The 133,117-nt window shown below is 55.4% G+C and overlaps 11 protein-coding genes, 2 long non-coding RNA genes and 1 pseudogene across 30 annotated transcripts in view; 6 read left to right on the forward strand and 8 right to left on the reverse strand.

The window, feature by feature from the left end:
* The first annotated feature begins 6,683 nt into the window (after positions 1-6,683).
* On the forward strand, positions 6,684-14,451 carry MRPL4 (mitochondrial ribosomal protein L4). Of its 2 annotated transcripts, none has more exons than XM_060007695.1 (9): positions 6,684-7,001; positions 7,087-7,153; positions 7,240-7,390; positions 9,708-9,759; positions 10,949-11,066; positions 11,860-11,966; positions 12,058-12,167; positions 12,262-12,338; positions 13,614-14,451. In XM_060007695.1, exons 1-9 carry the CDS (start codon positions 6,945-6,947, stop codon positions 13,757-13,759), a joined length of 885 nt encoding a protein of 294 aa, XP_059863678.1. In that variant the 5' UTR covers positions 6,684-6,944; the 3' UTR covers positions 13,760-14,451. The 2 variants fall into 2 exon arrangements, with proteins under 2 accessions (XP_059863678.1, XP_059863679.1); XM_060007696.1 differs by having other exon boundaries at positions 7,096-7,153.
* Positions 14,452-18,608: 4,157 nt separating this feature from the next.
* On the reverse strand, positions 18,609-21,966 carry LOC132421787 (uncharacterized). Its single transcript, XR_009518771.1, has 3 exons — positions 21,772-21,966; positions 20,349-20,479; positions 18,609-19,003 (listed from the first exon to the last, which is right to left on the reverse strand). It is a non-coding gene; the product is annotated as an uncharacterized lncRNA (long non-coding RNA).
* Positions 21,967-22,122: 156 nt separating this feature from the next.
* ICAM1 (intercellular adhesion molecule 1) lies at positions 22,123-30,862 on the forward strand. Its single transcript, XM_060007698.1, has 7 exons — positions 22,123-22,228; positions 23,874-24,134; positions 27,711-28,019; positions 28,391-28,678; positions 28,759-29,013; positions 29,216-29,464; positions 29,548-30,862. The coding sequence occupies exons 1-7, from the start codon at positions 22,162-22,164 to the stop codon at positions 29,727-29,729; spliced, it is 1,611 nt and encodes a 536-aa protein (XP_059863681.1). The 5' UTR covers positions 22,123-22,161; the 3' UTR covers positions 29,730-30,862.
* Positions 30,863-31,007: 145 nt separating this feature from the next.
* ICAM4 (intercellular adhesion molecule 4 (Landsteiner-Wiener blood group)) lies at positions 31,008-32,434 on the forward strand. Its single transcript, XM_060006608.1, has 3 exons — positions 31,008-31,653; positions 31,772-32,077; positions 32,201-32,434. The coding sequence occupies exons 1-3, from the start codon at positions 31,260-31,262 to the stop codon at positions 32,317-32,319; spliced, it is 819 nt and encodes a 272-aa protein (XP_059862591.1). The 5' UTR covers positions 31,008-31,259; the 3' UTR covers positions 32,320-32,434.
* A 1,381-nt stretch (positions 32,435-33,815) lies between these two features.
* On the forward strand, positions 33,816-40,593 carry ICAM5 (intercellular adhesion molecule 5). Of its 3 annotated transcripts, none has more exons than XM_060006604.1 (11): positions 33,816-34,060; positions 34,995-35,264; positions 35,447-35,767; positions 35,990-36,277; positions 36,672-36,926; positions 37,048-37,296; positions 37,786-38,028; positions 38,107-38,385; positions 38,487-38,726; positions 39,135-39,401; positions 40,157-40,593. In XM_060006604.1, the coding sequence occupies exons 1-11, from the start codon at positions 33,979-33,981 to the stop codon at positions 40,429-40,431; spliced, it is 2,769 nt and encodes a 922-aa protein (XP_059862587.1). In that variant the 5' UTR covers positions 33,816-33,978; the 3' UTR covers positions 40,432-40,593. The 3 variants fall into 3 exon arrangements, with proteins under 3 accessions (XP_059862587.1, XP_059862588.1, XP_059862589.1); XM_060006605.1 differs by having other exon boundaries at positions 36,786-36,926; XM_060006606.1 differs by lacking the exon at positions 35,990-36,277 and having other exon boundaries at positions 33,818-34,060; positions 36,786-36,926.
* Positions 40,594-43,703: 3,110 nt separating this feature from the next.
* ZGLP1 (zinc finger GATA like protein 1) lies at positions 43,704-46,088 on the reverse strand. The gene is made up of 5 exons (XM_060006463.1): positions 45,952-46,088; positions 45,329-45,703; positions 44,447-44,532; positions 43,999-44,092; positions 43,704-43,833 (listed from the first exon to the last, which is right to left on the reverse strand). The coding sequence occupies exons 1-5, from the start codon at positions 46,086-46,088 to the stop codon at positions 43,704-43,706; spliced, it is 822 nt and encodes a 273-aa protein (XP_059862446.1).
* A 488-nt stretch (positions 46,089-46,576) lies between these two features.
* Positions 46,577-51,151, reverse strand: FDX2 (ferredoxin 2). Of its 8 annotated transcripts, none has more exons than XM_060007704.1 (6): positions 50,788-51,147; positions 50,646-50,700; positions 50,395-50,437; positions 49,944-50,066; positions 47,203-47,290; positions 46,577-47,004 (listed from the first exon to the last, which is right to left on the reverse strand). In XM_060007704.1, the coding sequence occupies exons 1-6, from the start codon at positions 51,024-51,026 to the stop codon at positions 46,848-46,850; spliced, it is 705 nt and encodes a 234-aa protein (XP_059863687.1). In that variant the 5' UTR covers positions 51,027-51,147; the 3' UTR covers positions 46,577-46,847. The 8 variants fall into 8 exon arrangements, 7 of the variants coding, with proteins under 7 accessions (XP_059863687.1, XP_059863689.1, XP_059863688.1 ...); XM_060007706.1 differs by having other exon boundaries at positions 49,944-50,034; positions 50,788-51,015; XM_060007705.1 differs by having other exon boundaries at positions 50,331-50,437; positions 50,788-51,013.
* A 1,085-nt stretch (positions 51,152-52,236) lies between these two features.
* RAVER1 (ribonucleoprotein, PTB binding 1) lies at positions 52,237-65,101 on the reverse strand. 4 transcript variants are annotated; one of them, XM_060007702.2, is made up of 14 exons: positions 64,718-65,101; positions 63,089-63,155; positions 61,033-61,502; positions 57,127-57,318; positions 56,878-57,007; positions 56,446-56,540; positions 55,530-55,617; positions 54,972-55,183; positions 54,783-54,876; positions 54,583-54,617; positions 53,729-53,803; positions 53,124-53,264; positions 52,653-52,736; positions 52,419-52,565 (listed from the first exon to the last, which is right to left on the reverse strand). In XM_060007702.2, the coding sequence occupies exons 1-14, from the start codon at positions 64,985-64,987 to the stop codon at positions 52,419-52,421; spliced, it is 2,100 nt and encodes a 699-aa protein (XP_059863685.1). In that variant the 5' UTR covers positions 64,988-65,101. The 4 variants fall into 4 exon arrangements, with proteins under 4 accessions (XP_059863684.1, XP_059863685.1, XP_059863683.1 ...); XM_060007700.2 differs by having other exon boundaries at positions 54,583-54,707; XM_060007701.1 differs by lacking the exon at positions 52,419-52,565 and adding an exon at positions 52,237-52,312 and having other exon boundaries at positions 54,583-54,876.
* Positions 65,102-65,170: 69 nt separating this feature from the next.
* Positions 65,171-70,707, reverse strand: ICAM3 (intercellular adhesion molecule 3). Its single transcript, XM_060007703.1, has 8 exons — positions 70,703-70,707; positions 70,331-70,422; positions 69,429-69,695; positions 67,075-67,383; positions 66,469-66,750; positions 65,943-66,197; positions 65,574-65,822; positions 65,171-65,485 (listed from the first exon to the last, which is right to left on the reverse strand). Exons 2-8 carry the CDS (start codon positions 70,410-70,412, stop codon positions 65,292-65,294), a joined length of 1,638 nt encoding a protein of 545 aa, XP_059863686.1. The 5' UTR covers positions 70,413-70,422; positions 70,703-70,707; the 3' UTR covers positions 65,171-65,291.
* Positions 70,708-73,260: 2,553 nt separating this feature from the next.
* On the reverse strand, positions 73,261-95,349 carry TYK2 (tyrosine kinase 2). 4 transcript variants are annotated; one of them, XM_060007713.1, is made up of 25 exons: positions 95,285-95,349; positions 93,868-93,973; positions 93,338-93,553; positions 90,258-90,381; positions 89,993-90,140; positions 89,511-89,674; positions 86,230-86,596; positions 85,433-85,642; positions 85,155-85,312; positions 82,509-82,617; positions 82,225-82,414; positions 82,034-82,137; positions 81,756-81,938; positions 81,580-81,667; positions 80,516-80,643; positions 79,495-79,630; positions 79,258-79,412; positions 78,387-78,537; positions 77,819-77,916; positions 77,395-77,587; positions 76,901-77,019; positions 76,356-76,528; positions 76,018-76,135; positions 74,929-75,039; positions 73,261-74,845 (listed from the first exon to the last, which is right to left on the reverse strand). In XM_060007713.1, exons 3-25 carry the CDS (start codon positions 93,531-93,533, stop codon positions 74,711-74,713), a joined length of 3,558 nt encoding a protein of 1,185 aa, XP_059863696.1. In that variant the 5' UTR covers positions 93,534-93,553; positions 93,868-93,973; positions 95,285-95,349; the 3' UTR covers positions 73,261-74,710. The 4 variants fall into 4 exon arrangements, with proteins under 4 accessions (XP_059863696.1, XP_059863694.1, XP_059863695.1 ...); XM_060007711.1 differs by having other exon boundaries at positions 93,909-93,973; positions 95,241-95,344; XM_060007712.1 differs by having other exon boundaries at positions 93,909-93,973; positions 95,285-95,343.
* A 10,290-nt stretch (positions 95,350-105,639) lies between these two features.
* On the forward strand, positions 105,640-105,739 carry LOC132423730 (U6 spliceosomal RNA; annotated as a pseudogene).
* A 1,333-nt stretch (positions 105,740-107,072) lies between these two features.
* On the reverse strand, positions 107,073-118,636 carry CDC37 (cell division cycle 37, HSP90 cochaperone). The gene is made up of 8 exons (XM_060007720.1): positions 118,414-118,636; positions 112,521-112,802; positions 112,075-112,183; positions 111,857-111,972; positions 111,644-111,766; positions 110,828-111,010; positions 110,656-110,727; positions 107,073-109,562 (listed from the first exon to the last, which is right to left on the reverse strand). Exons 1-8 carry the CDS (start codon positions 118,513-118,515, stop codon positions 109,410-109,412), a joined length of 1,140 nt encoding a protein of 379 aa, XP_059863703.1. The 5' UTR covers positions 118,516-118,636; the 3' UTR covers positions 107,073-109,409.
* A 7,162-nt stretch (positions 118,637-125,798) lies between these two features.
* LOC132422756 (3',5'-cyclic-AMP phosphodiesterase 4A-like) overlaps positions 125,799-133,117 on the forward strand; it is a 39,519-nt gene continuing 32,200 nt past the window's right edge. The window contains exons 1-2 of one of the 2 annotated variants that reach the window (XM_060007719.1): positions 125,799-125,900; positions 126,696-126,895. In XM_060007719.1, coding sequence (XP_059863702.1) covers positions 125,853-125,900; positions 126,696-126,895 — 248 coding nt within the window. In that variant the 5' untranslated portion in view covers positions 125,799-125,852. Of the gene's footprint in view, positions 125,901-126,695; positions 126,896-129,501; positions 130,033-133,117 lie in introns of those variants that run through there. The other variant, XM_060007718.1, reaches the window with a different exon arrangement.
* On the reverse strand, positions 127,869-129,130 carry LOC132422759 (uncharacterized). The gene is made up of 3 exons (XR_009518881.1): positions 129,030-129,130; positions 128,507-128,588; positions 127,869-128,009 (listed from the first exon to the last, which is right to left on the reverse strand). It is a non-coding gene; the product is annotated as an uncharacterized lncRNA (long non-coding RNA).

Consider the following 133,117-nt stretch of genomic DNA (forward strand, 5'->3'; position numbering starts at 1 on the left):
AAAGAAAATGAAAAAGAAAAGAAAAGCAAACAAACAAACAAAAAAACCCCAAAAACAAAATTGAGCAGAAAGTACAGAGATGTCGCATATATCCCTTGCCCCACACACACATAGCCTCCCCACCGTCAACAGCCCCTACCAGAGTGGCACATTTGTTACTTTCTTTTTTTTTTAATATATTTATTTATTTATTTATTTATTGGCTGCATTGGGTCTTCGTTGCTGCACGCGGGCTTTCTCTAGTTGCAGTGAGCGGGGTCCACTCTTCTTTGCAGTGCGCGGGCTTCTCATTGTCGTGGCTTCTCTTGTTGCGGAGCACGGGCTCTAGGTGCGCAGGCTTCAGTGGTTGTGGCGCACGGGCTTAGTTGCTCCGCGGCATGTGGGATCTTCCCGGACCAGGGCTCGAACCGGTGTCCCCTTCATTGGCAGGCGTATTCTTAACCACTGCGCCACCAGGGAAGCCCACATTTGTTACTACTGATGAACCTACACGGACACATTGTTATCACCCCAAGTCCATGGTTTACATGAGGGTTCACTCTTGGTGTTGTACAGTCTGTGGGTTTGGACAAATGTATAATGACACATATCTACCATTATATCAATAGTATCATACAGAATAGTTTCGCTGGCCCAGAAAGCCTCTGTGCTCTGCCTATCCATTACCCCCCCGACCCGTCCTTAATCATTGGCAGTCATTGATCTTTTTCTGTCCCCATAGTTTTGCCTTTTCCTCACCCCATTTTAAAGATGAGGAAAGTGAGGCACACATCCGTGGTAGGATTTGAACTAGAGCTCTCTGTCCTCTTTTTCATCCCAAGTCCCAGACCCAGTCCTGCCGTAGTGACACCCGTCCCCATTCCTCCCCCATTGATTTGGAATAGAAGGGCGGTGGTTATTACTGAGGACCACGTCGGTCACTGGTGACATGTAGAATGTTCTTCTCTGTAGTCCAGAGGTGAAGGAAACCCTCTGACCTCTGATCCCACCCCAGCCCAAACTTGGTAAACTCCCCCCAGTTGATGAGGTCTGGGACTGTCCTCCATCCGCTCTGGGCCTCCACTCTCCCCCCACCCCCAGCTCTCAGGTTTTGGCAGAAGGAACTGCACAAGGAGAAGTGCCTGAGACAGGTCCCAACTTTCTCAGCATCACCCCAGGGCTGGGGGAGGGGCCCAGCTGCAGAGAAGCTTTCCAGATGCTGATCTTGGCAGGCAGCGGAGCTGCAGCGGCCTTGTTTCGTCCATCCATGGGCTTGAGGTCCACTTTCAGCTTCAGGAATGGGTTGGGGAGGCTGCCGGTGGAGGCCAGTCCCTGTCACTTCTGTACCAGATGCAGTTTTAGCCCATTGAGCCTGGGAAGTGTGGGCTGTCTCTTCCAGATGAGGGAGACGTACATAGTTAGGGGAGAGGGGAACCCCAAAGGCCCACTTCAGCCCCCCACCAGCATAATAATAACAGCTGACCCATATATCATGTGCCAGTTACTGTCCTAAGCTGTTTGCAAATATCAGCGCATCAAAAGCTCACAACAGCTCCTTTAACTGAGGGATGAATAGACACACTGCAGTTTATCTTCACGTGGAAGACCACTCAGGCATATAATATTTGAAACCTCGAGTTCTGAAAGGAACAAGCGATATAGAACAACATGGATGAATCTCACATGCATCACGATGAGGGAAAGAAGGCAGACGCAGAAGACTATATCCTATAGGATTCCATTTCTATGCCATTCTAGAAAAGGCAAACTATAGGGACAGTGAGCAACCAGTGACTCGTAGGGCCTGAGGGTGGAGGGAGGGGTTGACTACAAAAAGGCGTGGGGGAATTTTTTGGTAATGGAACAACTCTATATCTTGATTGTGGTGGCGTTTATATGACTGTATATGTGTGCGGAAACTTGTGGAACTGTACACTGAAAAGGGGAGACTTTATTTGTTTTTAATTGTATCTTAAACAGAAACCCCTCACAACTGCCTTACATCAGTAAAAGTCCACTTAGGAAAACAGACATATCTCAAACAGAGGGGCTTTAATACAGGGGTTGGTGACCTAGATGGGAAACCAAAGCATGGTGGGGGTGAGATAACTTGCATATTAACAAATAGGGAGGCCGTGTCCAGTGGGAGATGCTGTCAGAAGCAGATGAGGGGAACTACCCTGGCTTCTCCCATCTTCTCGCCCTCCAATCTACCCTCAGTGCCTGCCTTTGGCTAAATCTGGGCACAGATGGCAGGGGACAAGGGGGCTATCCTGTGCAGGGGTCAGCCCTTAGCCATGGGGCAGGGACAGAGCAGGGAATGGGTGACCTGAGTGTACACAGGTGCAAGGCTGACACAAAACATGAGGAAGGGGTGATTATACCCCCATTTTACAGAGGGGGAAACTGAGGCCCAGAGAGCCCATGTGCCCTACCCAGGGGTTCAAGCCCTGAGGGGGTCTGAGTCTCTGCCAAAACCCAGGGGGCTGTCTCTGCGCCTTTTTTTCTGCTCCACGCACCCGCTTTGACGCTGAACTGAAGGGAATGGAAACATCTACGCAAATCAGGCCCGTCCCTAGGGGTTGGCGGAGAACGCCTCAATGGGGATCCCTCCTCCTCCTCACACGTTTGGCAGTCACCCACAAACTGAGCTGCAAACAAACACACAGCACATGTTTTGGCAGTGGATGGCGATGTACTTTAAACAGCTCCCCCAAAGAGGTCAGACCGCCCCCCTATCAATCCTGCACTCATACCCTGCATCTTCTATCTGAAGGTTGCCCCCCAACATTCCAGCCTTGACTCTGGCCTTTGTGAAAACCCTGGCACAGTGATGGGGGGCTAGGAATGGCCAGGTGTTGGGGGGCCCTCCAGCTTCCAATATATGCTCCCTAAATTGCTATCATGCCCGTGGCCAGCAAAGACCCTCTCCGGGCTGCAAGGCTGATGCTGGCCCATTGGGGACAGAGGTCACCTACAACTGAGCCTTTGATCCACAGGAATGGGCTGGACACCTCGACCTTTGACTCCACCCAGGCTTGGGCCAAAACGGTCAAACTTTGAGCCTCGCAGTGTGAAGGTCTCCAGGTCATTACCTCCCTTTCATTAAGGCTCACAATCAATAATGCCAGCGGGGGAACAGTGTGCAAACTGCTTTCTCTACATTCCATTTGTTCAATTACTATGTATTGAGAACCTTCTGGGTGCCTGGCACCCTTCTCCTTCTTAGCATGGGGGCCCAGCAGTGAAAGAAACAAAGACCTCTATCCTCCAGGAGCTGATGTTCTAGTGGAGGAGACAGACAAGAAGCAGGATAAATAAGAACATGATGTCATCTGTTAGAATGTGGTGTGAGTTCTGGAAACAATGATACTGGGAAGGCAGATTAGATATGTGGGGTAGGAAGGGACTGATTTTTAGACCCAGTGTCACCTGAGAAGGTGACATTTGAGTAAAGACCTGAAGGAGATGAGGGAGTGAACCATGCAGATATTTCGGGGAGAGTGGTCCACGTACAAGGGACAGCCAGTGCAAAGGCCCTGAGGCTGGTGTGAGATTGACAGGTTCTGGTGAGAAGACCAGTATGGCGGAAACCACAGGGAAATAGAGGGGGACAGTGAGAGGAAGTGAGGACAGGTCCTGCAGTGCACTGTGGGCTGCAATGAGGACTTCGGCTTTTTTTCTAAGGACTTTGGCTTTTGCTGTAGGAGGCATGGAGGGTTCTGAGCAGAGAAGGGACGGATCTGACTCAAGTACTTACAGGCTCCCTTTGTGGGGGTGGGGGAAAACACTGTGGGAACTGAGGATGGAAGGAAAGAGAACTCATCCTCCACACAGCTCAGTAGGGGAGAGTTTGTGCGTGTCCCACCTACCAATTAGGGCCAAACTCTGAAAGTGCTAACCACTGGCCCAGGGACACCCAACCAATTAGCAGCAGCCCCTGGATCTGAACCTGTCTATGTGACTCCAGTGCCATTGGGTAAATAATCATTCATTGGGTACCTTATGTACCTGTGACCTCAGGGGGTTACAGATCTTGAGACCCAAGAGACAGAGAGGGGGGCTCTGTTTCTGGTAATACCCCTGCATTAGGATGATGAACAAAGGAATTCACTCAAGAAACATGTATTGAGCGCCCACTGTGTTACAGGCACTATGCTGGCTGCAGGGAACAAGACAGAGCAAAATTTCTGCCAAGAGGGGGAGACAAAATTTCTCCTCTAGTAGGGGAGACAGACAAAAAGCATTAAAAAAAAAACCCAGGAGGGACTTCCCTGGTGGTCCAGTGGTTAAGAATCTGCCTTCCAACGCCTGCCTTAGATCCCTGGTCGGGGAACTAAGAGCCCAAATGCCGCGGGGCAACTAAGCCCGCATGCCGCAACTACTGAGACCCCACGCTCTAGAGCCCACGTGCCACAACTAGAGAGAAGCCCGAGTGCCACAACTAGAGAAGCCCACACGCCACAACCAAGACCTGATGCATCCAAATAAATAAATAAACAAATATTTTTAAAAAGATAAAGATCCTTAAAAAAAAAACCAGGAAATTATATAGGATGTTAGAAGATAAGTACTGATGGGAAAAAAATAGGGCGGGATAAGGCAGTCAGAAGGGCCAAGGGTGGGGATTGCAATTTGAAATAGGGTGGTCAGGACAGGCTTCTCGGAGGAGGTGACATTTGAGCAAAGAATTGGAGGTGAGGGATCGAGCCATGTGTAGCTCTGGGAAAAGTATGATCCAGGCAGAAGGAACAACAGTACTAAAGGCCCTGAGGTGGGTTCAACATAAATGACTGAGTCAATGAACTAAGCTTGTGGCCATCAGGAAAGTCCAGCCACCCCTTCCCCCAGTCCCCACTTCTGGCTTTTGCGACTGCTGTTTCCTCAGCCTGGATCACATTTTTTCCGTTGGACAAACTCTTGATGGACCCTCAAGCCTTAGCTCTCCGGTTGCAGCTTCAGAAAAGTTGCCTCTGAGACCCCCGCCACCACAGATTAGCAGTTCTTCCCCTGTGCTCCCACAGACCCTGCAGACCTCCCCTCCCCCATTCTGATCTTTCAACCTTCTGCACTGGGCTGTGAGTATCTCAAGGGTGTCAGCTAGATTTACCCCAGCAGTACACAGTAGGTGCCCAATAAATCATTAAGCAGCTAAGTGCTGTTCCGTCCTTCACCACATAAAATCTAAATTCTCTTGCACAGGACAGACATGTAAATCTGTCTGTAAAATAATAAACTGGTTCTGGGAGAAGACACACAGCTGGTTGTGGTGGTGGCTTCTGGGAAGGGAAAGAGGTGGGTGGGGGCAGGGCAGGGAACAGAGGGTGGAGACAGACTTTTCACTCTAGCTTTCTTTTTGTAGTTTTTGGACTTTTCTTTACGAGGTGTGTGAATTACTTATGCAAACATAAAATGAATAAACAAAATTGTACAAAATTAAAAGACCTTTTAAAATTGCAAAGGGTGTGGAGTTTGAAACACATATCCACAGTTCTTGCAAGGATAGAAGGCACAATGAAACACATCATAAGTTTTCATTAATACTTCACAAAAATATCCATATGTTATATATCAGATGCAAAAACACAAAACAAAAGCCTTCAAGTTTTCCACGGTCCACCCCCATCCCTACCTTGGCTTTTTTTTTTTCCTTTTTGACCTTTTATTATTTATTTTTATTTGGCTGCATTGGGTCTTAGTTGTGGCACGCAGGCTCTTCGTTGCAGCATGCAGTCTTCTTTCCAGTTGCAGCGCCCGGGCTTACTTGCACCGCAGCATGTGGGATCTTAGTTCCCCCCACCAGGGATCGAACTCCCGTCCCCTGCATTGGAAGGTGGATTCCTAACCACTGGACCACCAGGGAAGTCCCCTACCTTGGCTCTTGTCTTGCTTTGATGATAAAACTCACCTTCAAAATAATAGTAATAATAATAATAATAAAGCTACGCATGCTTTGCCTCCATCATTTCATCGAATCTCACACCTCCCCATTTTCCAGATGAGGACACTGAGGTTGGCTCCCAGACCACCGTTCTCGGCGGCTAAACTCGGTCCATTTCTCACTGGTAATCAAGTGCTCAGGTCTGGCCCGCCAGGGCAGGCTGCTATGGGCTCGTGGCGCCGCCTGGAGGCCTGACGGGGAACGTGGCAAAGAACCTACAAAATGAGCGTTTGGATTTCCGTTGGTGAGAGTGGACGGGGGAGGCAACGCAGGATCTGTGGACTCCCCAGTTTGCTCTCGGAGAGTCCTGGCAGTCTGAGATGCGACAGGACCTTGGCCTAGGAGATGGGGGGAGACACATCTCCTAACCTGACGCATTTGAGGGGGACGTGCCCTGGGGGGATCTAAGAGGAGAAGCACGATCCGCCAGGCCCTACCCTGAGGGCTTTCTGTGAGAGATAACGCCCTGCATTTAAACAAGCAAACAAAACCACGTTTCTGGAGAAACCAACCGCTACGGTCTTGGAGGCCCAAAGCGGGCGGGCCCTGGGGACGTGGCCGACAAAAAAAAAAAAAAAAAAAAAAAAGCCTAACAGTTATTGGCCATATTCCCTTAGGTGCCCGCCCTAGCACCGCCCAGCCACTTTTCCAGACTGAACGAGCTCATTGGCTGAACGAGGAGCGTGCCCTTTGAGCAGGGAGGTTTCATTGGCTGGATTACCGCACCGGCTCTTTGGGGGCGGGACCGAAGAGGGGGCGGGGTTTCTTGCTGTCGGGTCGCGCTCCCAGGTGTTGCAGAGGGTTCTTTAGGCCAGCAGTGAAAATTAGCGTCTGGGGTTAGTCTTGGGGCGGAGGTAGGGACAGGCGTTAGCGGACCCCGCCGTCTTTGCTCTTGCTCGCCCAGCTTTCTAACGCCGAATACAAGCCCGGCCGGCGTCGTCGCGGGCGTGACGTCATCGCGAGGCGTCGAGAGAGTCCAGCAGAGGAAGCCTTGACCTCCCTCAGCGTGGGGAGCTGCCCTACAATGCTGCAGCTAGTCCGGGCAGGGGCGCGGGCCTGGCTTCGGCCCAAGGGCTGCCGGGTGAGGCCGGGGACTGAGGGCGGGGTCGGAGGACAAAGGTTGGAGGGTCCGGGGATCGTCTCTCAGTCTTGCTTACCGTTTACAGGGCCTAAAGGCGCTGGCAGAAGAGGCAGTGCAGCCGGCGGAGAAACCAGAACCGGTGGCGAGCGCGGGTGAGGTTGCTGGGGTTGCCCTAGGAGGGGAGGCAACCGGAAACTCTGACCCTTGCTCCTGACCCTTGACCTCCCAATCGCTCCAGGTCATCGGGTGCCCGTGCTGCGCAGGTGCGAGCTCCCGGTACTCGCGCACCGGCGTCCCGTGCAGGCCTGGGTCGAGTCCCTGCGGGGCTACGAGCAGGAGCGCTTGGGTCTGACCGAGCTGCACCCAGACGTTTTCTCCGCGACGCCCAGGTAAGTGGGAGCCGAAATGGTAAACTGGGTGGCAGAGGGACGAGGAGCGGGGATTTAGGAATCAGGATGACCTGGACTCGAGCCTCAGTTTCTCCACCTGTTAGAAGAGAGTGATGAAAAACAAAAAGAGAGAATGATGGTTTTTCTTGCTGCAGAGTTGTGTGAAGGTGAGGGCTGAGAGGTAACATCCTCTGAGGGTTAGGGACGCAGAGCTCTGGAACCCGAGTGACTGGATTCAAATCCTGCCTTCCCCCTTGTGCTTCAGTGTCTCTATTCTGTCAAACCTCAAACGATTAAATGAGATCATTCTAGCCCATAATATGGTCTGTAGAAATGTTGGTTATTGTTGCTGTTATTGGTTTTTGCAAAAATGAGCACTAACAGTGGTTAAGTCCTTACTGTGTGCCTGTGACAGTCTATTTGTATTTTATTTTATTTTATTTTTGGCCACGTGGCTTGCAGGATCTTAGTTCCCCAACCAGGGATTGAACCTCAGCCCTCAGCAGTGAAAGCACAGAGTCCTAACCACTGGACTGCCAGGGAATTCCCTTTTTTTTGGGGGGGGGGGGGAGCGTATTTACGTTTTAAAAATATATATTTATTTAACTGCGTCAGGTCTTAGTTGCCGCACGCAGGATCTTGGTTGCTGCGTGGGGGATTTTCGTTGCAGCATGCAGGATCCTTAGTTGCGGCATGCGGAACCTTTTTAGTTGTGGCATGTGAGATCTAGTTCCCTGACCAGGGATCAAACCTGGGCCCCCTGCATTGGGATCGGAGAGTCTTAGCCACTGGACCACCAGGGAAGTCACCCTACTTGCAGTTTAGTTAACTAGATCCTCATAGCAACCCCAGGAATGGATTCTATTATTCTTATTTCGTAGGTAAGGAAACTGAGCACAGACAAGTTAAGAAATTTGCCCAAGGTCACACAGCTTATAAACTTTAGAGCCAGATCTCAACCCTATATGGGCCAACTCCCAGGACCAAGTTTTCGCTTGCCAAGGTGTGTGATGTCTCTTACGTGTACGTGTCTGGCACATAAGTGCTATTAATCTATTACTGTTACTTATTTATATGGTTTGCTCTCTGTCTTTACAGAGTCCCAGTCTGCTAGAGGGTGATAAAAACGACGTATTTTGTTTATTCTGTAGATACTTATGAAGCACTTACTATGTGCCGGATTCCATCCTAGGGGTCAGGGATACAGCAGTGAATGAGCACCGAGGTTGCTGATGTTGCTCCCAGTCTAAGCCGGGATCAGCAAACTTTTTCTGTAAAGAGCCAGAGAGTAAATGTTTTGGGCTTTGCAGGCTGTAACGTCTCCATGGCAACTCCTCATCTTTGTTGATGTAGTACAAAAGCATCCACAGGCAGTGTGTAAGTGAATGAGCCTGGCTGTGTTCCAGTAAAACATATTTACAAGAACAGGCAGCAGGCCAAATTTGGCCTTACTAGCCATAGTTTGCCAACCCCTGGCAAACCAGCCTGGCAGCACTGTCCAATGCGAGCCATGCATGTAACTGAAATTCTTCCAGTAGCCAAGTTTTCTTTCAAATAGTGAGAAACAAATGAGATTGATTTCAATAATATATTTCGTTTAGCCTGATAAATCTAAAATCGTGTTGTTTCACCATGTGGCACTGGCCACCTTTCAGGGGTGGCCAGACACATGTGGCCAGTGTGTACTGTATGGAGCAGCACAGGGGTAGAGAGGCAAACCAGTCTGTAAAGAAGTGGCAGTAAGGAAGTCGTAATGGTAGGAAAGGAGTAAGGTAAAGTCCTCTTTAGCAAGGGGACTCCTCCTGGAGATACCATTTGGGCTAAGACTGGTAGGCAGAAAAGGAACCAGCCAGGGGAAGAGCATTTCAGGCAGAGGGAACGGCAAGTGCAGAGGCTTGGAGGCTGGACTCCATAGAACGGACACAGAGTGGAGCTGGAGGTGGTACAAGATGGGCTCAGAGAGGGACCGGGGCAGGTCACACAGGGCCCTGGAAGTGGATGGGGACGAGCCGGAGTTTTTTTTTTGTTGTTTGTTTGTTTGTTTGTTTTGCGGTACGCGGGCGGGCCTCTCACTGTTGTGGCCTCTCCCGTTGCGGAGCACAGGCTCCAGATGTGCAGGCTCAGCGGCCATGGCTCACGGGCCCAGCCGCTCCACGGCATGTGGGATCCTCCCGGACCGGGGCACGAACCCGTGTCCCCTGCATCAGCAGGCGGACTCCCAACCACTGTGCCACCAGGGAAGCCCCGGAGTTTTCATCTAGTCAGGCGGAGAGGGTTTTAAGTGGAAGTGGGCCTGTCGTGTCTCCTTCCTCCACAGGCTGGATATCCTGCACCAGGTTGCCATCTGGCAGAAGAACTTCAAGAGAATTGTGAGTGCCCTGAGTGGGGCGGGGGTGGGGGGGGCAGAGGACGCCCCTGCTGTGTCTTCTCTGGACTGTGGGGCTCAGGCCCCATCTTCTCTCTCCTGACCCATTCACCGATGGGCCATTTGCCAGGCATTTTGTGAACTGCCACTGTACCCTGGGCATTGTGCTGGGGGACAAGACAGGCAAGGTCCCTGTCCTTTTGAAGCTCCCAGTCTTAGCTGGTGAGGAGAACATGAATCAAGTAGTCATGCCTGTAAGTGTATAATTAGGGAAGTTGTCTCAGAGAAAGGGGCGTTTAACCTCAGGTGTGTGACAGGCGCTAACCAGGTGAAGCGGGCAGTGGGGCTGGGGTGGAGGGCGTCGGAGCAACACAGGCAAAGCCTCTGTGGCAGGGATCAGAAGGGGCCCAGTGTGGCCATGGAGGTCAACAGGGGCAACGTGAGGTGTTTGGATCTTACGCCAAGAGCGCTGATGATGCTGTTGTCAATCAGAGTCCCCGCCTTCCATCCGCCCACCTCAAGTCTGGCGAGTCCTCCCTCTCACTGTTGTGGCCTCTCCTGTTGCGGAGCACAGGCTCCGGACGTGCAGGCTCAGTGGCCATGGCTCACGGGCCCAGCCGCTCCGCGGCACGTGGGATCCTCCCGGACCGGGGCACGAACCCGTGTCCCCCGCATCGGCAGGCGGACTCTCAACCACTGTGCCACCAGGGAAGCCCTCCTTTTATTTTTTTATTTAATTTTACTTATTTATTTATGGCCACGTGGCTTGCAGGATCTTAGTTCGCTGACCAGGGATCGAGGGATCGAACCCCTGTGCCGTGCAGTGGAAGCTCAGAGTCCTAACCACTGGACAGCCAGGGAATTCCCCCAGCTTCCTTTTAGTTACAGCTACATGGAAATCATTCAAAAAATACTAAGTACATACTGTGTGTCAGGCAGCAGAGCCCCTGCCTCTCTGAGGCTGACGTTCTGGAGTGCAGGAGGGAACTCTTGATTTATCTCTCCCTTCCTCTCTCCCTCCCAGAGCACTCCGTGCTTGTCCCGATGGAGCCCCAGTCTCTGTGTCTCCTGTCCGGCTCCCCAGCAGCAGGCCAGTCCGCCCAGCTCACTGCTGTGTTCCTGGGCCTGGCACCTTTCGTCTGCAATGGCACCTCCCTTGGGAACCTGACTCTTTCCTCACTCTGCGCCCACAGAGCTATGCCAAGACCAAGACCAGGGCCGAGGTGCGGGGCGGTGGCCGGAAGCCCTGGCCACAGAAAGGCAGTGGGCGCGCCAGGCATGGCAGCATCCGCTCCCCAATCTGGCGAGGAGGTGAGCAGGTCTGCCCACGTGCGGTCAGAGGTTGGAGAGTCCATCCACTTCGCCCCATTTCCCTGCAGCTCTGGCCTTGGCCTCTCATCAGGCCATGGCCACAGCCCCTTTTGCCCCACTTCCCATCTCACCTCTCCTGGCCCACACTTCACGCAGCACCCAGAGGGCTCTTCCTAAACCTCCCAGCTCCTGCGGCCTTTGCGTGAAGTCTGAGCCCCTCATCTTGGCCTTCCAGGCCCTGGTGGCTGCAGACCGCACCGCCTTGTCCCTTGCACACCCTCCAAGACCAAACAGAGCTGACTCAGAGTCATCTCCCATTTGTCTGGCCAATCCCTCTCATCCTTCCGATGTGTTTGGGCCATGCCTCCTCTAGGAAGCCCTCCCTGACCCTCTTTGGGTCTCCCCACCCTCTGCAACCCCCTGTGCTGCCTGGTTCCCTCTGGGATCAAGTCTGGCTGAATATGAATGGCGTGGGGGCAGGGATCCTGTCCTGCATGTTCCCTGCTGCACTCCCAGCGCCCAGCAGAGGGAGGACACACGGGTAGACCATCCTCACCCCAGGTTTGACGGCTGAAGACACCAAGCCCCCGTGAGGTGAAGTTACCTGTCCCAGGTGATGCCTGATGCAACCTCCCCTCTCCATCCCTACCTGAGGCCCTGCCCTCTTTGCTGGGGTTCTGCCTGGCCGAGGGCAGCCTCCCTCCTACCTCCCCTGTGCCAACCCCTGGGGCAGATTTCTGACCTCCAAGCCCGGCTGGGGCCTTCCCCTATTCACGTACCTCTGCCCCCACAGGAGGCGTTGCCCATGGCCCCCGGGGCCCCACAAGCTACTACTACATGTTGCCCATGAAAGTGCGGGTGCAGGGCCTCAAGGTGGCGCTGACGGTCAAGCTGGCCCAGGTACAGCAGCAGTCCTGCTGGGAGCCACGGGGGTCCTGGGGTGTGGGCTGTGGGTGCAGGGTGGGCTCAGACTGTCCTTTCCTCCCACCAGGACGACCTGCACATCGTGGACTCCCTGGAGCTGCCGACCGCAGACCCCCAGTACCTGATGGAGCTGGCCCGCTACCGCCGCTGGGGCGACTCCGTCCTCCTTGTGGACTTGTGAGGGTGCCGGGCAGAGCAGGGGTGGCCGGGGTAGGGGGACGGGGGGGCGGTCCGTCCTCGGCAGGGGCTCACCTCTTGGCCTCTGTTTCAGAGAACACGAGGACATGCCCCAGAACATTGTGGCAGCTGCCTCTGGGTTGAAGACCTTCAGCCTAGTCCCTGCTATTGGTGAGCAAAGGGCCCCGCTCTGTCTCCCAGACCCCCAGAGAGTACAGCATGGGCCAGTTCAAATCCTGTATCTGCAGCTTGGTCACAGAGTGGCCTTGGGCAGTGACCACCCTCCCCCACCCAACCCTCAGTTTGCCCAGACGGAATATTGGGAGAATGATGTGTTTCTTAAAGAAAACTTCTGAGGGGAATTCCCTGGTGGTCCAGTAGTTAGGACTCCATGCTTTCGCTGCCATGGCCCGGGTTCAATCCCTGGTCCGGGAACTAAGATCCCACAAGCTGCACGGTGCAGCCAAAAAACAGAAAACACTCTGAGGTCACATCTGTCCAAGCTTGGGCCACGGTGCCAGGCGTGGAGTGAGTTTGAGGGCCCACTGGCTGGCCCCACCCGGCTCCTCACTCGGAGACGCAGGATCAGGGCTGTCCTGAGTACGTCACACCAGTGGCTGCGGTGACTAATCCCCAGGGCTCTCTCCTGGTCTCCTGACTGTGTGCCCGGCTGCCTCCTGGACAGCGGCACGTGGGCTCTGCTAGTCATCCTGGCACACGAGACCTTCCTCCCAGCAGCTCCGGCCCCAAACCACACTGTCCCCCTCCACTCCGGTCTGTTAGCTCACCCTGTCAGCGCTGTCTCCAAACATATCCAGAATCCCACCGCCTCTCACCGCCCTGGGCCAGCTCCCACCATCTTCCTGGACTGGCACAGTTAGGGCACAGTGGCCTGTGCCCTGGTCCCAGGCTCCTGCTGACCGACTCCTCCCCACAGTCTGTCCTGCGCTCCCGTCCCCCCGCTCCCACTACGGCCACCAGAGGGCGCCTGAGCACCTGAGTCAGGTCCTGTCCCTCCTCTGCCCACCACCCTCCAGGGCTCCCTCGTCACTCAGAGTAAAAGCCCAAGTCTTCCCCGGAGGACCACAGACCCTGCATGCCCTGCCCTGCTCTCCCCTTCCTTCCCCTCATCACTCGCTGCAGCCCCATGGGCCTCCCTCAGTACATTGTGTTTGTTTATCTGCTCTGTTTACCGTCAGCCTCCCGCACTGGGGTGTGAGGTGGGAACCGTGCCCAAGCGCAGGGCAGAGTTGGGTACTTAGGATGCTCTCGGTTGGAAGTTGACGAGCTAAGGGCAGTCTCTTGCCCAGGGTCTCGCTGGGGGTGAGCGACTGAGCCAGGGTTTGAACCCAGGCTACGGGGCTCCGGACGCTACACCAGACCCTGGTGTTTCTGTTGGGGGCCGGGGGGACCCGCCCCGACTGTGCCTCCACCCCGCCCCCCCAGGCCTGAACGTGCACAGCATGCTCAAGCACCAGACCCTGGTCCTGACCCTGCCGACTGTCGCCTTGCTGGAGGAGAAGCTGCTCTGGCACGACTCGCGCCACACGCCCCTCTACCCCTTCCGCCTGCCCTACCGCGATTTCCCCTGAGCCCCACGCGGCACCCCCAGGGCCCATCGGCCAGCCTCCTTCCTGCTCGCTGTCCACGCGGTGCGCCTGCTCCGAGCCCGGCCGAGCCCCCGGTGGGCTTGGGAGCCTCCCGCTCACCCTGCAAGGGCGGCCAGAACCCCTCATCCCGGTGGGAAGCTGAGGCCACTCACAGAGCAGCCAAGCAGGCATCACTACCGGGAAGGGGCCGCCGACAGGAGCTTGGGGCAGCTCCTGCCCCGAGTCTCTTTTGTGTAAGAAATTTTACTTTTTAATCAAAGAGGAGAAACAGAACAACAGCTCATTGCCGTTTTGTGAATAATTCCATTTGGCGAGTTAGGCTCTTTCCCCGGTGCGCGGCACCGCTGGGTACCCGGCTGCCTCAAGGCACTGTTTATAGAAATGACCCACCATCAACTTTTCTGGGGTGAGTCAGCCTCGGAGCACGCAGAGAACCAGCCATCGCTAGGAACCCACTCATGGTGCCTCCCAATCCCAAGCACTCTCACCGAGCGCTTGCATCCCTGACGGGGCTTGTGGTCCCATTTATTATGGTCCTTCAGTCCAAGTGTGGACCTGATTCCCCAAGTGGGTGCAGTGTGGAGACCTGAGCTTTCATCACTGATTTTCCCTAAGCACAGAGTCAGTATCAACGTGGTCAATAAATGAGTGAATAAACATTTAAAAACACCAAACCGGTATCCTGATCCTTGAGTCTGCTGGTGTTATTTGCCCCCCACAAGTTGTTGTTGTTGCTAATTGTCACAATACAGACTATAAAGTAACGAGGTCAGTTTCTTTAAACTCAGCCCGGGGCTTCCTTGGTGGTGCAGCGGTTAGGAATCTGGCAGCCAATGCAGGGGACACAGGTTTGAGCCCTGGTCCGGGAAGATCCCACACGCCGCGGAGCAACAAAGCCCACGCACCACAGCTACTGAGCCTGCACTCTAGAGCCCGCGAGCCACAACTACTGAGCCCACATGCCACAACTACTGAAGCCCATGCACCTAGAGCCCATGCTCCGCAACAAGAGAAGCCACCGCAACGAGAAGCCCACGCACCGCAACGAAGAGTAGCCCCCGCTTGCAGCAACTAGAGAAAGCCCGCATGCAGCAACAAAGACTAAACGCAGCCAAAAATAAAATTTATTTTAAAAATCTTAAAAAATAAAACAGTATGAATGCAAAAAAAAAGCCAGAACTGCCATCTGGTGTGCAGGCCCAACCAGGCGGCCGCAGTGACCCATCGACTGGGCTGCTCCTCGCTGAAAACATCTCTGGAATGCTTCTTGGGAGTGCCTTCAGAGCTTACAACACGTTCTTTGAAAGTCCTCAATGAACATAAATTGTGATCCTTAAAGCATCAGATTTGACTGAGTAAAAAAGAAAAAGCTAGGACTTCCCTGGTGGTCCAGTGGGTAAGACTCTGCACTCCCAATGCAGGGGGCCCGGGTTCAATCCCTGGTGGGGGAACTAGGTCCCGCATGCCGTGGTGAAGATCCTGCGTGTGGCAACTAAGACCCGGCACAGCCTAATTAATTAAAAGAAGAAAAAGCTATTTGGAGCCAGTAGTAAGAAGGGGGTGCAGGGACTTCCCTGGTGGCACAGTGGTTAAGAACCCACCTGCCAATGCAGAGGACATGGGTTCGAGCCCTGGTCTGGGAAGATCCCATATGCCACGGAGCAACTAAGCCCGTGCACCACAACTACTGAGCCTGCGCTCTAGAGCCCATGAGCTACAACTACTGAAGCCCGCGCGCCTAGAGCCCGTGCTCTGCAACAAGAGAAGCCACCGTAATGAGAAGTCCGTGCACTGCAACGAAGAGTAGCCTCCGCTCGCCACAACTAGAGAAAGCCCGCATGCAGCAACGAAGACCCAATGCAGCCTAAATAAATAAAATTTATTTTTTTTTAAAAAAGAAGGAGGGGTGCAGAGGCTGGTTGGGAAATGCTGGGCTAAACCCAAACCATTACCTACCTCTCCCTGTGCCTCTCACCAGCTCCGCAGGGACACCGAGGCCCCAAGTAAGACCCATCTGTTGTCCTGACAGTGCCCAGCCTAGTCGTAGCTATGCGTAATCAGGCTCAGTCGTCCACCTCACAGCCATCAGGAAACAGGGTGAAGGAAGGGGTCAGAACCTGTTGCTGACACTGGGATCCCTCTGCCAGATCAAGGATGGAAAAAGACATCAGAAAAAAATGATCCGAGGTCTACAATGTGCTAATAATCAGGGCATAGTATGTGTATTAGTTTCCTAGGCTACCTTAACAAAGTACCACAGACTAGGGCTTCAACTACAGAAAAATACCGTCTCATGGTTCTTGGAACCAGAAGACCAAGATCAAGTCATTCCTTCAGAGGCTGTGAGGCAGGCTCTGTCCCATCCCCCTCCCCTAGATTCTGGTGGTTTGCTGGCATCCTTGGTATTTCTTGGCCTGATACATCACCCTGATCTCTGTCATCATCTTCAAATGGCATTGTCCCTCTGTGTGTGCCTGTGTTCAAATTTCCCCTTTTTATAAGCGCAACAGTCATGTTGGGTTAGGGCCCACCCTAATGACTTCACGTGAACTTGATCATCTGCAAAGACCCTATTTATAAATAAGATCACAATCTGGGGGTTAGCACTTTTTTTTTCCCCTGGGGAAGAGACGTAGTTGAACCCATGACAGGGTGTAAGGGGAAGGAAGGAACAGGATTGGCCATGAGGACTGTGGAAGTTGGCACATGTGGCTTTATCACATGTCCTCTTTGCTGATGTCTATTTTGAAATTCTGTATAATTTTTTTTTTTTAGAAAGAGAGAGATGGGTGAAGACATTTCTTCAGAGGAGCTTCAGATGTGCTGCCTGCACATCCGTCCCTGGTCGGGGAAATAAGATCCCACATGCTGCGCGGCACGGCCAAAGCAAAACAAAAAGCCCTATCACACCCTCTTGGGACATGCGTTGACCCAGAGCCTAGAGAGGAAGGTGACTTCACAGCCTCTGGAAAATATCCCTGAAGGCAGGACACCAAAGACTCAGGCTGCCCCCGGCTTAAGAAAGTTCGAGTGAGTCAACAGGGCTGGGATCTGACTCCCAGGAGATCCAGGGGCGAGAGGTAGGCGGTTCTCATGGTGGAGTCAGGGTGTCTGCTTCTTGGTGGTCAGCATGGACCAGGAGAAATAAGAGGGTAGGATCAGACCCCAAGGGCTGAGGGAAGAGCCACCACCCATATCAAAGATGCCTCCATGCCAGCGAAGGGGTCTCCAGGAAGAGGAGGCCTCAAAGAGCCCCCCCAGAACACTTTAACACGCTGCTGGGGTACCCAAAAGGGCAAAGCCACCAGCCATGGAGGAAACGCCCTGTCCCCTCCTCCTTGCACCTGGCTGGGCAGGAGGGACCCACAGGCTGGTGAGAGGAGGTGAGGGGGACAGAAAGAGGGTCAACAGCAGGGGGACTAGGCCCTTCTTCTCTACCAAGGCTTCCAGCCTGGAGAAGCCTCACCTGGGGCTCCCATCCAACACCAAGTTCCGAGATTTGAACGTGATGCTGATCGGGACCTGAGTCCGGGGCAGGATTCTCAGCCAGGGGCAAGGCAGAGTCCACCACAGAATAAACTTTCAAAGAGCGGAAGGAGAAGCCAAGTTATGTTTTTTTTGTTTGTTTGTTTTTGTTTTTTCTGCGGTACGCGGGCCTCTCACTGTTGTGGCCTCTCCCGTTACGGAGCACAGGCTCCGGACGCGCAGGCTCAGCGGCCATGGCCCATGGGCCCAGCCACTCTGTGGCATGTGGGATCTTCCCGGACCGGGGCACGAACCCGTGTCCCCTGCATCGGCAGGCGGACTCTCAACCACTGCACCACCAGGGAAGCCCCCAAGTTATATTTTGATCAACATCCAAACGGCATGCATTTTTGCTTTACACCCTGGGGCTCTGATGAGGAACCGTGATGCTAGAATGAACTAACCTGTGGGAACAGAGGAGCAAGTCTGTATTTCTGCCTAGGAAGTTTGAGGGGGGATTCTCAGAGCTGAGTCCTATGGAAACAGACAACTTGTAACTCCTGTTATCTGTTCTCACTGCACATGAATGGTCTTACTGAAATCTCGGGACTTCCCTGGTGAGGCAGCAGATAAGACTCTGCCCTCCCAATGCAGGGGGCCCGGCTTCGACCTGTGGTCGGGGAACTAGATCCCACATGCAAGCCACAACTAAGAGTTCACATGCCATAACTGAGGAGCCCGCGAGCCACAACTAAGGAGCCCACCTGATGCAACTAAGAACTGGTGCAACCAAAGTAAGTAAATAATGTTAAAAAAAGAAGAAAAATCTTAGACCCACCCTTTGAGGGATGCATTACCATCCCTTTCTACAGCTGAGGCCATCTAGGTACCACCAGGGGAAGTGGCTTGCTCAAGGTCACAGCTGGTGGCAGGTGCACTTTGGCCACATCCCCTCGGTACTTGCTGGTCCGTGCACACCCCCAGTTGCCTTTGCTGCAGGACTGTGCTTGGCTTATCCACTGGACAGATCAGAAGGACTGGGGAACCACAGTGAGATACCACTTCCCACCCATTTGAATGGCAACCACCATAATAATAAAACAAAATAAATATTGGCAAGGATGTGGAGAAATTGCAAACCTGGAACCCTTGTACATTGCTGGTGGGAATGTATTGATAAAATGGTGCAGCTGCCATGGAAAACAGTCTGACAATTCCTCAAAAAGTTGAACATGGAATTACCATGGGACTCAACAATTCCACTCCAAGGTATATACCCAAAAGAAATAAAGGATGTTCATACAACAACTTGTACCTGAATGCTCATGGCAGCATTATTCATAAGAGCCAAAATGTGGAAACAACCCAAATGTCTATCCGTTGATGAATGGATAAACAAACTGATATAGCCTTACAATGGAATATTACTCAGACGATGGCCTGAACAGTATGGCGGTTCCTCAGAAAATTAAAAATAGAACTACCTATAACGTTATAAATCAACTATATTTCAATAAAAATTTTTAAAAAATAAAAATAGAACTACCATATGATCCAGGAATTCCACTTCTGGGTATTTATCTGAAGGAAACAAAGTTGTTCTCTTGAAAAGACATCTGGGAATTCCCTGGCGGTCCAGTGGACTTGGCACTCTCACTGCTGGGGCCAGGTTCAATTCCTTGTGCTCCTAGCCCTGTTGCAACCTGGTAGATGAAATCCTCTGGTAACCTCTTGTAAAAGCAGTAGGAAGGGAATTCTGGGCTGGAGGAACAGCATGTGCAGAATGTTCAGAGAATAAGAGAAGTTCATTCATTCAACACATATGTATTGACCATCTGCCTATAATGACCAGACATTGATTCAGATGCTGGAGCTGAGAGGGTCCCTGGCCTTCTGGAGCTCACGCAAATGAACGTGACACAGGTCAATCAAAAGAATTTCAGCAAGTGAATGAAGTTTCAGTAATGAAACCATTAGAGCAAGTGACAGGGAACGTTTAGGGTGTGGCCCAGGATGGAAGGAGTCAGGGAGTCAGGGAGCGTCCGGAAAAGCTTTTAGGAAGAGGCTCAGGCCATTAAGAAAGGGCTGGCCATATCAGGGACGAGAAGAGCATTCCAGGTCAAGGGAACTGCAAGGTGGTCACGCCAGACCTCAGAATGAGGGGCGAGCAGGCATGATGCCATGGAGTGGGGTTTGGGTATTTCTGCCCTGGGTCCACAGCCTCTGGTCTGCAGTGGGGCCATTCCCTGACCTTCTTGAGACTGCCTGGCACCCTGGAGGAAGCCCTGCCCTTCCTGGTAGCTGCAGCAAAGGGATGGGGAACATTGCTTCCCTTTCTTTCAAGAAAGCACAAAGGGAACGTAGACTAGGGGGTGCGTGCTTCTTCTGCCAAACTGCCCCCTATTATCACCCCATTCTCATCTCAGGAAATGGCCCTCCACCCTCCTAGGACCTCAGAGCAAGACCAAGGAGTTGACCTTGACTCTGCCTGCCCCCCACATCCCAGCAAACACAGTTGGACCTGCTGCCAAAATAAATGCCAAATTGGACCGTATCTCCCCAGCGCCATTGCCCACTCCAGGCTCCATCATTGCTCCCCCGCACTGGAGCAGTCACCTCCTCTCCCGTCTCCTGGCTTCCTTCTACCCTGTCCTCCCCACTACCTGACTCTAGCTCCTGCTGTCTTAGGAGGGTGCCTGTAAAGGCCTGAGTCAGGGCGTGTCCCTGCTCTGCTCAGACCCCTCCATGGCTCCCACCTCACTGAGAGGAAAGGCCAAGGTTCTCCCCAGGCCATGCTCTACACCATTCCCTCCTTCCCTCCTCTCCTCCAATCCTCTCCCTCCCTTACTGCATTCCAGCAACACTAGCCTCCTGGCTGTTCCTTAAGGCAGCTCCTTCCTACCTCAGGGCCTTGGCACATTCAGTGCTCTCTGCTTGGTACATTCCTTCCCTGATATTGTCAGGACTCTCTGCTCTTTGCTCAAATGTCACCTTCTCAGTCTTTCCCAGAATACTCTATTTAAAGGTTTATTAACCTTCACATTTCCTATTCCCTTCCCTGCTTTACTCTCTCTTAGCACTAATCACAAGCTATGTCTCCATATACCTTATTTTTGTTTCTGTCGTCCGGACTAAGACGATCTCTGCATGATGGTAGGGATTTTGGTCTATTCTGTTCATTGCTGCGTCCCCAGCACCTGGAACGATGCCTGGCACACAGCAGGCTCTCAATCGACGCTGCGTAGCAAGTGTTGAGAGACAGAAGGAAGAAGCACGATTTTACCGCTGTAAGGGGGACCAGAGCCGCGCGGGGGAGCTCGCCGCCCGCGCACTTGGGACAGAGGCCAAAGTAAGCAGTGATCCGAATCTGGTAAAAATCCTCCGGAAAATGACCCCCCGGCGGAGGATTTTCCCAGACCCTCCCAGGGACGTCCCCGGCCCCCGCTCTGCGCCTTTGCCCAGTGCGTTTGGGGCGGGAATTCAACACCTTCCACACTGCAAGAAGAAAGATCCCCGTGGAAATTCCTTAGGAACAATCGGGGCGGAGCGAGGGACTCTTTTCCGGCTGGCGAGTAATTCGCAGCCCCTTCCCCGGGAGGAAGGGGTCGAGCGTCCTTGAAGCCCCCTCCCTTCCCCGTCTGCTGCGCGACCTCCTTGGCCCTTCTGAGGTCTCCCTGGCGACGCGGCGCGCGCGCCACAACAGGAAGCCTTAGGCGGCTGGGTTCTGCGCTCGGAGACTCCAGGATCCCCAGCCCTGACGTGGTGGATGCCGAGTCTTGGGTGGTCACAAGCGCAGGCGTGGCTTGGGGGGAGGCGGTGGCGTGGGACGGCCTATAGACGCGGCGCGGGACCTCACAATGTTCCCCAAACACCCTAATGGAACAAGCCGGGGCAAACACCCGTACAGATTTAGTGCTGGCGCCCGCGATTCGAGTTACGGGAGCTGCGAGCAGAGGACAGGGGTTTGAGCGCCCCCTCTCCCCGCCCCATTCCGGGGCCTGGGAGCTGCCTCAGTTTCCCTGCAGAAGGCAAGCATTCGAGCGCCCCCTCTCTCCTCCCCCGTCAAGGTCTGCGGCCTCAGTTTCCCCGCGGAGCCTGGGGACTGCAACGGAGGGGCTCGGCACGTCAGGACCACGCGCCTTCCTTCCTTTTTCTGGAAGCTGTAAAGACGCCCCCGCGCTGGTGGCCGAAAGGGGAAGCGAGGCCGCGGGAGAGTGGGAACCCCCCTCGGTGGGGGACGCGGAGCCCCGGACGTGATGCGCCTTACGTCCTCTCCCCCAGGGTTCACAGAAAGTGCCTGGGCTTTCTGCGGCCGCTTCTCAGAGAATCTCGGTGTCACTGGGCGGGGACATACCCCTTTGGGGAGGGGCACCCTTGATCGAGAGCGCCCCAGGAAGATTCCTGGGGCCCCACCGAAACGAGGGACCGTCCACTCGGTTAAAGAGGCCTGCCTGCGCTGGGGAGTCAGACTGGAGTTCGAATGACCTCGCAGCTTGGAGCCTCAGTTTACCCCTCAGTTTAGTCCCTACCGTCCAGGGTGGTTGGCAGTATCCAATAAAGCACTGTGTAAACGCGGAATCAGGGGTAGCCGAGCCCGGGGACGGGACCCCTAGCTCCGGGAGCAGTCTCCGGGTTGTTTTCTGGCCGCTGCCGCCAGGCAGCCCTCACTACTTCAATTCGGAAATTCCGGTGCGAGAGCGGCCCGCGAGAGGGTACAACCCTGCTCGGCCCCGGCACCCTCTCAATCCGGAAATGCCAGAGCCCTCGTTCCGGAGAGGAAAGCGCGAGGTTTCCGGGAAGGCAGCACCGCCCCCTCGGCGCCCCTTGGCTGGCCGCTATAAAAGGACCCACAAGGTCCTCAGCTCCACAGTCCGCGCCCACGCCTCTGCACCACCTCGTCCGCCCTGCCTCCGCCTGCGATGGTTCCCGGCGCTGCCCATCCCGCGCTGCTTGCGCTCCTGGCCCTGCTCGGGGCTCTGCTCCCAGGTGATCAGGGGTGGGGGGGCTGCCGTCGGGCTAGCTCTTGGGATCTGGGCTGCGCCCTGGGAGCGGTAGGAGGACCGGCTCCCCACCGGCTGGGGACACTGGTACTTAGGTAGCTGTTTATGGGAAGTTGGGGCTAGAGCCATCGATTGAAAGTCAACAGCCATGGGTTCAAATCCAGACCCTACATCATGGCTTGCTGTGTGCCTTCGGACTATGGGCTGCCTCTCCCAGAGGAGCTTCACTTTTTCAGTTGTAAAATGGAGAAGTTAATAGTGTTCACATCGCAGCGGTTGTGTCCTGGCCCCAGAAGGTGGTCAGACCGTGTAGAGATGTGGCCCCGTGCCAAGCTTAGGTAGACTGGGACCCCCCCCCCCAACACACACACGCACAGACATTCTGTTCCTCATCCCGTGCCCTTGGGGGAAGTCCAGGACCCTGCTCAGGGGAATTCCAGGGCTGACTTGCCAAGGAAGCAGAGGCTAAGGAATGGGATGCCCCAGCAGCCCTTCATCAACTCCAGCTAGAAGGAGGGAGGGGAGAAGGGGGACAGTTGGTCTCAAATGGTGGTCAGTGTCGGGAAGCAGGAGAGTGAAAAATTCATGAGCAGACCACACCGTGGTTACCAGCTCAATGAAGCGTTCTAATCCGGACTCTAATCTGGACTCTACCACTTTCTAGCTGAGTGACCTCCCTTCAGGTCTCACCATTTCCCTCTGTGAAATGGAAGCGACCCCAGAATCACCCTTGAGAATTCATGGAGCTGCTGTTTCCGCCCACCTCCATCCCAGATGGAGTAGACCCAAAGCTGAAGGCAGAGGTCTTTGGCGGGGTGGGGGGCAGCTTTCAGATGGGTGGGCTCAGACAGACTTTGCTTTTTAGCTTTGGAGGTACCACAGTCTGCGGGAGCTAATCCCAACAAGCCCCCTCCTTCTTACCTGCAGCCACATGCTACCTGCCCTGTGCTAGGAGTTACTTGCATCAGCAGGGGTTGGGGTGACTATATTCACCCACTTTACAGATGGGGAAAATGAGGTCCTGAGAGGGGAAACCAGTTGTCCAAGTGGGTAAGGAACCAGCCTGACTGGAACCCCTTTATCCCTGGAGGACTGACTCCCTCCACCTGACCTCTTGCGGGGGGGGGGGGGGAAGAACACTGACTTCATGCCCCTCTTTTGCTAAAATCCTCCATGGCTGCCCATTGTCCTCGCAATGAAGAACACTTCCTTGGCGTGGCTTAACACTGCTTTGCATGATCTTCCTGACCCCATTTCCCCCCAACTCATCCCTGTGACTCTGCTCCAGCCACCCTGCCTCAGGACCTTTGCACTTGCTGCTCCTTTTCCTGGAACTCATTTCCCTTTTCTCTCGATGGCCAGCCCCTGCTCATCATCCAGATCTCTGCTCACACACTACCCTGTCACCAAGGCACTGTCTGTTCTATCATCCCATTTTGTTTTTGCCAAAGCTCTTGTCAGCATCAGTTATTAATTATGTTGTGTGCTCGTGAATTTTTCTGTCTCCCACGCTGAAAGCAGAGTTTTGTCTTGTTCAAGGCTGTGTCCGCAGCACCCAGAACAGGCTGGATGCAGTAATGTTAATGAGCCCGATTTGTCATGTCTGACCCCTCCACATCTTTTGGTTCCAGGGCCTGGAGGTGCCCAAACGTCAGTGCATCCTCAAAAAGCCATCACATCCCGAGGAGCCTCCATAACGGTGAACTGCAGTACCTCCTGTGACCAACACACAATGTTGGGCCTAGAGACTCAGCTGGCTAAGAGGGAAGTAGACCATGGGAACAACTGGAAGGTTTTTGAACTGAGTGACGTGCAAAAAGACAGCTTTCCAATATGCTACTCGAGCTGTCTCGGTAACCAGTCATCAGCTTTGATGAACCTCACCGTATACTGTGAGTGGCTGGGCCCAGGGGCTGGACTAGGCAGCCTGGGTTGGGGAGGTGGACGAGGGAGTCCCCAGCAGGTTGGAACAGCCTTTGTTACTTGGGGGTGGGGGCGGGTAGGGTCTCACTGAAGGGCAAGGGGGCCCATCTTCTGAAAGTCTCATTGTCATCTAGAACCCTTCCTTGAACTTCCTTGGGGGTGACTTCCAAGTATGGACTCAGTCCTCAAAATGTCACATGTCTGGGTCCTTTGACACAGAAAACCCACTACTGGGAATTGGGCCTATAGGTGTCCCCACCCACCAGGGTACTGAGGGAGTGTGGGGCTATTCACTGTGGCTTGATCTGAAAGGGTAAAAGTTTGCAAGGCACTCAAATGTAGAGGGCTGGGGAGAGAAACTGTGGTTCAGTCATCCCGTGGAATAGTATGCAACCGTGTAAAAGAATGAGACAGGTGCTCCAAGATGTATTGTCAAGTTCAAAAGTAAGGTATGCCCAGAATGAGTAGCATGCCACCCACAGTGTTAGGGAGCCATGGGCTCGGGGTTAGGGAGGCTGTGTTTCTGCGTTAAAGGGCCCAGAAAGGAAATACAACAAATGACAATATAGCTGGCTGTGAGGAGAGAAGGTGCAGGGCTCTGGGAGAGCACAGGGAGCGAGTTTTCTCCATGTGCCTTTTTTTTACTTTGGGCATTTTGAAGTGTGACAGTGAGTTAGCATGACTGTAAGCAATACGTAGGTAAACGAAATTCAAATGAAAACAAAACAAAATAAAAAAGGAAGAAAGAAAGAGAACTGGCCAACTGGCCTTGGGATCAGACAGCCTTGGGTTCTAGTCCCAGCATGGGCCTCACTAACTGGGTGACTCTGATGTGGGGAGCGGGGGAGGGGGGAATACGTGGCTTCCTGGTTGCTTTTCACATGAGACCTCCTCGGAAGGGTCTAATGATGCAGTGAGGCCTGGAGGACATTCCGCCTTCACAGGGCCTGCGTAAAAGAAGCTTTGGGGCAAACATCAGCTTTGTTTCTGATTTGGAGGATGTCTGAGCAGCTGCTGGCCAAGTGAGGGAAGTCCCCAAACATTCCCAGTGGCCTCTGAAAACCCCCAGAAAACCTTTTCACAGGACCTTCTGCATCTCACCCTGAGAGTTGAAAGCCCAGTCCTCCAGGTTTGAGTCCTGGCCCTGATATATTTCTCCCTCTTCGGGTGCCAGACTTTGCCTTAGTTTTCACCTCTGTGAAATGGAACAGACGGCTGCACACAGTAGCAAGGGGTCACCTAGGAGAGACTCGAGCTTGGTCCTGCCCCACTGCCAGTGTAAAGATGAGGGAGCATCTCTGGGTGGCTGAGCTTTCTCTAGAAAGAGTTGTAATTCCTGCAGGAAGTGACCCCTAACTGGGCCTTGAAGGATGCGTAGGAGTTGGTAAAGACAGGCATTCTAGACAGAGGGAATAGCCTGGGCAAAGATTTGGAGTGGGGAAACATGCTGACCTGGGGTTGGGGAGGCAAGAGGGATTGAATATCAACAGATCAGTGTGGCTGGAGCTGAGTTTGGCAGGACTTCGAATGCCAGGCCGAGGAGCTGAGACTTTCTTCTTAGGGTGACAGGGAGCCATGGAGGGTGTGTGAGCAGGGCAGGGATCCAGAGCAGAGGGCTGACCTTACAGGAAGCCAGAGAGCAGCTGCCCATGGACCCAGTCCAGGTCGTGCATGTTGACCGCAGTTTCGCATACGAGAAGGGAGGGGCAGACAAATATTTGAAGAGTGGAGTGACCAGGACTTAGTGAGGGACTAAAGATGGGAAGTCAAGGAGAGGTACAGGCAGAACAGGCCTCCTCCCCCAGTCTGGCCTTCAGGGCAAGGATCTGGGCTCCAAGATGTGAGTTCCATTTGGAGGCTGTGGTTTGAGGGGGCCGCCAGCTCTGCAAGTTGGAGTTTGCAACAGATGGTCAGAGGTAAGAGTTGGATGTCTGAGGGTTTTCTCAACCTTTTTTTTTTTTTTTTTAACAGCTGTTAGCATACACTGCAATGAAGTCTGGAGTATTTATAGTGTTGTAGAAGTCTAGTTTAAGAACATATCTCTCACCTTAAAAAGTAACCACACACAAAAAAATTCAGATGTGGAAAACACAATATATTGGCTTCAAAATTTTTAAAAAGGCAAAATTAAGATGAATAAACATTTAATCAAAAGTCAAAAAAAAAGTAACCTCATGCCCATGTACAGTCACTCTCAACTTCTGAAGTGAATTAATAATAGTCCTAATAATAATAATAACGATAATAATAGTCCTACCTTCATTAGCCCCAGGTTACAGCTTAGAAAACTGAGGCATTTCTGTAGCCCCGAGGGCTGGGACTGTTCCAGTGTGCAAAGTCACTCCCCCACAGGCCATAACAAAGAACCAGCGAAGCTAGGAATCAACTCCAGGCTCCTGACATTTTAACATCACTGCTTTTTTTTTTTCCCCCCTTAGGTTGGAAAAGGAAAGGTTGCTTTATTCAGGAGGTTGGCAACCTGGGGAGAAGGTGGACTCATGTCCAAAAATCAACTCCCAACATCACTACTGTTTAAGTGACATTTCAGGGCCTCTTGAGAAGGGACTGAAAGTGGGAGGCTTCAAGACCCCTCCCTAGGGAGCCTGGGGTCGGGGAGTGAGTCTCAGCTCACCAGGGCTCTGCAGGCAATTTCCACTGGCGATCCAGGCTTGGAATTCTGTTACCTCATGCAGAATGGAGACCCCGGCAACCGAGCCCGCGTGTAGTGTTTTCAGGGGATATTCAGGGTTTCGTTCTGAGGGTCTGTGGGTTGTTCTTAGATTTTTAACATTTCAGGGGATCACACGGTTCATTCGGGAACCCTTGAAAGCAAGCTCCTGAAAGGCCTCGCATCGGTGTGGGTGTCTCAACCTTATTCTTTCTACAAACATAGAGTGCCTAAGGGACTTCCCTGGCGGTCCAGTGGTTAAGACTCTGCGCTTCCACTGCCAAGGGCGTGGGTTCGATCCCTGGTCGGGGAGCTAAGATCCCACAAGCCGCGGGGCGTGGCCAAAAAAAAAAAAAATAGAGTGCGTATCGGGTGTCAAGGATACAACAGGGAACAAAACAGACAAAGATCCCTGGCCTCCTGGGTTGACATTCCATGGCAGGAATAGTGGAAAAGCAAATTAACTGAGTAGATGATCTCTTACCTCAGAGGTGAGGGATGCTATGGAGAAAAATGCTAAGGCCAAAAAAAGGACAAGGAAAAACAGGAGTTTTTTTACAACAACGTCTAGAGACTGGACAGCTTAAATGAACTGTATTCATTTGCCGGGACTCCTGGCAACAAACCTCGAAATTCTTTCCCACTTTTCACTCTCAGATGCTGCAGTGAATAAAAATGTATTCTGCCTCCTTCACAACCACTTGGGAACTTCTCACTGGGTTATCCTGAAGCTCTTAACATTCCTCTCTAGTTTAGGTGGTTTGGGGTGTGTTCTCGAAAGAGCGTGGTGAGACTTCCCGAGCAGGTGTAGCCAGGGCCCCGACGTTCCTGTGGGCGGGCGGCCAGCCAGTTCAAACAACACTCCCCTCCCCTCCAGGGTTCCCGGAACGCGTGGAGCTGGCCCCCCTGCCCCGCTGGCAGCCCGTGGGCGAGAACCTCACCCTGCGCTGCATGGTGTCCGGTGGGGCCCCCCGGGACCACCTCACCGTGGTGCTGCTTCGTGAGGGGAAGGAGCTGGGCCGTCAGCCAGCGGGAGACGGGGAGCCTGCCGAGGTCACAGTCACGGTGCTGGTGAGCAGAGATGACCACGGCGCCAATTTCTCTTGCCGCACGGAGCTGGACCTGCGGTCCCAAGGGCTGGCACTGTTCCAGAACAGCTCGGCCCCCAGGAAGCTCCGAACCTTTGGTGAGGCACTGGGGAGCCAGTAGAGAGGATGGGATGACAGGGGTTTCCTGCTTGGGGTGTGAGGTCTCTGGGAAGGAGAGGCCCCTGGCCGTGGGGGCATTGAGAAGGTGGCAACCTTGATTGCAAAGGTTTCTGGGAAGAGCATCTTCTTGGCCACTGGGGTGGAGTGTTCTGGGATGTGGTGCCTGGACTGCAGGATCCACTGAGAAGGCTGTGACCCAGGGCAAGTGGTACACGTGTCCTGGGACAAGGGTGACCCAGGCCACAGTCTCCCGGGAAGAGGGTGTTCCAGGTGGGGGAATGAAAATGCCCCGGGAAAGGGCTTCAGGATGTCTGTCTCCTCTCTGTTTACACCCACTGTCTCTCACCAGTCCTACCAACGACCGACCCGCACCTTGCTACGCACCCGGTACTGGAAGTGGGCACACAGTGCCTGGTGAGCTGCACCCTGTATGGACTGTTCCCAGTCTCGGAGGCGGAGGTCCACCTGGCGCTGGGGGACAGGAGGCTGCAAACCACGATCACGTACAATGAATACTCACTCTTGGCCAAAGCCTTGGTCGAGGGAAAGGTGGAGGAAGAAGGCGTCCAGCACTTGACGTGTGCGGTGAATCTGGGAGGGCAGAGCCGGAGGTCTCTGGAGAACGTGACCATCTACAGTAAGTAGAAACCCAGGTGGGGCTTCTGAAGGGGTGGGGCTAATGCCAGGGGCGGGGCTCACTGTGCACCCCACCTCCAGGCTTCCCGGCTCCCAACCTGACCCTGAGCCAGCCCGAGGTCTCGGAATGGACTACGGTGAACGTGGAATGCGAGGCCCAGGCTGGAGCTGTGGTGACGCTGAACGGGGCCCCAGCCAGGCCTCCGGGCCCGAGGGCCCAGTTGCAGCTGAATGCCAGCGCCGAGGACAACGGACGCAGCTTCTTCTGCTCTGCTGCCCTGGCGGTGGCTGAGCAGGTGGTACACAAGAACCAGACCCGGGAGCTCCGTGTCCTGTGTGAGTGGGGCTGCTAGACAATGATCCCTTACCTCCAAGGCCCAACCCCTAAGACCCCGAGAACTCCTGCCTCCACCCACTCCCACCCCCACCCTAGTGAGCCCCTTCCCCAGATTCCTACCTAAGTCTTCTTACCTAGACCTAGATGGTGAGTGATGTCCTGGTCCCTGACCCCGTCCCTCATCTTGCTGTGTTTCTTCAGATGGCCCCCGACTGAACGAGAGGGATTGCCTGGGAAACTGGACATGGCAGGAAGGCTCCCAGCAGACCCTGAGGTGCCAGGCCTGGGGGAACCCAACCCCCAAGCTGAACTGTAGCCGGAAAGAGGATGGGGCTTTGCTACCCATTGGGGACCTGAGACCCGTCGAGCGGAAGGTTGCAGGCACCTACCAGTGTCGGGCCACCAGCACTCGCGGTGAGGTTACCCGTGAAGTTGTCATCAATGTGATCTGTAAGTGCTGGAGTTCAGGGCTGGGCAGGGCAGGGGCAGTGAGGGCAGCTCAACCCTCACCGCCCCCTGTGTCCTCCCCACAGACCACCAGAATAACATGGCCATCGTCATTCCGGTGGCATTTGTGATGATCTTGGGCGCTGTGGGTGCAGCCATTTACATCTATAACTACCAGAGGAAGATCCAGAAATATGAGCTACAGAAGGCCCGGAAGGCCCAGGAAGAGGCTGCCATGAAACTGACCACACCAGCCACGCCGCCCTGAGCCTACCCCCTCCGGACAGGACCTCCTCAGCCCCCAAACTGTGACAAGCAGGGCTACATCGAACAGTGGTGGACATATGCCATTCAGCTATACCCACCTTCCCAGGGTGCCAGAGGACAGGAGAGAGGCCTCAGTCAGGATACAGACAGCATCTGGGGTCATGGCCCCTGCAAACTTATAACCTCCAGGCCTCACACCTGATGTGGAGCCACAGGACTGAGACAAAAGAAGGGGCCAAGGCTCAGGGCATCAATGTGAGGGATGTCAAGGTCTGACCTGGCCGGAGGGTGTATGATGGAGACCCTGACCTCCAGCATGGGGACACCCAACTGGGAAACATTGAAACTCACCCCCTCCTGCGTGTGCTGAGGCCTTACGGTCCTAAGAGAGAAGTGGCCCTGCACAGACACATGCAGCACTGAAACACAAATCCCCACACGTCCTCTGACAGAAGCCAGCACCAGCATTGCTGTCCACAGACTGTTCCCAACTCTTGATGACCTATTTATTCATTTGTTCTCTTACTAGCTATTTATTGAGTGCCTTTTATGTGGGCTAGAATGGTAAACAAGAAGAACATTGATTCCCGCCCTCAGGGAGCTCTCAGTCTAATCTCATTCAGGATCGCCAGCTACAGTTGTACTGGTTGTGCACTGCACAAGAGTGCCTGGCAAAAAGATTAAGTGGGGCTAGAATTTCCCACTCCACTGGCCAAGCTGCTTTCTCCCAGAAAGGGATTAGTAACGGTGACAAGGTATAGCTGGTGACATGCCCAGAGATGACCCACTGAGCCCTTACACCCCAGCACTGGCACTGACCTCTGATAACCCACCTCTCCACCTATACCCATGTCTGCTAGTGCTCACAATGACACTTGGTGGCATGCCTAAACGTGGGTGTTCACTCCTTGATAGCTAAACCATGGAGTCCCAGGAAACTGTGCCCAACCCCTGTGTGTCCCTGCCTTGTCCTACCTGTTTCCATCTCAGTGGGGCCATGCAAGAACAGAACAGTCTGCAGGTCCAAATTCCTGCAGCGACGAGGGTTCTGCAGGCCGTGGGGAGGAGAGGCCTGGGAGAACCCCCTCGCAACTGCGGAAGCCTCTCCCTTGTGCTAATAAAGCTATTTCATCCTTCCGGCCTTGTGTGAGTTGAGGGGAGGCGTCATGTCCAGCTGGAGCCTTTTCTGGCCTGTCCTCCCACTTCCTGCCCCAAGAGAAGGCTGCCAGTTCAAGGTCCAGCCCTCAGGCTCTAATCCAAATCTGGGGTTTATTAGGGCCTTTTGAGACTTTAGTGAAAATTAAAGATCCCTCTCCAGAAAAACACGATGACATTTGGTTTAGAATGGGGTGGAGAATCCCATTCTTAAACTGCGGGAGTGGGGTGTATACCGCAGGGCTCCGGGGCCCCCCCGGAGCCTCTGTCTCTCTCTGCCCGGGGTGGGGCTGAAGAGGCGGTGCTGCGGGCCTCCTTATCTCCGGAGCCAGCCTTGGCTCCCTGGCGCGGGGCCCCTCAGTCCGGGCTTTTTGCCATGGGGTCTCTGCTCCTCCTCTTGTTGCTGCTTTTGCTGTCGCCCTCCTACCCGCGAGGCGGGAGCGCGCGGAGGCGCCGGAGTGCGCGGACGCAAGGCCCGGGAGGCCCCTTTCCCGCGCCCCCGGAGACCTCAGCACCCTTCTGGGTGCGCATAAGCCCCGAGCTCAAGGCCGTGCCGCCGGGGGGCTCAGTGTGGCTCAACTGCAGCAGCAGCTGCCCCCTGCCGGAGGGTTCCAGCCTCCGCACCGAGCTGCGGCGAGGCGACACGCTCAGTGGGCCCGGTTGGGTATCCTACCAGCTGCTGGATGTGAGGGCCTGGAGCTCCGATGTGCACTGCTTCGTCACCTGCGCGGGAGAAACGCGGGGGGCCACCGCCAGGATTACCGCCTACAGTGAGGGACAGGGGCTCAGGCCTGGCTGGGGTGCGGGGAGGAGGACGGAGCGGGGGTAACGGACAGTCGCGCTAGGGGGAGCCCTCGGACCTTGCCCAGCGGCCCCCTCTTGCTTTAGAACAGCCACGCAGCGTGATCCTGGAGCCTCCGGTCTTAATGGGCAGTGAGTACACTCTGCGCTGCCATGTGACACACGTGTTCCCCGTGGGCTTCCTGGTGGTGATTCTGAGGCGCGGTGGCCGGGTCATCTACTCCGAGAGCCTGGAGCGCTTCACCGGCCGAGATCTGGCCAACGTGACGCTGACTTACGCGTTACGCGCCAGGCCCAGTGACTTCGGGCAGCCCGTTACCTGCTACGCCCGCCTCAATCTCGATGGCCTGGTGGTCCTCAGTAGCTCGGCACCCATGACGCTGCCAGTCCTCGGTGAGGCACCCTTATAACCCTGGGAAGAGTGGGGAAGGGTTATGTGGGCCAAGCCAGAGCATGTCCATGCGGGTTGTCACACCTCCAAGTGCTCTGTTCCTAATTCTCCCCTCTTGTCTCCAGCTTGGAGCCCTGCATCCAAAGCCTTGGCCTCCACTTCCATCGCAGCCCTTGTGGGGATCCTTCTTGTAGTGGGGGCCCTCTGCCTGAGAAAGTACCTGTCGATGAAGTCTCGGGCATAGAGGCAGTGGTCCATGCTGGCTGAGCTGGAGGAAAAAGGAATCTGGAACATTTGGGGGAACCTTGCCTGGATCAATAAAGTCTTCCTCAGCCAGCTTCTGCCCCTGGGCATAAAGGTACCCCATTAGTGCACCTCCTCTGACTGAAGTGGTCTTCTTTTTGGCCTTGCCTCTATCATTTTCTCCAAATTCCTGTCTCCCTGAGGGCACCTGAGGTTTTTCACTCTGGTCTCCCATGCTGGAGCCCCATTCCCTCCGCATTCCCAGCCGTTGTAGTAAAAACCTCTCCCGCGGGCATTATCAATGCGGTGCAGAGGGGCAAGGCATGGGCCCAGGGGGGCTTTAGGCTGTGGGAAGGCTGGTTCATGGTATGGCTTCTCCTGATTGGCTCCAGCGCTGCCACGCAGCAGCTCTGATTGGATGTTAAGTTTCCTACCCCCCCTCGCCCTTTAGACCCTGCACTTTCCTGGAGGGCAGGGGTGGGGAGAGAACTAATCCCCATAGTTCACCATTAGTTCTGGGAGTGAGAGCACAGGTGGGCTGGGTCAAATGTACTTTGTGAGGAACGTGGATACGCAGAAAAGATACCCATGTGTTGACTGCGGGGAAGGAGCAACCAGATGGTGAGGTGGGGGGGGGGCGATGGTGTATGTCACAGATTCGCATCCTGGAAACGTCCTGTTAGTCACCGGGCCTGGTGAGCACATGGAGGGTGTCCAAACCTGGAACCCAGATGCGGAGTCAAAAGTATCACAGTTGGTCTCTTGGTCTCGCGTGGACGCAGAATCGGGGCCTGCAGTGGATGCCTGGCAAGGCCCGCGTGGCCCAGGGCCCCGCCCGCCGAGCAGAAAGCGGATTCAGAGGCGCTCTTTGGCGGCTCCTGCTCACACAAGTCGCGTAGACACGTGCCCGCTGAACGCTGGGTAAATACAGACCCAGAGCCGAGCCGACCCTAATTTAGACGCCCGAGAACGCTGCGCGCAAGCACACACGTTCCCAACTCGCTGTCACTTTCGTCCCCGCCCCTTCTGTCGCGTGCGGGGGCGGAGCCAGAGAAAGACTAGAGGCGTAGCTGTAACCCTCAGCTCCCAGGGGTTAAAAGGGGAAGGATCAGTGAGGGAGGCATCCCCACATCCTCCCCTAGAGCCTTCTCATCCCCAGCCTGCACGTCTCAAATCTCTCCTAGCCCCCAACCCATCTCCGCTCCAAGGGGGGGGGCTGGTGGGAGGGGCTAAATGTGGAGGCGGAGCTCGGAGTCCAGCTCATTATCATAGCATCTAAGCAAGGGGTGGGGTGGGGGTTTGAGAAGGGCAACCCTGCATCCCCACCACCTCAGCGTCGCCGCCGGGGACGACGCTGGAGTGCGCAGCCGCCCCCAGAAGTCTCCGGGCAATGGGGCCGGCCTCCATGTAGACCCTGGGGGTCGCTCGCTCCTGCCAGCACGCCTTCATCAAAGCCGGTAGCCTGGTGCACGCTCGCCTTCCCGCCCTCCCCGCGCCGCCTCTGCTGCCGCCCCCTCCTTGGAAACCAAGTTACCAACGTTAAACCAATCCCCAAGCGCAACTCAGCCTCCTCCACACCCCACCCGCCGCGCCGCGCAGTCCTCTAGCCCAGCTCAGCGCTCGCGCTCCCCTCGCCTCCTGCGCTTCCCCCGCGGCGGCGATGCCAGGACCCTCGCCAGGGCTGCACCGGGCGCTGCTCGGCCTCTGGGCTGCCCTGGGCCTGGGGCTCTTCGGTCTCTCAGGTAAGAGCCGGTCCGGCTCAGGGTGGACAGGGCGGGGTCGTAGTTTCTGGACCTGAGAAGCGGCCACAAGCCCCTCCCCGCTCCTCCCTCGCCTCGCTCCCACGCTTCTGCCCCCACCTTGAGCCCAGGGCCTTCTTCTCTATCCCTCTTCCCCCACAACACACACTGGACACCAAGCTTCCGGACTCCTCGCTCACTCAGGTCTCTACCCTACCTTCTTCGAGATCCTGGGTGCTCTTCTGCACCCAGCCTCGAGCTCTGGAGACTCCATTATCTCCCCTGTCCCCTCCCGGGGTACCTCCTAACCCTCTGCTATGCACCATGGTCCACGGACTGGCATCTTCACCACTCGAAATCCACGAAGACCCAAATCTCACCAACTGCCGTGACTCCTAGGCACTGTTCCCGCTCCACCCGGAGCCCTGGCAACAGAGTCCATCGGCTGTTCCCGCGGTTCCTTTCATGAGCCCAGCCCCGCGTCCTCTTTCCGTACTCTTCACCCGGGTTTGGACTCCTCCCTTAACCTCGCTTGACTCAGCCTCATCTCTCTTTTGCCCTCGCTTCAACCAGTCTCCCCTTCTCCTGGCGAGAACCGTGAGAACCAGTCCGCTTCCCTTCCCCCACCCAGGGTCCCCTCTTCCCAGCATTGCTGTGTGCGTTGAAAACCCCATGTTTCCTCTCATCTCTCCCCTCCCCCCCCATTCTTCCCCGTCACTCCATCCGCACCTTGGAGAGAAGGGCTCTCCGCTGCAATGTACCAGAGACACCCTCGAGGTCTGGACCGTGGGAGCGCGCTTGTAAACCTGAGACCTGGGCAGGACTTGGGACTCCTGGCTGTGGCCTCTGCTCATTTCCTGGGAATCCTGAGTCTGCATAGGGGCTCTTAGATCCCGGGGAGGTGGCTCCCAGGCTGAGCTCGCGTTTCTCCGGGCAGTGGTCGCGCAAGAGCCTTTCTGGGCGGACCTACAGCCCCGCGTGGCGCTCGTGGAGCGCGGGGGATCGCTGTGGCTGAATTGCAGCACCAACTGCCCACGGCCCGAGCGCGGTGGCCTGGAGACCTCGCTGCGCCGGAATGGGACCCAGAGGGGTTTGCGCTGGCTGGCGCGGCAGTTGGTGGACATCCGAGAGCCGGAGACCCAGCCCGTCTGCTTCTTCCGCTGCGCGCGACGCACACTGCAGGCTCGCGGGCTCATTCGCACTTTTCGTGAGTTCTCAGAGGCCAAGCTACTTTCCCTCCCTTCCAGGCCCCGCCCCCTGGGTAACGGGGTCCTCTCCTACAGGCCCCACCCTCTGGATCAGCACGCCCTCCCCCTCTTGGCCCCTGGGTTCCAAGCCACGTCGTGCTGAGCCCTGGCATTTCCAACAGCCGTGGTTCCCCCGTTGCAGAACGGCCGGATCGTGTAGAACTGGTGCCGCTGCCTGCCTGGCAGCCAGTGGGCGAGAACTTCACCCTGAGCTGTAGGGTCCCCGGCGCTGGGCCTCGTGGGAGTCTCACATTGACCCTGTTGCGGGGCGCCCGGGAGCTGATCCGCCGCAGCTTCTCCGGGGAGCCACCCCGAGCGCGGGGTGCGGTGCTCACAGCTACGGTACTTGCTCGGAGGGAGGACCATGGGGCCAATTTCTCGTGCCGTGCGGAGCTGGACCTTCGGCCGCATGGCCTGGGGCTGTTTGAAAACAGCTCAGCCCCCAGAGAGCTCCGAACCTTCGGTGAGTGGGTGTGAGGAGGGGACCCGGGGGGGGTCGGGCCGATGTTTAAGAAGCTTGGAGGCAGAGAAATCTGAATTCTAATTCTTACCCTAACACTCACCAGCTGAAAGTTATTTTCCCCTCTGTGCCTTGAGGATAATACCATAATAGAGTGCCTGTAAAGCGCTTAGAACATACTGAGCGTTCAATACGTAAGTTCAAGCTCTGTTCTTCTACTCCCAGTCCTGCCTCCGGAACCCCCTCGCCTCGCTGCCCCCCGGCTCTTGGAAGTGGGCTCAGAAGGACCCGTAAGCTGCGCCATGGACGGGCTGTTTCCAGCCTCGGAGGCTGAGGTCTACCTGGCGCTGGGGGACCAGAGGCTGAGTCCCGATGTCACCCTCGAGGGGGACGCTCTCATGGCCACTGCCACAGCCACAGCTAGCGCAGAGCAGGAGGGCGCCAGGCAGCTGGTCTGCAACGTGACCCTGGGGGGCGAGAGTCGAGAGACCCAAGAGAACGTGACTGTCTACAGTAAGAGGGAGTGAAGTGGGGCCTCGGCGGCTCGGGGGTGGAGCCAGAGGAAGGCGAAGGCGGGGCAAATAGTGGGTGGGGCCCTGGTATCGGAATGGGCGTGGCCCGAGAGTCCCGAAGGGGCGGGGCAGATGGAAGACTCAATAGTAGCTGGAGAAGCGGAGTCTGAGCTGCCCAAAGGGGAAGGTCGCAGACCCGACGAGGATCCCTAGAGATGTGGCCTGACCACCTCAAAGGGGCGGGGCGAGAAGGGAGAGGAGCCTGAACAGCCCGAGGGGCAGGGCACGGTACCCACGGTTTGGCTGAAGTGGGGAAGGTTCGGGCTGATAAGGGGCAGCCTTGAACCGCAGGAGGGGCATGGTCAGTGGTCTCCCGGCCAATGCCCCGTCCCCAGGCTTCCCGGAACCCCTCCTGACCCTGAGCGAGCCCAACGCCCCCGAGGGGAAGATGGTGACAGTAACCTGCGCAGCCGGGGCCCGAGCCCTAGTCACACTAGACGGAATTCCAGCCGCAGTCCCGGGACAGCCCGCCCAGCTCCAGCTGAACGCCACCGAGAACGACGACAGGCGTGGCTTCTTCTGCGACGCCACCCTCGAAGTTGACGGGGAGACCCTGAGAAAGAACGAGAGCGCCGAGCTGCGCGTCCTATGTGAGTTGGCCTTTAACCTCTCGCCTACCTCCGCCTGCCTGGTCTCTGGCCGTGTCATGGAAGTGGAGGATTTCCCCACGGTCCACGTCTAGCCTCTTGTATCCCATGCCCCTGCCCGCAGACGCCCCCCGGCTGGACGATTCGGACTGTCCCAGGAGCTGGACGTGGCCGGAGGGGCCCGAGCAGACGCTGCGCTGCGAGGCCCGTGGAAACCCAGAGCCCTCGGTGCACTGTGCGCGGCCCGACGGCGGGGCGGTGCTGGCCCTGGGCCTGCTGGGTCCGGTCACTCGCGCGCTCGCTGGAACTTACCACTGCACCGCGACCAACGTCCAGGGCCAGGCGGTCAAGGACGTGACTCTGACGGTGGAGTGTGAGTGGAGGTGCATAGGGCGCACCTCTGTCTGGTTCTCAGTGTCTAGGGGTGGCCTGACTACAGAGGAAGGTGGAAACAGGGTCTGAGGCGTGCCTTTGAGCAGGATTTTGAGAAAGGCAAGAGGCTGGTGAGCCGGATTAGGGAAAGATCTTAGAGAAGGATGGAGGGGAGGGGGTGGACGTGTCCACAGGAGCCTGGGGCCTGGCGTTTGAGCTGAGTCTTGGAAACGTGGGTGCTCCAAACCGGCTAACAATTTTTAAGCTAAAGACTGGGGAGGGTCCTGTGGGCACTTTGTAGGAATCAGGAAAAAAGCACACTTCAGGGCTCAGGAAGTCCCAAAACAGTGCACGGCTTGACTGGAGAGAAACTCCTTTGCTTTGGTGTCCCTGTGCAGAGCGTAGCCTACCCGCCTGGGATGGGAAAAAGGGTCTAGGGACATTAGACCTGTCCCTAAACCCCAAAACTCAACAACACCCTCCTCTCTAGACGCACCAGCGCTGGACAGTGTGGGCTGCCCTGAACGCATTACCTGGCTGGAAGGAACAGAGGCCTCCCTGAGCTGTGTGGCCCATGGGGTCCCGCCACCCAACGTGAACTGTGTGCGCTCTGGGGAAGCCAGGGTCGTCGAGGGCACACTGCGTGTGGTCCGGGAGCACGCGGGCACCTACCGCTGCGAAGCCACTAATGCTCGAGGGTCTGCAGCCAAAAATGTAGCCGTCACGGTGGAATGTGAGTGGGGGCAACACAGGGCAGGACGGGGTACGTCGGAATCACCCTGTCCTGACTTCCAGTCCCTCTGCCCCCCAGATGGCCCCAGTTTTGAGGAGGTGAGCTGCCCTAGCAATTGGACGTGGGTGGAAGGATCTGGGCAACTGTTTTCCTGTGAGGTGGATGGGAAGCCAGAGCCGAGCGTGGAGTGCGTTGGCTCCGGAGGCACCAGCGAGGGGGCGCTGCTGCCGCTGGCACCCCCAGACCCTGGTCCCAGAGCCCCTCAAATCCCTAGAGAACTGGCACCCGGAACCTACATCTGCAACGCCACCAATCAGCACGGTTCCGTGGTCAAGATGGTCACCGTGAGCGCGGAGTGTGAGCGAGGCCCAGGCGGGCGGGGAGTAGGGGGTGTTCCAGGTCCCGGCTTCTCCCTGAACAACGAGCCCCCCCGCCCCCACCCCATGGCTGTTTTGCAGCGCCACCGCAAATGGATGAATCTACCTGCCCGAGTCACCAGACGTGGCTGGAAGGCGCCGACGCTGCTGCGCTGGCCTGCTCCGCCCGGGGTCGCCCCTCCCCACAAGTGCTTTGCTCCCGGGAGGGCGCGCCCCGGCCGCAGCGGCTGCGCGTGTCCCGACAGGATGCAGGCATCTACCGCTGCCTGGCCACCAACGCGCACGGCACTGACGCCCGGATCGTCACCGTGGGCGTGGAGTGTGAGTTGCGGGCAGCACCAGATAGAGGGCATCCGGTCTCGGGCACAGTGACTAAAAGAGGTGGGATTCCCCGGGGGAGTTCAAGGGCACCTCCCCAGTCCCATTTCTGGGGACAAGGAATCCTGGCCTTAACATGAAATGTTAAGGGTAATGAAAACTCTAGGGAACAAGAGCCCGAGCCCGCCCCCGCCCCCTCAAGTTCTGGGTCTGAAGGGCCCTGGCGTGGGTCCCCACCTCCTTCCATTCAGTGAAGCAGGGCTCAGGATTTTAGCCCCGACAGCAGTCCAGTTGTAGGGGGATGGGGCTCTGAAGTAAGGCAGGATCTTTGCCTGCTCATCTGAAGAGGGACAGTCTCAGAAGGGGGCTCTCGGTCAGCGGCTGGCCCCTTCAACCTCCTGTCCCCTGTAGACCGCCCCGTCGTGGCCGAGCTGGCTGCCTCGCCTCCAGGAGGCGTGCGGCCAGGAGGGAACTTCACGCTGACCTGCCGAGCGGAGGCTTGGCCCCCAGCCCAGATCAGCTGGCGTGCGCCCCCGGGGGCGCTCAACATCGGCCTGTCAAGCAACAACAGCACGCTGAGCGTGGCGGGCGCTATGGGCAGCCACGGCGGCGAGTATGAGTGCGCAGCCACCAACGCGCATGGGCGCCACACCCGGCGCATCACCGTGCGCGTGGCTGGTAAGTAGCAGCTGGTGGGGGGGGGGGGGCCTGGGCGAGGGATCTACAGGGGGCTGTGACCCGCGCCTTGGGACTCTTGACCCCGTCCCTGCCTCCCTCTCAGTCCCCACAGATGAGACAGAAGTGAGCCGGGGTGGAAATTAGGGGCGCCCTGGCGGGTGGGGCTTTGATGGCGCAGTGGGGGTGGCAAGTGGAAGGAGAGGGAGCTGACGAGCCCAAGGGAAGGGAACCTTCGGGGCTGTGACTGCCGTGAGGAGGGACTTAACTTTGGGTGGGTTCTGCGTGGTGAATGCTTGATCCAATTCACCTTCCAGCGTGCGGCTGTGGAGAAGGGGGTCTGGAGAGGGACAGAGGCAGAGGATAGTGGTGGGGACCCAGCAGGATCCTGCTGCCGCTTCGCGTATCTCTGGGGCTGGGGTCTTTCTGGGGTGGAGGAATGACTGGGTTCCCCCCCGCCCCACCATCCTTTTGAGGGTGAGGAGAGTTGCTTGACTTCCTGGGTATCTCTGGGGCTAGGGGCTTAAATCCTCCCTGTGATGGGGTGGCCCATAAAATGGGTCTAGGGCCTCACCCGAGCTGGGGGTGGCCTTACTGGGGTCTTTCCTTTCCTCCAAGGCTGGGTTCCCTGGGGCTCCCTGCCAGGCACGTGAGAACTGACCTCATGCCTGTGGGGAGGGGCAGAAGTGGCCCGGGCTTGGTGTGTTGGATGGGTGGGGGGAGCTCGACCACCTTCTTTGAGCGTCCGCACCCCGCAGGTCCGTGGCTATGGGTCGCTGTGAGCGGCGCGGCTGGGGGCGCGGCGCTGCTGGCCGCGGGGGCCGGCCTGGCCTTCTACGTGCAGTCCACCGCCTGCAAGAAGGGCGAATATAATGTGCAGGAGGCCGAGAGCTCGGGTGAGGCCGTGTGTCTCAACGGCGCGGGTGCCGGCGCCGGCGGGGGCGGGGGCGCCGAAGGTGCAACTGAAGCTGCGGGCACCGCAGAGGCGCCGGCGGGGGGCGAGGTCTTTGCCATCCAGCTGACGTCAGCGTGAGCCTGCTCCCCTCTCCCCGCGGGCCGGGGGACGCCCCCCAGACTCACACGGGGGCTTATTTATTGTTCTATTTATTTATTTATTTATTTATTTATTTATTTAATTCAATTCCAGGGGCGTCACCCCCCATTTTCTACCCCCCTTCCCCAATAAAGTTTTTATAAAGGACTTCGGCTCCATCTGTTTCAGTCCGCGATGCAGAAGCAACGCAGGGTTCGAATCCCAACCCTGTGGGTGTTTATTCAAAAAACCATTTTTGCTTTTGAGGGCCTACTACGTGTCAGGCACAGTCCAAGCCGCCATTTCGCGATGTGACCGGGAGTTTGCGCTCTCCGTGCCCTGTTTCGCGTTCTCCCTGGACCCTTGGGCGGGGGTGGGGACCTGGCTCCTTCCTCCCTCTCTATGCTTATCTCTTCCGCCCAGCGCTGCCCTCTAATCCGGCTAACGTTGGGGGTGGGAGCTGGGTGCCTCCCCCAGGCCTGCTTCCAGGAGGAGCTGAGGCTGCCTTCCCTGGATGGGTGGAGGCCCTTTCCCAGGGGTCTGGGCATCGCCCCAGCCCTGAGGCCTTGCAGGGATGGGTAAAGGAAGCTGCAGCTCCGAGTGTCAGCTGCTGCGATGTCCCTCCTATTACAGGGTGCACCCCTGCCCCACCCTCAAGGCCTCCTCCATCCTGTGTCCATCCGCGGTGCCTCAGTTTACCCACAAGCTGCCTTTCGACTTGGCCCATCACGATTCGGAAGAGACACATAGGGTATCAGCCACATCCCCGCCCCCTGCTCACCACCAGTCAACCCCCTCACCCCCCACAGCAGAAGGAGAGAACAGCTGGGCCTCCTCCACCCCCCGTTTCCTCCTCCCTCAAAAGCAGGAACACAGAGCTGCCAGAAGGAAGCGGGCCTGGACTGCTCCAGCTCCACCGGCTGCCCCCCACAAACATTTCGGGAGCAAAAGTGAGAGCAGGAAACTGGGGCACTAGAGGCTAAGCCAGTGCCGGGTGCCAGGTACAAAAGGCCACGAGGCCCAAGCGTGGTGCAGCCCCTGCTGTCCGGCCCCCATCACCTCTCTCCTTGCCCACCCGCATCCTTGAGGTTCCGTGAATCCCAAACTCCTGCCTGCCACAGGGCCTTTGCTCTTGCCATTACCTCTGCCCCAGGTGTCCTCATTTCAAATAGTTCCTTTGTTTCTTCTGGCCGCACTGCCAGCATGTGGGATCTTAGTTCCCTGACCAGGGATCGAACCCGTGCCCCCCGCAGTGGAAGCGCAGATTCCTAACCCCTGGACCGCCAGGGAATTCCCAGCTAGTTCCTTACTGTCAGGTCTCTACACAAAGGTCACACCTGCTCAGAGAGGCTTTCCCTGAGAACGTGGTAGCAGCCCAACTCCTCACCTCCTTACATACTTTATTTTCTCTGTAGCATGATCACTACTTGACATTCTATTAGATACTTACTGAATACCTGTTTACTGTCACTCTCGAATATTGGCTTTGCTAGGGATCTCTGTTCCATTCATAACTGAGTGCCTCATTGGGACCTGGCACACAGTAGTTGGTCAATAAATGTTGACTACGTCGATAAAAACAGCCAGGGGTTTGTAGACACACAGTCTGAGACCCTCGTGTGCTGTGTCTCTCCCCGAAGAGCTTCTCCATGCTGGGCACTGGTGGTGGTGGGGGGGGGCATATCACGGTCAAGAACAGAGAGGTGGTGACCTTGGACCTCTGAAGTCATGGTCCAGTAGGGGAGATGAATGTGAATGAAATAACCCTGGACCAGTAGCGAGGTGAAACTTCTGGTAGGTTCTAAGAGAGAGATGAGCAAAGAGCTGAACTAGAGCCTGACGTGGGGTGGGAGGGGGGGGTGTCCATTTTAGGCTGGGGGGGGGTCAAGGAAGGGGTCTCTGAAGATGTGGTGTTGGGGCAGAGCCCACCCCCACTCCAGTGATGCGAAAGGCAGCAGCTACGGGAGACCTGGGGGAGGGTGTTTTGAGCCAAGCAAGGGGGGTACTGAATGAGTCAGGGATCCGAGGGCTGAGGAATCTGGACCCAAGCCTTCCCCACAGGCTCACTCAGGAGAGTCAAAGGGGGTCTCAGAGGGGCTCGCCTTCCCAGGGCCAGTGGCCCTGCAGGCCTCACTCACCCCTCACAGCAGGGACCACTCCTGCCCACTCTGCATCTCACCCATCCTTGATGCCCCCCTCCTCCCTCCCTCCCTCCCAGTGAGTAGTGGTGGCCTGTGTGTCCTGGCAACAGGGGTAGAGCTCAGCGTCTCCCATGTGGCTTTTGGCTTCAGGTTGGGGACACACTTTGGTGGGGTTAGAGAGATCTTGAAAGGGAGGAGGGGACACAGTAGGGACTGGTGTGTGAAAGGATGCAGGACGGAGACATTCTCTAGGCAAGGGTGGAGCTGCCAGATACAGGGCCCACTTGTGTGTGTATCACCGTGGGCCAACTTGTGCCACCTATGTTTCTTTCATGTGTGTCTGTATCGTGCATGTGTATGTGTCCTGTGTGTACATCAACACGTGTGTCTATTGGTGGATGTGCGTCTGTCAATGTCTTGCTGTCTTGTGTGTGGTCTGTCTCGTGATTGTCGGCACATATGTGTCTGCTGATGCGTCTCTGGCCGTGCCGCAAGGCATGTGGGATCTTAGTTCCCTGACCAGGGATTGAACCTGTGCCCCCTACAGTGGAAGCGGGGAGTCTTAACCACTGGACCCCCGGGGATGTCCCACTGTGTGTATCTTTCTGAACGTGTTGTCTGTCTCTGCATGTGGTGGCTGTCGCCCTGTATGGGGTGCTGTAATGAATGGGGCTAATTCCCAGGTGGTGCCTGTCTACACGACTGTGTGTGTCCCTCAGAACCCCACCGAGAAAACCCCTTCCCCACATTCCTGGGCCAGGGGAGAGGCGGGCGAGAGCGCGCAAGGTGGGATCCCAAAGTCACAGTGCCCTTTATCTGAGGAGTTTTGCTCTTTATTGTCACTGCTATTAACAATATGAGTTTCACAGCCACGAGCATTTCCTGAGGGGGTGAGGTTCTCAGCCAAGCCTGGCTGAAGCAGGGGCCAAGGAGGGGGCCAGTGACCCCGTGAGCCAGGAGCTCTGGGGCCTGAGGCCTGGGTCTTCCACCTGGTGTCTCTGAATGGGGAGGGGGCAGAGAGGAGGCAGGCTGCACCCCTCAAGACCCAAGTTCTTTCCCCTAGGAGGCCTTCAGCCCATTCTTCCCCTGGAGAAACTGAGGCAGGACAGGCTCGGCTGGGTGAGGAAAGGCTTACCCTTCCTGAGTTGGGACTGGGTGGGGACCCAGCAACACCCCACATCTGCCACACAGCCTCTTGGGCTGGACACTTTTCCTGGGCACCAGCCAGCAGCTGGAGCACCGGGTACCATATTTCTTGTACCTGGGATGGGAGTGCAAGAAACCAACATTCAGCAGGGGCCCAGAAATCACCACGGTGAGCCCCGTTCCCCAAGAGGTGGGTGTTTCCTCTTCCGCAAACCCCACACCGGCTAAGCATGGACTGATGCGAAGACCCCACCCCAAATCCCTCCTCCATTCTGAGGACCTGATACCACAGGCGTTGCAGAGGGGGGTCCCATCTTCGGCATCTCTCCAGAGTGGGGTCCTCTGGGTCCTACAGGAAGCACAGCGTCGGGGCCCTGAAAGGGAAGAGGCCAAAGGGCAAGGGTCAGAGGCCAAGAGTCCGAGCTCAGGAGGCCTGTGTGGGATGGGCATTTTGGGGGGGTGGGGTCTCTGTGAAGGCCCCACCCAGCTCCGGGCCAGTCCCGGTGTTGTCAGATCTAAGACAGAGGGAAAGCCAAGAAGGGAGACAGATGGCAAAGCTCAGCAGAGGAAGAAGCCGGGGGCGTGGGTGACTCAGCCTGAGTGGAGGGGGATGCTGAGACTCCTGGATGGGTCTAAATAGGGAAGCGGGATGGGGAGAAAGACAAGGAAGAAATGAAACTGTACCCCCCCCCCCAAGTATTTATAGCTCTCAAGTCTCCAGGACTCACCCAGAGCCTCGCTGCCTCTTGCGTTGGCCTCTGGGACTCTGGCAGGGCCTGGTGGGGGACCCTGAGAGCGGGTGCTGCAGGCCAGGCTGGGGAGTAGACAAGGTGTTAGCACCGAGGGTCTGTCTGTATGCTGCCCCAGATAGCCCCCAATTGAAGATTTACGATCAGGCAACCCCCAAGGAGGCATCTGATGTCTGAAAGTCCTGGCCTTGCACCTCATTAATATCACAGACATAACCATTTGAAAAGACAGTAAGCCTGGGGCCAGCCTGCCAGGTTTGTTTTTGTTTTGTTTTGCTATTTTTTTTTTTGGCTGCAACCAACGGCTTGTGGGAATTTAGTTCCCTGACTGTGGATGGAACCCCGGCCCACGGCAGTGAAAGTCCACGTCTTAACCACTGGACTGCCAGGGAATTCCCCAGCCTGCCAGGTTGAAAGCTCAGCTCTCCCACCTCTTTGCCGTGTGACCAAGGACAAGAGATCTCATCCTCTGCGCCTTAGTTTCTGCATCTGTAAAGTGGGCCTCACGGGGTTCAGTGAGCCCATACACACCAAGTGCTACCTGTTACCTCTATGACTGTTGTCATGTCTGACAAACGGTAGCTATTATCATTGCTGGAAAAACTAACAGAAGCAGCAGCTCCGGGTATGGTCAGGCCTCTTAAGAAGAGACCCAGGTTCAGACCTGGATGTGACTGGCTCATAGCAGCAGGGACAGGGACTGACACCAGCCTGAGGTCTCGCTCAGAGATGGGGCCATTTGTAAGGCAGGGCTGAGGTGGGAGTCCATGACGGCATTCCTGGGAGCACCTGCCCCCGGGCCTCTGCACTGTTACCACTGTTACTTGCATAAAGGGTGCCCTTGCTCAGGCCAGCCCCTACCTGTAGGTGGGTATGATCTGTAGGCTGGAATCTGGCTTTATCTGAAACTTCAGGGTCACCCCCTCGAACTGGGGGTCCACTTTCTCGGCGCCCCGCTGGGGGTTCGACTGCTTCCGGGGTCTCCTCTGTGGCTGGGCTGAAGAGGCCGGGGGAGCCACTCGGGGCCCCAGGCTGCGGCTCTGCTGGCTGACTGGGGTCAGCATGTTCTTGGTATCCTTGGCCGGAGGTAGGGCTCCCAGAGTCTCCAGGGCCTTCGGCTCCCAGCAGGGCCCTAGGGCCTGAGTGTCCCAGGTGGCGGGCTGGGCCAGCCCCTCTGCTGTCTCTTGGAGGAAGTGAAGGGCGGTGACCGAGTCCTGGTGTGCAGGCCAGAAGGACCTGGGGACAAGGGGCAGTGCGGTCACCCCACTCCCTGGGCGGTACCTACATGAGTCTCAGGCACAGGGGGCAAGAAGAACTGTATAGCCTCTGACCCCCATATGACTCCAAGTATCCCTGGGGACCGGGACCTCTTCCTTGTAAGTACCAGGAACTAACATTTTGACCCCTGAGTAACCCCAGGAACCAGAGGTCATGATCCCTTGACCACTGGGCCAGGTTGGGGGAAGGGCCGCTCCTTAACGCACCTGCCACTGGGTCTGAGGCATCCTGGGGTCTTTGGTGCCTGCTGGGTGGCGAGTTCCGGGGGCGGTTCGGGGTCCAGACAGGGCGGCGCCAGCAGCTCTCGAAGCATCGACAAGTCCGGGGCTGGCTCGGCCTCCATTGTGCCCCAGCCCTTACCCACTTCCCAAATCTCGCCCGGCCCCGCCCACGCCGGGCCCACCCGATGAGCCCCACCTGCTTGGGGCGGGGGCGCTTCTGGCCCTGGGTGCAAGGAGCTCCACCTGAGGGGGGCGGGGCCAGTGGGATCGGGCGCCTCTGACCTGCGATATTGGGCACGGGCTTCGAAGCCTCCACCCTCAGGCCAGCCTCCGTCCTCTCTCCCTTCCGACCCTGCTTAGGTGGCCTGATCACCCCTTTCGGCCAAGAGCAGCCTGGACCCCTCCAAATCCTTCCGCGGCTGAGGGGCGGGGCCTTGCCACGCTGATCCTCAGGCTCGCGGGCCCTCACTATGAGGCCTCTTTCTCAGTTTCCCGCTGGCCCATCACCACCGTGGGAGGGGAAAGCTGGAGGCCTGGAAGTTGCAGTTGTAGACCCCAGGGCCTGTACTCCCACCAGCACCCCCCGCAAGGACACTCAAGATGCCGGAAGTCTGTGAGCCGGTTTTATTATCTCTCCGATTAGGTTCCACCCCTGTCCACACCCCCATTTTCAGGGGTTTGGGGGAGGCTGACCCAACAGGGGCCCTGTCCCCACCAGAGCCTGGACGCGGGATCTCTCTGAAGCACGCGTTCTGGCCTTCCGGTTGCTTCCGCCATCTCTCCCGGGCCTGTCCCGTGCTCTGGGCGGGGCTGGCAACTTGGCTATTCCTCCAGTCCTGGCCCTGGGGCCGTGAGTGTCTGGGACCATCCAGCTGCCTGAGTCAGTGGGGCTTGGGGACGTGGCCGTCCACGTAGAAGTTCCTGGTGATCTTGGGCAGGGTGAATTCAGCCCCTTCCAGCTCAGGTGTCAGCACAATCTGGCAGCCCAGCCGGGAGTTCTCTTGGAGGAGGGGGGCCATGTCCAGCATGTCGTCCTCCCTGGAGCAAGGGGGGCAGCGATTATTAATGGGTCTGGGGGAGTGGCCAGAAAGGAAGCTCTCCTGCCAGCAGCAGGAGCAGGGAGAAAAGCTGGGGCTGCCCTCTGCTGCTGATGGGGTGGAACTCTGGACACCCGGAACGCCAAGGCTCAGCAACCAAGCCCTGCAGCTCAGAGCTGGGAGGGGCCCCCCTGCTCACCTCTCGTCAGGAGGAGGCAGAAGGTCCAGGTGGTCCTCGCTCACATACACGTGGCAGGTGGAGCACGCCAGGGAGGCTTCACAGGCTCCTGGGGACAGCAAGTGAGGGAGCATTGGTAAGGGGAGTGGTCAGGCAGGTGCCATTCAGTGAAGGACATAAAGGAGAATCCCTTTGTTTCTTTATTATTATTATTTTTTTTTTTTTTTTTGGCCACACCACATGGATTGGGGATCTTATTTCCCCGACCAGGGATCAAACCCAGGTCCACGGCAGTGAGAGCCAAGTCTTAACCACTGGACCACCAGGGAATTCCCAAGAATCCCTTCGTTTCACCACTCGACCCTCATTTCTCCCTCCCGGGCCTGCACGCCCACTGTGGGCACCCTCCACCCACCCTGTCATTGACTTAGCTGGCTGTTCCTGACCTGCACATAGTTTTTGCAAAAGGACGCCCGGGGTTTCCCCCAAACTCCCCAGCAGGCTGAGGACCAGGCTGGATACCTGGAGTCGTTAATGAGCGTGGACCTGACTTCAGTGTAGCTGAGAGGGGACAGGCCAGGCAGGTTTCCTGTAGCCTGTGGGCCCTCGCTGCGACCCTGCCACTGTGCTGGGCTTCCCTGCTGCTGCTGAAGGAGGGACCGGCTCACTCAGCATCTAATGCTGCAGCAGGGGAAGGGGTTAGGGAATAAGGGTTGGAAGATGGAGAGTCTGGGATTTCCTGCTTGCCCCTGGACACATTCCCAACCTTCTGATTGATCGCTGGGAACTGTGCTCCGAAATAATGTTCCTCCTGGCCTAAAGCCTTCCAAAGGTTTTTTTCTTTTTTCCCCCCCAAGGGGTTTTTATAGCTAGAATAAAACCCAAACCCCTCCACTCAGTCCTTGAGATGTTCCCACCCCCACACTCACCCACTTCAGCCACACCGGCCCCCTCACTCAACTCCTCCATGCCAAGCTCATCCCCACCACCGGACCTCTGCATCTTCCATACTCTTGATCTGGAATGCTCTTCTCTCCACTCCTTCCATGGCTACGACCTTGTTGTCTTTGGGGACTCAACTGTCCTCCAAGTGCCCCATTTCTTGTCCTTCCCCTGACCCTCGTTATCTCTTAAATAATTTCTGGACAGTATTTATCACAGTGTGAAATTACCATCATAATTTCTGGGTTTACCTGTGCTCTGTCAACCTGCCCTCTTCTCTCTGTACTCAGCACTGAGCCTGGCAGGTTGTAGATGCTCGAGAGATACTTGTTATAAGTGAACGGGACAGAATTCTCTTTTCTCTTCCGGACATGTCGGACAATAAGGGTGGTGCTGCAAGGCAGCCTCCTGAACCAGCAGACCATCCCTGTGGGCTACGGTGACTAATTTGCCCACCCTTCCAGTCTCTGGGGAAGAAACTGTCTGGGCCTCGAAACTGCCAGTAGTTCCCAGGCATCTCTTCCTCAGCCCTCTTTCCCAACTCGTTAGCGTCCTTACCCCATGAGACAGATTATCTAATGTAATCGTCCCAACTACTCACTGCACACCAACTATATACCAGGTACTACACACTACACATGAGATCTGTTTAATCCTCACAGCAATCTGGTGAGATAGGAACTAAATTATCCCATTTTACAGATGAGGCCGAGAGATGCTAAGGACCTTGCTCACGGTCACACAGTTGGCAACAGCAAAATCTGAACACAGCCCACTTGCCTTGAAAATTCATGTTCTAATCTCTGTCATGAACTGCCAATCACTGGATTCCAGAACAGAACTTTAGGTAGGTTTGCTATGACCCCCACACCCCACACACACATTCCTACAACTCTCCCCGTCTAATGATTAAATCAGCTCCCTATTACATATACCCAACAGCTAACCCTGTACACTTTTTGTTTGTTTGTTTTTGTTTTTGTTTTTGCTTTTGCTTTTGCGGTACGCGGGCCTCTCACTGCTGTGGCCTCTCCCATTGCAGAGCACAGGCTCTGGACGCGCAGGCCCAGCGGCCATGGCTCACGGGCCCAGCCGCTCCGCGGCATGTGGGATCCTCCCAGACCGGGGCACGAACCCCCGTCCCCTGCATCGGCAGGCGGACCCCCAACCACTGTGCCACCAGGGAAGCCCCCTGTACACTTTTTAAAAGACTGCTCTTCCCAGTTGCTCATGATATTACATGTTTATGCATGGGATTATTGTCCCTATTAGGTTGAAATTGGTGTGAAATGACACGGGCCTTATCTGTTTTTTACATTGCTACCTGGCACACAGTAAGTGTTCAATATTCATAGAAGAGCAGCACAGATTAGTGGCTAAAATAGGCTGGGTTTGCTTGAATCTAGTTTTGCCACTTACTTGAACTTGGACCAGGTCTGCTCAACCTAAGGCTCAGTTTCCTCACCTATAAGATAGGATAATATTCTCCCCTCCTGCATAAAGTTTTCACGGAATAGATTCAATCAGTTAATATGTGTTAACAGGCTTAAAGTAATGTCTGCTATTATTGTATTTCCTCTAACAAATACTGATTTAATACCTGTTACATCTAAATACCATGACAGGCAACAAATAAGTGTGAACAAGGCAAACAGGGTTTCTGATCTGATTCTGGGGAGAGATGACAAAGAAGGAAACAAAACAATGAGAAGTGCTACGCAGAGAATAAAACACACTGAGATGACAGTTATCGGGGCATGGGGACTTTAGTTGGACCGAGGGGGACAAGACTGTCAGGAAGATGACATTTACATCGGGACCTGAAGGATGAGAAGGAGCCAGAAGATCTGGTGGGAAAGCACTTCTGATGGAATGGCAAATGCGAAGGCCTTGAGGCAGGCATGAACTGGGCTGTTTGAAGAAGAGCAAGAAAGCCAGTGTGGCTAGAAGAGAGGGAGGAAAAAGGAGGAGAATACAAGCTCCTGGAGGGCAGGAGTTTTAGTAACCTCTAGCAAATGCTCAATAAATAACTGCTGAATGAATGAAGGTTAAGAGGCAGGGAATGAGACTGTGGTGAGGAGTCTGAAGTTTAGCCATGTTTGGTGGGAAGCCATGCAGGGTTAAGTAGTGGAGAATCATATCTGACTTATGGGGTTTTTTTAACGAATGAATACGGGCCTCCCCAGTTCCCTGTGCCCGGCTCCCACCTTCCAGATCCACCCCATGGCGCTGGGCCAGGTAGAGAACATTGTCCCCGACTCTGCCGCTCACCGGAATCCGTTGGCCTGACCGGTCTACGAACACCACGTTCACCCTGAGGACAGATCGGGGTGCAGATGACGAACTGGATGATGGGCACAGGGACCAGGTGTAATCTAGGATTAGGGAGTCGCGTTTGGGGCTTGATGGACAGGGGATTAGGGTGATACAGAAGGGGGACCCAGGGATGAGGCTGTAGGGCAAGGTGAGGACCGGAGAAACCTCGTGAAATTAGTAATGGGGGACCTGGCCCCCACACTCACACGTCCCCGGGCCGCTCGGGGCCGCCGGCTTCTTCCTCCCCCGCCGGGCGCGAGCCTAGAAAACACGGTTGGGTGAGCAGCCATGCCGCGCCCGGCCGGCGTCCAATAGGTTAACGCTGCCCGTCCGGAGCGCCCCAGGTACCTGTCGCCCGGAACTTCTTGGCTGTCGCAGGCGCCGCCGCCGCCTCCCCGGACCCCCAAAAGCCCCCGGGTCGGCACCACCAGGCACCCCTGGCCGCCCGTAGCAGGAACCCAGCATTCACGCCTCCCCAGGCCACGGAGGCGGCCATGACAGGCATCATGTGACCCAGAGACTAAGTATGCGCCGTGGCGCACGCGAGAGAGATGAGCCCGTAATTGCCCGAACATAAGCGCCGACATTTTTGCGTGGGGGCGTGCGACAGAAGTGAGTCCAGGAGGAGGCTTGCCAGAGTGAGGAGCCGGGCAGGCTCGGCTGCACCAAGACCTGCAGGGCTTTCCCAGACCTCCCACCAGGCCCACTGTTATCCCAAGAACCAGCCAGGTCTGCTTTCTTTAAAACCATTTACTTACAAACTTTAATTCAGCAAAGGTCTGTGTGAGAAGACTGGGGAGAGGACACCCCCCCGGCCCGGAGTGGATGTGGACCCCCAGAGTCAGGGGAGGGAAGCTGGTGGCCCAGCCGGCCAGGACCAGGGCCCAGGATCACCTCAGGCTGACATGTCCTGCTGGTGGGCAGGGGCAGAGCTTATTGGCATGTTGTTGAATTTTCTAACACTGGGCCAAAGGGAGGCCAGCTCCGGGTGATCTGGCCTGGGGATGAAGAGGCAGAGCTCATCTTCAACATGGAGGAGACAGCAGAGGCTCAGTGAGATGCACAATGCCTGACAGACAGACAGCAGGGGGACCAATTTAAGCTGGCAGAGAAAGCCCAGCCCTGCACCTAAGCCTGAGCAGGAGGGCTGGTGGGACTGGTTTGCCAAGACCAAGGCTTTGGCCTTCTACTGTCCCCACGATGGGGGACTGCGGGTAGAGGGGCCCAATCCCCAGGCCAGAGCCATTTGGTCCTGAGTCAAGCTTCCGGAGCTCAGCATCTGAGAGGCTCTGGCCAGCGGGGCCTGGGGCCTGGAGCCTGGCTTTTAAGGCATCAGAAGGCGAGGGGGCTGTGGTAGGGGGTGGGGGACCCGGACCTGGAGTACAGCTCAGAGAGGGCAGGCAGGGGCAGGAGACAGCCATGCCTGCAGCAGTTGTGGGAAACAGAAAAAAGGGCTGAGCCATCTCAAACCGAAAAGTGTGGAATGGAGGCCCAGACACGCTGGGCCTTGAAGGAATCAGAGCTGGGGGTCGTCCTGGATTGTTTAAAAAATAATAAAAATTAGAAAAGGAAACCAAAGTCAGCTGTCAAAGTTAAAAAAGGGGGACAGTCTCTGATCCTCACGGGAGGTCAGGGAAACCTCCAAGGCACTCGAAAGGCCAAGATACAGGAGCGACGAGGCAGGAGAGAACTCCCAGAGAGACGAACACAGGCGGACACAGGGGTGGGGAGAGAGAGCAGGCCATGGCCTCTCCCTCTTAAGGCTGCAGGGTTTCCACACTGGGAGCAGGCCAGAGGTGCAGAGTGGCTCCCAGACGCCCCTACATTCCTTGGGCTCCTGCTGGTTGGTCAGCAAAGTCTTTCAGAAATTTTTCTATTACCGAAAAGAAAAAAAAAAAAGAAAAATAACACAAGACAAAACACCAGAAAACCCAAAAGCGATTTGGTGCAGGCCCTTGAGCATCTCCAGCACTGGCCCCTTAGAAAATCCTCTTGCGCTTCAGGTAGGAATCTGCGTAGTGGCCTCCAAGGCCCTGGGAGTGCTGGCCCACATAGCTGCCTTCTGGGCTAGGCTCGGGTGAGGGCAGCAGGTGGGCGAAGCTGCGTTTCTGGCCACCCAGTGGGGTCTGGAGACAGAGGGGAAGGGGTGGCGGGTCAGGGGCCACCCAGGGGCCACCACTCCCCAGCTGAGTGTCCCCACCCCTCGCCCGTACCTTCAGCAAGTGGCTGTGGCCATTGGGCCCAGGGCCGAGGCCCAGGAGCCCTTCTCCAGAGCCCAGTGGGGAGGAGCCGACCGCCTGGGAGAAATGGGAGAGATGTGGGATGGGAAAGCAAGCAGCCCCCAGAGCAGAGGCAAGGGTTTCAGGCTCAAATCTTGCTGCTGCCACTTACTAGCTATGAGACTGGGGTCAGATTACTTCATCTCTCTGGGCCTCAGTTTCTTCATCTGTGGATTGAGGCAATACCACCCACACCCTGGACTGCCGGGGGAGGAAGTGAGAGGCCAAGAAGCCTGGGCAATACTGGGTACAAGACACACAGGCTCAGGGAGAATGGCTTGTTTCAGCTCGGCCCTGAGCAAAACTGACCCCTGCCACCACCCTGGCCTTGGCGCTGAAGGTCACAGGGCCCCGTGCATCCTGGCTGTCCCTGGGGACCTGTGCTCAGTCAGGGAGGCTCCTCACCTTGTTAAGGTGGCTCTGCTTGAGGCCAGCCTGCAGGCCGCTGGTGAAGTAGGAAGTGGGTGAGCCCGAATAGAAGTGGGAGAGGGGCCCACTGCCACCTCCGCCACCCCGCTCGCCAAAGCCACTGGGTGGGGGGGACATCTGCAGAAAGGGGGCTGGCTGAGTAAGACGGATCATTGCAGTATCACCCCTTCTGTCCCCCAAACAACTCTGGGCTTTGGACAATACGACAGTGGTGTGACAATGCCAGCAGAGGGGCCTGCCCTCCCTTCCTCCTCTGGGGAACCCTCCTCCAGGGAACCACATGCATGAGCACAGGGGGGCCTGCTGGAGGATGAGCTCCATGTGGAGCAGATAAATCACTATAGCCGAGGCTCTTCCCCAGCCTACTGACTGCCAGTTATATGAAGGAAGCCACCATGGACTGCTGAGCCCCAGCTGAACTGCCAGGTGACTGCAAAGAACTGCCCACCCACCACCCCACAGAATGGTGAAAAAATAATAAAATATTTGCTATTCTAAGTCACAAAGTGGTGGAATTGCTTGTTATGCAGCAAAAGCTAACTGATACACCCAGGAGGTAGGATGGACAGGGCAGCTCTTACTTTGTGTCGGCTGAGTCCATGAGGCCCGAGGGTTGGCTCCCGTGGGTGGGAGAAGAGCCGCCTAGGTCCCACATCCTGAGTGAAAGTGGGAGAAGCACGTTGGGTTGGGGTCTGTAACCAACCTCACCCTTGATTCAATTCCACGGCACAGCTGTCACCGGGGAAGTCAGCCCCCTCCAGGAGAGGGCAAACTCTAGTGTATGGGGGCAAACTCAGCCAGCAGGGTGGGGCAATGAGACAGAATAGGTACCCAGTCCCAGGGGGGTGACTGTACCTGGACCCCAGAGGGCTGTGAGAGTGTGTGGCCCCAATGGAGCCAGGGCTTTGGAGTTCTCAAGGCAAGCAGGGCATCCAGGTTGTGTGAACTCCTGTGGTTTTTTTATGTTGGCACTGGCATTTGTTTCGGTTATTTTTTAAAAAACCCACTGTGGGCCAAACACAACACAGGTGGCCAGCCTGCAACGTCTGGCCTAGAGGAAGTCGGAATCATAGAAAGAGCAGCTCTGCAGGGACAGAGACATGAATCACAGAGGGGAGGAGGGGGAGAAGGACAGAGAGACAGAGCGGAGGCTGAGCCCTGTCTCTAAGGAGAAGCAGAAGTGTGGCTGCAGGCCTCTCGGGAGAGAAAAACTGACTGACAGGAAGCAGGGTTTGATGATGCGCCGAGACAAACAGACAAGAGACTTAAGGGCAGGGACTGTGTCCAGCACGTTCCCCGCTGTCTCCCTAACGCTTGGCCTGTCACAATCAGTACTAGAGAAATGTCGGTTTGGAGAGTGACTTGCTCCCAAGGGACAAAGGGCCACAGCAGCCGGCCTTTGGGAGGGCTGCCCCCAGGGCGGCCAGGTACTTACTGAGGGGTAGTCGAAGCCATAGCTGTCGGGCAGCCCTGGATCGGGGGGCAGGCGGGCGCTGGTGAGGGGGCTGAGCAGGCGGGACTTGAGCTGGAAAGCTTTGCTGCTGCCACCACCTCCAGGGGCTGGGGGGTTAGGCAGGGGGCCCTCAGCTGGGCGGCGGCTTCTCCCAGCGCCTCCCCAGCCCCGGGCCTCCTTACCCGCCAGATTGCTGGCTGGGAGCAGGCTGTGTAGGTTCAGGTAGGGATTCAGGGGGATCCGGAAGTCCTTGGGAGGCTCCCCCAGCAGCGAGACCTGTGGCAGGAGGGCCGGGTTCACGAGGGCCCCTGGCAGGGGGGCCCTCGCAAGGCAGGGGGCTGCAATGGTGCTGGGTGCAGGCAGGGCCTTACCCCAGTGGCCGTTGGCAAAGGCCCACTGTCCTTCTGCAGGCCTCTGAGACCAGTGCCTCGAAGCCCCACAGGAGCAGGGGGTGGAGTGAGTTGGGGTGCTGGGGGACCCAGGCCCATGGGTTCCCGGTCACCCCCAGAGGGGCCAAGCAGTGGCGGCAGCAGGGGTGGTGGCTTCCCTCGCCGGGACGGCAGCTCCGGGGGCAGGCCCCCTCCTACAGAGAGAAGGAGGAGGGTGTCAGCAGCCCGACCACACAGGCCACCTCCTCCCAGGGTCCTACAGCCTCCGCTTGGACCAGGGCTAGCAGCCGGGGGGCGACTATGTGCTGGACACTGAGCAGGGCCCTCAAAGTGCATCAACTCCCAGATGTTCATGGCTCCCCAGGGAGGTGCGCACCCACACACTCAACTGACAGGCGAGGACACTGAGACCCAGAGGGGTTAGGTCACTTGCCCAAAGCTGCACAGCTGGGAATTTACCACGCCCAGTGAGGAAAGGGGCCCAGGAAGGGGAAGTGGGGTGGGGCCCACAGAGATGGGAAGGAGCAGGGTCTGCATTACCTGCAGACAGCTCCCCGAGGAGGGGGCTGGCCGGCTGGGCCCCAGACTGGAGGGTGCCTAGGGGAGAGTCTCCCAGGATCCCGGGTTTCTAGGGACAGAGCACAATCAGCTGGAGATGAGGGCAGTGGGTCACAATGCCCAGCACACCGAGACTCCAGCCCACAGCCAATCACAGGCAGACACACCGAGTATCTCCCAATGTCTGTGATAGCCTGGGCATCACCCACCCAGCCGATGGTGACCGAGGCCTCCTGCATGCCAGGGCTTGCCCAAGGTGCTGGGGAGACCCAGGGAACACGGACCATGCGCAGCGGATCAGAGCCTGTCACCCACACTGTCAATTACTGTGAAATACCTACACTGTGACAGTCCTTCTTTGGCACCCACCATCTCACACCCAGCCCGCTTGCTGATTATCACGGAAGCACAGCGTCTTAACACGCACACCACCACGTCGACTTCAGGCACATGGCTGGCGTGTGACAGCCACATGTGGATTCAGTCACTCTTAGCCACACACGGCCCAAGCCCACACACAACCTTACCTTCTGTCAGTTACCATCAGACACATCTGCACCACTGACTTGGCCCCAGTGAATCAAACCACACAGGGCAGTGAGAGAGAAAGTGAGTGAGTGAGTGTGTGTGTGTGTGTGTGTGTGTGTTGAGGGGGTGGGGATGAGAGGCCCCTCTACTCCCCTGTGCAGCCTCAGCTTTGACTGAGTCACTTCCTGAGTCCTGAGCACCTGCGACAGGCCGGGGCCCATAATGGGCCCCAGGGCCACAGTCTAATGGTCCACAGCCCCACTGATGGTGAACCACCCGTTGGTGGGTGCAAGCGGTGTTGGAAACGGAATGACGAGGGGCTGCGGGATGTGAGTGAGGAGGGAGCCCGTGGCCCACGGCCGGCCGTTACCTTCTGACTCTGGGTCTGCAGGGCGAGATGCAGCAGCGCTGTGGACAGGGCGGGCCCGTTGAGCAGCGGCATGGCTGGGGGTGCGCCCAGGAGGCCTATGGGGAGACCCAGAAAATGGGAGGTGGGCCCCGGGTGGAACCCCCCCATCAATTAAACACAGACCCAGGACTGTGGAGAGCAGGAAACTAAAGCTGCCAGAGGGCAACTGACAACCAAAGAAAAGGGCCTGGGAGATGAGTCCCCCCCAGGAGGTGACGGTCCCTCCCTCCACCACCCTGCCTCCCCTGCAAGGGGCTCAGGGCACCAGCTCCCTCGGGGCAGCATCACTCTCATCCCAGCCCCTGCGCATGGGCTCATGTCACTGGAAGCTCGGGTGGGAACGGTTGCGGGAGGTGCCCGGTTCTGAGAGCGCTTGGCCCCTGCTTGCCTTACCCTGCTTGCCACCTGTGCCGCCGTGGAGCAGGGGGTTGAGCAGCAGCTGGAGGGAAGCGGAGGGCCCCAGGTTGCTGAGCAGCTGCAGGATGCTGGGCTCGGGCAGGAGCCCTTTGCCCCGATTGAGGGCCTGCAGAAAGGAACAGAGGAGCAGCTCAGGGTCCTGCCTGGCCACAGAGGGTGCCCGCCTGGTCCCCTGGCTCCCCCATCTCCACCCTCTGGGGCACCCTCCCTCTGGCACACGCTCACCGTGGCCTGGGCAGCAATGAGCGCAGCCAGCATGCTGCGGCCAGGGGGCCCAGGGGCGCAGAAGGAGACGCGCAGGTGGCTGCCCCCCAGGGCCAGGCCGTCTGCCCGCTGCTGTGCTTCTTCCGCCATCTCCGCCGTCTCGTACTCCAGCACGGCGAAGCCCTTCAGCTGCCCGTCCTGGCCGTACGCCAGCTGGGGGGTGGGGGCAGAGGCAGTCATAAGCACCTGGGTGGCAGTGACCACCATCATGTGAAGTGACAACGGCGACCAGATGAGGATCCTGATGACAGTGACCCCCAGAGAGGATGGACTCGGGGCCCTGCACTGTCCTGTGCCTGGTTTCAGCGTTAGCTCATCGAATCTTCTGAATGGCCCCAGGATGCTACATTCTGCCCATTTTTCAGAGCAGGCAACTGAGGCTCAGAGAGGTCAGCGTGCCCAAGGTCATACTGTTGGTGGGAGAGCAGAGCCACGACCCACTCCATATGGGTCAACTCCCCCAGGCCTTGCTCCAGTGCCACTTTGGGACTTTGCCTGGGATTCCCGAGCACATGCTGCAGGGCTCAAAGAGGAGGGGCCAGCAGAAGAAGCAGGTGGCTCGGAAGTGCAGCCCTGCCACAGACCTCAGGCCGAGGATGCAGGTGGGGCTGGGAAGGGCACACAGCCTGGTGGTGAGGCAGGTGGCCACCAAGCTTGGGTTTGAGGCTGGTGGTGCTGGGCCGGAGGGTGGAGTCACACAGCCAGTGAGTGGCGGGAACAGGGATGTGGTCACGAGCAGGCCAGAGAGGCCCCTTCACCCCCCTTGATGCAGTCATTTGATACTTCCGGCCCACAGCCCCCTCTCCAGACCCTGGGGCCAGATATGTTCCAGGATTGAGGCTGTTTGGGAGATGAGAAAGGAGGGTGCCGCACACACCCTGTATTATGTATCAGTCACCCGCAGTGGGTTCTGAGGCGCCCTGGAAATCAAGCTTGTGAATAGCCCGGCAGCAAGATGCAAAGACAAAGGCCACAGACGACCCCACGTCAGTTCAACTCAGGCTTTGCTGCCCAGTGAGCCTGCCCAAGTCGGAACAAAACTCTTGGTTTTCAGGGTGTTGTAGGCGCTGGAATTGTGGGCCGGGGCTGTCCCAGGGCGAGCAGATACTGTGAGAGCACTCAGCTGGGCCCTGCGCGCCCTTGGGCCAGGTGCCACGGGCGCTGTTTCAGCACTCCCACTTTGCAGGTGAAGTAACTGAGGCTCAGAGAGGGGCAGTCCCTTGCCCAGGCCACAGAGCTGGAGCTGGGGTCAGACAAGGCCAGGCAGAAGCCCTCAACAGGACTGGGCACCTTGGCGTGGCAATGGCTGTCCTGAGAACCAGTGCTGTTCCTCTTGGGTCCAGAATGCCGCACGGATGACTGCAGTGTGCTTTGGGGCAACGCACTGCCCGCCAGTAGGACATAGCACAGAGTCCATAAAATGGAATATGGCGCAGCTACAGGAGAAATGAGAAAGCTCTCATTTCTGAACATGGAAAGACGCCCAAGATAAAGTCAAACCAATGCAGGCATGGCAATATTTGAGTCAAGAAAAGGGGAATGCAGGAGCATATATACATATCCATTTGAAATGCATAATAAAATCTCACTGGAAGGACACACACAAACTGCTCTGAGAAGGGGTTGTAGGAAAAGACCCTGCGGAGCCAGGAGGGAGTCTTCACTGCAGGGCCCTTGTGGACATGCTAAATTTCGAAATGGGCCTGGACTGCCCATTCATAGAAACGAATCAAGTTGAAAAGGCTTTTTATAACACCCCAGGGTCTTGGGACACCTGTTTTATACACATCCATAGCATTCAAACATTTTTAAGCAACTCTGCAATAAAATGAAGCAATTAAGATACACAGGGACTTCCCTGTGGTCCAGCAGTTGCGGCTCCGTGCTTCCTCTCCAGGGGGCATGGATTCGATCCCTGGTCAGGGAACTAGGATCCCACATGCTGCACGGCAGTAAATACATAAATAAAAATTATATATACATATATAAAAAGATACGTCAGTTGGCCTGTGGATAACTGGCAAAGTGAACTGGACTGAGTTGCTGTGGGCTTTCCTTCACGATCTTCTCTTGATTATGTCAAAAATAAAACACCCCCCACATGGGCAGCAAACTCCCGTTGTGGGAGGCGGGGGCACCCAGTTGAGAGCGGGGGCCCCAGGGTCAGCTGCCTGATCTTGGCTCCCAGCCCACCGCTTACTGGCAGGCCAGCCTGCGGAAGCCACTGCACGTGCCCGTCCATGGCCCTCAGTTTCCTCATCTGTAAGATGGGCCCACACTAGACCCACCTGGCAGGGTAGCAGTGGGGATTCAACAGTGTGCTCAGCAGGGGCGGGGAGGCTGTGGGCGTGGGCCCAGTGCCCACTCTGAGTGCCCAGGCAGAGCAGGCTCAGGCCTTCAGCCCACCTCTAGAGAGCACTTCACCTTCACCCCTGGCCAGGCCCGGCACCAAGGCCTGGATGTGCTTCTTCTCACAGTCACGCTTGTCTCATCAGACAAATAGAGAAAGGGGTCAAAGAGCAATCAAGGCCACAAGGTTCCTAAATAGGGGACCGTTCAATCAGGATGAGCATCCTGACCGTTCAACCAGGATGCCCAGCATGACTGGGCTCCTCGGAGGCGGTCTCCTCAAGGCCTGGGACTCAGCAGGTGCTCAACAGACATCTGGTGAATGCCTAAGTGGAGGAATGCGTGAGTAGCCGTTTGCAATAACCTAGTCACAGAGCACGGCCAGACCCATTTTGAGATGGGGAAAGCAAGGCCCAGAGAGAGAACCTGTAGTTGGCCACAGCCCTACAATCTCCACACGAGAAGAGGTGGCTGCTAAGCTATATGTATATGTCATCTGTGTCCTGAGTCCCATCCAGGGCCTGGCACACAGTAGGTGCACGGCAGAGGCAGCAGTGAGCAAAGAGTGGGGCTCCTACCAACGCCAATTCCCCAGCACCAACACCCAAGGCCACAGAGCTGGGGTCTGAGCCCAGTACCAGCCTCCTCCAGGGTGGCCTGGGGTTCCAACGCTGGCTCTGCCACACCCTGGCTGTATGTCCTGGGGCAGGTCAACTGACCTCTCCATGCCTCAGTGTCCCCACCTGAAGAAGCGGATGACACCTGCCTCTCCAGGCTGTTACAGGATGGAGGGGTTGCAGGTAAGCCCAGTGAGTGCTGAAGGAATGTCCACCCTGGGGGTCTGTGGGCACGACCACCTGGAAGCTCTCCAAGAGCTGGGTCTGGCCTATTCTCGCCCCACCGCGCCTGTCATGGGGCTAGACACCCTCACAGAAGGGCCCAAAAAGTGAGACCAGAATGAACCAGGGATTGTTTTGCTAAACCAATGCATGAGTATTGAACCCCTTCTTATGGAGAAGGGAAACCAAGACTCAGAGAGTGAGTGACTTGCCACAGAGCAGGGCTGGGATCTGGCCACGTCCAACTTCTTGACCTCAAGGCTTAAATGGACTGTGGGCTCCTCCAGAGTAGCCTCCTTGATGCTGGGCCCGGGGCCTGGGACCCAGGAGGCGTGAGCGCAGAAGTGGATGTGAACACAGGGTGAGCAGGCCTCACAGCCATTTTTTTTTTTTTTTTAAACAAAGGTAGCCTCGCCTACATTTTACAGTGGGGAGGTTAAGCAAGTCGCCAGAGGGTGTGCGGGGATCTGAAGCCCAGCCACCTGGCTCCTCGGTGGGCCGTCACGCACTGCACCATGTGGCCTTTCTAACAAGAAGCCCCTTCAAAGTGGCATCGCTGCTGCCTTACTGAAATGGGACCCAGGAGACTGGAGAGAGCAGGTGACTCAAAGAGCCTCTCTGAGGTGCTCTGGGCTTCGCATCTGCTCCCCGAGATCCCCGCACTGGGCACAGGGCTCACCTGGCAGAAGGTGGGTGTGTGGACGGCCGAGAGCGCCCGGCGCAGGGCATCCACATCACTGAAGCCAGGCGGCAGGCGGTCGACACAGAGGCAGTGGGAGTGGAGCAGGGAGGGCGTCAGCTGCCCGGCATCTGTCCAGTGTACGTAGAGGGTGCGTGGGCCCAGCGGCTTGCCCAGCAGGTCCGACTTGGCGCGGGCGGCCGAGTCCTTCTTCATGTACTCGGCGAAGCCATAGCCCTTGGAGTGGCCGGTGCGCTCGCTGTAGACCAGGAAGCAGCGCTCCAGGCTGCCAAAGGGCCGCACCAGCTCCTCGAACTGCTGCTGCGTGAGGCTGGGGGGCAGGTTGGCCACGCACAGCAGGGCGTCCGTGGGCTGCAGCTGCACCGACAGCTCGCGCTCCCGCAGGCGGCTCTGGTGGAAGGCGCTGATGGCGGCCTCGGCCTGCTCCCCGTTCAGCAGGGTCACGAAAGCTGCAGCGGGAGGGAGTGTGGGTCAGTGGGGCCCCCGAGGGCCTGCCCCTCCACCCCATGGTCGCCCGCACCGACCTCCCTCCAAACCACATGTGACCTCAAAACACCGAACAGCCAGGACATCGCAGGCAGCACCTGAATGGAACAGTCACCAGCCTTGAGCAACAACAGTCAGCACCTCCTTGCAACCCACGGTGACGCTCACCTACTGGGAGCCTGGCCCCATCCTAAGAACTACATGTGTAACTCGGGTGACACACAGGGTAGTGGTTAAGCATGTGGTCACTGGAGCCTGGGTTTCAACTCTAGCCCCTGAGTGGCTTTGAGGTCTATTTCCTCGTCTGTCAAATGGGAATAACTTACTCCTCACAAACACTAATTTTCCAGCAATGAAATGGGCCCAGAGCAGTGCCCTGCCCAAGTGCCTGGACTTGAACCCAGGCAGGCCGGCTCCCAGGCACCCACAGTTTTTCAGGTGTTTTAATATGTTTGGCTTCACGGCCAACTCCAACAGGTCATGTCCAATTTGCTGGTGAGAAAACCAAAGCTGAGGAGGGTAAATCACTTGCCTATGGCCAGAGTGAGGACAGACCAGGACTAGAACCCGGGTCCATTTGCCTCCAGGGCCCAAGATCTTAAGCACTACTCCGGCCCACCAGCTAGGTCTCGAGGGCTCACCAGTCCTCAGTTCCTTCTCAACCATACTATAGTTCACAGGCAAAGGCTCTGGCTGGTTTAACATCTGGCCCAAAGCCTTGTGGGCACAGACACCCATGGAGAGCCTCCCATGTAGGGGGCCAAGGCTGACAAGACCTGTCCCCGCTCTCACAGAACTGACCACCACGTGCAGGAGGCAGGTGAGTGGGCTGGCAGCGACAGCCTAGGGTGGTCGGTGCTATGATGGGGTGGGGGTGGGGTACGCTCAGGGCATTGTGAGGAGCTGCCTGACGCCAGCTGGATGGAAGAGGAGACAGCTAAGAACAGTGGCAGAGGGAACAGCCTGGAACCTTAGGAACCTGAGGAGACGATGAGGCTGAGGCACATCCTTGCAAGGTAGTATCAGGAGGAGCCTCAGACAGGTTTTGAGAAGAGAGAAGAATGATCAGGGTTAGGACCAGGTATGATCAGATTTGCAGTCACATCAGAGCTGGCGGTCTGGGGGAAGGCAAGCAGGGGAGTAAAATCGTGGAGGCAGAGAGGCCAGAGGGAGGCTGCCATTTCGGCAGAGATGTACCCTAGGTCCAGCGCAGGACAGACTGTTGCCCCAATCTGTCCCTCATCTTGGGCGCCCATCGTGGGGCATCCTTGATGTTCCTCTTCCAGGCTACCCAGCAGATACCTGGGCACTGGGTACCCATTCCCAAGCCATCCCCCCGGCCGGCCAGTCACCCACGCCTGTCTGATCTTCTCCTGCAAGTCCTCCAGAACAACTGGTGCCCCTCCATTCTCTTGGCTTCCTTCTGGTCCACATCCCCTCCATCACTGCTGAATGTTGGGCCTGAAGTTCATGAGACACTGGGCCAAGATTCTCCCAGCTTCAGGGGCTGTCAACCCCTGCCCCTAGCCCACCCCGCAGTCCCACAAACCTGTCCCTTTGTATTTGTCCACAAAGCAATACTTGAGCTCATAGTCGCCGAGCAGGTCGTGCACCTCCTGTGGAGACAGAAGCCAAAGGACAGGGAATCACCGAAGGCTGAAGGGAGCAACCCAGTGCCACCTTCACGTGGACCAGCTATGAAGGCAGGTCAATTACCATCCCTATTTTACAAAGGAGGAAACTGAGTCTCAGAGCATCTACTTGCCCAAGGCCATTGAGGCCATACCTGGCAGAGCTGGGATTCAGAGGTTAGCTGCAGATCCCATGCTTTTAACCAACAAAACACATTCTTATTAGAGAGTCAGGTGTGTCTGAGTTCAAGTCCCAGCTCTGCGTACACCCACAGGGAAGTTGTTTAACCCATCTGAACCTCGGCTTTCAAGACTGACTCTTTCCAACAACCTTGCAAATCAAGTATTAACAAATCCATTTTGTACATGTGGAAACTGAGGCTCAGAAAGGTGAAGAAAATTGTCACAGGTCATGCAGTTGGTCAGGGCAGCAGTGGGTATGCCACCCATGGGTACCTGACTGGGGACCCTGTGTACTTAATAAGTCCACATTGTGTGGCTTCACGTGCCTCCCCATTCCCTCCTATTGGCAGGGCTGCCTTCTTGAAAGCCAGCTATGGAGGCGAGGCTCTGGGCTCTGCGTGTGCCAGACACACTGTGCTCCCTGCAGGAGAGACAGCATGTTCCCAGCTGAGAGATGGTGTGGGCACTAGGAGGATGGCTGACTCTAGAAACAAACCAGACTATGCTTAGGGGCGCCTGCCCCAGGTCTGTCCCCAAGTCACACTCCTCCCAACACTCCTAGGGCCCCACCAGCCATGTGACCACCCATGGGCAGAGAGAGCCAATGTCAGGTGTGTTGGTGGGCCAGAGACCAGAGATTCTCCACAGCAGGAACGAAGAACCCATTCCATCGCTGATGGGCAGGGCAGACCAGATGCAATCTTCCTGGGTTCAAAGAGCACTGGGAAGTCGTGCCCCATTTGGCCCCAACAGAAGAGCACCCTTGGCCAGATCAGCCAAGGGGGGGCTACGTGGAACAACACCCCCCCCCCTTTTCTGCAGGTCTGTGGCATGGGGACAGGAGGAGACTCCATTTTTCCAAATTAATCCCGAGGCTTTTGGGGAAAAAAGACCCCAGAAGCTGCTATAACTTCCGGATCTACCTCTAAAAGGAGTTAATAAACGCTTGCTAGGAAAAGGCATAGTCTAGTCAACCATGAAACTTATGGATATGAAGTCCCACCACTCCATGGTAGAGCAGGAAGAAACTGGCGTCCCGGTTTCCACAGTCCCAATCTGGCTGCCCATTCACAATCCCCCAACGTGGCCAAAGCTGCCCGCCCCCTTCCATTCCCCGCCCCCTTCAATCACTTGGTTTCGTCCAAGCCTGTGGTCGCCCCTAACAACGTCCCCTCAATCAAGTTGGTTTCATCCTCCATCTCCGACCCCCCACATCCCGCTCTTGGTCTCTCCCGACCCCGCGTGGATCCCGCGCTTGGACTCAGCCTACGCCCCCCGCCAGAGCGTTGGTGTCGCCCGGTTCCCCCCGCGCACGCGCACGGTGGTATTTCCCGCCACGCTCCCACAGGGCACCCCCCCCACACCTGGTTGGTCACGTCCCCCGGGAGGCCGCGGATCAGTATCTTGCGGCGGTTACGGAACTGGCGCTCGGTGTGTTCCAGGCGTTTCCGGATCTCCTCTGGATCTAGCGGCGGCAGTTCTTCTTCAGGCGCCCGGCGCTCCGCGACATCACCAGCTTCAACCTCGGCCCCAGCCTCCGGGCTCAGCGGGGGCCGGTGAGTAACGGACACGTCGGCCGCCATCTTGGGAAACCCGGCGCCTTCTGGGACCAGCGAGCCGAGGCGGAGCGGCATAGAGCGGCAACGAGGGCGCGTCCGCCGATTGGCCGAGAGAATCCCCACCTCCTTCCCGACCTCTCAGCCCATTGGATAAGGCCCCGCCCGCCTCTCAGAGTTCAAGCCGCGTCTGGGCGCTACAGGCTCCGCCCTTTTCCGCTATCAAGGTGTCACTCAAAGGACGCGCGGAGCAGTGGGATGGCAAGCCACAGTGTGCAGATTTTAAAGCCTTTATTAGTGCGGAATTCGGGGATGCAGCCAAACCTCCGTCGTCTTTGCCCAGTATCACGGCACTTTGCCCAGTATCATGGCACTCTGATGCTCAGGATAACTCCACTGCCACAGCCTCGTCGGGCTGTTGAGGCGCGAGGGGCAACCAGGTGCTGCTTTGCCTCACATGGTAGATGTCACGCCGCTTCTGCACCCCAAAGACGCACACTAAGGCCGCAGCGAATATCACCAGGCCCAAGGTCGTTAACACCCCCAGGACAATGGTGATGGCGATGGGGTTCCGACCTGTGCAGAAAAGCGAGGAATAAATACACGCGTCTCGGCCCCTCCTAAGCTTGCCCGTCTAGAATAAATACGCCCCGCCTAGGCTCACCCTGAACGTCCATCATCACTGTCAGAACGTCCGTGCCCCGTGAGCTTGTCGCTTGGCAATTGTAAGTGCCACTATAGTTTAACCTGACGAGGAATGGGATGCCGACGGGCACCTTGAACTTGGAGCCTTCCTGCAGACACTGTAGTTTGGGGTTTGGGTTGCCCCGGGCCTGGCACTGCAGGATATGCATAGTCCTGTCTTTCCACGTCAAGCGCTGGGGACATTTAGCTCGGTCAATCTTGGGGCCGTCTGTGGGACCACCAAATGATTAGATACACCCGACACACCCGAGGCACAATGGGACAAGGGAGAGACAAGTCTTCCCAAATCAAGGAAGCAAGGGATTAAAGGCCAGAATGACCTACGCACACAGGACACGCAACTGGTCGCTCCTGTTACGGTGCAAGATCACCCCATGCACCTCGAGGGTGGCATTGCAGAAGAAGGTGCGCCTGTCGTCCTTCGCAGTGGCGTTTAGCTGAAGGTGGGCAGGCTGTCCCGGTGCTGCGGCTGGAACTCCGTCCAGCGTGACCCGGACTCGGGGTCCGGCCGCGCAAGTCACAGTTACTGTGGTCCCCTCGGTGGCGTTAGGTTCTTTCAGGGTCAGGTTGGGCCCCTGGAAGCCTAAGGCGGAGCATTGCCCAGGAGTTTGATGACCACACACCTCCCTTAGGTCAAGCCCCGCCCCCACCCGCCTCCTTCCCCTCGGAGTATCCAGGCTACGCCTTCATCTACTCTGCAGCCCACGCCCAGTTTGGGGCGCTCAGACTCTTCTTCTCGGGTCACTTAGGTCCCGCTCCTCTCCGGTTTAGTCTCCGCCCGATGCCACGCCCCCTTGGGCTATGGAGGCCCCGCCCCTTGCCTCCTGAGCTATTTTGGCTCCGCCCCCTCTTACTATAGGCCTTCACGTTCTCCCGGGTCACGCGGCTCTCGCCCCCCAAGGTCACGTTGCAGACAATCTCCTGAGTGCTCTCCTGCTCTGCTTTCGCTGTGGCTGTGGCCGTGAGTGTGTCATCGTGGCTCACGACTGTGGCATTCAGCATCTGGTCCCCCAGCGCCAGTTGCACCTGGGCCTCCGATGCTGGGAAGAGCCCATCCAGGGTGCAGTCAACGGGCCACGACGTTTCCACCTCCGAGAACCGGGGGACGACGAGGCGCGGGGGGGTCATGGGCATGGCTTGAAAGAAGGGTGGGAGTGAGCAGGAGGAGGTCTCACAGCCGTGGAGGCCCCTTTTCCCATGACACTCATCCCCACAAACCAGGGTCCTTCTTTCCCAGGACACCTTGCGGCCTGGGTCACCCCCTTCCCAGGACACACACTCACAGCCTTCTCCAAAGGTCCTATGGCTGCAAGCCTCCCATATGAGGCTACCCGTCGCTAAAGGCATGTTTTCCCAAAAGCCCTTGAGGTCCAGGCCACCCCCTTTTCAGGAATCCCGCCGCCAGGGCACCCTTACTCTGGCTCCGCTCATCACCCACCGTCTGCAGTCCCTTCCCTCACCAAAGGTTCGGAGCTTCCTGGGGGCCGAGCTGTTCTGGAACAGTGCCAGCCCTTGGGACCGCAGGTCCAGCTCCGTGCGGCAAGAGAAATTGGCGCCATGGTCATCTCTGCTCGCCAGCACCGTGACCGTGACCTCGGCAGGCTCCCCGTCTCCCGCTGGCTGACGGCCCACTTCCTTCTCCACACGGAGCAGCACCACGGTGAGGTGGTCCCGGGGGGCCCCACCGGACACCATGCAGCGCAGGGTGAGGTTCTCGCCCACGGGCTGCCAGTGGGGCAGGGGGGCCAGCTCCACGCGTTCCGGGAACCCTGCGTGGGGGGTATGAAGGGGAGAGTGGAACTTAGCAGCCAGCCTGGCAGCCTCCATACTAGGGAGTGGCGAGGAGTCAAGGGTGGCCCAGTGCAGAAGTGTGAACTTTGAGTTAATAAACCTCCAGGGCTTAGAAATGTGCTAGTATAAGTGTTTGCTATTATCATTAGCATCATGATTATTATTTCCTGTTTTGTCGGACACCTTGCCAGGCACTGAAATAAAAGTCAGATTTTCTGTTCCCAAGGACCTCACCATTAAGGGCGGGGGGGGGAAGGAAGGAAGGGGACTAAAGTTTATGGCCACTTATGATGTTAATAGTAATCATAAAATTTCCTGTTTATTTTGAGTTTTCCTTAGACTTTCCAGATGTCATCCACCTTCATTCACACAGCAACCAAGTGAAATCTCTTCTATTATTCTTCCCTTTTATGAATAGAGAAACTGAGGCCTAGAGGGGTGAGGATGAGGTGATCTGCCCAAGGACGCACAGCCAGGAAAGGGCAGAGCCAGGGTTAGACGGGGGTTTTCCCAAACTCCAGACCTGTGTGTCCACCTGCCTCCTTGATATCAGGTCTAGAAACTCCCCTGACCCCTCCTCCCAGCTTCTGGCCTGGACTCTGGTCTTGGCCTTTCCCACAGCTTGGTCTAGCCCTCCCCAATCAGCCCCAGCTGCTCAAGGCCTAGGGCAGCCTCTGAGGGTGCTCTGCACAGTCCTTGGGGACTCAACAGCCCCAGGCTGGGTCCTCTCCCAGCTGCAGCTGCAGTGGCCCTCACAGGCACACATACCAAACCCTGGGCCTCCTTTGGGGGAGCATCTCTCAAGCCTGGATCTCAAGCTGTCACACACAGGCCTACGGACTGGCCGCTATGGAAAATATTTAACATCTAACTGTAATTTTAGAATATTTAACAAGGAGGCCCCGATCTTAACCTCTGGTTGAGGGACAGTGGTATGCTGGCCAATGCTGATTATGCCTGGGCTCTCTGGGGTGAGGTGGGGGAGCCCCAACATGGAGCATTTGCCAATTTCTGTGGTGTAAATACTTTGGCTGATTTCAGGCTACTCAGTGTGACACATTGAGTAGCTTGAAATCAGCCACTCAGTGAGCTGGGAAGAGATGAGCACCATGGACTCTCGTGAGCCAGGACCAACAGGCTCTTGCACAGCACTGGACAGAAGCATCTCACGGTCACACAGATGGGGACACCCAGATACACACATAGGCAAACATATACACATGCAGATGTACATGTTACAACAGAAATACACACAAAGACATATACAGACACGTACTGACACAGACATCCACACTTGCTCACACACAGAGATACACAGATACCGACATACAGACATATATAGACATTCACACATAGAGATATACACAAATCCAGAGACACGTACACACAGGCACACACAAACATACAGACAGACACATATACAGACACACAAGTACGCTCACACGGTCTCACAGAGATAATGACAGATACAGAAGCTCACAGACACACACATAGGTACACAAACACGAATACAGACACTGGTGCACACAGGAGCATACGCACAGTTACACATGTACACTACACTTTTCTATGGCTTCACAAAACAGTAAGCACCATGACTGATGTACTCTGCTACTTTCTAGTCTATTGTTTTGTTGTTGGTTTTTTTTTTTGGCCACACTGCATGGCTTGTGGGATCTTAGTTCCCTGACCAGGGATTGAATTCAGGCCCTTGGCAGTGAAAGCATGGAATCTTAACCACTGGACCGCCAGGGAATTCCTCAGATATATTTAAAATGCTTATCGGGACCCAAATAAATTAATTCACAACTGCTGCCCTGGCATGTGGTCGAGATGCATCTCTCTGTCTCTGTCTCTGTCACACACACCCACACACACACATTCAGGTCCAAGCTCTGGGTCAGAGCCCATGTCCATTCCTGCAAACTCAGGGCCCTCATGCCCGCCCCGCTCCCCTGCACCATTGGTTATCTAGCCCCACTGCTGCCCGAAGCCAGCTCCACCTCCAGGCACAGCCACTCACGGTACACTGTGATGTTAGAGAAGCCTATCATCTGGGAGCCATTGCAGAAGCCAGAGCAGAGGAGCTGGGTGTCACCAGTCACATTGCTGAGTTGGAAGGCTGCCCAGCCCAGGCCACGGCCCACCAACTCCTTGAGTAGGGACGTCTCCAGGAAGATGAGTCCAGCGCTGGGGCAATCTGTACTGCAATTTACCAAGAGGGACTCTCCGGCAGGCACCACTGGGTTCTGCGGCTCCACTCGCAGCTGCAACTCCTGCCCTTGGGTACCTGGGGGAACAGAAGGAAGCTCTCCTGGGGGTTCCAGTGCCCCCCAACCCACCCATTTGCAGGCTCCACCATTCAAAACTTCCTCTTGCCGAGATATGATGGTCTCTGCCTTCATGGTGCTTCAGTTTAGTGAGGAAGACAGATGATGGATCAGGAACCAAGGAGAGCTGGGAGGGAGGCCAGGGGAAGCCCTGATCAAGCCTCTAGGAGGAAGTGAGTCAAGGAAGGCTTCCTGGAGGAGGGGACCACTATGGTCAGTTTTAAAGTGTCAAGGAGGCGTTAGCCAAGTGAAAGGGAAGAGTGATCCTGGCAGACTGAAGAGCATACGCAGAGGTTGAGGGTCCAGATGGACCAGGGAGGGAATGCATGCATGCATGCGTGCTTGTGTGTGTGGGTGTGTTGTGCAGAGGGAGAAGAACAAGTCAAATGCAGGGACTGTGTCTCTCCGGGAGCCCTGAAGGCTGTGTTAAGAGGCCACCACTTTCTCCCGAGGACACTGGGGAGCCCCCTGGCCGATCTGAGTTTAAGAAGTGTTGTTGGCACAGCCCGGGCAGCAGGGTGTGAGGTGCTCTGTTCTCCTTCCCCTCCGCCACCAATCCCGCAACTCCAGCCCTCCCCAGCTTGCTGGGCCTCACCTGGGGGCAGCAGACAGCAGACTAGAAGCAGAGAGATGAACGAAGTCCAGCAGGCCCTGGGCAGCGGCCCTGAGGGCATCATGGTGGCCAGCCTGTAGGAGGAAGTTGCCTTAATGAGGCGCTGGGCACTGGAGAGCAGGCGGGTCACCCAGGGGAAGGAAGCACAGCCACCGCAGTTAAGAATGCAGAAGTCCAGGGGCTACACCTTGCCCAGGCCTAGGGAGGGGCAGGGGAATATTGCGCAGCCCCAGGGCTCCAGAGTGGGGGGCCCAGGGAGGTGGAGGGCGCTGGCCAGTCTCCAGGGAGTCTCAGGTAGGGTAGACCTCAGTCACCGCCCCTCCCCACACCTCCGGCCCCCCTGGATGAACCCACAGGAAGTGCTAATGCAGTCTTCTTCCTTTGTTTTTAGCACAGGAAAGCCTGGAGGGGGGAGGGGGTGGAGGTGGTGAGACACCTCCTTCCTGTTGAACTTAGGTGAAGGGGGGGTGTTCTGTTCCCAGAGAGGAAGTTAACGGGGGATAATCAGACACTTTCCTTGAAGGGATAGGGTGGGATTTCAAGGCAACATTTCGAGGAGGCAACAACAATGGGTGGACTTCTAGGCAGGGCTTCGCGCAGTTAGCGTGAGATCCCAACACTCCTGGGGGGCAAATAAGAGATTTGGGGGGTGATAACGAGGGACCCCTAAGATAAGTGAAGCCATGAAAATGAACAGAGCCCACATTTATTGGGGACTTGTGCTAGGCTCTGTGTTGGCTGCCTGGGTGGCTTTTATAGGGCCCCTTATCTTTGAAGATCTTGTGGGTGGGGTCCCCCGTTCCCTGTGTGCAGTGCTGAGGTAGAGTGCTTGGGGGACAGCTAAATCCTGAGCCATCGTCTGCCAAGGGTGCTACTTGTAACCGGCTCTTACCCCTGTCCCCCTCCCCCCTTGCCCTTCTTCTCCAGGTAGCTGGTCTCTTTACCCCAACAGCAGGGACTTGGCGGGGCGGGGAGAGGGGTCAGGTGGGGACTCCCACCTCCATCAGTTCCATCTCTCAGGCCTCTGACCTGCCTCCTGTGCCTCTGACCTGAGCTCCAGAGAGGAACCTTGTTGAAGATCTTGATGGCACTCAGCATTCATCCGCTCTCCCCATCCCTAAGGCCACACCCCCTCCTCTCTCACCTGGAGTACCCTCCCCAATGAGGTCTCTCATCGCCTGCCCCGCCTCCCAAAAATCCGTTTCGCACATGGTGCCCAGAGAGCAACTAAAACCCAAATCAAAAGTATTTGTAAATAATATATCTGATAAGGTATTAATATCCAGATTATAAAGAATTCCTACAACTCAACAACAAACCCAATTCAAAAATGGGCAAAAGGCCTTCCCTGGTGGCGCAGTGGTTGAGAGTCCGTCTGCCGATGCAGGGGACACGGGTTCGTGCCCCGGTCTGGGAAGATCCCACATGCCGCGGAGCAGGGGGACCCGTGAGCCGTGGCCGCTGAGCCTGCGCGTCCGGAGCCTGTGGTCCGCAACGGGAGAGGCCACAACAGTGAGAGGCCCAAGTACCGCAAAAAACAAAAAAACAAAAAAACATCTACAGGGACTTCCCATGTGGTCCAGTGGTTAAGACTCCGCGCTTCCACTGCAGGGGGCATGGGTTCCATCCCTGGTCGGGGAACTAGGATCCCACATGCCGTACGGCCAAAAAAAAAAAATTGACATGTGCAAGGATTCTCACAGAACATCTACTGAACTCTGGCAGAAGATACCAGACTTCCAAACGGGCAAAAAAATCTCCATGTAACTGGGTATGACAAAAGAAAAAAGAAAACGAATAAAACAGAGAGAACAAGGTCCTACTGCATAGCACAGGGAACTACATTCAACATCCTGTGATAAACCATAACGGAAAATAATTTTTTTAAAATATTTATTTATTTAGTTGCACTGGGTCTCAGTTGCAGCAGGAGGGCTCCTTAGTTGCGGCTCGCTGGCTCCTTAGTTGTGTCATGCAAACTCTCAGTTGTGGCATGCGGGTGGGATCTAGTTCCCCAAACAGGGATCGAACCTGGGCCCCCTGCACTGGGAGCGTGGAGTCTTAACCACTGTGCCACCAGGGAAGTCCCGGAAAATAATTTTTTATAAAAAAGAATGCAAAAAGAAGAAGTATCTGCCTAAGAACAAGCCAAGATAATTTTGAGAAAAGAATGAGGAGAGACTTGCCCTATCACCTATCAAAATATATTCTAGTGGCAATGACTTTCCAAGTTACCAGGTTAGATCGTGCAGCTATTCCCATTGGGAATTTGTCCTACAGATACCCTTGAACGTGGGTGAAACCATGTGCACACATGCTTACTCACTGCAGCAGCCCAGGGTATGGCAAAGGATTAGAAATGATTACATGAACAAATGCCGATGACATTTGAATGATGAGCTACAACACAACCATAAAATAGAAAGAGAAAACACTGTTTGCCTCCAAGGCCTATTATGTGGGGAAAAAATAGAAAAGATACAGGCTAGAGCTCTATATAGCAGCACACACTTATTTTTGCAAAAGATGGGGAAATGTAACATGTGCACAGATTTCCTTGTATCTGGATAAAATGTCTCTGGAAGCCAAAAGAGGAAACCAGATAACATTAGTTGTCTCCCGGGGAGGTGACAGTGGTGGCTGATGGACAGAAGAGGGAAACATTTCACTGCCTATGGCAATATCAAAAAAAAAAAAAAAAAAAAGGAAGATTTACAATTATAATGAATAATTTTAAAAACTGTTATAAAAAGCAAATATCACTAAAATAGTGTGAAACTGACCAGTCAGGAGGGCTGCAATGCACAGGGTCTTAGGAAGTCCCATGGGAAAGAAATCTAACTGCCTTTCACAATGTGGCAGACCCATCTCAAGTATACCTGTTAAGCAGAAACACATTGGCAAACACCAGATTAACAATAATATCAAATGTTTATTGAGCAGTTGTTTGCATATCTCTCTGCTAAGCATTTGACAGATACGACCTCATTAGCTCTTTTTTTAAAAAAATTATTTATTTGTTTTTATTTTTGGCTGTGTTGGGTCTTCGTTGCTGTGCGCGGGCTTTCTCTAGTTGCAGCGAGCGGGGGCTACTCTTTGTTGCAATGCGTGGCCTTCTCATTGTCGTGGCTTCTCTTGTTGCAGAGCACGGGCTCTAGGTGCGCAGGCTTCTGTAGTTGTGGCACACAGGCTCTAGAGCGCAGGCTCAGTAGTTGTGATGCATGGGCTTAGTTGCTCTGCAGCATGTGTGATCTTCCCGGGCCAGGGATCAAACCCGTGTCCCCTGCATTGGCACGCAGATTCTTAACCACTGCACCACCAGGGAAGCCCTCATTAGCTCTTGACACTAGTCCTACAAGGCAGCAAGCATGACCATCCCAAGTTCATAGTTGGAAGCTAAGGCCCAGAGAGGGGAAGCCACTTGCCTGAGGTCACACAGCGAGAAAAAGGTGAAACTGGCAATCTTATTTACATGGCATGTGGTCCTCCAGGTCCTTTGTTGATATATTTAATATACATCTTGAGGGCCTTCTGTGTTCCAGGCATTGGTCTAATTGCTGGCTGGTGATTTAGAGGTGAGCAAAGGTTCAACAGTTGAATCTGACTTCTTCTGCAATGAGTGTCTTGCTCTAGCTGCAGTCCCCAGGAGAGTGGACACTTGCTGAAGAAGGGCCCAAGGACCATGCCTCTAGCAGAGGAAATATGAGTTTTTAACCAGTTAGGGGAGATAGTGGGCTCCAAGGGCAGGAGCTGGGGGAAGATAAAAAGATCAGATTCAAGGGCCTGGTTAGCTCCTTGCTTGTCCTGGATCCCTCAGGAGCCTGTGTCAGGCTCATGATCTTGGAAGGTTCTATGGTTTGAACGTTTCTGTCCCTTCAAAATCACTATGTTGAAATCCTAACACCCAACGTGATGGTATTAGGAGGTGCATAGGTCATGAGGGTGGAGCCCTCATGAATGTGATTAGTGCCCTTATAAAAGAGGCTCCAGAAAGATGCCTTGCCCCCTTGGACCTTGTGGGGACATAGTAAGAAGGCATAGGCTATGAACCAGTAAGAGGGCTTTTGCCAAAATTCAACCATGCTGGTACCTTGATCTTGACTTCCCAGCCTCCAGAACTGGGACAAATAAATTTCTGTTGTTTATAAGCCACCCAGTCTGTGGCATTTTGTTATAGCAGCCCAAACGGACTAAGACAAGGAAAGTCAGTTCAGAGGGGTGGGGCATCCAGACAGGAGTAAGGCACAGGGAGTCAGTGAGGCTGACCACCCCCTCTTGGGCTCCTCTTAGGGTGGGAAGCAGGAGGCCCTCTCTGTGGGTACCGTCTGCTCCAATCCCCCCAAGCAGAGCTGCTGGCGGGCTTCAGCAGACACTGAACACTGAGGCTGCCTGGCCTTGGTATTTCTCGTGGACCGTTTTGAGGATGGGTATGAGGTTCTGGAAGGTCGGGCGGAATGAGGCCTCTGCTTTCCAGCAGTTCTTCATGAGGCAGTAGATCTGGGGAAGGAAAAACTGAGGCTGTGATCTCTGCTCTCTCCCTGGTCCGATGGTGGGGGCAGGGGGAAAAGGGAGGGTCTCACCTCACAGGGACATTTCTCTGGCTGTGGCAGCCTCTCCCCTCGTTCCAGTAGCTCAGTGAGCCTCAGCACTGTCATCTGCCCCTGGGTGAGGCCTATGAGCTCGATGAATTTCTACAGAAGAAACAGGACAAGCTCTTTTTAAGAGGCGGGGTTGCCTAGATAGAGGTCAAGCGTCTGAAGCCGGACGGCAGGAGTTCTAATGCCATCTCTACCACTTCTCAGCTGCATAACATTGGTCTTATGACTTCGCCTCTCTGGGCCTCAGTTCTCTCATCTGTAAAATGGGTGATAACATCTACCACCTGGGGTTATTGTGAAACTTAGATAAACTAATATTCATAGAGTAAGTCTGAATTAGGTGCTTGCTATTATTATTAAGCCTCAGCAAGTTGTTTTTGCCTGTTCAGAAAAATCTTTTAATTTTTTAAAAATTTTTTTAATTTTTTAAAAAAATTTTCCTATAAAGACACTCTGATTGGCTTTGGGAATAAACCCCTAACATACTCTAGGCTCCTCCCCTCAGCCAAGGACTACACAGTGAGTGGCTTCCTGGAGGGCACGTGAGTCAAGCTGGGCCAATCAGAGAGTCCTGAATTATGCTGGAAAGAGAAAGACCCTCCTCCCCTCAGCTGGGTCCACTGTTGCCACAACAAAGGGAAGGCTTGCTTAAGAAATGCTACCAGTGGTTAAGACTCGGTGCTTCCACTGCAGGAGGCACAGGTTTGATCCCTGATCGGGGAACTAAGATTCCACATGCCGCGTGGCACGGCAAAAAAAACAAAATGCTACCATGGAAATCAGCAGAGCTGAGAGATGGAGAAAATGGGATTCCTGATGGCATTTGAAGGTCTAGATCAAGCCATGTTCCCACTGTCCCCTTGGGGTTTGCAAATGGCAGAATAAGCCGTTCCTATCTGAGTGGGTTTCGGTCACAATCCAAGCCCTCTGCAGTGTAACTGGCCCACTTTACAGAATGCGACTGTGAGGCTCAGGTAGGTTAAGTCCTTGCTAGGGTGGGGGAGCTGGGAACTGAATGCATGCCTCGCTAACTCCTCTAGGATGAGGTCGGGGTGCGGGCCTGGCTCTCACCGAGGGGGGGCTCTGGGTGGAGTCACAGTAGGTCAGCAGCTCATACATGGTGACCCCAAAGGACCAGACGTCAGACGCATAGTAGAACTTACACTCCTTCAGGCACTCCGGGGCATACCTGGGGAGAGAGGGCACTCAGGCCTTGGGCCAGACCGAGCTGGAGTCCTTACCTGAGGCTTAGGAGCCCTGTGGTCCCAGTTAGGGCCCCACCCTTAAGAGGGGGGGCAGTGTCACTTGACCCAGGCCCTGTCGTCTGAGACCCCGGAATCCATCTCCTCCACCCTGTCTGCTCCAGGTGACCCTGGCACCCCTCCCTCCGGCTGGGTCCCGCTGGTTACCAGAACACGGGACTGTCCCCATCCTCGCGCACACAGTAGTACTCATGGCCTTCGGGCACGGCCTTGGCGAGACCGAAGTCCCCAATCTTGACCAGCCTGTTGTTGTCCAGCAGCACGTTGCGTGCGGCCAGGTCTCGGTGCACGTAGTGCTGCGCGTGCAGGTAGGCCATACCCTGGGGGTGGGGCAAGTCAGGATCAGCGCGGGGGCAGGACCGGGCCTGAGAAGCAGTGACCAGGATGGCTAGGGGACAGTCAAGTTGGCGGGGACCAGGCGCGAGAACGGGCAGGATGGCAGCTGGGGCCAGAGAGAAAAGGAGCAGAGCCAGACAGCAGAGGTGGAGCCACATGGGGGGCTCCCCCGGGGCAGGGGGCGGGAGAATTGGGAGGGGGGTGGGGCCCTGGGCCAGTGGGGGTGTGGCCAGGTGATCTGCTGAACGGACAAGGATGGAGGAGAGCAGGCCCAGCGGGGTTGGCGGGGGAGATAGGGAGCTCAGGCCAAGCCAAAGAAGGGGGCAGGTTCTGGGAGCAGGGGCAGGCTGGCCCACCTCGCAGATCTGCTGGGAGAAGAGCAGCAGCTGGGCCAGCCCGACATTGTGCCGAGGCAAGTAGTCTCGGAGGCTGCCCAGGGGCACGTACTCCATGACCAGCTGTACCGACTTCTCGCCTGACACCGGAGAGGAGCGGCCCGTAAGGGTGGTAGAGACCTGGACCACAGGCTGCCCACCCTGCACCCCCTATCCCAAGGTGGGGAGGGAAAACCAAGATCCATCCACACTAGGACCAGTCCTCAGGTGGGGCGGACCCATCCTGAACCCGTCCACAGGCAAGGGAGCTGACGGTGGCTCTCACCCATCCTGGCCCCAGCAGAGCACCTAAGGATGGAAAGGAGGCAGCCGGGCCTCGCCCACCTTGGTGTCTGCAAACTGCATCTTCCAGCCTGGGGCCGAGAGACTCTAATTGGCCAGGTCCTGCTGGCCCCGCCCACCAAGCCACACCCAAGCCATAGCCCCGCCCTGTTACATCTCTAGGCCCCGCCCACCTTGGTCCTCGCAGCAGCCCTTGTACTTGACAATGTGCTGGTGGTAGAGTGTGCGCAAGATTTCGATCTCTCGCCTCCAGCCTGTACGGAGCTGGGGACCGCAGCCTGCCTTGAGGGCCTTCACGGCCACCATCTCACCAGTGCCGTCATTGGTTGGATCGTAGCAGTACAGGCTGACCTTTCCGAAGTGACCCTGGCCGGAGCGTGCAGGAGCGTCAGCCCCACCCCCAGCTCCCCAGGCCCCACCTCCAGGCAGGTTTGTTTGGAAAATCCAAGGCCCCACCTACTCCATGTGGATGGGTCCCCTTGGGGCTGAGGCCTCCCTTTCAATTCCCCGGGGCCTCCCTTGAAGCTGAGAGTCTCTAAGGCCAGGGCCTTGGAGCAGCCCATGCCCCGCCGCCGGTCCTCCAGGCCTCGCCCTTACCTCACCCAGATCCCTGATCTTTTTCAAATAGCGCTTGTGGAAAACCGTAGGATCTGACGCCGGTGAGTCCGGGTTCACAGACAAGACATCAACGAGATCTGGAAGAGCTACAGTGGGTGAGTCTGGAACACAGCCCTTTCTCCAAAAGGGTCCACACTTGGGGACACAGAAAGCCAGCTACTGCTATCCCCAGCATCCGATCCCAGAGATAAGCAAACTGTTTTTTTTTTTTTTTGCAAGGGCTGGAAAATTCCTCTTATTGTCCAAAACACAGAGCTGGCTGCACCATAACCAACGCCTGGGATGTTCTGAGACTGGGTAAAGGGCACAAACTTTTCATTAATAACCAAAAAATTTGCCAGGGTCTAATTCATCCAAAGAAGCCGTGGCTCTCCCCAAGCAAAACATAAAGGAGAGCTTGGGGCTTCCCCTCCCCCTTACTTAAGTGAATTAGAAACCGGCACACACCCTAAGCCACTGTACAGAGACTTGGGTGCACCATGCCTGAGTCAGCAGGGATCCCAGCCCCTCCCCCCCTCCAGGGTCCCCGCCCTGGAGTGATGCTCACTTTGGGGCTGCAGCTGAGTGAGGTCACGCAGGATGGTGCGGAAGGATGGCCGCTGGGCTGGCTCATAGGTCAGGCACTGGCTGGTGAGTATGGCCAGCTCTGGGCACGAGGGCTCAGGCAGCTTCTGCTGCTTCTGGTAGAAGCGCTCTTTCTGTTGGAGAGAGGACCGGAAGGAGTCAGTGTACACCCTCAGTCCCCTTCCCCAAGAGGCAGAGTCAAGTCCCCAGAGCAGGGCTAGACCAGCCAGGTCCTCGTTCTTGTCATTCCCATTTTACAGATGAGGCCCCTGAGCCTCGGCAACGGGATGCAGACTTGCCCACCACCGCAGAGTCAGGATTGGAACCCAAGGAGAGCAGGCTGTGCTGTGCTGGAGCATCTCACACTTGGCCCTTCCTGCCCTGCCTTCCACCCACCTCTGCTCCCAGAACGCTTTTGCATACTGCAGCTCCCTGAATGCCCCAAAGCCTCCCGGCCTTTGCATAGGCTGTGTCCACCACCTAGGCTGCTCTTCCTAGCCCGGGACACTGATATTTCTGCACTTAGATTAAAACCTCCTCTGGGAAGCCCTGCCCCATCCCTCAGCTGGGTCAGGGCCATCCTCTGGGTCCCCTTCCTCCCGACAGCCTGTGCCTCCCCCTTGATGCCCTGGTCACTCTGCCTAAAGCATGTGATCTATTTGCTTTGTGCCATAACGACCTTATAAGGTTGGGACTGCAGTTCACTGCAACTGACAGATGACCTGATGGAGCCCCAGAGAGATGAGGCTGCACAGCCAGAGGGGAGGCAGCTCTGGACCCTGAATGTACCCTCTGGACTCCTTGGCGGTGCCAGCCTTCTTTGTGCGAAGGGCCCAGGGGTCCCCTGGACATACCTCGGAGGGGCTGCGGCCCTGCAGGGGGGCCTCCCCATCGAAGCAGATCTCCAGGAGGGTGGCACCAAAGCCCCACTTGTCAGCTGCAGTGCTTAGGCTGTTGGCTCCACCGGACAGGTACTCAGGGGCTGTCCAGGGGATCCGCTCCACCCGTTCTGGGGGCCAGAGTCAGAGGTCAGCAAGGTAAAAGGAGCAGGGGAAGCCCGCCCCTGTGCCCAGCCCTGCCTGCGTCCTCACCCTCCCTGGAGAGGACGCTGAGGCCCACACCGGGGTCACTCAGCTTGATGAAGGGGCTGGTGCCCTCCGCCAGCCCCAGCCGTGCCAGGAGGATGTTCCGGCCACACACGTTGCTGTGAACCAGGCTCTTGTCTTCCTGGGGTAGGGGGGAAAGGGGGCGTGGCCACTGGGGGCTATAGACCCCACCCCTACCCCATCCCACATGGTCCCCCCAGGGACAGCCCAAGTGAAAAAGACAATCATGGTCGTTATGGAGATACCAGTCCATTGTCATAGTGACAAGGCAGCACTGGGTCTCCAGTGGGTCCTTCCTGTTTTCCCAGTGCTGGTGGCCAAGGCTCTCAGCCAGGGACAAAAGGCCAGAGGACCCTACTGTGGTCCTCAAACCCATGGCAGGCATGCTCCTTCCCCAGGGCCTTTGCACTGGCTGTCCCCTCTGCCTGGAATGCACTTCTCCCAGATACACTCACAACTACCCACCTCTCCCCTCACCCCATGTCACCTCCGGGTCACCTTAGTGAGGCCTTCCCCAACCCACCTGTTTAAGACATCACCCCTTCCCCAAACTGTATCAAATCCTCCTCTCCACCTCTGCTTTTCTGCCCACAGTTCTTGCTACTTTCTGGCGCACTATGTAATGTAATGTACGAATTATTTCTCGCTTGTCCCTCCCAACTAAAATGCCAGCTCCCCAAGGACAGAAACTTCTGTCTGTTTTGTTCTCTGTTGGGTCCCCAGGGCCTAGGACAGAGCCCGGCACACAGGGGGTGTTCTGGAAACTGGGGTGACTGGACCGGGAAGGGCTGGGGAACAAATGGCAAGAGGGACAGAGGCGACTGCCACAGGGCCTTGGACACCAAGTGGAGGAGGTGGGGAGAGATGGGAGCCACAGGGGTGCGTGAGCAGAGGAGGTTCATGGGAAGATCCAGTGCATGGATGGGTGCGTTCAGGCCTCCATACGCAACGTGGGAGCTGCCCTGGCCCTCCCCACCCGCGCAGGCCCCGCCCGCAGACCACGCACCAGGTAGCTGAGGGCGCTGGCCAGCTGCTGGGCCACTGTGAGCTTCCAGGCCAGGGGCACGCGGCCCCTCTCCCGCCGCAGCCACACGTCCAGGGGCCCGTGCTCCACGTACTCCGTCACCATGATATCTGCAAAGGCCCAGCCACTGCAGGTGCTGCCCACCAGCTTACCCTCCAGGGCGCCAGGGGCAGGACAGGGGGTGGGGGTGGGGGGTGGGGGGTGCAGCTGGGATTGTAGGTGGGGAAGGTGTCGGGCAAGGGTGTGGGGGTAGGCTCGGAAGCGACTCTGGGGAGAGGAGGAATGCAGTACCGAGGGCCGGCGGAGGTGGGTGCAGGGTGAGGCCGAGCTGAATGCTGGCATTTGGGTCCAGGGTGGGGCTGGGGTAGAGAGGAGGCTGCGAGTGAGTGACAAAGGTCAGGACGGGACTGGGGAACCGGGGGGAGGGTGCAGACCAGTGGAGGAAGTGGAGCTGGAGGTTGGGATCCCACAGGGCTGGGGGTGCCTGTGCAGTGAGAGGTGCGCAGGCTCGGCACGTAGGCCAGCGTTGCGGGGAAAGCAGGAGAGACGGACACGTGGTGCTGAGGTCGGCGGGTCTGGGGGCGGCCGTGGGCACCCTGTACAAGGAGGTGCGCACAGAGTAGCGGGAGAGCGGGGGGAGAAGCAGGGGCTGAGGTCTGGGAGGATCGGGGTGGCCAACAAGGCTGGGGTCTGCATGCTGTCACAGTATCGAGGGGGTCAGAGGATACACAGGGGCTGGATTTAGAGGTGTTTGGGTGGTAGATGGAGCTAGGGATGCAGTCTGGAGTCGGGGTGCAGGTAGACGGTTGGGGCGTAGCCAGGGATCAGGGAGCTGCTAAGGGTCATGGTGCGGACAGGGTTTAGGCTGGAGATGAGAGTCGATGGGCACAGGCTGGGGTACGTTCAGGGGTGCGGTGGAGGTCAAAGGTCAGTGTGCAGTCAGGGATAAGGATGCGGGTCAAGAGTGTAAGTGGGGTCGGGCTGTAAATGGGGCAGAGTGGGGTGGGGTGTGTGTGTATGTCGGGGGTGGGGCAGGGCCCACTCACTCTCGGAGCCGTGCACGTAGATGCCGTGCACGAAGACCAGGTGCACGTGGGAGACCTGGCTCATGAGGCTGGCTGTCTCGTAGAAGGCCTGTGGGGACAGGGCAGGTTAGGGGGCTGCAGGCCCTGACCCTGACCCTCTTCACCCTGCCCCCCATCCCCTGGCCACGCTCACTCACCAGGGCGACGTCATGGTGACTGGGATCCAGCACCTTGAGTACCACTCGCAGCTCCTGTTCACAGCCCGCCCCGGGCATGGGGGGGTCCCCGCCATCCACCTTGTCCTCTTCAGGGCCTCCGCCCCCCACTCGCAAGAGGCCCTCATACACATTGGTCCTTGTGCCCTGGCCCAAGTGGGACAGCTGGGGGGACATGGTGTGGAAGATCTCCATGACAACGGCTCCAGGCTGCCTTCCTGGTGTCCCGCGCCCGCAGGGGCCACCCCCGCGCCACGCACCTGGGTGATGTCTTCCTGGCGGATCTGGTGGAAGCTGAGATGGCTGAGGTTGAGTGGCCTGCTGCTGGCCCGAGGTCCCCGTGTGACGATGAGGTTGGAGATCTCTGGGGATGGAAGCAGTCCCTGAAAGTCGGCACGGAGGGAAGAGGACCCCCCCCAACCCGAGCCCTGTGGCACCCCCATCTTGGTACCTCCTGGCCGTGGCAGGCAGCAGTGGCGCAGGGAAAAGCAGTCGTCGCCGGCCCGCAGGGAGCAGCCCTGCAGGGCAACCCGCAGCTCGCGCACGCTGGGGAAGGACCGGTCCCAGCCCTCCAGCGTGACAGTCCCAGCCTGCAACTCGATGGGGAACTTCCGTAGGTGCAAGCCCTTCACGCCGGGTGCCTGGAGCAGGTGGCAGCAGGGGTGAGGGCGGTGAGCAGGGGTCCAGGCAGGGAGCACGCCCAGCCCCAGCCCAGGACCCCCGCCCCAGGCCCACCTGGTCACGCTGGGCCACCGTGAGGATAAGGCGGTGGAGGTGGCTGGTGCTCCAGTGGATGAGGTAAAGGCCGTCCTCGGGCTGCAGCCTGGCCAGCACAAATGGCTCCCTGGGCGGGTGGGGGCACAAAGGGACACCATCAGGGCACCTGGGAGCACTGCTGGACCCACACCTGGCAACAAGGACACACAAAACCTGCCCAGCAGGGCACACTCCAGCTGGGATAAATGTCAGACACACCTTATGTGGTGACACCGTGTCTGAACACACACACGCAGGTAACCCTGTCCCATGCATGAAAACACACACAGACACAGGTACCGGAACAGGCACATGCTCGTGTGTAACAACTGTGGACACCGTGGCCGACAAGATCACACACACACACACACACACACACACACACACACACACACACGGCACACACCCAGCCATAGACACTGCCACTCCCAGGGTGACGCACAATGCAGTCTGTCACACACCGAAAGGAAAAGATCACAGACAGAGGACTTCCCTGGCAGTCCAGTGGTTAAGACCACGCTTCCGCTGCAGGGGGTGCAGGTTCAATCCCTGGTTGGGGAACTAAGACCCGCATGCCGCACAGTGCGGCCGAAAAAAAAAAAGAAAAAAAAGTATGAAAGATCGCAGACACAGCCGCTGTGTAACGTAACAGCACGGGGCACTGGCATCCCAGACTCAGAGGGGACAACTGTCATAAGCACAAACAGGTACTACAAGGTGACACAGCCACACAGACTCTGACAGTTACATATGTGGTACCATAGACTGAATGTCTGTGTCCCCCCAAAATTCCTATGTTGAAGCCCTAACCCCCGACAAAGGCGATGGCCTTAGGAGGTGGGTCTTGGGTAGGTGATTAAGTCATGAGGGTGGAGCCGTCACGAATAGGATTAGTGACTTATAAAATGGACCCCAGGGACTCCCCTGGTGGCGCAGTGGTTAAGAATCCGCCTGCCAAAAAAAAAAAAAAAGAATCCGCCTGCCAATGCAGCGGACATGGGTTCGAGCCCTGATCCAGGAAGATCCCACATGCCGCGGAACAACGAAGCCCGTGCGCCACAACTACTGAGCCTGCGCTCTACAGCCTGTGAGCCACAACTACTAAAGCCTGAGTGCCACAACTACTGAAGCCCGTGTGCCTAGAGCCCACGCTCTGCAACAAGAGAAGCCACCACAGTGAAAAGCCAGGGCACCGCAATGAAGACTCAACACAGCCAAAAAATAAATTAAGTAAATATATTAATTTAAATAAATAAATACAAAAATAAAATGGACCCCAGAGATCTCGCTCACCCCTTCCACCATATGAGGACACAGCCAGAAGACTGAACTTTGGTTATGTAACAGGAGGTGGGGCTCTCACCAGACACTGGATCTGCGAGCACCTTGAATTTGGACTTCTAGCCTGCAGAACTGTGAGAAATAAGTGTCTGTGGTTTCTAAGCCACCCAGTCATTGGCATTCTGTTAGAGCAGCGCGAATGGACTAAGACACACGCTGACATGGCCCATAGGCCACATGGCCCATGTGGCCCGTACAGCCACAGCCCTTGAGAGGCGAAACGACCACTTCACCCTCCTCTGGTGTAGAGACTAGGCTTGGAAGGGTGAGACCTCTTAGACTGACCTAGGGGCCAGTCCAAGTGTCACAGATAGGACAGGAGATACCCAGGCACAGGGCCAATGAGCAGACGAGCTGATGGTCACAAACCCCAACCCGGCAGCATACAGGATGGCCACACACACCTGATGACCACATAAGCCCTGACACTTCACATTCTCAGCCCCACACGTCCAAGCAGGAGCGCTCAGACAGTGATCCACAAGTACCAGGACAGACACATGCCTGCAGGGGTGTAAACACCCACACGTATATCTGAACAGCCACCAGCGTTTGGACAACGCATAGCCCAGCAAAACTCACCCGTCCTGTCACGTGCAAAAACACACACTGACAATTTAAAACGCAGTTGGAGGACTTCCCTGGTGGTCCAGTGGTTAAGACTCTGCGATTCCACTGCAGGGGGCATGGGTTCCATCCCTGGCCGGGGAACTAAGATCCCGCGTGCCCCGTGGCGCGGCCAAACCAACAACAACAAAACCAAACAAGACACACTCCCCAGAGTAGTGACACAGCTGCGTGCCGAATGGGCTGTTAAACATCCAGAGATGCGTGGTGACAGTCCCAAACCCAGGCACTCTCAGCGTGACACACCGTCCATGCCGTGACAGGTGCCCGTTCTCCCCCCATAACCCCTGGGTGCACACATGCACCCACGTGAGCACCCACCGACGTGAACACATGCACAATGCTGTATGAGCAAATCCTTGCATGTGTACACGCACGCACACACAGACACGCGTGTGCACACTAGACACGAATGCTCCCGCACACGTGCATGCACACTCACGTGCACACACAGGCACACACACACTGAGACATGGATGCTTGCACACACATGTGCACTCATATACATGGGTGAACACACAGGCCTTCACACCCTAAGACACACATGCACACACTAAGACACCGACATGCACACACCTCATTCAAACCCCACAGTCCCTAGAGCTCATGCCAGTTCAGTCACCACCACGCAGCCCGCCCGCCCTTCCTGGCACTCACAGCAGGGGTCCGTGGATACCGTCCTGGATACTCATCACCAGACGCGGAGGCGCCACCTCATGGCATAGGTAGTGGCTCGAGTCGGCCGTCAGGCGGAAGTAGCCATCCACCAGTGACACCAAGGACAGGGCCGCAGCCCGGGAAGGCAGGGTCAACTCCTGCAGGCGAGGGGGCGGTGGTGGGGAGGACAACATCAGGCAGATGTCACAGGCCAGAGGCTCCCACCGTCCCCCAACCCTCCCCCCACGGCCAGCCCGGCCCCCCGTCCCGGGCCCCACCAGGCACTTGTTGTCCTGACAGTGAATGCTGACGCGGCGTTCTTTCAGCACCACGTGGGTGATGTCCTGGAAGTCGCAGAAGTAGGCCCATGGGGCCTCCTGAGGTCTGTACACTGGCTGATTGCCCACCTCCTGGGCCTTGGCTTTCTTCCCAGATGGGCCAGCATGGGGCATCCTTCTGCCGCCACCACCACCACCATCACTGGCAGTCTGGAAACCAGCACGTGGGGCAGGTGAATGGAGCAGGGCAGTGCCTGTTTAGTCCCACTGCACTTTTCCCCGGGGGAGAGGCGGGAGCTGGAGGGACCAGGCAACCCCCCCATCAACCCCAGTGTCACAGGCTGGACAGGAGACCCACCCAGAGAGATACACATGCCAGAAACTGGAACTTCAGGGAGAGTAGAATGGAGGTTCCTCACCCTCTCGGCCCCAGATGCCAGACCCCAGAAATCAGGTCCCCAGGGGGGCAGGCAGACAGAGGACACTCCCCAAGAAACAGACCCCCAGGGACTTCTCTGGCGGTCCAGTGGTTAAGACTCCACTCTTCCAATGCAAGGGGCACGGGTTCGATCCCTGCTCGGGGAACTAAGATCCCACATGCCATGCCGCGTGACCAAAAAAAACAAAACAAAAAACCAAAACAAAACAAAAAAAAGGAACAGACTCCCAGGCACAGACTGACACACCCCAGAGGCACGTGGGGGAAAACCACCTTCGGAGGCCAAGGCCAAGGCTGAGCAAGGGCGCGCCACCCCCAGCTGCCCTGGACTGCTAGATGGAAGAGGCGCCCCACTCACCTCTGCCTGTACCAGCCGCCACTGGATGCCGTCGGTGCCCGACACCAGCACCTCGTGGGTGGGGGGTCCTGCAGCAGACTCGGGCCCGGGGTCGGGAGGGGCCTGTCCGCCATCCCGGATGTAGCAGGGCTCCCCCTCGGCCTGGGCCAGTAGCTCCAGGTGGCACACGGGCACGCGCTCTGTGCCGAAGCGCGGCGCCAGCCGCTCGAGTGTGGCCAGGTACTTCACCATGACAACCTGCTGGGAGAGGCAGCCCGGCTGGAAGGCCCGCAGGAACTTGCGGAAGATGCTCCGCAGGCGCAGCCGCGTCAGAGCATTGTGCTGCCGGATCTGCCGCCGGAAGGAGCGTGGGATGCAGTCCTTGAAGCTGTGGGGACGACCAGGAGGGGCCAGTCAGGGGCCGGGATTGCAGGCCTAGCTGGGTGACGTGGGGCAAGTGGCTTCATCTCTCTGAACCTCAGCTGCCTCGTCTAGAAAACAGACAGGCTGCAACCTACATGGCCATCAACAGATGAATGGATAAAGATGTGGTACTTATATACAATGGAATACTACTCAACCATTAAAAAGAATGAAACAATGCCATCTGCAGCAACATGGATGCAACTAGAGATTGTCATACTGAGTGAAGTAAGTCAGCAGGAGAAAGACAAATATCATATGATATCACTTATATGTGGAATCTAAAATATGACACAATGAACCTATCTACAAAACAGAAACAGAATCACAGACATAGAAAATAGACTCTAGTTGCCAACGGGGAGGAGGTTGGGGGACAGATGGAGTGGGAAGCTGGGGTTAGCAGATGTAAGCTTTTATGCATAGAATGGATAAACAACAAGGTCCTACTGTATAGCACAGAGAACTATATTCAATATCCTATGATAAACCATAATGGAAAAGAGGATGAAAAAAACAAGAATGTATATATATGTATAACTGAATCACTTTGCTGTATAGCAGAAATTAACACAACATTGTAAATCAGCTATATTTCAATTTAAAAAATATTAGGGGGGGCTTCCCTGGTATCGCAGTGGTTAAGAATCCGCCTGCCAATGCAGGGGACACGCGTTCGAGCTCTGGTCCGGGAAGATCCCACATGCCTCGGAGTAACTAAGCCTTTGCGCCACAACTACTGAGCCTGTGCTCTAGAGCCCGCGAGCCACAACTACTGAGCCCATGCACCACAAGTACTGAAGCGCACGAGCCTAGAGACCGTGCTCTGCAACAAGAGAAGCCACCACAATGAGAAGCCCGCACACCTCACCAAAGAGTAGCCCCCGCTCGCCACAACTAGAGAAAGCCCGCACGCAGCAACGAAGACCCAGTGCGGCCAAAAATTTAAAACATAAAAATAAAAAATATTAAAACTGAAAAAAACCCCAAAACAATAAAAAAAAAAACAGGCAGGCTGTCATGAAGGTGGACAGAGAATGCTATAAAGGGCCAGCACAGGGAGGCCAGGTGGTGTCTGGGCCCAGGGCCCAGGACTTTGGAGGAGACTATAGGTCGGAAATCCCAGCTCTTGGGCAACTTCCTTAAGCTCTAAAGGGCTCTGTCTTTTCATCTGTAAAATGGGATCAAACAGTGCCCACTTCTAGGGCTGATGAGAGAATCAGGACTATTGATTGGCATAAAATAAGGACTATGTGAGTGTTGGCTATTATTATTATTGGAGAAGTCGCTATTGTTTTGATCATTAATATGATTATCAATAGAAGGCACAGCTCTGGGAAGGCCCTCTGCTCTTCACAAAGCCATACCCTTCACCCCTTCTCCTGCCCTGCACTTGCGCACCAGCATAGCCCACTTAGATGAGATTTGAAGCCTCATCCTCCACGTCCCAAGCCACCTCTTCCAACCTTTGAATACAAAGATCCTGAAGGTCAAGGTTCTAGCTGCCTTCTGCCCCCACTTCCAAGCTTTCCAGGGCTCCCTAGAGCTCTCAGGGAAAAAGGTTCCCTGACTAGTGCCTGGCCGTCTCCTGCATTTGGGCAATCACATTCCGAGTTCAGTTCCCCTGGAAACTAGGCCTTTACCACCTCCTGCCTCTGGGCCTTTGTATATGCTGTTCCCTCTCCCTCGAATGCTTGGCCAAAGCAATCCACATCTGGATAAAGCCAACTGAACCTTCAGGTCTTAGCAGAAATCACCTCCCCCCAGGAGCATGCTCTGATCTCCAGGCTGGATAGGGTCCCTCTTCTGGGCTTCCCAGCGTCCTGGGCTTCACTGTCACAGCCCTAGTCCTCCAGTGATAACACGACAGGGATTGAAAAATATGTGCTTTAAGAACTGCAAGTCCTGGGAAATTCCCTGGCGGTCCAGTGGTTACGACTCGGCGTGGGTTCAATCCCTGGTTGGGGAACTAAGATCCCATAAGCTGTGTGGCGCGGCCAAAAAAGAACTGCAGGTCCTGAAAGACCCATTTCTCTTGCTGCCTCCTCCAGGCAGTGTGCCCTGATTGCCCCAGCCCTCACTGCAGTGGAGGCTAGCAGCTCTCCAGACTCCTGCCTCCTTTTTTCCCTTGAATTCTAGGGAGTCCTCCAAGCTCACCCTGCTCCAGCCACACTTCCTCCACCACATATCAAGCATGGTACAATCTTAGGGCCTTTGCACTGGCTGATCCCTCTGTGGAGAATTCTCTTCTCCCAAATACCCACCTGGCTCCCTCCTTCACTTCCTTCAGATTTTTGAATTTGAATGTCACCTTCTCAGTGAGGAATTCCCTGATGACCCAGGTTTTTTTTTTAATTTATTTATTTTTTATACAGTAGGTTCTTATGATGACCCAGTTTTAAATTGTACGCCCCCCATTCCCTGACACACCCCTTCTTCCTCTGTTCCTGCTTAATTTTTCCCCATTGCACTTATCATTGTCTAAAACGCTATACATTTTATTTTTGTATTTTGTTTATTGCCTGTCTCCTTCATCAGATGTGACCTCCAGGAGGGCAGGGATTTTTGTCTGTCCTATTGACTGTTGTGTCCAGAACACCCAAAACTAGTACCAGGGACTTCCCTGGCGGTCCAGTGGTTAGGACTCAGTGCTTTCACTGCCAGGGCCCTGGGTTCAATCCCTGGTCAGGGAACTAAGATCCTACAAGACGCTCAGCACAGCTGGAAGAAAAAAAAACTAGTACAAGCATACAGTAGGCAGTCAATAAATGTTTGTTGAATGAATGAAGGCATGACAGTATATGCAAGGTCTACCCTGGCCACCAGATGCCTGGGCATGTCCACCCACCTATGCAGTGTTCCCGCCTCATTCTCAATACCTGATCTTCTTGGCCACCTTCTCAAGGGGGACACCATGGCAGAGAGCGAGGTGGCAGAGGTGCAAAAAGGCCATGCCCAGGCTCTCGTTCTGAAAGTGGTGGATCTCCTCCTCGCTTGACAGCTCCCAGAGCGATGCCACGTCATTTATGAACTCATGCTTGCCCTGGGGATGGGGAATCAGGCAGAAAGGGAGGCATGAGAACCTGTTCACTCCCCAGCTTCTGGTCACTTTGGGGAAGGGAAGGACCCCACATGTATGCCTCCTCTGCCCAACCCTATGCCTGTGGCAGACATCACTAATCAATCACAGCACTTACCCCTACAACCCTAAGAGTCTCAAAACCCTTTGGTTTAGGCAGCCAAAGGATCCCAGATGGCATGAGTTGAAACCTACTAGCTACAGCAAATTGGGAGGGAAGTGAGGACTCCTCATTTGCAACCTCCCTCACAAACAGTCTCACCTCCCCAGCCCTGCTCACACCTGCTCAAAGAGGTACTCAAAGGAGGCGGGGTCCAGGAGTTGCACCCCCTGCTCGGTCTGTTCTGAGGAAGGCTCGGACCCTGGGGGACCACAGCGGTACACAGCCGGCTCCTGGGGATGCATGCCATGCCAGTTCCGGAAATAAAACCTGCAGGAAGGGAGGGGGCGCAGCTGGGGTTTAGCACAGATTCAGACCAGGTCCAGGAAGGTGGGGACAGGGGAGGGAGGGGACAGAACGAAAGCCTTCCAAGGGGACTTCACCCACCTCATGCGGAAGTACAGCATCAGGCTCGAGTCTCTGGACATATCCAGGACGTGGTTTGGAGGCAGCCAGACCTGGGCCTGGACATCGAAGAGGGCAAAAAGATTGAAGCAGGGTGGAGTGATGCCTGGACAGGGGAGAAATGAGTCAGGAGTCAATGCCTGCTGCCGTTAGCCCTGTGGACCCCCAGACCCACTGTCTCCCTTCACAATCCCTCCCTGGGCCTCCTGCCTTGCCAACAGAGGACAATGCAATATGTAAACCATCCTATGGCCTCACAGGAAAACTACATTTCCCAGCCTCCCTTGCAGCTAGGATGGAGACATTGGGCTGGTTTTTGGCCAGTGGGATGTGGGCATAAGGGAGTACATTTTTCCAGGCCTAGAAATAAACTTTCCTGCCATCTTCGCTGCCCCAGGGATGTTGGAAACCCCTTATGCCTAGTGGTGAAGCTATAAGATAGAGGGGAACCATCTGACCTGCATTAGATTTTATGTAAATTTTCATTGTCTTAACCCAGTAGAATTGGGGGGGCTGCTTGTTACTACAGCAAAACCTATCATAGACTGACTAACACAGCTCTACAGACTGCTGGCACTTTGCCTGGTCTCTCTCTAAACTCCAGACCCAGAGAAATATCCAACTACCCCTTGGCTGTCTTCCTCTAGACATCTCGGGCCCCCTGAGATGTGCCTTGTTCCAAATAGATCTCATCTGAGGTCCCCAAACCTGCCCCCTCTCTGCCGGACTTCATCCTTGTCCTCAACTCGTCCCACCCCCTCCACATCAGATTGGTCACAAGTCCTGTACTTTCGGCATCCTCCATCTCTCTGGGATCTACCCACTTCCTTCAAATCCAAAACTCAGCCCTAGTGCAGCCTCCAAACTTACTGTCATTCCCCACACTGGCTGCCCAAGCATCTATTTTTTATACACATCACTTAAAAATTGTATCTAAAATAGTTCAGAAGTATTTATTTATTTTTAATTAAAAATTATTTTCTTTCTTTCTTTCTTTGTTTTGGCTGCGCCGGGTCTTAGTTGCGGCATGAGGGATCTTTAGTTGTGGCATGAAGACTCCTTAGTTGCAGCATGCATGCAGGATCTAGGTCCCCGACCAGGGATCAAACCCAGGCCCCCTGCATTGGGAGCACAGAGTCTTACTCACTGGACCACCAGGGAAGTCCTTCAGAATAATTTATAATCACCTAAGTACCAGCCACGAGAAAAAGAATAAAACCTGGCAAGTACAACTGAAGCCCCCACCTACATCCACCTCCTCTCCCCTCCCACAAAGAGGTAACTATACTCCTGAACTAGAGTTTATCATTTTCATATTCTCTATCATCTTTGAATGTTATAAATTCAAATGCGGTATTATACCATAGGCGTCCTGCAATTTGCTTTTTCATGCTACGATAGGTTTTAAGCTTCACATATGATATATGTAACTTTGGTTAAATTCCTTTTTCCTGGCTGTATAGTATTCCAGTGTTCAACCATATTGAAACTGATTTGTGCATTCTCCTATACACAGACTTTGAGATGGTCTCCTATTTTCACTAAGATAAATGAAGCCACTCTGAACTTTCCCACGTACATCTCCTGGAACACATGAGCTGAGTGTCTGTAGAGTGCACATCTAGGAGTGGAACTGTGTGCCCTCAGGGGATGTACATTTCAACCATGTTAGACGATGCCAAATTGCTCTCCAAACTCATTGCATCCGGGAATTCCCTGGTGGTCCAGTGGTTAGTACTTGGTGCTTTCACTGCCGAGGGCCTGGATTCAATCCCTAGTCAGGGAACTAAGATTCCACAAGCCACATGGCACGGCCAAAAAAAAAAAAAAAAGAAAAGAAAAGAATCATTGCATCCAAGTGTACTGCCCCCCAAAGAAAGAGCATGCCTCCCTATGAGACAACTTCCTAAAGAACCAATCTGTTTCAATCTCTGGCTTAAAACTTCCATCGCTCCCCTTTGCCCCCTGAGAAAGCCCAACCCCCTCAGCACTGAATAACCATGACCTGGACTCAGACAATTATGCTCTGCTTTCAATTCCTACTTCCCCTTCCAAATTCTTGAAAACTATGCTCCAGTTATTCTTAAGATCTTTTGCTTCCTCAAAAAGATCAGGTTCTCTGGGTCCTTGGCCAGGCATGTTTCACACCACCCAGAAAACCAGTACTTCTTTAAGAATCTGCCATTGATGGGAAAGTACAAGGTGTTATAGAAATCTACCAGAAGGCCCCCATCCAGTTGTGGGACAGGGGGTTTGAGAGGACGAGGAAAGGGCATGTAAGCAAAGTTCCCTTGGAGAGACCTTCTCCCCCTCCGGCAGGAGAAACTAACTTTCAGGCACGTGTGCTGCAGGCTCTCTCAACCATTCCATGCTTCACTACTGTTCCTGGGGAAAGCTTTAAGCCCTAAACTCCTCCCTCTGGGGTTTAAAACACTGTAAGATCTGAACCTGGCTGACTTCTGCCCCATAACCTCCTACTTTACTCCCGCCCTCACCCGCCACAGTCTGCTCCCCCTACAGCAGCCAGAGATCATCTGTGACACTTGCGTCCAATTACGTTCCTTCTTCACTCACAGTCCTCTGTGGCTCCCACCTCACTTGGAGTAAAATCCAAAGTCCTCCCTGAGGCCCAAGAGGCCCTGTACAACCTGTGCCATCACCTGCTTGCCCTCACCTACTCCTGTCTCCCCTTCACTCACTCGGCTACAGCCACACCGGCCTCCTCACTGTTGCTGGCAAGTTCCCACCTCAGGGCCTTTGCACTTGCTGTTCCCACTGCCTGACGCCATCTTCCCCAAGATATACCCGTGGCTCAGTCCCTTATCTCCCCAAGTTTTAAATCTTTTACCATGATCTCTGGCCTCCTATACAGTTTTCTTACTGATTGTGTTTCTTGTTGATCCCTGTTAGAATATCAGCTCTACAAATGTAGTAACTGGGGGCTGGCACACACTAGGTGCTCACTCAATGTCCTCTGAATGAATGGGCAGACGATTGGATGGATGAGGCCCGGCGGCTGCCAGCACCTCCACCCCGCCATGGGGCTGATGCCCGGGACTCACCGACTTTGTGTGCAATGTGGAGGCAGACCTCCTCGGCAGTCAGTGTGGCCTCGCTGAAGGTGACCCAGGGCTCCCCGCCACCGGGGCCGGCCCAGTGCAGAAGCACCTTCAGGCCTCCTCTGGTGGCCATGGGCTGAGCTCCATCCCCATCGGGCTTTCTGCCCCTGGTGGTGGCCCCCCATTGGCACAGAGGCATGCTCTTGACAGCTGGCTTGCCTGGGAAGGAACAACATCCTGTCAGCCCCAGGCCTCAGCCTGGAGGCCCCTTTGAGCACCTCAACCTTCCAACCATCCAGACTGAGGCTTGGGGGGAAGATTCTGGACCCCTGCTCGCTGTGCAAACTTAGACACCCAATTCCCCTTCCTGAGCCCCAGTTTCCACAATCGTTTGATGGAGTTGGGGTATGTGTCCCCACCTACCAGATCAGTCATGAACAATAACACCACCAAACCCCTTTATTGGACAAATTCACCAATATAAAAATCTGCTCTGTCCAATAAATTTTTTTTTACATCTGCTCTGAACCCACCTTTCCAAAATAACCAGGAAGACAGGGGTGGCCAGACAGACCTGGGGGTGAATCCTGTGTCGACTCAGATGAGTCACTTAGCCATGCTGGGCCTCGGTTTCCCCATCTGGAAAATGGAGATGCTGAGAGTGTTGCCATGAAGAGATGATTGTGAAGTTTCTACATTCTTTTTTTTTTTAACTTTTAAACTAGAGTTGTAAGTGAATTACGCACCACTGTCACCATATTACAGATAGGTAAGGACTTACTATTGCCATTTTGTTGTTTTCTCGTTGTTTTGTACATCCATTGTTCCTTGTTTCTTATCCTGCTGTCTTTCTTTGTGTTTGGATGTAATTACTATAAGATTTTTCCTTTGTGGTTACCCTAAGTTTAATGTTACAAGTTTAAGACATTTTATGAGCCTTACATAACATACCTCACACTTGTAACACCCTATTTTAAGCTAATAACAGCTTCACTTCAATAGGACTGGTAAACATTATACTTTTCATTCTCCTCCACCTCATATTTTGATTACTGCTGCTACACTTTACATGTTTTTTATATTGTGTAACTAAAACAGATTATTATACTACGGTTATTTTTTCTACATCCTTTTTTTTAAAAAAACTAGAGTTGTAGATCAATTGGGTTGTGATGTTTCAACACAATTCTGCATGTCACATGTTCAGTACCTTGATACAGGCATGAAAAAATAACAAATATGATAAAAACAAGAATGAAGTCATTATTGGTTTTATCATCATAATCCTTTTTCTCTTTCAAGCTGAGATTCCTGCATACCACATCTACCCCCACCAGCGACCCCAGTCCCTGCTGGCTCCCTGAGCGGAGAAGGGGCTGTGTTCAGCTCTTTCCCCAACAATCTGGAACTTTTCGAGAGCCAGGCCCAGGGCTCAGGCCTCCTGAGGCCTCCAGTATTTGCAAGGAGGGGCTGTCAGCGATTCGACCGATGTTACTGGTTTAAGACAGTGATGGGGGAAAAGAGAAGGTTGTAATAGCACAATGTCGGAGTCGTCAGGAATCAACTCCTCTCTGAACCTGTTTCCTCATTTAGAAAATGGGCATAAAACAGTCTCTCTCTCAAAGCGTTGATGGGAGGATTCAGTGAGGTGAGACAGGGAAAGGGCTCCGCACCGGGCCTGGCGTGCAATAAGTGCTTGATAAATGTTCGCTATTATTATCTTATTAACGTTCGAGATAAGATCTTGGGGATGGGGTTTTGCAGGTGCCCATCTCCTCCCTCCTCGTCCCCATCGGGCCCAGACCCAGCTTTGAAGATGAGGTCTGGGTGAGGTCCGCAGCCCCCGCCCCCCAACAGAAATCTCCAAACCCTTCTGGCAGGGGCGGGAACCGCGACGTGTACCCACCGGGCATCAATCAGTCCCAAGGCAGTGTGGGGGCTTCTACCCACCTCCTGCAAAGGGCAGTCCCGCCGGCCGCATCCTTCTTGATGACCTCCCGGGCGCGCCCCCTCCCGCACCCTCTCCAGACTCACCCTTTCCGGGGAACTCCGGCTCGAACCTAGGATCCCGCCCCGCCCAGCAGCCAGGGTCAGCCGCCGCTTGATCGCCGCTGGGACGCCGCCTCCCATTGGCTGCCTGAAACGGGCACACTCATTGGCGGCCGCTCTGCTCCGCCCCCTCGCTGCTACGGCGGCGCTCCCATTGGTGCGGGCTTCATGCTTTGCTCAGCAGCGGGCGGGAGTGTGAGGTCTTGCCGGGGCAAGGCTGCTTCCATTACCCACGCGGGCGGTGGGCCTAAGTCAGGCTTCCGTACCTGAACTTGGTGCAAGCCCAGGTCCTCAGCTCGGCAGTCTTTCAGTCCTCCAACTCCCCTGCCATATGGCCCTACATCTGTCCTGCCTTTCGTCCCTGTCTGCCTGGCCAGCCCTCCTTGGCGGCCTGAGACCCCCTTCCTCTAAGGGAGGCATTTCCGGCCCACCAGCTCACATCCCTTTTCTGATCACCTGTAGCCCTGTCCTCCGAGGGCCCCTTGCTCTCAAGGTAGCAGCTTGGACGTCCCACCTGATCCGAGTTCTGATGCCTACACAGTAGGTCGCTGTCATTTTACAGAAAAGGCTATGCGCTGAGCCTTTTCCACGCGTTATCTCATTTGATGCTAGCAGGAGTTCCTCTGGGGACTGTTATCCCCATTTCTCAGAGAAAGAAACTGAGGTCCAGAGAGGTGACAGACTCTCTCCTTGACCAAACTGTAGTCTTCTGAACCTTCTTCTCGACTACTCCTCAACCTTGGCAACAGTCCTGTCTTTGGCCTGCACAGTACAGTCTAAGCAAAGAATCCTTCTAAGTCATCCCCCAACCCTTGATATCTGAACAAGTTTCTCATTCCCCACCATCGATGTATACATCCTTGGCCTCTCTTTAGCAAGAATCCCCCTACCCTCAATGTCTCCATGGACCTCACCACTCTGCTCTGGCTGTCAGTCCCCAGCTGTCTTTGCTGCATTCAGAGTTGAGCCCAATGCTCTCCCCTTTTGCAATCCGCCTATCACAATAGTCCTGAATAAAGTCTTCCTTACTGTTCTGTGAATGAAAAATATTGCCTGCCATATCAATAAACAAAGGATGTTGTAGCCATCAAGCCGTCACATTACAGCCCCCCAGATGGTGACCCTGGAGGGAACTCAAGATAGAAAGAGGATGCCCAGCATCAAGCCATCAGCCACAGCACACCACACCCCCCAACCCCCGCAATGATGCACCCTGAGGAGACTCCGGATGAGAAAGCCCAGGATACTGGCCCTAGATAGCTGAGGTGCCTATCAAAGGAACGACTTCAGTGAGCCCAGACTCTTGCATCTTCCCATACATAGAAAAGTACTAAATTCCTTAACTTGAGATAGCTGGTTTTCTTTAATTAACAATGATCTTTTGATGTTCCGACTACCTGGTCTTTGATGCAAAAACTCCTGTATATCCTGGATCCCCACTTGCCTCTTCAGAGCAATCTCTCAGAGTTATCTGAGATGCTGTGTCCCAGACTTAATTCTCAGTTTTGTCTGCTGAATAAACTATAACTCTCAACTTTTAGGTCATGCTTTTGTTTTTTTTCAGTCGACAGTTTTTAACAAGTGTCAGAGTCATTTTTTTCTTTAACAGAGGCTGAGTAACTTTCCGAGGTTAGTTAGTTGCCCAGCACAAAAGAGCAGAATCAGGTTTATTTCTGAAGGTGGAGCCATAACTGCTGTGGCCAAGGGCATGTGGCTACTCATCTTAGTCTGAGAAAATGTGGGGAAAAACAGACTCTTCTTCACAGGGCAGCTATGGAGATTCAATGTGAAGTTGTAGACAGAGACTTAGCCTAGCACCTGGAGGGTAGTGAGTGCTAGGAACTTGGGAACTGGGGAATCAACAGTGATGCATCCTGACAAGGGAATAATTTGCAACTGGGGAAAAAAAAAAAAGAGGAGCTCTGTACTGATATGGAGACATCTCCAGAGTGTCTATATTTCATAACAGAATGAAATATATAGAATAAAGAGAATGTGTTATATTTCCCTGTGGCTGCTCAGCCCACCTATGGGAAGACTCAAGAGAAATATAGAAATATTGGTTAGCTCAAGGAAAAAAATTTCAGAGAATCTCAGGAAAAAAAATCTCACATTTGTCTCACACCAACCTTTGGTTCATCAGCAAAATCTCACCCCTCCTGGTCCAGCCCCCATCATCATTTGCCTGGACCAATGCAGTTGCTTCTATCCTGGTCTGAGGCTCCTCCCCTTGCCCCTGCCCACCCCCACCTCCTTGTCTATCCTCCCTGCATCACCCACAGGGCATCTGTGAGCATCTGAGCACAATCTCCTATCCTTTATAGATATGGGGGATCGGGCCCAGAGCCTGATTGTGTGGGTTACAGAATTGTGAAACCATTTAAATGCTCAGGGTCTCTTATGCTAAGGTAAGGGCACTGACTGGAGAGGTTTGGAATGGAAATGTTGGGCAGACACAGATGACCCTGAGAACTTTGACCCCATCAATACACTTGTCTGAAGGAGTTGGCCCTTCTACGTGTGATATTGTGATATAACAAGAAATATATATTTGTTCTTCACCCCTGATTCCTGGCACAGAACTTCGAAAACTCTTGAAACTTGTTGAGCGAAAGAGCTGATAGCATCATGTTTTGTTATAGTATTTGGGTTTAGTTCCTGGTTCCTGGCTCAGAGCTCCTAAGACCCTTGGAATTTCCTGAGTGACAGAGGTGAGAGATGAGAAAAACATGTTTTGTTTTTCGGTCTAAGCCTGAGCAGCCATACCTGAGTTTATGCTAATGATGTGACTCATGGATGGCCCTGGAGATTGTCAAACTAAGTGAAGTAAGTCAGATAGAAAAAGACAAATACCATATGATATCACTTATAGGAGGAATCTAAAAAAAAATGATACAAATAAACTTATTTACAGAACAGAAACAGACTCACAGACTTAGAGAACGAACTTATGGTTATGGGGGGGGAGGGTTGCGGGGAGGGATAGACTGGGAGTTTGGGAATGACGTGTACACGCTGTTATATTTAAAGTAGATAACCAACAAGGACCTACTGTGCAGCTTAGGGAGCTCTGCTCAATATTGTGTAATAACCTACATGGGAAGAGAATTTGGAAAAGAATAAATACACGTATATGTATAACTGAATCACTTTGCTGTACACCTGAAACTAACACAACACTGTTAATCAGCTAGACTCCAATATAAAATAAAAATTTAAGGGACTTCCCTGGTGGTCCAGTGGCTAAGACTCCCCACTCCCAACGCAGGGGGCCCGGGTTCAATCCCTGGTCAGGGAACTAGATCCCACATGCTGCAACTAAGAGTTCACATGCTGCAACTACAGATCCTGCATGCCTCAACGAAGATCCCGAATGTGGCAACCAGGACCCGGCGCAGCCAAATAAATAAATAAATATTTTAAAATATAAAAAGAAAAAAAAAAACTTTCATGAGCTTCACCCGTGCCCAGTTTTAAAGAAACAACAATAATAGAACAAACCAAATACCCAGGCCAAGAAATAAACCCTCACCACTCCCCAGAAGCTCCTGATTCTGAATCAGCAAGTCCATCTTCCTGTCCCCTTCACCTGCTATATTTTTCTTAGCAACCTTTATGACAGTCTGACATTCCACTGGAAGTCTCTTTGAGCACTGGTTTTAATGCCTGGCTTCCATTCTAGAATGTCAGCTCCACAAGGGTTCTCCACTGTGTCCTCAGTGCCTGGAATTGTGTCTGGCACCCAGTAGGTTCCAAGAAGCTGGTGGAGTGAATGATCTAGGCCGGGGCTACTGTCCTGCTCTGCTGCGGAAGGGCTGGCCATGGCCTTCCGGCCTCAGCTTCCTCTTTGCCACTAGGACCGCAGCAGCAGGAAACCAAGTGTGCCAGATTCTTCAACAGCCAGCCTGGATGAGGTCGGTTGGCCTCGCTGGGCCTGGAGGCCAGACTACAGAGGGCGGGCTGGGCCTGGGACCTGCTGTCTACCACCCGAGGAGGGACCGACAGGAAGTGTCAGAGTGATTAATAATAACAATAAGGGTAATAAACCCAGTCATAATAATAAACTCTAATAATAGTTCACATTTTTCTAGGCTGGATGCTGTCTGGGCCCAGGCATTCTTGAGAGAGAATTCTCTTGAGTTGAGAATTCAACTCATTCTTCAGTTGAGAATTCTCTGAGCCCTCTCAGGTTCTTTTCAAGTGGAACGAGTACCCCACTTGACAGCCGGAGAAAAAATAGGACATGGAGGCCACTGGGAAGGCTCATGTGCTGCCCCCCAGGCCTGAGTCCTCTTTCCTGAACTCCTACATCTCAGCTGGGGTCCAGCCCCAGCAGGGAGGCTCCGGGTTACCCCACCAACCATGGGGGTTTGCCTAGGACTGAGGGGGTTTCCCAGGCAAGGGACTTTCCAGGTTAAAATTGGGACAGTCCTGGGCACACTGAGACTACTGGTCACCCTGCTCCAGTGGTTTTTTTTTTTTAGGAGGAAGCTCGAATTGGGGAATTCCCCAGACTCTGAGAGGCCTGCTGGGGCCTCCCTAGAGCTCCCGCCAAACCAGGGAAAAGTCAAGGGCTGCTAAATTAAAACAAAAATCTCTTTGTGTCCTTTTGAATGGGAGGGTTCAGGAAACAGTCAGTCCCCTCCCCAAAACAGCTATGAGGTCGGTTGGGAATCCTTCCCTTGTATGTGTGTGAACACATGGCCTCTAGAACATTCTCATAAGTAGCCACAGACAAGCACATTCTGTGTTGAACTCCAGAGGAAACAGAGGAGTTACACACATGAAGGCTGGAGCCAGAAGGCCAGTGTGATCCCAAGCCATCCCTCAACCTCACCATACCTCAGTTTCTTCTTCTAAAAAATGGGGCTAATTGGAGTCCCAAACTCAGAGGTGTGTGTCAGGATCATCAAATGAATTAATATACATAAAGAGCCAGGCGCAGAGCAACTGGTATTATCTTTTTTATTTCACAATATTTCTTAGATATCTTTCTTTTCCACTGTGTATAGATCTATTTGGTGGATTTTTTTTTTTTTTTTTTTTTTTTTTTTTTTTTTTTTTTTTTTGCTGTGCCTCGCGGCTTGTGGGATCTTAGTTCCCTGACCAAGGATCGAACCCGTCCTTCGGCAGTGAAAGCTTGGAGTCCTAACCACTGGACCGCCAGGGAATTCCCCAGAACTGTTGTGTTTTGTTTTTAATTAATTTTTATCGGAGTATGGTTGCTTTACAATGTTGTCCCGGAATTGTTTTAATATGAAATATTTCAGGCATCCAAAAAGGTGTCGAGATAAATAAAAACATCACCTAGGCACCAGACGGAAACAAACCCAGTGTCCATCAACAGAGAAATGAACAAACAAAATGTAATATAGCCGTACAATGGAATACATTTGACCCTTTGTATCCACGGGTTCTGAATCCCGGATTTAACCAACCATGGATGGAGAATAATCAAAAGAAAAGGAAATTCCACAAAAAAGCAAAGACTTGAATTTGCCATACACTGACAATTATTTACATAGCATTTACATTGTATTAGGTGTTGTAAGTAATCTAGAGATGATTTGAAGTGTACAGGAGGATGTGCATAGGTTATATGCAAATACTATGCCATTTTATATAAGGGACTTGAGCATCTGCAGAGTTCGGTATCCATGGGGGGGGTCCTGGAATGAAGTTCTGACACATGCTACAGTGGGCATGAAACTTGAAAACCTGTCAAGTGCTGGAACTTCCCTGGTGGTTCAGTGGTTAAGACTCTGTCTCGGGCTTCCCTGGTGGCGCAGTGGTTGGGAGTCCGCCTGCCGATGCAGGGGACACGGGTTCATGCCCCGGTCCGGGAAGATTCCACATGCTGCGGAGCGGCTGGGCCCGTGAGCCATGGCCGCTGAGCCTGCGCGTCCGGAGCCTGTGCTCCGCAACGGGAGAGGCCACAACAGTGAGAGGCCCGCGTACCGCCAAAAAAAAAAAAAAAAAGACTCTGCACTCCCAGTGCCCAGGGCCCGAGTTCGATCCCTGGTCAGGGAATTAGATCCCGCATGCGCAACTGAAGATCCCGCATGTCTCTAATGAAGATCCTGTGGGCCGCAGCTAAGACCTGGCGCAGCCAAATAACTAAATAAATATTAAAAAAAAAGAAAACATATTAAGTGCAAGAAGCCAGATACAAGAAGACAAATATTGTATGTTTCCACTTTATAGGCGGTCCCTAGAGGAGACAGAAAGTAGAATGGTGGGGGCCAGGGGTTTCAGGAGCGGGAGGGAGAGTCAGTGTTTAACAGGAACAGAGTTTCAGTCTGGGGAGATGAGAAAGTTCTGGAGATGGACGGTGGTGAGGGTTGCGCAACAATGTGAATGTACTTAGTGCCCCTGAACTAGAAACTTAAAAATGATTTAAACGTGAAATTTTTTGTTATGTGTATTTTAACCACAATGTTTAAAAAATCAGGGGGAAGTGAGGTTAGTGAAATGGACGAAGGTGGTCAAAACGTACAAATTTCCAGTTATAAAATAAATAAGTCCTGGGGATGTAACGCACAGCATGGTGACTAATAATACAGTATTGTATAACTGAAAGCTGCTAAGATGGTAGATCTTAAAAGTTCTCATCACAAGAAAAAAGTTTTTGTAACTATGTATGGTGATGGATGTGAATTGGACTTATAGTGGTGATCATTTCACAGTGTATACAAACATCAAATCATTATGTTGTTCCTGAAACTAACATAATATTATATGTCAATTATACCTCAATTCTCTTTTTTTGGGGGGGCTGCGCCGCAGGGCTTGCGGGATCTTCCCTGACCAGGAATTGAACCCGCGCCCTCGTCAGTGAAAGCACAGAGTCCTAACCACTGGACTGTCAGGGAATTCCCTCTCAATTTTCTAAAAATCTAAAAAAATTGTCTGTGTGCCCTCCACTGAGGTAAAAAGCAAAACAAAACAAAACCAGCCTAAATACCGTGGAGGATCTCAGAGTTCCACTCTCCATTTCCATCCCTGGAGGGAAGTAGTTGCTGTCCCTTCCACCCCCTAAGCAATGAGTAAGGGCCACTTTTCATTTAGTCAATACATATCTCTTGAGCACCTACTTTACGCTCGGCCTTGTTCTAGGTCCTGGCAACACAGCAGGGAAGAGAACAGATAAAATTCCCTGCACTTGTGGCGTGACATTCTAGATGGGACGACAGCCGAGAACAAGGATAAACAAGTAAAAATATATAGTGTGACAGATAGTGATACGATATAGAAAAAGCAAAGGAAGGAGATGACGTCACTGGAGATCGGGTGGCCTGGGACCATCTTTCTGATCTGCAGGAGCTGAGGTGGAGACACAAGGATGTCAGGGGCAGGGTGTACCAAGCAGGGGGAACAGCTGAGGCAAAGGTCTGGAGGAGAAGGCTGTCCTTGAACTTGATGTAATTCCTATCTATCTGCTGGTCCCCGTAACTTGCTTCACCGCATTTCTTTTTTCTTCTTCTTCTCCTCATTTCATTATTTCTTTTTAATTTTATTTTTTAATTTATTTATTTATTTATTTATTTATTCTTGGCTGTGTTGTGTCTTCGTGGCTGTGCACGGGCTTTTCTCTAGTTGTGGGGAGCAGGGGCTACTCTTTGCTGCAGCGCGCAGGCTTCTCATTGCGGTGGCTTCTCTTGTTGCAGAGCATGGACTCTAGGCATGCGGGCTTCGGTAGTTGCAGCACGTGGGCTCAGTAGTTGTGGCTCGCAGGCTCTACAGCACAGGCTCTGTAGTTGTGGAGCATGGACTTAGTTGCACCGTGGCATGTGGGATCTTCCCCAAGCAGGGATTGAACCGATGTCCCCTGCATTGGCAGGTGGACTCTTAACCACTGTGCCACCAGGGAAGTCCCTCATTATTTCTTTTACCAATTAATTAATTTTTTAAAATTTATTTATTTATTTTTGGCTGCATTGTGTCTGTTGCTGCACGTGGGCTTTCTCTAGTTGCGGCAAGCAGGGGGCTACTCTTCATTGCAGTGCATGGGCTTCTCATTGCGGTGGCTTCTCTTGTTGTTCACCGCATTTTTGTTCATGAATTTCATCCATATTGATGTGAGTTTCTCTCCCTGGTTTCACTGCTCTGTCATGCAGCACTGTACACATTAATAGGCTATAATTTATTTGTCCCTTCCCCCGTGAATGGACAGTTATGTGAAATCCAATTTTGTGGTCTCAATGTCTCCAGGAAACAAAATTTTCCCACCCTTTTTTTTCTTTTTAATTGTTTTTTGGATTTTTTAAAAAAATAAGTAATTCATTCACATAGTTCCAAATCGAAAAGGCACAAAATGGTTTTGAGGACAAGTCCCCACTCTGCTTCCAGCCCCCTGACACCCATCTCATTACTGAATTCAAAACATGCTATGGTTTAATGGTTCCTCAAAAAGAATTACCAGGGGCTTTCCTGGTGGCGCAGTGGTTGAGAGTCCGCCTGCCGATGCAGGGGATGCGGGTTCGTGCCCCGGTCCGGGAAGATCCCACATGCCGCAGAGCGGCTGGGCCCAGTGAGCCGTGGCCACTGAGCCTGCGTGTCCGGAGCCTGTGCTCCGCGACGGGAGAGGCCACAACAGTGAGAGGCCCACATACCACCAAAAAAAAAAAAAAAAAAAAGAATTACCATACGATCCAGCAATTGCATTTCTGAGTGTATACACAAAGAAAGCACAGACTCAGAGAGATGTTTGTACATCTGTGTTCATAGCGTCATTATTCACAATAGCCAAGAGATGGGAAGCAACCCAAGTGTCCAACGATGGATGAGTGGGTAAACAAAATGTGGTGTATTCTACAATGGAATATTATTCAGCCATAAAGAAAAAGAAAAGAAGGAAATTCTGGCACATGCCACACCATGGATGAAACTTGAAAACACTATATTAAGTGAAATAAGCCAGGAACAAAATTACAGATATTTTATGAGTGGGGACTTAAGTGTTTAATGCATACAGAAATTCTCATACTTGGACTTCCCTGGTGGTGTAGTGGTTAAGAAGCCGCCTACCAATGCAGGGGACACAGGTTTGAGCCCTGGTCCGGGAAGATCCCACATGCCACGGAGCAACTAAGCCCGTGCGCCACAGCTACAACTACTGAGCCCACGTGCCACAACTACTGAAGCCTGAGCGCCTAGAGCCCGTGCTCCGCAGCAAAAGAAGCCACCACAATGAGAAGCCCATGCACCGCATCAAAGAGTAGCCCTCGCTAAAATAAAATTAAAAATAAATAAATTAATTTAAAAAATAAAGTATACAATTCAATTAAAAACAATAAAGTCTTGTACTTAATACCACTGAATCGTACCCCTCAAAATTGTTAAAATGAGGACTTTCCTGGCGGTCCAGTTGTTGTGACTTCCAGATCCCACTGCAGGGCCGTGGGTTTGATCCCTGGTCAGGGAACTAAGATCCTGCATACCACGTGGCATGGCAAAAAACAAAACAAAACAAAACAACCCAAAATGGTTAAGTGATAAGTTTTGTTATGCACATTTTACCACAATTAAACACACACACACACACACACACACACACACACACACACACGTGCGCGCACTTACGGAATGCTTACCCTGTGCTGTGTTCTCAGCCGTGGGGTTTTAGCCATGAACAAAACACAGGAATCTCTGCCTTCAGGAAGCTTACATAAACCAGATAAATACTAATAAGCCCACTTGTGGGTTTTGTTGGAAGGTGGAAGTGGTGGGCAGAGAAGAGTGGAGCAGATAAAGGGTATAGGGTGCAGGAGTAACTTGTTTTAGGCTCTGTCCTCAGCACCCAGTGTAATTCCAGGCCCCCGGCCGGATATGTGTTGCCTATGAGCAGCTGTGTATTCAGGGCTTCCTCCTATAGCCACAAAAAAAGAGGACATTGCTTCACTCAGCTTCCATGTCCTTGGCTTCTGGTGGGTTCTGCCGATGGGGAAGGCTGACAGGAGATCAGAGGTGGGAGACAGACGAGGGTCCCTATTCCCTCCCTGCCCAACCACAGTTGGGCAGTGGTGGTTTCTCTGTGGCCACATAACCTGCAAGGAGCCCCTTCTTCACGGCTCCAGATGTCAGCAAGTTCTGCTCCCTTCCCATCCTCTTTAGTCCTGTCGAAATCTTCCCACTGTTGCTAGTTCCGGGTGCCTTATGGAATTACAACGCCCCAAAGATGTCCATGCCCTAATCGCCAGTGAGAATCAGGAATTAAGAATGCTACTCAGCTGACTTTAAGGTAGGGAGATTAGCACTTGCTTCAGCGGCACGTATACTAAAATTGGAAGGATACAGAGATTAGCATGTCCCCTGCACAAGGATGACGCGCAAATAAGTGAATCATTCCATATTTAAAAAAAATGATAGGGAGATTATCTTGGTGGACTCAGTGTAACCACAAAGGTCCTTAAAAGTGGAACGGGGAGGGGACTTCCCTTGTGGCGCAGTGGTTAAGAATGTAGGGGACACAGGTTCGAGCCCTGGTCCAGGAAGATCCCACATGCCACGGAGCAACTAAGCCCGTGCGCCACAACTACTGAGCCCGTGCTCTAGAGCCTGCGAGCCACAACTACTGAAGCCCACGCACCTAGAGCCCGTGCTCCGCAACAAGAGAAGTCACCGCAATGAGAGGCCCGCGCACTGTAACGAAGAGTAGCCCCTGCTCGCCGCAACTAGAGAAAGCCCGCGTGCAGCAACAAAGACCCAATGCAGCCAAAAATAAATAAATTTATTTCTTTTTTTAAAAAGTGGAATGGGGAGGCAGAAAAAGAGGTCAGAGTGATGTGACAGAACTTGATTCATCTTTGCCATCTTTGATGATGGAGGAAGGGGGCCATGCGCCAAGGCGCACAGGCAGCCCCTAGAAGCTGGAAACAGCAAGGAAATGGATCTTACCCAGAGCCTCCAGAAGGATCACAGCCCTGCCAATGCCTTGATTTTAGCGCAGCGAGACCCATGTTAGACTTCTGACCGGCGGAAGTGTAAGGTAATGCATTTGTGTTGAAGCCACTAAGTTTGCGGTGATTTGTTACAGCAGCCACAGAAAATGAATCCACTCAACACACATCTGTTGGTTCTCCTGTCCCACTCACATCATTACATTTTGTTCAGTGAAACCCTTTGGAGTGGAATTCTGTTTGCCGCTAAGACCCAGCCAATCATGCTTCTGGGAGCTTACTCTATAGGTGGGATGCCTGTCTTCGTGGAAAATGGTGCGCAAAGGTATGTTTCGCTGCATTGCTTGTAAAATTAGAGACGGAAAAACTTGCAAGTGTTAAAAACGCTGGTGAAATAAATGCTGAGATGTGCACATACTGGAGCTTTCTACCAGAGTAGAAAGAATGAGGAAGTGCTGATGAACTGATAAGGAAAAATCTGCAGGGCCACAAGGTTCAGTGAGAAACAGCAAAGACGCGCGCCGCTGACTGCAGTGTGTTAGCTCTGTGTGAAAAAGGAACGGAAGCGGTAAGATTACATTTGAACTTACAAAAAGAAACCCCGGAAGGAGTCACGAGACACCGTATACGGTGGGCTCCCATGGCTGGGGGCAGGGAACAGCGTGGGTGGTGGGTGAGTAGAGAGAGAACCTACTCTATGTGTCTCTCTTAATAGCTGGTGTTTTAAATCCTAGCCGGTGTTAGGGTGAGGCAGGCGAGGCATGAAAGCAAAGAGGGCGCCAACTCAGTAATCGAGATAAATATTTTAATGTAATATTTTCCAAAAACACCATTAATGTGAAAAAAAACATGATGAACAAAACATTGAAATTTTAAGTCAAAAATCAGTAACAGGGCTTCCCTGGTGCCTCAGTGGTTAAGAATCCGCCTCCCAATGCAGAGAACACGGGTTCGAGCCCTCGTCCGGGAAGATCCCACATGCCGCGGAACAACTAAGCCCGTGCACCACAACTACTAAGCCTGCACGCCACAACTACAGAAGTCCATGCACCTAGAGCCCGTGCTCCACAAGAAAAGCCAACGCAATGAGAAGCCCACGCACCGCAACGAAGAGTAGCCCCCGCTCGCTGCAACTAGAGAAAGCCCGGGCACAGCAACGAAGACCCAATGCAGCCAAAAATAAATAATTTTTTAAAAAAAATCAGTAACAGCGCTGAATTCTACTGAAGCCTGAGGTCAAACAAAATATCAGGAATATGGATTCTATCTTTGAAAGTTTTACAGTAAAGTATTAACAAGTTGACGATCCTGAGTGGATCCTGGATGGGTGGGGTTTATCCAGGGCCTTAGGAGGGCCCCCCATACCCCCCCCCCCACCAGCCATTCTCATCTATATGAAAAGCATTAGGCAATGCCACTCAGGTTTGCAGCTCACTGTTGACCCCTGGTGGTGATCAGCTTGGACACAAAGGCATTTACTGAGGGCCAGGACCCCTTCGGGGCGCTGGGAATATTTTAGGACCAAGACTCAGTTTGTGCCGTGGTGGTGCTCACAGCATAAAGGAGACAGCAATACACACATCAGCAAAACCAGGCAGGTGAAGAAGCTGCGAGGCCAGACGTGATGCGTGACTCAAAAGGCAGGTCAAGGAGGACCTCTGGGAGGAGGTGGCAGAGCTCTGATTGCAGTGAGAAGCAGCTGCCAAGGGGTGGTGTCCCCCAGAAGAGGTGGGCAGTGGGCTTCACGACCCTTGGTATTTCATGTCTTAAAAGTTGATGTGTCCTTGTTTATTATAGTATTCTTTAAGCCTTTCCTGTGGCCCGAATATTCCATTACCTTTTAAAGGAAGACTGCTTTCAAAAGATTACTTTTTCAAGGGAAGGGTGTTCAAGCAGAGGGACGGGCATGTGCCAAGGCCCAGATTTTAAGCACCTGGGTACCAGGCGCCATGCTTGCCTGTACATTATCTCACCTACACCTCATCGCAACCCTGGGAGGAGAGCATGAACATGACTCTCATTGTACAGAGGGGGACACTGAGGCTGAGGAAAGTGCCCAAGGTCACACTGATAAGAAAAACTTGAAAGTGCTTAAGGATCAGCAAGGAGGGAGTTGATGAGAAGGGGAGGACATGAGACGAGGGCAGGGAGGTGACCAGGCAGATGGTGTAGGGCCTGGCGAACTGCAGGGAGGTCTTAGGCTTCTGCTCTGAGGAATGTGCCCTGACTCAGGTGTTCACAGGTGCCCACTGGCGGCTGCCTGCTGGGGTCCAGCGAGGGCAAGGAAGACAGGGAAGAGGCTGGAGTGGGCATGCAGGCCAGAGGTGACAGGGACCTGAACCAGGGTGGAGGACGAAGGGCAGTGGACAGACTCAAGATTTGTTTTGGAGGCAGAGCTGGCCACGTGGAAGGTGAGACACGGTGCAAGTTGATGCTCCTGAACGGACGCTGGGGGGTGGCTCAGAGGGATGAGATAATCCCAAGACTTACGGGGGGGGGGGGGGAGTGAGAACCCTTGACACAAAGGTGTCCTGAGGAAGTGTTCCAGGCGGCGGAACGACACATTCCTGGAGAGCCTGGAGTGAGGACGGAGGACATTGCCCATTTGCTGCAGGGCAAAGCTGGGGGCATCACAAGCCCAGCCGCCAACACTGACCAGGGTTCCCTCCCACCCTGCAAGAGAAGAGCTGTGCCAGCCCTCCTGAGGTCTCACGGAGCATCTGAAATCCTTTATTGGAAGATAATTGCTGTTTACTATGTAGGAGACTCAACAGCAGATGAACAGTGAAAACGGAGCCCACAGTGACTGGGGCAGGGCCCTCAGCTGGGGACCCCACCCATACCCTGTGGACCAGCCTGGCAACCTCTACCCCTCCCTGGACCCCCAAGCCTTTGGCATAATGCTGAAGTGGGGGAGCTGCAGGCAGTGAAGCCCCTTGACTCAAAGCAGACTTGGATGAGCGCTCAGGGAGTGGGGTCAGTGGAGGGGGGTGGGCAGGCCCCTCCGGGCTAGGTGTGGGAGCAGCCAAAGTGGGGGAAGCCAGGAGCTGGGGAGATGGTGTCTATTTTTGTTTTCTGAAAAGGGGCGCACAGGGGCCTGCAGGCAGTCGGGCAGCAGCTGAGGTGGGTTATGCGCTGACGTCTTTCTCGTCGCCCCGACTGGAGGCTTCCAGCAAGGGGTCCCCGGGACCCGCCTCCTCCTCTTCTTTGGCCTCACTGGACTTGGAGTTGGGGACCCAGAGGCCGGAGTCGATGCAGCGCTGCATGTGGTACTTCGCGTCCTGCAGGGAGAAGGGTGGGTTGGTGAGGCTGGGCTGCCATCTTCTGGTGGCCCGCCTGTCCCCCGCACATCCTCGAGCCTGCTTCCTGCTCTTTCTAGATTACAGCTTTACCAAAGAACTGCGCGCAATGATGGAAATGGCCTGTAATCTGTGCCGTACAATATGGTAGCCACCAGCCACGTGTGGCTACCGAGTACTTCAAATGTGGCTGGTGCAGGGGAACTTTAAAGCTCACTTAACTTTAATTCAAGTTTAAACAGTGTAGTCTAGAACAAGGGTGAGCAAACTTTTTTGTAAAGGGCCAGACAGTAAATATCGTTGGCTTGCGGGCCCTATGGTCTCTGTCAAAACCTCTCAACCCATCATGCCTCAACTTTATGGTTGTAGCACAAAACCAGCCACAGACAAGATGAAAATAAACCAGCCTGGCTGCTGCATTCCAATCAAGTTTTATGTAGAGACAGACAATGAGCCTGCAAGCCATAGGCGGAAGACCCTTGGTCTAGATGTTCATTCCCACAGAAGCATCTAGAAACCCTGGGCCAGGTCTTGCGACTAGACTTTTTACAGATGAGGAAAGCAGTGTGGCCAACGGGGTGAGACAGGCAGCAGGAATGGGGTCAAACCGAGGTCTATCAAGACTCAAAGTATTTATCTACCAGCGCGGTGACTGCTCGAAACAGCTGCTGTTTTTACCAGCACCTACTACGTGCTCAGCCCTCCCCATGGATTTCGTGAGTTAATATCGAGAGAAAGTGGTTTGATGAGGTAACTGAGGCTGGAAAGGGACCCCCTCCTTGGGCCACTCTGAGCTGCTGGCAAAGGTGGGGTCAGCTGGTGTGCTCATCAACAGCCCGCAGGGACAGGGACACTCAATCTGGACGCCGGGCACACAGTAGGTGCTCAATAAATGTAAGTGGGCAGATGGCACAAAGCCTGGCTGCCTCGTGTGCTGGCCACACGGTGACAAAACGTCCCTTGTTCCTTTGAGAAGCCCAGGAGGGACACTTCTACCAATGATGTGGGCAGCAGAGCTGGAGGGGGCGGGGGAGACACATCGCTCGCCCAGGTGGGCTTGGGCGCAGTTACTCACGGTGGGGTCCATCTTGCTGATGGCATCTTGGAGCATCTGCACATCCTTCACGTCAAAGCATTTCTGGAGTTCCTGTGGGTGCAGAGGGGTGGGGTCAGGGCCTGGGTCCCAGGGAGCCTGGGGACCCCACTGGCTGCCTGCCTGCTGCCCGCCAGGGCCCAGGGGGCCGCACCTCAGGGAGGGATTCGTAGACCTCGACGGGGTCCAGACCGCCGGGGCCAAGCCGCTTCCTGCGCTCCTCCTCCTCGTACTCCTTCATGGCCTTCTCGATGCGCAGCTTGGCCCGGCCCCGCACGCGGTCTTTGAAGGCCTCCAGCTCGTCGTTGAAGCCCTCCATGTACTGACGGTCAGCAGTCTGCGGGGGGCAGGGGCGTGCACAGGATTGAACTGGGGGAGCCAAGACCGCCCCACTGCAGGTCCTCAGAGACGCCCCAGGGCTCCCTGCATCTGCTCCTGAACTGACTGACAGGCACCCTGGGCCTCAGGGCTCTCCTCTGCCTCCTCTGAGCTCGACTTTACACCTCTGTGCTCACGACCCCCTGCCCGCACAAGCCCCTGAACCTCAGACTCGTGACACCCACCTCCTTCGGGTCCTCCTGTGGAGTTTAGCGGGCATCTCAAATGCAACACAGCCACCCCGGAGCTCCCGGTCACACCCCTTAGTCTGTCCTGCAGCTCCCCCAGCTCAGCAGGGATAGCTTTGCTCTTCAGGTGCTCAGGTAAGAAACCCACAGGCATCCTTGACTCTGGCCCTCACCCCAGCTTAGGACTTTCAGCACATCGTGCCAGCTCGGCTTTCCAAATCTGCCCAGGAGCCGACCACTCGTCAGCTCCTCCGTGGCCCAGCCCTCTCCTGACTGAGGAGAGGACTGATCACAGGGGCTTGAGTCCAAGTAAACCCATGTCTGTCTCCCCCAGTGGACCGCAGGCTGGTTCCCTGAGGAGGACCACCCTCCACTCTGCCCTGGCCACTCCGGCCCCTCCCTACCTTGATCTTGGTGAAGAACTGCCGGAAGCAGGCACGGGGGTCCACCTTCAGGCTCTTGGCCAGCTCCAGGATGAACTGCATGACGATGGTCTGGTGGGCCACCTGCTCCATCAGCGCACATTTCTGCCAGGGGAAAACAAGCACGGCGTCACCAAGTGGCGGACCCAGGGCACAGCCGAAATTTCCCCAGCCCCGAGGGTGGGCTCCACATACCTCCTCCACCTCTAGGTCAATGCACCAGATGACCAGGTAGTTGGCGGTCTCCTCACACACCAGGTGGACGTTGTCCGACAGGTACTTCTGGCTGTCATCCCAGCGGCGGAGCATGCCTGCGGGAAGGTGTTGGCAAGGTGTTGGAAGGGCCCTGGAGGCAGAGGCTAGCCCCTTGTCACGTGCACCGCCCACCGGGCCCCCACCTGGGCCCAACTTACCGAAGTGCTTGATCTGTTTCTCATACTTCTCCACGAAGGTTTTGTGTTTCTGTTCCCTCACCTCCTCCGACTCCTCCTCCGCCCGCTCAGGCTTGGTATTGACCATGCTCTGTGGTGGGGTGAGAAGGGGAGTGGGCTGGGGCGAGGCTGTGCGGCGCCTCAAGCGTGGCCGGGTGGGCCGCGGCCGCAGCGCCCATCCCATCCAGGGTGGAGGTGGTGACGGCGCCATGAACATCAGCGTGGCGGAAGCGTGGGCGTGGCAGGTGTGGCCTCGGACTAGGGCCTTCGGGCAGATCAGAGGGGGGGTACCGGTGGGGTGCCGCACCTGCCTGGGCCCCCACACATGATCCCCTCACCCGCCACCTCCATCCACCCGTCCCTGGACCTGAGCAGTCCCCTCGGCCACACCTGCCACCGTCTGCCGAGCGCGCCCGGCCCTCGCACACCTTGCTGAAGCCGTCCTTGCTGAGCGTGTCCACGTTCCAGGGCATGCTCTTCTCCTTCTTGCGCATCTCCTCCAGCTTCTGCTCCCAGCTCCGCTCCTCCTTGCGCAGCTGCTGTGCCTCGGCCTGCAGCCGCTCCAGCTCGGCCCTGCTGCCCTCGCCCTCGGCCACCTCCAGATCCTTCAGCTTCCGCTGGCACTCGGCCACCTTGCGCTTGCACTCGCGACAGCCCCTGTCCAGCTCCTCCTTTTCTTTCTGGAACTGCTCCATGCGCTCCACCCGGGCCTGTGGGACAGGCACGGCCCATCACTCTGCGGAACGGCTTGTCCCTTGACCCCAGCCCCAGGCCCAGGACCCCAACAGCTGCACCTGGAATGACTCCGGAGAATGTCAGCACCAACCTCCGTGTGCTGGACTCCCAGCTCCCGCTCTCGCTCCTACAGGTGCACCTGAGCCAGGGTGGGTCCCTCTTCTGCTCAGAACCCTCTACGGCTGCCACCTCACTTGGAGCAAAAACCTAAGTCCTCCCTGTGACCCGCAGGGCCGTGCGCAATCTGTCCCGTGCCCTCCATGGCCTCACCTCTTCCTGCTCACCCCCTCCCTCCAGCCACACTGGCTGCCTCACCTTTTCTTGAACCCACTTCAAACCTCAGGGCCTTTGCACTGGCTGTTCCCTTGGCCTGGAATGTTCTCTCCCCAGATACACCCCACCCCGGCATCCTTAACATCTTCTTTTTAAAAATATATATATTATTTATGTATTCGTTGGCCGCGCCCTGCAGCATGCGAGATTGCGGTTCCCTGATCAGGGGTTGAACCTGTGCCCGCTGCATTGGGAGTGTAGAGTCTTAACCACTGGGCCACCAGGGAAGTCCCCCTTATCATCTTCAAATGTCCCTTACAGGGAATTCCCTGGTGGTCCAGTAGTTAAGACTTCGTGCTTTCACTGCCGAGGGCCCAGGTTCAATCCCTGGTTGGGGAACTAAGATCCCACAAGCTGCGCAGTGCGGCAAAAAAAAAAAAAAAAGTCCCTTACAGATGAGGCCTTCCTTGACCACCCAGCTGAAGGTCTCAACCTCCCCCTACCCTGCTCTGCTTGACCTTCCTCCTCAGCACTTGTCACCTGACAACAGCCTGTGACAATTATTTATCATGTTTCGGGCACTGTCCTCCTCCAAGGATACTGGCTCCACAAAGGTGTTGTGCCTCCAGAGCTGGGCCTGACACACAGTACGGACTCAGGAAAGCCTTGTTGGATGTAATAAAGTAATAAGATGCTGGATAGAGGCCTCACCCCTCCCCAGGGTCTCAGGTTCCCCCTCCTCCCTGGAGCCACCCTCAGTTAACACTCAGGCACCCTCCTGCACCCACCACGCCCCTCAAGCCACCGCTGCTTGGGTGTCCCACAGGCACCTCCAATTCTGTGCCCCAAACTGAACTCCCCACCGGAGCCCCCCAGACCTGTTTTTCTGCTGTGTCCTCCCTCAGCAAAGAGCCTGCCCCTGCCTCCTGTCCCAAGCTGAGGCCTGTTGTGAACCCTGTCCCTCCCTCTCTGCCACCAAATCCTGACACTATTTTTTTTTTTTTTTTTTTTTTTGGCCACGCTGCGTGGCTCGTGGGATCACAGTTCCCCGACCAGGGATTGAACCCGGGGCACAGCAGTGAAGGCCTAGAATCCTAACCACTAGGCTACCAGGAAACTCCCCTGACACTTTTCATTTCCAGTTGTTTCTCCAACTTGCTCCACCCCGGGTGCTGCACCTGGATCTGCAGAGGCCCGCTCAGCTCTGTCTCCAGGCCAGCAGGCCCTCCTGAGCCCAGCCTAGTGCCCACCAGCCTCCTGTCCCCCCCTACCCTAGACGCCACTCCTCAGACCTCCTCTTCCACTGCACCCCATCTCCTCAGTCCCCCATCCCGACCCCTATCAGATCACTGGGCCCTGTCACTCTCCAACCCTGCTTGGCTCCCAGCAGTGCCTGCTCAACCCAGACCAATGACTGAACCCTGAGAGGTGTCACCATCTTCCATTGCTGTCGCCCCAATCCAGGCTCGGAACCTGCCACAGGAGTCTTTGAAATGTACCTGTCTGACCACAGCCCTCCCTGCTACCTCAGACTGGAGTGTCTGGGTTCAGAGGGGACCCCAGACCCCTGCCCCACGCTGGCCAGATGGCCAAGGCTCCTTGGGGGGCTGGGTCGCAGGCCGATGCCGGCCCCTGTGGTTGATGCTAGCCCTGAATGGACCAGCTCTCTCCTGACTCTTAGCCTCTGCACATGCTGTTCCTCCCACCTGGAACTCTCTTCCCCTTACTCCATCTGCTTTGTCCCCAAGTCTCAGCTTCGACAAAGCCTTCCCCAAGTGCCCGACCCCCAGAGTCACTGAGCCCCAAAGGCCCCTCTGTGATCATCAGATGACGTGATGAGATGCTAGTGGAAGGCCTTGGGGCACCAGACCTGGGGTCATATCTCACAGCCACCATGTAATGGCCGGGTGTCCCTGGGCCAATCCCCTAACTTCAGTTTCCTCATCTGTCAGATGCAGACAATAGTGCCAAGGTTGCACTGGGAAAAGCAAAAAAGGTTATAAAAGTAGACAGTCCAGAGCCGTGCTGGGTGCTCAGTCAGCACCATTCCCACGTTGGCTACTGTCATTACTGTCTGTCCAAGGGGACAATCTGTCTCTCTCTGGGGACTGTACTGGGGCTCAAACAAGAAAATGTACTTCAAGTGCTTAGCTCGATATCCAGTAAATGCTTATAACTGGTAACTGGGAGCAGTTGTTACTGTATCATCAGAGCAGCCCAGCTCCACCACTTACTGGTAATGTGACCTTGGCCAAGTCTCATATCTCTCCCTGCCTTGGTGTCCCCCTCTATGAAATGGGGTCTCACAGGGTTGTTTTGAGGACTAAATGAGTTACTCCCAGGAAACTGCCTGCAACACAGCATTCAGTATACGTGTCCTCAACTGTCATCACCGCCGTCATGGCCACGGCCACAGCCACGGCCACCAGAATGGTCCGCTAACTAGCTTCTGTGCTTTATTAGAGGGCCTAGCACAGGGCCAGGAAGACGGTGGGTGAGAAGCGGGAGACCTGAATCCTTCTCTAACGCCCCACAGGACCGACATGGCCAACCCTGAGCCTCACTTTTCCCACTCGGATGAGGCCCTCGCCTTGCGGAGGACACATTGTGGCCTCTGCCACCTCTCTTTTTCCACGATGGGACTGTGTCACCTGGAGCCTTCCTGCTGCCTTATGGCATTATAGCTGGCCTTGGGTGGCAGCAGGAATCTACCACACTGCTGGTTTCTGCTGGACGGCCATCAAAATCTTCCCGGCATCCTCTGAGCAGCCGCCAGGGAGGCCAAAGCTAAATAAAGGCCTCCTGGAGCTGCTGGGGGTGGCAGCCTGCCCGGCCTGAGCTTTACGCCTCCGGGAGGGGCTGTAGCAGGCTGGGAAGGGCAGAAGCCTTGGCAGCGAGAAGGGGCCACAGGTATCACTGCCCTCCTTACAGACAGGGGACCCAAGGCTCACAGAACCTGGACACCACACAGCTCACTGGGAGGAGCCACAAGAAACTAGTACTGGTGGCTGTTTCTGGACAAGGGAGCCAGGGAGCTGGAGCTGGAGCCGGGAAGACTCGCTGGTCCCCTTCTGGAACCTTTGGATTATTTTTTTACCATGAGCGTGAATTACATGAGTAATAATAATGATAGTGGCTAAAGTTTCTACACAGTTTATTACATGCCAGGTGCTGTCCTGAGAGCATTACACACATTAAATACATAAGGCAACCCTCACAACAACCCTATGAGATAGATACTGATAAGATCCCCAGCTGGAGAAATTGAGGCACAGAGAGATCAACACTCACTGGGGGCAATGCAGCAGGTCAGTGATTCAGCAGGAGCCAGCATCTGAACCTGGGTGGGCAGGCCTGTGCTCAGAAGCACACCAGGCTACCTTTTCTCTAATCCCCCTTTCCCCTCTGGTCCTGCTTACTCCCTCCCGGGCCCTGAGCCAAGTTCTTTTCAGATCTCATTTCATGTCATCCTTACGATGGTCTCATGGAGGCGGGGTCTCGCTCCCCCTAAAGCAGCAACAGCCCTGTGGCAGGGCTGGGATGAGAACCCAGGCTTGGTGGCCGCTGAACTGGGTGCTGGAGACACCAGGCTCCCTGCCTCCACTCCAGCACTGGGGCTCCCAGTGGCAGGCCAGGAAAAGGTTTTGTGCCAAGAGGGAGAAGGGTGTGGTGGGAGGAGGATGCTGCAGGAGAGGGGACATCAGCCTCCCAACTCAGCAGGACCAAACCGTCCTCCCCACGGTGATATAGACTAACTATGTTACAGAAATAGGTGTTCCCAAGAATTGCCTTGAGAGCTTGCAGAGATCTTCAATATTTCATAATAAAATGTTACACGTGTCAAGAAAGAGAAGTGCTAGAACTTTCTCCTTACACTCCAGGGGCCCACCCGGCAGACACTACCCAGGAGGCTGCTGCTTTAAGGAATGGGTTGGAACTGGGACTGGAAACCAGATGTAGGGACTAATGCTGGGTCTTGGCAGGATGGGGAAGGGCCCTTCTAGAAGCTTCTAGATAAACGACTGGGAGCTGATATATGGGAAGGTGGGGTGAGGAATTCCTAACTGGAAGATTCTGAGAGACATATGCCCTCAGTCTGAGAGTGTAACAAGCATAGGAATGTGGGTGCAGGAGCTCTGATTTGGTGGAGCAGATTAGAACATTAGGTCTCATGAGAGCCATTTTGTTGGCCTGAGAGCGCTGCTGGTCAGGGAGAGGGGTGAGAGAACACACAGACTTGGGATTCTGGGGTCTGGATTTGGGGGAAAATAAGTAAAAGAAGGGGCAGGGAATTTGGAATTAGACTGGGAGGGTTCCTGGTAAAAGCAGGGTCAGTGTGGGTGTCTGAGAACAGCAGACCAAACTGGGGTCAGAAGGAAGCTGGGGTGGGTTTAGGTCCTGGACTTGGGTTTGAATGAGGCATTCCAATGCTGGCGGAGGTTCCTACAGGAAGCCTGTCTCGGGGGTGGGCGGTGACTGGGCCTGCAGTACCAAGTAGGGGCAGGGGCTCTGGCTGGGCAGGACGCCACGTGGGTAGGGTTTCCTGATGCAATAGGAAATTGGGTCTACAGTGCATGAGGCTGAAGGAGAGCAGCCGGAATTGGATGCTCCATCAGGGCGGAGCTGGTGGTTCAGTCTGAAGGGGAACCAGGTTTCAAAATTCCAGTCCTAGATGGGACTGAGGGTCCTGGTGGGGCACCGGTCTACGTTCTAGGGAAGGGGTCCTGGGTGTGGGCTGGAGTCCCAGGCCAGGAACAGAAATCTCGGGGGAGGACAGAACTCCTTGCTCTATTGAGAGGAGCAGAACCTCTAGATCTAAATGTGAATCACCGTCAAGATTCCGAAAGGCAGGTCACAGACTAGACTTAAAGTATTGGGAACTCTGGGGGTTGGACGGGCCAATGGGACATCCAAGATCATAAGTGGGTACCCGAAAGGTTCACGGTGCAGATTCTGAGGTAGAATTCTGGGTGTAAGTGGAAGGTCCCAAATGGATTGGGGGGGCACGTCCAAAGCTTGTCTTGGTAGTCTAAACTGTGAAGAAGGTGCCCTAGGGGTCAACTGGGAGTTCCAACAAGAAATTGGAAGGGGAGGGGGAGGGGGGAGGGCCTAGGATCGCGGGCAAGGAACTCAAGGGTCTCGGCAATTCTGTTGCCCCGGAGTTGAATCAAGGAACCCCGGGCGATTCTGAAAGTCCAGACTGTAGGGTGGGAAACCCAGGTGTCAATGGCTGGGCCCCCAGCAGTATCAGGAGTCAGAACTCTGAAGCGGAGTCCCGAGAGTGGGGGAAGGCGCTGGGCGCGCGCGCTCTACCTGGTGCCGCCAGCGGAAGAGGCTGGCTGTGTCGATGTTGGGGTGCGTCTCGTCTTCATCGTCAGACACCTCGATGTGGTCCCACACGCTGTAGTCCACCATCTTGCCTCCGCGGCCCAGCCCGCTACGGCTCTGGCAGCAGCAGCAGCGGCGGCGGCAGCAGCAGCGGATACGGCGGTAGCACCACACAGACTCTGCCCGCAGAGCCCCGCCCCTTCCGTTTCCGCCCGGACGCGGGCGCCCCCGCCCGCGCGTGACGTCACATCCCTAGTAACCGCGGCAGCGGCACTGGCGACCGAGGTCTTAAAGACCCCTGCGCACGTGTTCCGGCTCCCCGAAGTCTTCGCCGAGACCTCACCCCATCGGGCTTGGGGCCTCCGCTAGGCACCTCCTAGGGGTATACGGGTGGCTTCTCCAACCTTGAGCTCCCCTTCTCTCCCGGTGCCCCACGGTGGGCGTTTACGGCGTCCGTGAGGGGGGCAGTTGGCGAGACTGAGGGAGAGGATTGTCCCCTTAGCCACACCGCAGTGACGTCAGACCGAGCCCACTGCTGGGGCCGGGCTTCGGCGAGAAGACCTCGCTCCCGCCCCTTGCGAAGAGGAACTTAACTTTGTGCCTGATAGGAACGGACATTCCCAGTCCGAGGGGTACAGGGCCCTGCCCTGGGAGGGTCTAAGTAAAGGAAGGATATGGCCCTCCCCTTGAGGAGTCGGAGGTGGGCGCGATGTAGCCCTGCCTTAATGGCTGGTGTTTCCCCGGCTCGGATCACAGCCTACCCCTCGCGTCCGTATCTTCTGCCTCTTTAGCGGTGATTCGCGCATACACGCCCCCTCTGGAATCACCCGGACCACACTAACTGGCCTCGGGAGCCTGTCCACTGCATCCCCCCGTGCAGCCGCTGGGTGTCGCTAGTGTCTAACTAGCGGCCCGTGCTCTTGGCCTCGCGCCGGGTGGGGGTGGGGGTGGGGGTGGATCTTGGCAGTGAGCACGGCGGGGGGTCTTGACCCGTTGAAGTACTCTAGGACTGCTCGCAGCGCCCGCCCCCTTCCTCGTCCCGGGCGCTAAGGACTCCATTACACTGAGCTTGGGCGACCCCAGCCACACATTTTCATACATCCCTATCCACGCTGTGACACCGGGATAAAAGGCTTCGTTGCAGCCTAGGGCAAGGATTATCTCAGATTAAAGGGCGCTGGGGGGACAGGGTGGACTGCAGGAGCTTCAACCGGGAGGCTCCTGGTGAAGGGAGCCTCTTCCAAACTCCCCCAGAGCGGGCGTTGGAGGGAGGGGGTGGAGCGACTGGAGTAAAGGTCTCTAAAAGGGTGCGGGTGTGGGGGATTCCCCTGCCCACGGAAGGGGAGGGGCCATTCGGACAAAAGCTCCCGCCTGCTGCCGCCCCTCCCCCTCGCGCTCCATTCAAACCCGCGAGTAGGCGGGCGGGGGCGGGGGAGTCCCCCTCTCCTCCTCCTCCCCCTCCAGCCCCGGCAGTCCAGCATCACAGCGGCAGTCAAGTCCCGGGCACGCGCGCGCAAGGACCCACACCTCGGCGGGTCTCACAATCTCTCTCTCTCTCTCTCTCTCTCTCCTCTCTCTCGCGCGCACACACACACACACACACACACACACACACACACACACACACACGCACCAGCAACAAACGGTCTGGACACCCCCGTCCCCTACCGCCCCTCAGGCCGGAGAGGGCGGGGCATCCCCTGCCCAGCCCCCCTGCAAGGTAAGCTTTGGACCACAAGCTGCGGTGGCGAGGGGGACCAGGCGCCGGGAGGGAGGGGGTCTGGACGGGGGGAGCTTCCCTCGCCCCCCAAGAAAGTCAGGGGCTCCCTGTACGCCCTTTGAGGGCTTCAGGCCGGCCTCCAGGCTGAGGGTATGTAGGGAGGACCCCGGATGCCGGATTCCCGGGTAGGCGCGAGGGTCTCTACCTGGCTTCGGAGACCGGAGCTGCCTGGCCCCAGGAAAACAGGGTCCCAGGAGCCCCAGCTCCCAGAATTGGGGACAGGGCGCCGGAAGCTCCCCGATCAGCGCCAAGCATTTACTAATCTCCTGACAACACAGCATCTCCAGCCTGGGGGACTGAGACAGAGACCCCTGAGTTGCTTTGCACTGCCCCTCGGACTCCCAACCGCCCTCCCCCCATCAGCGCACCCCCTGCTGGGCGTCTTGTACCTGTGGGGTGGGGGTGGGGGACTGGGAATGCTCCTCCAGGCTCCCAAGCTTCCTCTGCTGCATCCCATAGCCACACACTGCTTAGCTGCGGCTGTGGGACTGGGCAAACGGCTTTGCCTTCCTGAGCCTCAATTTCCTCATCTGCAAAGTGGGTAATGACACACCCAGGATTCGGGGAGGTCATGCATGCGAGTCTGCCATTACGCCATCATTTATTTTACAGCTCATTTCACACATATTTCCCAAGAGCCTACTGTGTGCAGACAGCCTGTGACCAGGCTGTCAGGCTACAGCAACCAACAAGACCAGCTGGGTCCCTGCTCTGCTGACCCTGGACACTGGTGAGGGAGCAAGATCAGTGTGTAAACAGAGAAGTATCCACGGTGATTTCAAACTGTGAAGACTAAAATTTCACGAGGCATAGAGAGTGACTGCAGGGAAGGATGTTCAAGATTAAATGAGATTTACGGTTTGTATCTGCCTTCCTGGTTCACTTTCAGCTCCATGAGGGGAGGGCCAGGTCTAGAAGAGTGGTTGGTACACAATAGGTGCTCAATAAATGTTGAATGAGTTAAAGAGGGGATTAGATTAAGACTATTTTCATAGCACTTTAGATCAGGTAGGAGGCTTATCACGAACCAATCCATCCTCTCTCCTATTTTACGGATGAGGCGAGTGAGTCTCTAAGGCCCAGAAAAGGGAAAGATGTCGTCAAAGGCAATAAGGGAGTTGACGGGGTGTCATCATTCCCACACAGGTGAGGGTGGCTGAAGGAATGGTTTTGAACAGCGGGGAATGGAAGAGAGTAGAGACCAGACTTGAGCACAGGTCCCTCCAGGAACCCATGACACCCAGCCAGTGCCCATCTCTCTCCCCATACCACACAGACACAGCCCTGCATTCATCCATTCAACAAGTATTTACTCAATGCCTACTGTGTGCTAGGTGCTCAGGACACAACAGCAAACAGAAGAAAACCCCCTACGCCCATGGAGCTGATATTAAGTAGAGAAAACAGAGAAGAAACAACATAAACTAACGAATAAATATATAACAACAAACTGTGATTAGGACGGTGATAGAAATAGCTTGTGACAAGAGAGAAAAATGGAGGGGTCTACTTTGGGTTGGGTATCCAGGAAGACCTCCCAGAGGAGTTTCATTACTCTTCAAACACACACACACACATACAGACTTTGATCCAGACAAACGTAATCACATACCACATACAGGCTGGAGCCTGAGAACCTTAATAGTGTGCCTGAGGCCCCATAGCTACTGGGTGGCCATGCAGAGATTTGAACCCAGAATCCACATTTCTAACCAGTGTACTTCCCGCTGCACCCACATGCATGTACCCTCCCCGCCTCCACACACACACATACTCAGAGTCACACAGAGACACAGCCAGCCTCATGCCCACATAGACTGATATGGTGTCACTTTGTCACATACACACACTCCTGTAGGTATGGTCTAGTCTCAACTACACAACACTCAGACTCCCAGAGAGTTCCACCTGTCCAGTTGCATGTGGACAGCTGTGTACAAAGTCTCACTTTCACACAGGTGCACACGCACGCGCGCGCGCACACACACACACACACACACACACACACGCATGCCCCGTGGGGAGAGGGGCTGAGAGTCCTTCCCAGCTCCAGGTCATGGAGCTTGGGTAGTCATTGTACCTCCTCAGGCCTGAATGATCTGGGGCAAGCTGTGGACAAGCGTATTCATCCTCATTTCCATGCCTCTTTGGCTGCCCATCACCCTGTCCTTCTGAAGGCAGTGGAGGTTGGGTGAAGCCAGTGCTCCTCTGTCAGGCCAGGCCAGGGACGCTGACAAGCTGGATGGGGGAAGAGGCCTCTTCTCAGCCTGAGCCTGGTGCCCGCTCTGCCATCTGGAACCCCTCGCCAGCTGGCTGCTGCGCAGGGGAGGGGAAGGCAGGCTTAGCGGCTCCCGTCCACCTGGGCACTCAGGCCAGTTTCTGAGGCCCTGTGTCCCATGCCCAGGTTTCTGCCAGAGATGATTTCTGCAAATGTGCACAGGTGTCCAGACAGTGGTGGCATGTGTGTCTCTACCTCTCTCCCCTGGCCTCCTTCCTTCCTTCCACAAATCCCTGAGCATCTACAATGAGTTGTTATGGGCGCTGAGGGTACAGCCAGGACCGGCTAAAGAATTCTGCAGAGCCCAGGACCAGATGAAAATGCAAGGCCCCTGTTTAAAATTATTAAGAATTTCAAGACCACAACAGCAGTGCATTAAACCTTCTAAGCATGGGGCTCAGTGGGACTGCTTAGGTCACGTGTACATGAAGTTGGCCCTAGATCAAGACAGAAAAATCCCCTGCCCTCATGGAACTAAGGGGTGGGGGCAAGCAGAAACATAAACATGATACCTCAGGGGTGATAAGTGCTGAGAACAGAAGTAAAGATGAGTGAGAAACAGAGGGTGATGGGGTTGGGGGAGGCATCCATGCCAGGGAAGGCCTCTAAAAGGAGGTGACTTTGAGCAGAGAGGTGAAGGAGGTGAAGGAGTCAAGTGGATTTATTCATTCACTCAAGAGACATTTGTTGAGTACCTACTGTATACCAGTGTTGTCCTAGGTCCTGGAGATCCAGCAGGGGACAAAACAGACCAACATCCTGACCTCATGTCCTAATCAAAGGACAGGCAATAATAAAATAGGTAAATTATATATCTTGTTAGAATGTTGTAAGTCTAAAACAAACAAAAGGAAAGCAGAGCCAGGGAGATCGGGGGTGGGAGGAGCGCAAGATATCTGAGGCTGGTTTTCCAGGGGAGGGAAAAGCAAGTGCAAAGTCCCTGAGGTCTAAATATGCTTGAAGTGTTTGAGGAACAGCGAGGAGGCCAGCGGGATGAGCGGGGAGGACGGGAGGAATTGAGGTCTCTGTGAATGTGTAGCTGTCTCCCATGTATGTCCACAGCGCCACTGAGTCAACAACAGTGATAATTGTTAGTATTATTAAGATAGTGGCTACTGTTTCATGAGCACCTACTATGAACCAGGCACTGTGCTCAGAACCTTACATGCATTATTTCATTTCATCCTCACAACAACCTCCTCAGATAGGTATGAATATTATCCCCACTTTACAGGAAACTGAAGCTCAAAGAGGCTGGGCAACTTGCCCCCAAATATACAGCTAATAAGTGGCACAGTTAGGATTTGAATGCATGTCTGTCAATGTAATACTGGAGCCTAAGCATGGTCCTTACTACATGGCCCTTTCTCTGCCTGTCTGAGCATATGTGTCTGTCTGCGTACAGAGGAGAGGGTGCCTCTTTCTCTGTATGTCTAACTCATTCCTTCATTTATTCACTCAGCATTCATTGAGACTATGTGTGGGGGACCATGATGAATGGGTACCATTTCTTGCCCCCACAGAGCTCTAGTGGGGAATACAAATAATTACAACCCCACATGATGAGTGCTTTAATAGGGGCAGAACAAACAGCAGTGGGAGCCCAGAACATGGACTGGCTCTGTCCGGCTGAGAAGTGGAGGTGACCTTTAAGCTATCTTTACACATTCATCCATTTGTTCAACAATTGTCTGTCATAGACTTGCCTGGTGCTAAGCACTACGTGGGTGAGATGACGTTTACATTCACTTCTACTAGTTCATATTGAACTGAAGTGCTAGTTAGAGCTATATGACAAGAAAAAGAAATAAGAGCTAGTCCATAGGAGACCTAGGAACATTATTAATATGCTCTTGAGTCCTCAAAACAATAACTAGACATTTAACAAATAATTATTAAGAGCCTACGATGTTCCAGATTCAGTTCTAGGCACTGGGGATATATTAATAAAATAGATAAAATATTTTTGTCCTCCTGCAGCTGATATTCTAGTATGGGACAAGACAGACAATACAGGTAATAAGTAAATTACATAGTATGTTATGAGGTGATAAATGCTGTGAAAAAATAGAGCAGGATAAGGGAGTTTAAGAATCCTGAGGGGATAGCAACTTTAAACAGGGGTGGGGTGGAGAGAAACACCAGGAGAAATGCTGAAAAGGTGAGATGTGATTAAAGACCTGAAGGATGTGAGGGACCTGCTGATGTTTAAGGGGGAAAGTGCCAGGCAGGGGGAACCGAAAGTGCAAAAGCCCTGAGGCTAGAGTTTGCCTGGTGTGTCCAGAAACAGCCAAGAGGCCAGTGTAGATGGAGCAGAGTGAGCCTGGGGGAGGGTGGGAGGAGATGAGGACAGCAGGACTGTGTGAGCCTCTTGTTGAGGACTTTGACGTCTCCTCTGAGGGAGGTGAAAGCCATGGAGGGCTCTGAGCAGAAGAGGGACATGATCTGACTTGGGTTCTAACAGGCTCCCACAGGCTCAGATGGTAATAGCCTTTATTAAGCACTTACTGCGTGCCAGACGCAGTTCTTCGAGAATTCAATATGGTCTGATCTCATTTCATTCTCGTATAGACGCTGCAAGGATTATCATTCCATTTCACAGAGGTGAAACTGAGGCTTAGACAGTTTAAGTCACTGACCTACGGGCCACACAGCAATAATTTGCAGCGCCTGGGTTGACGGTGCAGCGAGCGAGCCAGCCTTCCCCTCCCGCAAGCTTTTAGATAGGGATTGCCGGCAGCAGAGCGCACTCATAATCGGGAGTTGCGTCTGTGTCCCTGTCTGTTTCTATTTCCACGCGTCCCTGTCTGTCTCTGCGCGCCTCTGCCTGCGCGTCCCCCATCTGTGCCCAAGCCGCCGTCTCGCTGCACCCGGCCCCCGCACATCGGAGCTATTTCGGGTTTAGGCATAAAAGCCCAACAGCTCGGAGAAGACGCTTCCTCCTGCCCCCGACTCGGACCACGCGCCACACGCGGCCGGCTCTGGGAGCTCCCTGTCTTCTCTGAGGGATCCCCAGGCTGGAGAAGCCCCCGCAAGAGGACAGGTGGGGGCTGGGGCGACCCGGGCCGGAGGCTCTCGGCCCCCCAGTGGCCAGTTCAGGCATTGACTCTGCTCAGAGCCCAGTCGAGCATCAGCTGTCGCTCTGGCAACAGACGGGCGACGTCACCGACAGGCAGTGCGTCAGCCACCTGCTGACGTCACGCCCCAGGAGAGGCAGTTGGCGAGGGGCGGGGGCGGTTTCCATGCTCAGCCGGCAGGGGGAGCCCCCGGGAGCTAATGGCGGATGCCTTCGGCCTGGTCCTGCAGGAGGCGCTGGCCGGGGCCGACATGGCCCCTGAAGCCCCCAAGGCGCGCTAGTCTGGCGGGATGAAGAGGAGTCGCAGTGTCCTGTCGGTGGCCCGGACCGGTGACGAGGTGCGAGGGGCGGGGCCCGGGCTGGGGGCGGGGCTTGGGCTGCGACGGGGGGTAGGGAGCCCTCTAGAGACCAAGACTGACTGCTCACTAAGCCTGGCTTCACTTCCCCCCAGGCAGCAAGGAGTCTTGTCCCCTTGTGCCTCAGTTTACTCCCTTGACTTCAATATTCTCCTGCTGCCCAAATTAAGGGCTCTCAGCCCAGGGATAGAAGGCAGGGTCTTCCAAGGGGCTTTCCAAATAGGGAGAGGATTGTAGGGTGGAGGGGAGGGTGCTGGGGGTGAGGCCTTGAGGGTCTCAGATATGAGGAGAGGGGGCCACAGACGTTTAGGCCAAGAGGGGGCTTCCTGGACGTGGAGGGTGGTGATGTGTTAGAGGGGTTTCACAGTGAAAGGCAGAGTACAGGCATGAGGGCCCAGAGCCCTGGCCATCCAGTGGTTAAGAATCCATGCTTCCACTGCAGGGAGCACGGGTTCGATCCCTGGTCAGGGAACTAAGATCCGGCATGCCGTGTGGTGTGCCCACACACACACACACACACACACACACACAAAAGTGAGAGGAAAAAAGGGAGTCCCACAAAAATTATGGCTGAGAACGGGCACCCTTCAGATGTAAGAGCTGAGAAGGGACCCTCTGTGGGAGGGATTAGTGAGTGGTTAAGACGTGAGAGGGGCACAGTAGCCTATATCCCCATTGGCCACCATCTCAGATGGTTAGGGAGGGACGTTACTGCAGGGAGGGGCTCAGAGCTGCCTGACCAGGCTGCACCCCTACCCCGCCCTTGTCACACCTCAGAGGCCGCGAGATACCCCCGAGCCCAGCCGAGCCAACATGCTCGGGGCTGCCCTCCGACGCCCTCGCCGACGCCTCTCCATGGGCCCAGGCCTGGGCTGGGCTGAGCCTGAGCCCTTGGACACTGGGGTCCCTCTGCCACCACGGCCCACCACGCTGCCACTGCTGATTCCCCCGCGGATTTCCATCACCAAAGCTGACAGGTAGGCAGGAGGTGGACCAGGCTGGGAGGTGGGGTGGAGGAACAGGGCCACCTGGGCTAAGTCCAGCCACCAACCCTTTCCTGTGCTCTAGGCTCCTGGCTCCCTGTGTTTTGCAAAAGCAGCTGAAACTTCTCCTGGAGCCTGGTGGGTCAGGTTATGACATAACCCCGCCCCCGCAAGAGGCGCCTCTTGCAGCCTCTAGGAACCCCTTCTTCCATTTTGCAGCTGCCTGAGTCAGCAAGGGGCAGGATTTCGGAAAGGGTTTCAACCCTCCAGTCCCCAACGATGCTCCCATAATCAGAGAGCTGGGACAGGCTAGGGAGTGAGCCTCCCACCAATCCGCCGTGCACCTCTATTTCCCTTTCTGAGAGGTTGCAGTTTCTTCAAGGCCTTAAAAGGAGATGGTGGGACCCTGGGGGAGGTCTGGACTGGCATCTTTCTTTCTCCTGAGCTCAGCTTCACACTGCACTTCCTTTGCTCTTTCTCATCTGGGGCCCTCGGAGAGCACTTCAACCCCCATCTTGGCCCAAGGATGAATTTGAAAGCCAGACAGCTGCCACTGTTCTCTGCAGCTTCTCTCAATCTCCCCACCCACCCCTTTGTCTACTCAGTCGGAGGGCTCCAGGGTCTCTGCTTGGGTCATGGTACAATGGTTCAATTCCAAATGGGGGAGGAAGTGACTGTCATTCCCCTCTCCAGTGGTCTAATGTACCCCCCCCCAAAAAAAGAAAGAAAATTCCTCTAGCCTCTACCTAGTTCAGGCCACAGATCCAACTACCAGCTCTGGCCCACTGCCTTGGGCTTTCCTTTTTGTGCAGCCCCAGCTGTGACCTGACCCCACCCTCAACCCCACCCTGTGTTACCCCACCCAGAGCTTTGACAAGACTACAGCAACCCCCCCCCCCCCGCCAAGAATTTGGTCCAGCCCAAGACCCTCAAGTGATCTGGGGAGGACTTCCAGCCCTTACCGATCCCCTAGAAGCCTTTTTGAGTATGCACTTGTGGGGAGGGTCCCTGAGAGAAGCTGGGGGACAGTTCTGGCCTCTGGGACATCCAGCCGCTGCTAATGGGAGGGCGTTTCTGGCTCTGCGTTCGCCCACGCCTGGAGCCCCCTCTGGCGGGGAGAAAAGAGGCTGTGAGGGTTGGAGACGGGCTTTGTTTTTTCTTTTTTTTTCCAATAAGAACAGTGTGGAGGGAGGGCGGTGGCAGACGGCAAGGCTTGCCCGGGGGGAGCCCTTGAGGGGGGGCGCGCGGGGGCGGGGCCTGGTTGCGCGTACTTGCACCCAAGCTGGTTAATCCGAGCGCGCAACGGCCGGGGGCGGGCCACTGGTGTGTGTGCTCTGCCCCCCGCCCGGCAGCCACCGACACCAGTGCTCGGCCTGGGTCGGGGCGGGGGAAAGGGAGGGCGCTCGGATTCCGCTAGCTCTCTGCTCGCTCGCGCTCAGCGCGGCGCTGGGGGAGGCGGGAGCGTGAGTCACGGCGACTCCCGATTTAGGTGCCGGAAGGGGGGCTCTGCCGGCGGGGGCAGCGGGGAGGAGGCGCGGCTGTTTACTTGCCTGAAAAGGGCACGGGGATGCGTCCCGCGGCTGCCCGGGACCTGCCTCAGTTTACCTGCTGCAGAAGCGCTTTAGAAGGAGCAGCGATACACAGAGCGGTGGGCGGGCAGTCGGGGTATCAGAGCCGGGGTGTCCTCCTGGAGCCACACAGAAGGGACACACCCCAGTAACACCTCAGAGTGGCCCCAGGCCGGCCACACACACACACCAACACACATGGACTCCCTCAGACACCACAAACAACAGAGGCTGAATCGAGTGCACAGCTCCGCGAGCGCGGACCCACCACAGTACACACCCAATCGCGGGGGAACACAAGCACAGACCCCAGGCCACCAGAACAGACCCTGTGAGAGGCACACACCCTCCAAACAGGCAGCACACGTGCACACACTTCCTTCAGCCACAGACACGCAGATACACGCACAGCGAAATCCAGGTAAACAGGCAGACCGCAGCAGCCAACCACGTGCGCACACACACTTCTAGCAGACACCGAAAACACACATCCCTCGGAAGAGGCCACGTGCGCGCACATCCCGCCCCCGGACACACACCATCACCGTCCTCCGACCCACCAAAAGGAGATTCCCCGAACACCGTCGCCGCCCGCTGCAGGGACCGCATCCGTGTTACCGGGACCACTTCCCACAAGCTCCCCCTGGCCAGGGGTAGCGAAGAGGACAAGCCAGCACTGGGCTCCGCCCCCACCATGATGGACAGACTGACTGACACACCGGCAACCAGTCGGGTGTCTCCTTCACGAGCGGATTAACCGTTTAACTCCTTCGTGGCCGTGTGCGCCGCGGCTAAGGCAGGGCGCTCTGGAGAGAGCTGAGTTCCGGCGCCCCCTCCCCGCCGGGAGCGGGGCTCTGCGTGGGCGGGAAGGGCCCCCTCCTCGGGTGGCTGCCCCCCACTGGCCCGGACGGAGGAGGAGGGGGGCGGCGCTGACAGCCGCGGCGGGCGTGGGGCGGGGAGAGGCGGGACGGGGCGGGGGAGCCGGGGCTGCCTCAGAGCGGGACGCCGAGCGCGGAGAGCGCTGCCCCGCATCAAGCAGAGCGACAGGCGCTGACAGGAAGCCTCCGCGCCCGGCCCGGGGGCGATCGGCCCGTAGCGCCCCCGGGTCTCTCCCCGGGGCGCCATGGCCCCACCGAGGCCAGGAGCACTTGCGGGGCCCCGGGCGCGTCAGCTCGCGCGCAGCTGAACGGGGTGCAGCTTGGAGAGGCCGGGGCCCCCTGGTGTGCAGGTGGGGGCCGGGGCCATGGAGCCCCCGGCCGTCCCCTCAGAGAGGAGCCTATCTCTGTCTCTGCCAGGGCCCCGGGATGGCCAGGCCACCCTGAAGCCGCCCCCCCAGCACCTGTGGCGGCAGCCGCGGACCCCCATCCGTATCCAGCAGCGCGGCTACTCGGACAGCGCGGAGCGCGCCGAGCCCGAGCGGCCGGCACACCGGCCCATAGAGCGCGCCGACGCCGTGGACACCGGCGACCGGCCCGGCTTGCGCAAGTCCCGCATGTCCTGGCCCTCGTCCTTTCACGGCACCGGCACCGGCAGCGGCAGCGCGGGCGGAGGCAGTTGCAGGCGGTAAGACTCCGCGGCGGACGCGCGCGGAGCGGATAGGCGCGCAGAGAGGACGCAACTCGCCCCGCTGACCGCGGAGGGGCGCTGTGATGCGGGTGGGATCAGTGTGACTGACGGGGCTGGGGGGAGGAGTTCTACTGCGGGGGCGTCTGGGACCTGACCCCCGGTGGTGCACTGTACCCGAGACTTCGTACTGAAGATGGAAGATGATCCTGAGATCGATTTATGGGGGCGCCATGCTGCGTGTGCTATTAACGGGGTCTTGGTTGAGGGTTGCAGCTTTAGGGGTCTGTAGCCTTCGTCGGTGACAGTGCAGGACAGTGACTAGGCTGGGTGCCACTTGACGGGGCTAGATTCGCTGTGTTTGGGGATGGCCTAGGGGTCAGTCTGTAGGGGGTGCCTGCTAGAACCACAATGCTTCCTGCAGGCTGGGGTGCTCCCAGGGTCCTTCTAGAGTGGGGGGACTGTATTGGGAGCGGGATTCATGGACTTGCCCTGCAGCTGGGGTCAGTAATCTAAAGGGGGACTCTTGGGGGAGCCCTGTGTTGGGGGCCTGTGTGCTATGTCAGAGCCCCCGCTCAGGGCAGGAGTGTTAGGGTTCAGTAGCTGCCCAGAGGGAGGGAACAGTGTTCAGGGGGTGCACAGTCCCACCACAGGGTGAGGGAGACCCTGGCTCCCTAGGTAACAGTGTTAGTGATGAAGTGGGAGTTGGGTACCCTCTCATTGACCTGAGTTTGCTCCAGCTGTGGGGGATGGCCAGCTGTGGCTACCTTGGCTGCATGCCCTGCCTGGCGTTCTGGGGTCCTATGACCGTGACAGCATAACTGTGTGTGTGTCCAGGATAGGATAGTTAGTGACATGTTGACTGTGTGCTCCCAGGACAGTGATGGTGCCAGTGTGACTTGTGTGCTTCAGGGACATGGTGATTGTGACTGTACGACTGTGCTCCCAGGACTGTGACTAAGCGACTGTGTGCTTCTGGGACAGAGATTGTGACAGTGACATCGAGTGGTCCTGGGACACGGTGATTTTGCTGGGTGACTGAGTGCGCCCCCGGGGTGCTGTGACTGTGATGGGATGACTGTGTGCTACTGGAATACTATGATTGTGACAGCGTGGCTGTATGTGCTCCCAGGACATTGTGATTGTGTCCCTGACTGTAGGATGTGGTGCTTGTCACAGAGTGACTCTGTGTGCTCCTAGGACAGTGATTGTGACAGTGACTCTGTGTGCTCCTAGGACAGTGATTGTGACAGTGACTCTGTGTGCTCCTAGGACAGTGATTGTGACAGTGACTCTGTGTGCTCCTAGGACAGTGATTGTGACAGCGTGTGTTTCTGGGATGCAGTGATGGTGGCATGTGATGTTATATTCCTGGGGACACTGTGATTGAGACACTGTGAAATGTTCTCTGCTGCTTGTGTGCCCCGTGTCTGAGAGCTGGTGCTCTCACTTTCAGGGCGTGCACCCAACTCCCTGACATGCTGTCCTCTAACCACCTAGTGTTCCGATGGGGTCTGACTTTGTGTCCTGGTGACATGTGTGACTGATGGCTTTGAGTGCTTCGCCTGACTCCCATGGGTGCCCCTCTACTTGGAACACCCCTGGGACCGTCAGATTCAGGCCTCTCCTGGAGTTCCTGAGGGAGGCCCTTCTAGGCTGGGACCCTCCTATTTTAGCTCTCTCTGGGGATCTCCAGCAGACACCACAGCCTCCAGGTCACCCACCCACCTCCATTCGGGGCACTCCAGCACCCCTGCCCACCCCCAGGAAGCAAATGTCACGGATCCAGCACTCACAGCCTGCTGTTTCCCACAGGGAACTGGAGAGAGGCTGAGGGAAAACAACAGGAAATGCCAAGATCAGGGGCAGCGTGCCAAACTGGCGCAGGTCACTGTCCTGAGAGACCCGAGGGGCGGCGGGGTCCAATAGGAACTGGACATTAGTCCCTTTTTAGGCCCCAGGGACTCCCCCTACCCTGGTCTCTGTGATGTTGACTCTCTGGGGACAGTGGCTGAGTGACATCATCATTATCTTAGTGAGATCCGTCTCATCATGTCTCACTCTTGGGCTCCATGCCAGGGACTTTTCCACACATCTTCATCCCTAGTGACCTGTGAGGTAAACTGAGGCCCAGAGGGGCAAAGCCCCTTCTCCTTTTTTTGGCTGCGCCACAGGGCATGCAGGATCTTAGTTCCCCGTAACCAGGGATTGAACCGCGCTCCCTGCAGTGTAAGTGCGGAGTCTTAACCACCGGACTGCCAGTGAAGTCCCGCCTTCTCCTTCTTGCCCAAGTTCACACAACCAAGAAATGGCAGAGCTGAGATTCCAACATAGGTCCCATCTGATGCCTGTGTGTCCTGGCACAAGTGTCTTGCCCTCTCTGAGCCCCAGTTTTCCCATCGGTAAAGTGAGGCTGTTGTTGTCACTGCCCTGTGGGGATCATTTCGAGAGTTCTGTGAGATTGAGGATGTGTGTAAAGGACTTCACACAGCGAGTGCTTGGTAGTGACTCAGGGACTCGAATTTGGAAGAGGAGGTGGGCCCTCCGTAGACCCTGCTCCTGTAGGATGGGAAGGAAAAACAGGAACCTCAACCACATCCCCGCAGGGGCTCAGGTTTCTGTTTCACTGTGGGCCTGCATAGCCTCCAGTGGCTGTGGCCGGAGGGAGGGCACTGGTGCCAGCATCCTCCCCCCACTCCCAGGCAGAAGGAGGAAGGAGAAACTGAAAGGCCTCTCATGGGAACTCACTCCTTAGGAATGAGCATTCTGCCAGCCCAGTTCTCCAGAAAGGGTGCGCACACAGGGGGCTCCAGTGCTATCCACGTTAGAGTTCATGCAGCCACCAGAAAGGGGATCCAGAGAGCCCTCCAGACTTGAATCACAGGAACCTCCAAAGAGAGGGCACTGCCCCCCCCCCACGTCTGAGATGGCATCTGAACCCCCCTCCAGACCTGGGGATGTAAGAGCCTGCGCTCCCGGCTCCCTGTGGGGCTGAGTCACGGCACCGCCACGATCTGTCAAAAGGCAGATGGAGCTGGAGGAAGAGAAGGACTCTGGTGGTGAGGTGGGGAGACTTGCCTGAACT

Source organism: Delphinus delphis, chromosome 3 (genome assembly GCF_949987515.2).
Source record: "Delphinus delphis chromosome 3, mDelDel1.2, whole genome shotgun sequence".
Taxonomy (NCBI): domain Eukaryota; kingdom Metazoa; phylum Chordata; class Mammalia; order Artiodactyla; family Delphinidae; genus Delphinus; species Delphinus delphis.

What these genes read in the sequence shown, in the direction of transcription:
- MRPL4 (XM_060007695.1), top strand. Translation starts at nt 6,945, where the DNA reads ATGCTGCAGCTAGTCCGGGCAGGGGCGCGGGCCTGGCTTCGGCCCAAG. An exon ending in CTCCCCAATCTGGCGAGGAG is followed by an intron (nt 11,067 to 11,859) that starts GTGAGCAGGTCT and finishes CTGCCCCCACAG; the next exon opens with GAGGCGTTGCCCATGGCCCC. An exon ending in TGACGGTCAAGCTGGCCCAG is followed by an intron (nt 11,967 to 12,057) that starts GTACAGCAGCAG and finishes TCCTCCCACCAG; the next exon opens with GACGACCTGCACATCGTGGA.
- ICAM1 (XM_060007698.1), top strand. Translation starts at nt 22,162, where the DNA reads ATGGTTCCCGGCGCTGCCCATCCCGCGCTGCTTGCGCTCCTGGCCCTG. An exon ending in GCTCGGGGCTCTGCTCCCAG is followed by an intron (nt 22,229 to 23,873) that starts GTGATCAGGGGT and finishes TTTTGGTTCCAG; the next exon opens with GGCCTGGAGGTGCCCAAACG. An exon ending in GGAGAACGTGACCATCTACA is followed by an intron (nt 28,679 to 28,758) that starts GTAAGTAGAAAC and finishes CCCCACCTCCAG; the next exon opens with GCTTCCCGGCTCCCAACCTG.
- ICAM4 (XM_060006608.1), top strand. Translation starts at nt 31,260, where the DNA reads ATGGGGTCTCTGCTCCTCCTCTTGTTGCTGCTTTTGCTGTCGCCCTCC. An exon ending in CGCCAGGATTACCGCCTACA is followed by an intron (nt 31,654 to 31,771) that starts GTGAGGGACAGG and finishes CTCTTGCTTTAG; the next exon opens with AACAGCCACGCAGCGTGATC. An exon ending in CATGACGCTGCCAGTCCTCG is followed by an intron (nt 32,078 to 32,200) that starts GTGAGGCACCCT and finishes TCTTGTCTCCAG; the next exon opens with CTTGGAGCCCTGCATCCAAA.
- ICAM5 (XM_060006604.1), top strand. Translation starts at nt 33,979, where the DNA reads ATGCCAGGACCCTCGCCAGGGCTGCACCGGGCGCTGCTCGGCCTCTGG. An exon ending in AGAGAACGTGACTGTCTACA is followed by an intron (nt 36,278 to 36,671) that starts GTAAGAGGGAGT and finishes CCCCGTCCCCAG; the next exon opens with GCTTCCCGGAACCCCTCCTG. An exon ending in CGTGACTCTGACGGTGGAGT is followed by an intron (nt 37,297 to 37,785) that starts GTGAGTGGAGGT and finishes CCTCCTCTCTAG; the next exon opens with ACGCACCAGCGCTGGACAGT.
- ZGLP1 (XM_060006463.1), bottom strand. Translation starts at nt 46,088, where the DNA reads ATGGAGGCCGAGCCAGCCCCGGACTTGTCGATGCTTCGAGAGCTGCTG. An exon ending in CAGATCATACCCACCTACAG is followed by an intron (nt 44,533 to 45,328) that starts GTAGGGGCTGGC and finishes TCTACTCCCCAG; the next exon opens with CCTGGCCTGCAGCACCCGCT. An exon ending in AAGAGGCAGCGAGGCTCTGG is followed by an intron (nt 44,093 to 44,446) that starts GTGAGTCCTGGA and finishes CTTCCCTTTCAG; the next exon opens with GGCCCCGACGCTGTGCTTCC.
- FDX2 (XM_060007704.1), bottom strand. Translation starts at nt 51,026, where the DNA reads ATGTCGGCGCTTATGTTCGGGCAATTACGGGCTCATCTCTCTCGCGTG. An exon ending in CCCGAGCGGCCCGGGGACGT is followed by an intron (nt 50,438 to 50,645) that starts GTGAGTGTGGGG and finishes ATCTGTCCTCAG; the next exon opens with GGTGAACGTGGTGTTCGTAG. An exon ending in GGTCAGGCCAACGGATTCCG is followed by an intron (nt 50,067 to 50,394) that starts GTGAGCGGCAGA and finishes CCTCTCTTCTAG; the next exon opens with CCACACTGGCTTTCTTGCTC.
- RAVER1 (XM_060007699.2), bottom strand. Translation starts at nt 64,987, where the DNA reads ATGCCGCTCCGCCTCGGCTCGCTGGTCCCAGAAGGCGCCGGGTTTCCC. An exon ending in GGACAAATACAAAGGGACAG is followed by an intron (nt 61,503 to 63,088) that starts GTTTGTGGGACT and finishes CTCCCGCTGCAG; the next exon opens with CTTTCGTGACCCTGCTGAAC. An exon ending in TCATTGCTGCCCAGGCCACG is followed by an intron (nt 57,008 to 57,126) that starts GTGAGCGTGTGC and finishes TCCTTTCTGCAG; the next exon opens with GCCCTCAATCGGGGCAAAGG.
- ICAM3 (XM_060007703.1), bottom strand. Translation starts at nt 70,412, where the DNA reads ATGATGCCCTCAGGGCCGCTGCCCAGGGCCTGCTGGACTTCGTTCATC. An exon ending in CTGCTGTCTGCTGCCCCCAG is followed by an intron (nt 69,696 to 70,330) that starts GTGAGGCCCAGC and finishes CTGTTCCCCCAG; the next exon opens with GTACCCAAGGGCAGGAGTTG. An exon ending in CTCTAACATCACAGTGTACC is followed by an intron (nt 67,384 to 69,428) that starts GTGAGTGGCTGT and finishes CCCCCCACGCAG; the next exon opens with GGTTCCCGGAACGCGTGGAG.
- TYK2 (XM_060007713.1), bottom strand. Translation starts at nt 93,533, where the DNA reads ATGCCTCTGTGCCAATGGGGGGCCACCACCAGGGGCAGAAAGCCCGAT. An exon ending in GCCAGGAAGACATCACCCAG is followed by an intron (nt 81,939 to 82,033) that starts GTGCGTGGCGCG and finishes ATGTCCCCCCAG; the next exon opens with CTGTCCCACTTGGGCCAGGG. An exon ending in GGGCTGCTGCGAGGACCAAG is followed by an intron (nt 77,020 to 77,394) that starts GTGGGCGGGGCC and finishes CTCCGGTGTCAG; the next exon opens with GCGAGAAGTCGGTACAGCTG.
- CDC37 (XM_060007720.1), bottom strand. Translation starts at nt 118,515, where the DNA reads ATGGTGGACTACAGCGTGTGGGACCACATCGAGGTGTCTGACGATGAA. An exon ending in TCTTCCGCTGGCGGCACCAG is followed by an intron (nt 112,803 to 118,413) that starts GTAGAGCGCGCG and finishes CCTGTCCCACAG; the next exon opens with GCCCGGGTGGAGCGCATGGA. An exon ending in TCTACGAATCCCTCCCTGAG is followed by an intron (nt 110,728 to 110,827) that starts GTGCGGCCCCCT and finishes CTGCACCCACAG; the next exon opens with GAACTCCAGAAATGCTTTGA.